General features: G+C 41.6%; 3 protein-coding genes across 3 annotated transcripts; 1 reads left to right on the top strand and 2 right to left on the bottom strand.

Annotated features, from left to right (window-relative positions):
- Positions 1-39493: 39493 nt before the first annotated feature.
- TGFB2 (transforming growth factor beta 2) lies at positions 39494-96696 on the bottom strand. The gene is made up of 7 exons (XM_066316213.1): positions 95813-96696; positions 59604-59767; positions 44648-44780; positions 44419-44529; positions 42525-42699; positions 41827-41980; positions 39494-39968 (listed from the first exon to the last, which is right to left on the bottom strand). The coding sequence occupies exons 1-7, from the start codon at positions 96153-96155 to the stop codon at positions 39810-39812; spliced, it is 1239 nt and encodes a 412-aa protein (XP_066172310.1). The 5' UTR covers positions 96156-96696; the 3' UTR covers positions 39494-39809.
- LOC136358558 (proline-rich protein 2-like) lies at positions 96670-97650 on the top strand. The gene has a single exon (XM_066314435.1). The coding sequence runs from the start codon at positions 96670-96672 to the stop codon at positions 97648-97650; it is 981 nt and encodes a 326-aa protein (XP_066170532.1).
- A 10090-nt stretch (positions 97651-107740) lies between these two features.
- On the bottom strand, positions 107741-131694 carry RRP15 (ribosomal RNA processing 15 homolog). The gene is made up of 5 exons (XM_066316211.1): positions 131613-131694; positions 128055-128329; positions 126150-126247; positions 125105-125306; positions 107741-110002 (listed from the first exon to the last, which is right to left on the bottom strand). Exons 1-5 carry the CDS (start codon positions 131677-131679, stop codon positions 109850-109852), a joined length of 795 nt encoding a protein of 264 aa, XP_066172308.1. The 5' UTR covers positions 131680-131694; the 3' UTR covers positions 107741-109849.
- Positions 131695-144179: the final 12485 nt, after the last annotated feature.

Raw genomic sequence — 144179 nt, 5'->3', positions numbered from 1 at the left:
AAATGAGTCACTGGTGTTAGTCCCACATTTGGAGAGTATCCCCACTGTCTGCTCCAGGGGACCTGCTCTGCACATCTGGGAAGCGGAGTGTGCCTCCCATTAGCATGGTTTTAATTGCCAGTTGAAAGCACACAGCTCCTCGCAGAACCAGACCTGAACAAGTGTCCATAATATAAAACATGGGAAAGCAATTTACCTCCAAAACATTAGTATGAGCTGCTAAGTAATCTATTACAGCAAAAAACACAGAACATTAGCACATGTTGGGAGGAGCAAGCCAAGCACACCGTACCTTTTAAATCACAGCGATAGGTTCCCGAGGAATGGTGTGCACATGCAACAAGGCTCATCACTTAGACCTGTCATCTCCCCAGACATATGGCTATCCATGGATTGTAAGGTTCAGGCTGTAACTCATTAAAGAGTTTTTTGGTAGGTTTGGTTTTGGTTTTTTTTGTTGTTGTTTTTTTAGATTACTGGACAGACAAAGCCACTGGGGTGAAGGGTGAAGCTGTAATACAATCAGGGGTAAAAAGTTTGAGGCAAAGTATGATGTTCATAAACTGCTGACAGACACTACAGATAGACCAGTCCATTTTTTGTGGTTGTTTTTACTGCTGCGTGTAGCCAACTAGAAATCAAAGTAGTGTTGGTGTAACCCTGGAAATATGTCCAAGACTTGTTTGATGGGCCCGTGTAATTTCTCCATGCCCAGTCCAGTCATGACCCTGAGAAAGAAATGCTCATATGTAAGGCCAGTCATGGTCAAACTATTAATGAGGGGTTCATACTTTCACTAGCTCCTCTTTCTCTCTTTTCTGGTCCGTATTGAAAGCTTAATATTCTATTGAGTGCATTGGATTTGTTCTTGTACAAGCACCCAGGGGAGAAAAAGTCAGGGTACGTAATGAAAGAATATATACTGTCAGCTTTAAAAAAACTGAAAATTATGACCTAAGCTCAAAAAATCATTAGATCAGTGTGGAAATTATGAGGACATTTGTCAGTATGTTAATAATATGTTTGTGTTCATTGCATGTGACACCTTATTTTTGACATTTTAAAATTACTCTTTCAGACAACTCCTTTCCCCCTGCCTCCACAAATACTCAGCTCTACGTGTTTTTCTGTGTTGTTACATGCATGAAGCGGAGCTCCAAACAACAAGTAGTAGGTTGGTGAGGGAAAAGGGCTATTTTTACAGCAAACCCTTACCTAAGCAGGCTGCTGCAGTGTGCATTCCACCACAGCAGCCTCAGCTTCCCATCCAAGGTTCCTGCAGCACCATTGCTGGAGATCAGACACCCACTACACACAATTCCCCCTGTCAGGAACAGAGTTTGCTAGAATCCTGGGAAAAGGGATTTCAAAGCATGGATGACAAAAGAGATTCCTGTCTTCTTCAGTGGCTGGACAGGTGTTTATCAGAGCTCCAAAAGGAGATGAGAGAAGCTGAGAAACTTACTCCATGAATATTTATGTCACGAGAGATGATTCTAAAATCCAGCCCTTGAGATACTTCATTTTTGTGATCTACACCCTCATTCAATGGCACAACCTATGGGTTATGCAAATTAATATAGTAGAGTGCTTGAAATGAAAGCCAAAGTCCTCAGGCCATACCATGATTCCAGCATCTGTAATGAAAGTCAGTATTATGAGATTCCAAATAAAACTGAGAGTAGGAAACAAAGCAATACAGGTGGGGATTGATCTTCATCAATATTCAGCCAGGGACAGAAAAAATCCTTTAGGACTACACTGTGACAGCTAAAACTGCAGCAGTAGTGTTCTGCACTACCTAGGGATTCATGCAAAGGGGATATTTCTCTGAGGTGCCATAGGCATGTGCTGCTCTTTTCCTTCTCTGTAAGGGTGGCCCTTTAAAATCAACTTATACTAGTAGTTCTTGAGGTTTCTAGCATTGGCCATGATGGCCAGAGGTTGGGAGGGGTCCAAGCCTACACCCATCCCCTGACCTTGCACATCTGCTGTAAGGAGAAATCCTCTCCCAGCAATCAGGATCCAAGGACTGTTTAACACATACACTGTAATAAGGAGATTTCCTAATTTTTCTTACTCCTGCAGTCTTTCAATCCAAATCACAACCAAGTCCCAAGAGTTTTGTTATTAGAAAGCTGAACTCATTATTTTCATTCCTTTTGCTTTCAAAGTTTAATTCATATAGTCCTCTACAATGAGTAAGTTTTCTTCCTTCAGCGTAAAAATGGTACAATGTGCTGCAGAACAAATTTCACAAAATGAAACATAAGCAAAGACTCAACCATGTGACTTCTGCATAATCCTGTACATCAGCATGTTCTGATAAGCTAAGCTGTGATCTCAGGTTTTAAACTCATTCATTTTAAAGACTAAGCACTTGATTCCTTCTCGCTGAGCTCTGTGAAGAGATAACTGACATCAGTTTCCTTTGCATCTCTGCAGTTGTTGCAACCTCATTATTCTTTGAATTATCTTGGCAGTCAGTCATTTTTTAGGTTTAGTTGGTGCCATCTCGTCTGTGGAGAACTACTGTGGCAAGTACAACACAAAGAAAGGTCACAGCATAAAAGAAAGTCAGTCTCCATCTTCTAGCATTTTTAGGACTCCTTTTATTTCATAATTGTTCATTTTCCACTACTTGCTTTTGTTCCTTGGCAATTGCATGATTTCATCCTGCCCATGAAGCCCATGTGAATGTCCCGTGAATGCTAGGAAAGTCCCCTTTCTTCTTTCATGCTGCCTGTTTTTACTCTCTGCTGAAGTTCTGTAATTGGGGTGAGGTAACACACCCTCATGACTCAAACCAGCTAATCTCCAAAAGCACAATAACCGAGAAGCCCAGCATACATTGCCTTGTCTCTAGAAGCTGATATTCAGCAATGAACTATGAGAGGGTTTAAGTAAAAGATTTTGCCCTCCTCCCCCCACCCTGTCTTCCTTTAGAAAATAAATGTCTGATTCATGCAAAAATAATGTATGAACCATTTGCACTGCATTAAAAAAAAAAAAAAATCTGCTTGTTATTCTAAGACAATTCTGCCTTCTTCTGCCTGGAATCACACTGCTCTGCTTCAGATAACTCAGGGGTGAGCCAAAAATACACGGCGGTATTTGCCAAAATGTGGAAGCTAAAATTACACGAATGTCAGGATAAAAATGGGGAAACGCCAGTTTCTAATAGGCTTTAGAGCAACTGCGAGGGCAGGAGCAACATTCCTGCAGCAACTGCGTGCCGGTGGCCGGTGTCACTTGTGTGCCTGCAGTCACTGTCACCGAGGGCTGGCCAGCGCCTGCCAGCAGCGTCCGCGGGGCGCTACCAGCGTGACCGCAGCATTCCACCGCGCTTAAAATGGAAATCGGCAGCCGTAGGTTCATCCCCACGGCCTCGGGGTGGGTAACAATTGCTGGCCATTGCGAGGTCGTTGGGTGGGATTCGGCGGCTGTGCTCCGTGTCCCCGGAGCAGGGAGGACTTGGGCTCTCTCGGAGATGCGCGCCCCTAATTCTCTGTCCAGCTCCGAGTCCTGACAGCTCAGCGCTGGCCGGCCACCAGCATCTGTGAAATCCTGCTTCTCGTGAGATGTAAGGATCTCCAGAAATATAAAGCCTTAGTAATGCAAACTACTGCGTAGACATGCTCGACCTCCTCTTGTTTTCTGTGTTTAATTTCCAGCCGAATTCAGTGGGTTTTCAACATATGCTTAAGGTTAAACAGGCTTAAAGGCCATTTCTGAATTGTGATGCTTTCTAAATTAGGAGCCCCATTAATTGCTCATCTTGCAGAATGGAATTTAATTTTTTTGGCATATTCTAAATCACTTTCCAGGAATAAGTTAAATTCTGATTACATGCATTCCCAACTTCTATAAAATTCCTTTAGCACAGACTGCTTTCTTCTTTGTAAATCCCTACTGGATTCATGAGCTCTTATTTCATTTAACTTCTCTTCATATATTTTTAAGCCTCTGAGGTCTAAGTTCACTTCTGAAGTCAAATGGGTGAAATGCTGTTGACTTTCTGGCAATTCTGAAAGTGACAATTTTCTCTATCACATAAATTACCATATTTCCTGTTATTTATTTTATGATACTGGTATTTCACTCACACAATTTTTTCTGTACCCATAAAATTTTCCAGCTGGGATATAATTTTCTAATCCTTCTGTAAGCCCATGTATTTTGTTTCACCTCTTAAAGAAATTTAATGTTGTCAATCTGCAGTATTCTCTCTTGGAGACAGATGATCTAAAGTTTTCTTCTTGGTAAAGAAATCATTGGCATACAACCCATTTGCACACATAACACCTGAGAATGAGGAAGGTGCTATGGTTAAAGTTATTTTCATATGAAATCATCATGTGTGAATTTCTTGTGGTTGAAAATAGAGTCTTCTATTCCATGCAAGACAAGAAAGTGTGAGTATTCCTGGAGTTCTTCTGCAGGGCTAGGGACAGAAGCCAGTCATGGTCTCACCGAATGGAAAAAAAAAAAAAAAAAAAAAAAAAAAAGGCGTTTTATTTTCTAATAGCTGAGAAAGTACAAAGCACTTTTTTCCCCCCATTTTTCCCCAGTGGAGCCATGAAGTATATACAGTCAGAGGCCATGCATGAACAAAACCAGAGGCATCATGTGGATAAAGTTACATGCTGATAACTCATGTGATGCTATTTTACTATTGACAGATCAAAATAAGAATAATTTCTCTTTGCTAGGTCAGTATTTCTTGTAGCTTTATGACACAGTCCTCATTTGCCTGTGAAATGACTTTGCACTTCAATTTGTTCCACATGGGGTAGGAGTTTACCTGAAATCTTAACTTTTTTTTCCACTAACAAGAACTTTCTGGCTAAAATTCTCTTTTTGCTTCATTAGAAAATAAACGTATTTTGTCACTCATCCTCCAGACTTTTATATCATCCTGAGAAAAGCTGATTTGGAAAATCTCTTAGTGGTGGTAAATTTATTAGCCTGATACTACAAAACTGTTCAAGAGGACTCAGCTAACAATGATCCAAACTTGTTCTTTGTCAAGGCTACAACTCACTCAAATAGCTGAGAAAATGAAGAGGGAAGGCAGAGAGAATCAGGATTAGGGATGAAATGTTTTCTTGAAAGGGCTGCCTACCTCCACTGCCTCCTGGCACATTTTAATAGGGAGCTGTGACCAAAGTGCTGAGTGCTGCAGCAGTGATATATTTGCATTTCACCAAATAATATTAGATACATATGGTGCCCTTCACTTTGAGACTTTACCCAAATATTTCAGAAACCTTGGGCCAGGTTTTGTTTTCCTCAGAGAAGATACTTCGCACTAGTTTTACTGTATTAATTCCATGGAAGAATCTTCAATTGTTCCAGGAATAAGAGGATTAGGTCTCAGCCTGTTCCTCAAATAGTTTTTCTTGATGGATTATGGAGATACTCAAGGCTGCTTTAAATGAATTATCTCAGGTACCAGAAGCAATCTAGCCAGAACAGCATGCAGTACAATACAGGCTAATATATATTTGCAAGAAGGAAAAGTTATTCACTTTTATTTAGTATTTTGTATCTAATGCTGTGAAACATTTTGGAATTCCAATTAAATGTAGCAGTTTAAGATTACAATAAACATTTTGCTCACTTAAAACCTTGAAAATGTGTTCCAGCTTTCAGCAGCTTATCTCACGGCAGCAGTGTGCAAAACGTAAATGTAATAAAATACTCAGTTTTAGGGGATTGAAAATTCCTTCTAGTTCATGCCCCTGTTGGTAAACAGTTTTAGCAAAACAAATAAAAGTGGAATTTTGAAGAGCCAGAAATATTTGATTCTGGATTGATTTTACTGAGTTTGTTACAACTGATTTATCTATTTGAAATTTATGCATCTGATCACTCACCGGAACACTGAATTTCAAGCTACATAAACTATTTCCAGTGGACCGAAAAATGCACTTTCTTTGTCTTATTTTTATGTGTGATTCACACATCATCAAAGTACGTCATCAGGAGCACTGAGTTGCTATCACAGGGCTGCCCAGCTCAACCCAAAGCCTCTCTCACCTCCAGCAGCTCTTTGAAGCCAAAAAAAAAGACACAGAGGGGTTTTTTGGGACCGTAGGAGGGAAAGGTGTGAGACAGCAGAGGGTAGAGGTTTTGGAAGAGGAAGGTGGGGAAGAGCAGGACAGGGAAGGTGTTTTACCAGGGGGGAATGAGGAGCATCCTGCTGCTCTCACTAATTCCTTAAGGGAAGTGCTGCCTACTGAACATAAAAAATCAATAATAGACACTGCTCTCTTCAATGCCTCGTTGGAGTCTCTGGGTCAGTACAGTTGAGAAATGAAAAAAACCTTCTGAACCTGCAGCAAAGAAGCCAAACTCAGGAAATCTTCCCAAAATCTGTCCTTTATGGCACAACTGTAGAAATATACATTTTCTCCCTTGAGGCATTAAATTGTCCTCTGAAGAATATTGTTCACAGAAGGAAATCATCTGTAAAATGCCTTGTAACAAAGCAGTATTTGGCTTGTGCAGTATTCTTAATGACATGTAGACTTTTTATTGTAGTCAGAATATTAATATATGAAATTGTAATAATGATTTATTAATTAACTCAGACTGTCATCACAATTTTATATAGCTAACTTAAATGGCAACCACGCTGGAGTCTGTTTTGTGTCATGCTCTCCCTTTCAGTAAAATGAAGCAGAGACACTTTGTTGGCCATCTGAGATACTTTTATCTTTGCCTTCAAGGGCCCTGGGGGAATGGAAGCAGGGAAAGAATATGGAAAGAGGATTTGTACCTCATGACTTTGAGACTTTCCTTCAAGCCCTGCATTTTTTCCTGCTCCCTTTTCCTGTTCAATAAGACATCAAGATAGAAAGCATGCAAAAGTGGTAGAAGAGGAGACAGAGGAGGGAGAATTGATTTAAACATTTTCTAGTATCTAAAGACACAAAATGAAATAATTATCTTTTAAGATTTTTTGAGCCAGGATTAGAGATGGAGTTTTCAAACTATAAAATGAAGAAAATGACTCAGGTTTTCATTCATTTCATCTCCAATCAGTAATTAAAATAAAACCAGGTAAGAAAAAAGGTTTAGTACACAGGGAAGCAGTGTCCCTAAAAACATCCAACTGTATAGAAAAAGTATTTGCAGAAACAGATGCTAAGTCAATTAATTCAATATCCTTCAAAATACCTATCATTCTTGCCAAGGCAGAAAACAAGGAGAGAGTTTATCATGTCTCAGTTTATACCTAAAATACATTCTTAAAATTTTCAAAGTGTCCCTTGGAGACCCAATAGTGACTCTTGCTCTTTAAAAGTTACTGAAGATATATAGAGGCAATGAATGCTGAATTATCAAATAGGATCTACTGGCCTATTGTGAAAGAACTTTATAGTCTTCACTTAAGTCCAAGTTCTCCTTTAATTTAACTTTGACAAGGTTTAGCAGAGAAGTGAAGGATGAAGCAGGCAGATGAGAGTAGACAAGTGGGATGAGCAGGGAAAACACACACTCACCAGCTGCATCCCTAGGTCCCTGCCTGCAAGGAAAGCAATAGCTGGAACTTGTTTTCAGTGCTTCATCTAACCATGGAGCAGAAAAAACAAATATTCATTTTGGAAGGAGGTACCCAGTGTATTTTCCCCCACAACATTCAAAACTATGCTTACTTAGGATTAAAATGAGAAATGCCACAAGGCAAGTGAGCAAACTGAAGGCATTCTTAAATACATGTGTAGTTGCTTTGCATTAATGAAACGTTCTGAAGTGTCAGGGACTGAATGGCGCTGTACCATTCCATCTTTCCCCTTTAGGGGCTATGATGCTCAAGATTGTCTCTTTTCTATTACATGGTCTAACAAACCAAAATCATGGATGGTTAAAGCATCCCACAGATTTGTGCTTTGTCCATAACCTTTTCCCACATTGTAACAATTTGTTACTCAAGTGTAAATCTGATACTTTTGGCTCAAAAACAAAGTGTTAGGCAATCTGCAAACATGAGCTCATTATTTTGGGCAAGGTGAAAAGGGTCTCTGATGTGGTATACTCATTGTTGGCCGCGCGATATTAGTCAAAACTCTGAGAGGAAAGCGGTGTTTAACATTGTTTCTATTTCCCTTTTTGTTAGCCTTTTCTCTACCTCTGACTCTTTCACACTTGGTATGTGCCATTCTTTTTTAGTGTTGGGGGTTTTTTTAATGTTTTTTTGTTGTGTGTGTTATGATTCAGATCTCTAACATGTATTATCAAGCAGCCATGTCTTGTAGGGAGTGTGTGGCAAATTTGAGTGAGGAAGGGTTTTGTCTCACCATTTTCCATATTCTACCATTGCCTTCCTCTAGCTTGAGTTGTCTTCTCTAGGAGCAAACATTTACAGATACAATTAAAACACCCAAAAAGCAACAAGCAGATAGAAGTAGGAAGAAGATGGGCAGTACTGAACATCCTATATTTGTATGGAGGCAGGCTGAGAGTGCAGGGCACTCTAAGTCCTTGTGGCTTTCAAGTGCAGCCCTGGGTGTGATGGGAAGACAACCCACAGGCCTTTTCTTTTTCAGGCTTTCCCTTTGGCAGGCACAAAGTCTTAGCTCTTCATCATCTTTGCAGTCTGTGCAGCTCCTGCTCTCTGTATGGCTCTTATCAGCCAGCACAGAGCCCGCTGCCCCTGGCAGGGGAGAGGGAGCTGCTGTTTCTGTGCTTTGCTTCTGCACTCTACCTTTTAATTTAGAAATGGTGATGTTACTCACCAAAAAATTTTTCTCCTAAAATAGGATGAAAAACTCACCAAAGCTAAAATTCATACCAGGTGTAAGAAAAATAACATTTCCTGAAAACAAAAATATTGGTGAAACCTGTTCAAATTCTCCTCAGGTCATCTACTAGCACCCAGAGGGGGTTCAAGTATTAGGCAATGCAAAGCATAATATATTTTGAGGCAGTGGAACAGGTTGCTCAAAGAACTTGTGGATTCTCCTGGCACTATTCAAGGCCAGTCTGGACTGGGCATTGAGAAATCTGGTCTAGTGGAAGGTGTCCCTGCCCATGGCATGGGGTTAGAATCAGATCATCCTGAAGGTCTCTTTCAATCCAAAGAATTCTATGATTCATTCTCTGATTCTACATTCCACCTCCAACAATGAACAGCACAAGCTTTCTTAAATCTTCTTAAAGATACAGAAAGAGATGCAAAATTCATGTATCTGGATAAATCTTGTGGATTCTGATCAAAATCCTAGAGAAAAGAAGCCTTTATGCATGCTTTCACTTGGATCCCATTTCTGGATTTTTGTTGTTCTTATTTTTGGTTTTGTTTTGTTTTTTTGTTGTTGTTTTGTGTTTTGTGGGGATTTTTTTTGTTTGTTTGTTTTTTGGTGGTTTTTTTTGGGGGGGGGGGGTTGGTTTTGTTTTGTTTTGTTTTGTTTTGTTTTTACAAAGCAAGCAAGCAAACAAATGAAACCTTGACATGAACTTTGAGTTTGAACTTATTTCTTTTTTCTTTTAATTTTAACTCATCTGTTTCATTATTCCCTCTGTTGCACCTTTTTGCAACCAGGTCTACAAACTAAGACATCTGAGAAATTTTTTTTTTCCTCATAATATAACTGTGAAAATAAAGTTTAAACTTTATTCTGGTTTCTGGAGTCCTGTTAAACAGGACTGCTGCCACTGAAGGCTTGTTGCACACAGGTTCTTTCTCACTGGGTCTCAGGCTTATCAGATAGCCAGCACATGCACAGCTGGCCAGCTTTAGGTAAGCCAGTTAGCAAGACATCTCTTTGACTGACCTCCAGGTTCTTCAAGCCCAGAATGAAGTCATCATTCTGGCAAACTCGGAGAGACAGGACCCAGTGTCAAAATTGCTCAGCTCCTGCTGCGATTGGAAAAGGCTGAGACGAACTGAAAGTCAGCAAAGCCTCAGATGTCTCCCTTGGAGACCTCTCAGCGAGGAGGATTGCTGAGACAGAACTACTGCACGAGACGTGGCTTCTCCTAACCCCTTGACTGAGAGTCAGTGAACTTGGATCAGATGTTGGCAGTAGACACCCTCACACATTAATCATTTTCCAGCACCTTGAAGCACAAAGCATGTCACTAATAGCACACATGCCCGATATTTAGGATATTAAAAATAGGAAACACCTGTGGTAACTCTGTGGGCTTTGGCTCCTGGATGTGGGCTGCTGCAATAAAGAGCACTGCAAGAGAATGGGGGTTCCCTTTAAAGCCTGTGGGTTCCAGAGGGCTGCCATCTCTCCTCTGACTATTTCCTGCTTAAAAGTGTGGAGTCCTGGGGAGGATGGAAGGGTGAGACAAAGGAGGTAGGAGGACAGGAGCTTGAACTCTACAGCTCCCTCTAAAATCACTGTTTTTAAAAATGCACTTAGCTCCGGTAAACGAGTGTCTGAGATACGGTGCAGACTATGATGAACTGGAGTATTTCAAATCCAAGAAGAGTGTGGAGACTCTGTGGCTTTGCAAGTAGGAAATGACCCAAGAGTTCAGGCCAGAAAGAGATCTGGAGAGAGGTCATTCCTGTCAGTCTCAGGCTCCTGACTGGGAATAATTTGGACTCCTTCTAAAAACTGGGGAAACAAAGGGAGAAACGGAGTTTAAATGAAGACCTAGACACAAGAAAAATACTGCAAATTATAGAAAGGAATCATCAAAGGAAGGGTAGTTTGGGGTTTTTTCGGTGAGACCTTTATTAAAGCACACTTTTTCAGCTGCTGTATCTGCCGAGGAGCTGAGGGATGGTCGCAGTGCAGCACCACACCACAAGATGGCAAGAATCAGAAGCTGACCTCAAACCAGAATTCGGAGAGAACAATGCAATTACATTAAAATCTGAGAATCCAAAGTATCAAAAATGTACTGCTAATGAAACCTGGGGCAGTTACAGATTTTGTCTCAGGTTTTTCTTTGCTCTTTGGCCTGTGGTTCTTCACACCAAATCTCACCCTTATGACACCTCATACACGGAAGTGACAAATACCCTCTGCAGTAAAATATGTCCTCTTAAGCATCTCTTTTTTGCTTGAGGTAACATGAGGAAATTTGGTTTTTCTTTTTTTTTTTTTTTTTTCCTTTCTTGTCATACTTTTTCTAGCACTCACCTGAACTATAAATTTAATAAATTCTCATATTTGTAACAGCCTTCTCAAGTCTCCGAGCTTATTTACTCGCTCTATCCCAACATTTTCCTTGTTCTCTCCAGCACCAAGTGCAAGACTGCTCCTTTGGTCTTTAGGGGGATGCTGAGTCCAAGCTAAGAGCAATCACTAGTCAGATTGATATCCGTGCCACAAAAGTTCCAGAGGACATTATCAACAGCCAGAGCACCATCCATGCCTTCAGTTTAGGTCTATGGGACAAAGGTGTACACTGCAAACACAGCAAGCCCACACAGCTTCGAGATCCTTGGTCCTGCCTCAACAGAGCAGTTGCATCAGAGCATCTCTTGCAATCTTCTTCCAGTGGTACAGGCGGTCCTCTGGTGACCAGCAACCGTGCTGACAGAGTCCACACAGAGCCCAGACACCACGGGTTGGATTGGGGCTGGAGTGAATTGACAGGCCAGTGTTCGACAGTTTGCACGGTTTTATGTGTTCTGCAATAAACAAGGACAGGAGATACTCTGCAGCCAGCAGGGTTTACCAGCTCCACAGTATTTTGCATGCAAAATACTGTTCTTAAAGAGGTTGGACTGTATGAGCACCCGAGGTGTTCTCCAGCCTCATTTACTCTACAAGTCTATGAAAATTACATTAAAATTGTATTAATAAAACCAAGGAATCCCTAGAAATCTTTCGTTTCATTCAAACTACCTGATTTCTTCTTCATAACCTCACTGGGAAATTTCTGAAAAGGCCAGGAGTGCAACTTCCCCCACCTCTGGCTCCCGCAGGTGACAAACGCTGGGGAAACCACCTGGGAGCAGGGAGAGGCTCCAGCCCTGCCTGAGGCTGACTTTGCAGAGTCCCTGAGCTCCGGCTGAGCAGCGCCGGGCTCCTGGAGGCGTCCCGTGGGATGCTCCAAGGAGCGCTGCGGGTAAGGGCTGAGGAATGCGACGCTCCGGCCGGTCCCCAGCCCAAAGCAAATACAATTGGTGCACTTCAAACACCTCGCCCCCTTTGTCAGCATCGAGCGACTGCAGCCTTTATTGGTGTGCCAGCCTTCTCACATCGCCTGAAAGTCTCAAACAACTTCATAGCCATGGGAGTGCTAATTAAAACATTCAGCAGTTTTACTGTCTGAGCAGTGTAAATACGATGTAAAAAGAAAATTAAAGAGCATTTACACAGATGCATACTTGTTCATTGTAGCTATAAAATCTAGCTGCAGGGACCTGGCAAGAGCAGGAGTCTCTTATTCTTCAAAACAAGTTATTCAGCAAAAAATTATACACCAGGCTTTAGCTTGGAAGAGTTATTCTTTGTTAGCTTCATTTTTTATTCATCCTTCCAAAGCCACACTTCCCCACTTTTTTCTTGGTTTTTAATATTGGTGACTCAATTTACTGCTGAAATGGGTTAAGGGATGATTTGAAACAAAATATTTGTTTCACACTCTTGAGGTTACAATCCACACACAAAACTTTTTTCCCTTCTACTCATGCAGCAGCCACTTTTAGACAGTGAATCCCAGTCACAGGGAATAAAATCCCCTGAAACATCAGCCACAGGTTATGCCCAGGATAGGGAAGGCATTCTGGGGAATCTTATTTTCCAGTGTTGGTTGATGTTTCAGTCTGGGATTTCAAGAACACCGACTACAGTTGTTTACACTGCAAAGAAAGGAGCTTTTTGATCAGGGGAAGCTGAGTCACTACTCCCTGTTAGTTTTATCATTTTGCAGAGAGCGAGAGCTGATGCCTGATCTTTCTCTGACCTTTTATTCAAACTTTCTTTTCTACATTCCCAGGCTGTTTTATTCTGTTTAATCATGTCTCTTTGATTTTCAGAAGAGTCAGATACTTTTTTGTTTGGTGTTAGATGATGTCATAGACAAAAGCAGCATTAATCCCATGAGGTTACCCTCCGGTCAGAATGGTTCACTGAGAGGATGAGACTCAGTCCTAGAGATTTTTTCTGGGTCCTGGGCTATTTTCAGGACTGGGGAGAGGGAAGGAGGGGGGGAACTGGTTTTTGTTTTGTTTTGTTTTGTTTTCCCACAGACATCGTAAGACAAACGGACCATGGGTCAGGTAATGTAAACAACAGAGTGCAAAATCATTGCCAAAAATTGTAACCACCCCAATCATCTCTGAAGGAAAAAAATCCATCTAAGTGACACATGTTAATAGTATTGAATTCGAAACACTTGCTTTGACATCCAGATGTTGTAAAGTGCCATATCCTGATTAACAAAAAATATTTTCTGGTCTTTCAGATCTTCCTTCCTTATTTTGATTGCAAATCAAGTTTTGGAAAAAAATTTTTCCCACTACTGTCCACTGATCACATCACTGAAGTATTTCAAAATTTTAGCTTGCTTCCTATAAGGAAAAAATGGGAAGCATAACCACAAATATTTATGTTAATGTCAGTGCTTATTATTGGAAGCTTAGTCCAGCCTGCTGCAGTGCCAGTGCAAGAGCATACCATCAGATATGGCAGCCCGCTCCGCCAGGCAGCTCAGAACAACATCAACACACACGATCTCTGGAACATGGAAAAGACAGGGTATCCCGAATGGGAAGGTGTGGGTGACATGCAGAAATGTCCCCACTTCCAATTGCTTCTAGTGTGAAAGCTTTGGAAAGGCAGGGATAGTGTTAGCAACAGGCATGACCTGGCTTTGGATCACCTTGCTCGTAGAAAAAACAAGAGCCCCAGATTTCATTGTCAATTTGTTTAGAGCAGGTACTGCCACTAGTGATGCTCTGCAGCATCCAGGTGTTTGCTTAGCAGTCTACTGCCTGATATTGTTCCAGGGCCCAGAACTTTCCTGTAAGATGGTGGGAAAGGAGAGAGGAATTTTGAGGAGACGGGATTTAGGCCACCATACCTGCTTGGCTTCCACTGCTTTCTAAGGATAGAAGGGATAGGTGGTGAAATTGCCAAGTTTATAAAATTTTAATGACTGATAAGATGGAAGGTCTCATTTTGAGAGGAAGGAGTCCATGGTGATCATCATACCAGTGAAAAGTTCTCTTTCCATAGCAGGCAACCTGTGTTTCCCTAACTGAGTTCTGCGTGCTCTTCTTGGGGTTTTCCTTCCTTGTGGGGCTTGCATTACCCATAATAGCAATAAGAAATAAAAGGCTGTTGCATTACTAAGTTCTACTAATAGATAATAATAATAATTAATAATGGGGAATGCAAGTATCTAAAAGAAATATGTTAGGGATAGAAGGCTCAGTAATGTTTCCACTAGCCTTTCCATTTTTCTATTTTCCTTTAAATTTGTCAGCTGAGATCCCAATGTCATTTCTGGGACAAAAGATCCTCATTAGAGTTTTACTGCTGTCGTTGTAGTCCTACTGCTAACTATATTTAACAAATAAACCCTTACAACAATAATGAGGGCCTATTTACTGTCTCTGGCTGCTTTATGACAAAGGCACTCAGCACACAAGAGAGCCTCTTATTTCTTCTTCCCAGGTGGATGATCTCTTTTCAGCTGGGAAAATAAAGGCCCTTATACCATGAAAATTTTTTGAATCTAACAGGAAAGGGAGCTAGATACCTCAAAATTATTGAAATATAAGGGCAATAACAACAACAAAGGCAGAGAGCATCTCAGCCTAATCAAAAATCCAAGTAAGTCTGAGGTGTAGTCAAGAAGAGAATTCAAGTTCTCCCCATTCCCAGAGGAGAGCTGTAACCACAGCTATATTCAAATTCCTTATTTATTATGCTTTGGTACATTTTCACCTATCAATGAAGCAGCTTCATTTTCTGGAATTTGAAGGTTTATGACGCATTTCAGTTTCTTCCTTTATGGGAAAGACACATTGCAAACATTGGGCAACGTCTTGCAAAGTCTTGTCCTAACCTAACACGACTGAGCAGTGTGGGAGGAGGAAGTAATGACTTCCCCCTGACCTGAGTAGCTGACATGAAGTCTGCCAAGAATCACAGCCTCTTTGCTCCAGGGAACACAGGAGCAACTCTTCAGAGAGGAGGCGGGGAAGGGGGGGCTCAGAAGTATGCCTCTGCCCCTTCCTCTGCTCCATGTGGCAGAAGAGAGTGGCTGCAACACTTAAATAGAAGTAATAAATTCCTCCCCACCTTTTTCCCCCGCCGGTAGTTTGCTTGCAAAGGGTTGGGCAGTGCAGCCTTCTGGGGTTGGTACCATTTTGCAGTGCCCACAACGTGGGGTAGCATATAAAATGCAAAGTCCAGCCCATTTGGAAAAGAAAATGAGTTTCCTGTGTGGACAGAAAGACAGAGCTGTAAGGATGGAATTTCACAACAGAACAAAAATAAAGCACAGCACTGATTCAGAATTTCTCGATTTTTATTCTAAACAGCAATAAACCCACCTCCCAAACCCCAGCCCGAACAAAATATTAGCATTCCCTCCACTCTGGTTACAGCTCACATCCCTCTTAATACCTCTTCCTCTGCCACGAACTATTTGTATAAGAAAAGCTTATGTTTGAGCTAGAATTGGCACAAATAATTACCCATTGGATATTCCTTTTCTGCAGAAATCTGATCTCTTTCAGTGCTTCACAAATCACAGAATCCACTGAGGACAGAAGCCTGTGTTTTCTTCTCCTCCAAAGAGAATAAAAAATCGGCAGTAACCCTGACAGCTTCCTGTAGTGTGGCTCTCACAGCTTATTCCAGATGAGCCAAACATTAAACTTGCCATAAAAATGTTATGATGGGAGGATGTATCTCCCACAATACTCAGAAATTATGTCGTGAGTTTTACCATCATCACCCCCAGGTTGTAACCATTCCCCAGCTCTCCTGAAAAAAAAAAAAAAAAAAAAAAAAAAAAAAAAAAGTGAAAACAGTAAGGAACAAACTTTTTTTTTAAAAAAACAGACCATAACAACGACGAACAATAGAAACAATTATTGCGGGCAGCACAAAGGAACCCAGGAAGGGGCAGAGCCTGTGTGTGCTCGGTGAAGGGGCTGAGCTGCAGCCCTGGGCAGGGCGGCTGGCGGGGATTCACCAGGAGAGGCGGGCGGCAGGAGGATGCTCTGTCCCTGCCTGCCGCACACGCTGGCTGGGCGATCCCGGGAGTCAGCTCCCGTCCGCTCCAAGGGGAGGAGCGCTGCCTCCTTCCCGCCGTGCCCGCGCCCGGCCCGCGGCGAAAATCACCTCGCTGATGGCTGGGAGGGAACCCTCAGCTGCTGACATCTCTCAGGATACCTCTCATCTCACCACCGTCGCCAGCAGAGGATCTGCCCCCTACGGCTTTCTTCTCACTGAGCAGCTGCTGCTCCTTTATCGTCTATTCGGTTTATTCGGTTATGTCATCATTAGCTTTTTTTTTTTTTTTTTTTTTTTTTTTTTAGCGGGGTAAGGAACCTTTAAAAAATGCTTTATGCTCTCAAGGGATCTGGAATTTCTCAAAAAAAAAAAAAATTCGGATGTTTCTCAAGCCTCCCTCCCTTTCCCCTTCTAAAAAGGCTGGACAATGTGGAATGTTGTGGGAAATTACTCAGAATGTAATAAAAAAATGTACATGTTAAAAAAAAAAATAAAAATCTAACTCACAGCTTCCTTGGCTGCAGTGATGTCCCAGGGCTGGATCCAGCTCAGCAATGCTCTTTGGCCTTTCCCTAGTTTTCTCTTTCCAGGACCACATCCCTCATTTAGTTTCTGCTTCCAGGACCCTCTCTCTCACCCACACACACCACATAAATATACAGACACATATGGCTCTGACACGCATTTCTTTCTATGGCACAGGATACCCCCAAAGCTTCTTTTCCCTCTTACAAAGTTCAAGCAGTCCCTGAGCAGAGCACCTCCCTTCTCTGCTGTGTAGTCTCCAGCTAGATACAAACAGTCCAAAACAGGGTTTATTTACTGGGTCTGCTTTTTTAGCCATTTGGACACTGCAGCACTCATTTTTCCTCCAAGCCTATCTTACAAAAAGTAACAAAAACACTTCTGGAAAGTACCTGCTGTTCAGGTTATTTTGCATTTTACAATGTTATTTTATTACTGCTCATTTTACATACACATGCTTATAGCTCACCACAATCTTTCTGACAAAAAACAATTGAAAATAACTTTACAAAAGGTCTTGCTGAGGATTTAAAAACCTTCAAATATATAAAAGCTACTTACTTCAAAGGTTCTCAAAATAAAACCAGACCTGAATTTTATTGTTTTGGTAACAATTTTAACTTTCCTATCCAGAAGTCACTTTCAAAAATTACGGTGTTCAGAGCTATACATACATGAGTCATTCCCTCCATCTTTTTTATACTCCTAAATATTTCTGCTGTTGCCATTTACCAAACTGCACACTGTTTACACCTTTCCATAAAAAAACAGAATATTTTTATAATTACAAGAACCATCAAAGATGATAATTACTATTCCTATGAATATTACAGACCTAAGCTTGCTGAGTTGAGGCTTGGGCTGTATCAAAAGGCTCTCATGTGATTCAGTGGTGTAGAGATGGGCTTTTCAAAGCCAGTTAAAAATATGAATTGAGGAATGCATTTCACGATGACACTCAATGCTGACCATGTAATAGGAAGTTGATTAGAGTTCTTGCATGCTTAAATACAGGCTTTGGTACCTTGCTTGATCATGCCATAAATTAATATAACTTAGATACGTAAATAGTTTAGAAAACACTGCGTGCTTAAAATAACGTTTTACCCTTTAAATGTTCTTGTCCATTTTCAAATTTTCCATCTCAGATGGTATTGCCATTGAAGGACACAGAGTTGAGAACGTTCTGTCCCTGGGGCTGCCCAGCTGGGTCACTTCAGCTCCTGCAGTAACTCACCTCAAACCAGCCAATGTGCCCCTTCCCACCCCGGCACGTGGCCTGGGCTCGCTCTTGATGAGTGAGATTTTCACTCTGCTGAACTTCCACTCATCTGTGCTCTGGGAGATTTCAGGGCTGGCAAAGAGTGATCTCTGCAGAGATAGTTTGACCCACCAAGTGCTTCACTTTTGCCACAGCTGCTGCAAAGGCCATCTTGCCATCCCACGTGGCCTGAAGCCTGGGAAAGGGAGCTCTACAGCTGACCACAGCAGGAAAGGCAAAAGGTCTCCCAGCCTTGTAAGTCCTATTTTTGCATAATTTATCCAAATTTTGAAGGTACTTCTTTAGGTAATGCACATTTCTGGATGCTCCCATAGGCCCTCACAAGTCTCCCCTGCTGACAGGAATCCTGAAAAAGGATTGCAGTTTCTCTGTACATAATTGTTTTCTCCAAGTCAATATCCTGGCACTATCCTGTTGTCCAGGATTGATGTTCAGATAAACATCTCTCCAGTAATGTTACAGAAACAATGGGAAAGAAAAAAAGCTGCAATATGTCTCTGCTGTCCGATCTCTATTTGACATTAATACATTTGCAAAAGTATGGCGTTAGACACAAGCCCAAAGTGCTGGAGGTGTGTTACCAGGCTGGAGTGAATGATCTGCAGGCAAAAGGGAGCCAGCACCTGCATGGCACTGTTTTGGCAGAAACCCTCCCCTTGGCACAAGAGAGCTGTGTAGTCCGGAGCCAGGGAAGCTTGGGGATGAGGTGGCCCAGGATGTCACATTATCAGCTCTGACTCAAGAATTTCAAAGAAAGTGATGTAAATGGCTCTTTACAGGTCTCAGTTTTCAAACCATCCCTCATAAAAGTTAAACAGAGTAACTGCTGCAGCAGTGAGAGGACACCAAAGTGATTAGAAACCCTCTATTTTTGTATCTGCTGTCCAAAAATTCCTCCAGGAAAGAAGATCTTCCCAGGACCAGAGCAATATAGGCTGTAGTAGAGATAGAAAAAGCAAGAGAAAAATACAAGATCAGGTATCCCAATATCAGAGGAGTCATTTTGGATCTACCCATACATCTGAGAACAACCTTTCACCCACTAAATTCCTGATTAAAAATACTTCCATCATCTCTTAGAAAGCTGCAGTTCCCTCACAAGTTCCAGCCACAAAAGCCCTCTGTTCATTCTTGCTCCCAGAGCATTTGTGAAGTGGGTTTTAGGCGCCCAGTTCCTACGGGCTTCCAGGGACCCTTAGAAGCCAAACTCCTTGAGATATTTCTTCTCTAAGACACAGAATATTCTCTGTATTGAGTAGGAATGGGTCAAACTCTGACATCTCTGCTCCATGTTGCAACAGCCCCTTCCTGAGTGCTGATGAGCACCCTGACAGCTGGAGTACCAAACCACCAGTGCCATCTCTAGGAAGGTGTCTCTTCTGATGAATCTTTCTGAAGCTCCTTGCAGACTGAGAATGTGCACTAGGGCCTCATCTACACCAAAAGCAGCTGGCTGGCCATGCATATTAAAAATATAGGCTATTTCTGCCCCAAAACCATCATGGTCTGAGTCGCTTACAAAACCTTTCTGATAAGCTTTTGTGTTTGTGGAGCAAAATAATTCCCCAGGAAATTGTGGCAGGTTTGACTGCAGCTGATGATTTTAATTTCATTTAAATAATATTTGCAGATCAGAAAACACGAAAGTATGCAAAGAGGTACCAACAGTCTGCTACAGAGAGTTCACAGAGCAGTGGCCCAAAACTATTTTGTTTTTTTGGCAACACCAAGCACGGTTTGGTAGTGCAAGTCTAAATATGATATTGATGGGCATTATTCATCTGCCACAGCTTGTCACTACCATGATACACAGAAATCAAAACAACAACTCTGTATTAACATCCAAAAATTTATGTGCTTTCTACAAATACCAGCTACATCTCAGCTATATAAAATCCTCAGAGACTCCCGGAGAAGAGCCAGGAATGAAGGACATTGTGCTTGCCTTTTTCTACATTCCAAGTTTGGGTTTTGGAGTTCATCTGAAGGAATGACAGTAAGCAATCAAAGAAAAAGATAGGTAATTCTATAGCTGATTGTACTGGAATGTCTTGGAAAAAGAAACTTGTGGATTCACTGAAATGTCGTTTTAGCGCCAGTGCGAAAATTACATCCAGATTACTTCGCTTCAACATTAATGACACTGGAGAGACAGGCAACATTAATTGCAGTTTGTGCTGTAACCTAAGTAATTAGTGATTGCACCTGCCTTTCATAAATAGCAGCACTCTGCCTGCTATGAAATTGCCTCTAAAACAAACACAGAAAAAATTTACTGTGGCTGCTTGCATGTCAGAGAGAGCTGTTGCACATGGAGCAGGGAATTGAGCAGCACAGGGTGGCTAATACTGCAGCATTTGAACTTTATAGTGGATGGCAGACAATCTATTGGGTAATTAAGCAAAGGGCTGTTCTACTACTCAGCTTTAACAAGAACCGTACTTCCAACGTATGGAAAAGTCTTTAGATACGATTTGCTGAAAGAATTACAAGGAATCTCAGTGCACACATAAGGACTCTGCTGAGATGGAAGAATAGCTGACCATTCCGTCTGAGTAAACTATTACATAACAGCTAAGCTATAATAAAACCCCCATTCCAAATCAAATAAGTCTCCCAGACTGCTTCAAATGAGTCACCAACAGCTTTATAAACATACAAAATACTTGACAAGGAAGTCTCTGATAATTTTTTAGTAATTATGTCTGCGAATTGTTCTCTGTTGACATCACTATTAGAAATGGTTTCCCATAAGCTTGCACTGCCTGTTAACATCTGCTCATTAATCACTGAGGCTTTGAATATTTCTTTCATTACAAATTTATTAGAGAGTTTACACCGTTTGTTCAAAGAGATGTTTAATTAGCATGCAAACAATAGCTAAAGACAATACAGGTTTGTTTTGTACAGATTTTTATGGCTTCAAAACACTGAACAAGACATGATTTCACAAGATGATCACAGATGAAGAAATAGCTGTGCATCTCAGAAATTTGCAGGGAATAGAAAATTATTTTTCAAGGGCCAAAAGGACACTTTCAAACCTTGTCTTTCATCTGAAGAAAACACTGAAATGTGATTTGGAAGAAAATGCAGAGCAAAACAATATTTCTTAAGACGGTACTGCAGGGCTGATACAGTGAACAGATAAAATTGGCCTAAAAATGACCATGAAAAAGGAAGGATGTAATCAGGGCCCAAGGAAAGCAGATCATCCTCAGGAATATGATTTTTGATGAGAGAGTCTTGACAGTTGCAACACAGTGTTTTGGAGGCAGGAAGGTCCTAAGTTCAGTGGCAGCTAAAGTATCACCACAGGCAGTTCTCTTGACCTCTGTGGTACCTCAGTCAGCTAAGCTGTAAGACTGGCTTCCACGGAAATCCAGATGTTGCCTCTGAATTAAACTGTCCTGAGTAAATAAGTTACCAGAAGAACTGCATATCTGAAAAATGCCTTAGCCAGAGGTTACTAAAGGATATTACTAATGGTAGACAAATGAGGAACATCAGAGAATGCCATATTTGTAGATACTTCAGCCACGGGTGTTTTCTATGTAACACTTTGAGGAAAATAAATTATGAGTTTTTTACACTTTTAAGAATATATTTTTAAAAAGCCACATTGCAAATACAGATGCTACTATTTAATGAAAGTTAAAATGATTTAATGACGAGCAAACCTATATTGGCAGCTCTCAGTCATTTTAATAGGATATTAAAGTACAGATGAAATCCCATGCAGTCTATCCTGCAAAACACAATCCTAGGGATGCTGATGGGCAATGCATATGGAAAAAAAATATTTCAGACGGCCAGCAAACTCTGCCCTAGGTAAAGTGTGAATAGATACCAAGCTGAAAATAGATTCCTAAATAAATAAAATAAACACAAGCTGCAGGACAGCTATGAAAGCTTCCAACAGGAGATGTTCCCAGTGGTAAGCTCTTTGTCCTGATGACAACACACTGGTTTGTGCCTCTGGTAATGGAATGGGGACAGGCGCTGCCTGCTGGTTTGCTTCCTCTGAAGAGCAGTTTGGGGGGAAAGAGTGGCAGTAGGAGGGAAGAGGTGATGATGGCTGGATGCAAGGAATAACTGCTATGGCAGTCACATTTATCCACAGCTGAGCACTGTATGTCATGTCACAGCATGGCCATATATAGGACCCACATCCTGGACCAATCCACAGAAGGAAGAAATGCAGTCGATGGTGATCATAAGACCAAAGATAGTAGGCAAGTCACTGGGTCTTATGATTATGTTTTTCAAGTCCTCCTTCTTGCGCAATCTTTATTCTCTCTTTTTTTTTTTTTTTTTTTTTTTTTTTTTTTTTTTTTTTTTTTTTTCTTTTTGTATCTCCTTCCTTCAAAAAGCAGAGTAACAAGAGCTTCACCTAGGATGGGTTGCTATACTGGAGTGGGATGGAGTTTGGTCTTTACACTTTTCTTTGACACAAGCAGCTTTGGTTTGAAAATAGTGTCTAGAAATGAACAGGGATTTTGCCATTTTTTTATTATGCGCAAAATGCTAGGAATGTTTAAAAGTAACAGTAACCAAAGTAACAGGGAATAGGAAATAGGAGAGACATTTATCCCCTTAGAAACAGCTTTATTCCCCTTGCATTTCTACAGGAGCATAGACGTTTTCTGTCTGCTTTGGCACCAGGAGCAACTTTTTCAAACATCAGGAATTTTTCTGTCTTTTACAAGGTCTGCATATACTGGATATGAGAGCAAGAAAATGGACTTCAACTTTAAAGCACTTTATCAATGCTACCAGCAGGACAGTGTAACAAATATGACATTCTCCTGAACAAGACAGAAGAAATACATGATTTCACAGCACTCCAAAGTAATTTTTTAAATTTTTTTCTTCAGCTAGTTCCTGCTTGGTCAATCCACTCCTAAAAACAGCTGAAAAATGTGGAGTAGGTTAAGATTAATGTATATGTCACTTGTGCTCCCCTGGTTGGGAGATTAAGTACAGTTCAGCATGAGAAAAGAGGCATTTTTATTGCAACGGTGATCCAGCAAAATCAGTCGCAGAGGACCAGATCTAAAGTCCATTAACATCCAGTTTTTCCACTGATTTAATAGGCTTTTAGTCAGACCTACTGCCTCTTCTACAATATCCATCTCCTCTGATCTTAGAGAAGATTAGTACAAAGCAAAAGATACGCACGCTGCCATGAGGGTCATGTGCACTGATCAGCCACAGCACAAGCCATAGGCAGGATTTCATGTACCTGGAGCTGACATCAGGAGCAATTTAGAGTTAGAGGAGAGTATTGAATAACAGCCTTTTAAATACAGTAATTATAAGGTCTTTGAAACAAATACTGGCGTTGTGATTTGGGGAGCCTGAGGAATTTAATCAGCCATTCTTGATCTAATTGCCAGTGTGATTTTCACTCTATCAGATGTGAGTTGTAATTGGTTTTGAAAAGTTTGACATACGATAGGCTTCTGGGCTCTCCTTACTTAAATGCTTTATTTATTTTATCAAACAACTTTCTAAGCAGAATGTGTACCCTGGTCTGAAACTCTCACCCTCTATCCTAGGACACAGTGAGGTAGATGCTGAAATGCCTGGAAGAATAGCTCTGGAAAGCTATCACAGCTAATAAGGTCTGAGGTTTTGATATTTACAAAGAGCCAGAAACCACTTTTTTGCTAGCATCCAGTATTTTAATTTTAATGGAAAGAAAATGGATCTTTGTCTTAAACCCCACAGTAGAAGGACAACTTCAGGAAAATGAAAGGAAATGCTTCTTCCCAGAGTGGAATTCATTGCTGCAGGAAACATTGGAGTCAAATACTATGTCTGGATTTCTACAGGACGGCAGCGGCACTACTAATAACAACTGTAATTTCAATTTATGAGCTCAATCCTGCACCAATAGAGTCCTTGCAGGATCTGAGCTTATATCTGCAGATTTGCTGAAGCAAGAACCTGTATCCAGAATTATCTGTGCAGACAACAAAAAGGGATGAGAAAGGCCGAGCTGCCTCCCTAAGGCGTTGTGGGAGGCTCCAGCAAAACCATTGAAATATCAGTGGGGTTTGTTACCTGTCTCAGGTAAAAATACTCCTACTTAAGGTCAGGAAATTGCAAGCATAATTTCGATTCGGGGGTAATGCATCTCACAGTCTTCTCTTTCTGCTAAATTCAGCGTGCTGCAGGGACTTTGCAAAGAGCAGCAAGCTGGCCCCGTTATTTAGGTCTGGTTATGGGGCTGAGCCTCTTCCTATATGGCAGAAAAAGGGCAAGAGCTTTCTGTCAACAGAGAAGTGCAGAGAGGGGAACGTAAGGAGGCTGTAAAGAAATGTGATGCAACACGACCTGGGCCTGATCCAGAGCTCAGCAGAGCCAATGGAAAGACTCGTAACGAGTCCTGGATCCTGCTCCAGAGGGATTGTAACTGTGCTCTGCCGGGAGCCCGGGACCCACCTTCACCGGCTGCACAGCAGGCCCGTGTCCCCAAAGCAGGCAGAGCCCAACCCTGCTGAAAGGTTGTTTGTTATTGTTATTGTCATTGTTGTTGTTATTATTGAAAGAAGTATTTTCACAGCAGTGAAGGTCAGCTACGAATGATGACTCACTTGCACCGCAGATCTACACAAATAGCATGTGCTAAGATTACCATCTGGTATAACAATCTACATCACAAGACACCACATTTCCTGTTACCCAGGGTAAGTAAATTTCAAGCATGAGGGAAAATTTTAGCAAGTTTCCCCAAGTACCTTTGCAGAAAGAATAATGTGGCTTACACAGAGGGGGGAAGAGAAAGGGAAATTATGAGGTAAATGCTATTCCCCTCCCTCCTGCCCCCTCATCTCCCAAGAAGAAAAACATATTAAGTTTGCAGTTCTCATTTCTATCGTATTTAAAAAGTCAAATCTATGTAATGAATACCTGTCTGGAGGGAGTCCAGCGGGATGCTGACAGCCAGCCTTTCTGGACACTGTGTGAAATGGAGGGTGTACGTTTCACTCTCTCTCTCCATCTCTCCTTTTTTACTATTTATTTAATGTCAGGACAGTGCTGTGTGTGCAGCCGCAGAGAAGGGCGTTGGATCTCGGCGGTGCTGACGATGCTCTCCCCCGCACCCCGTGGGTCCGAGCCTGTGGTGGGAGCACAGCCGGGCCCGTGCCACCCTGAGACACCCCAAAAACTGAGGAAGGCTCCACTCCTTCCCCCTGGTGCAGTCTGACTGCCAGGGGTGTGCCACCCATGGGCCCCTCTCCTTGGAGACGCCAGCTGGGCAGCTCCCCAAGCGAGGCACGGATGGAAATACAAGGATGAATCAAACCGGTGTGTTTCCATGGATGACAGTGGCCTGGCTGTGGCAGCAGCTGAGAGGCTTGTCCCAGCCAGAAGGGCACCCGCTGGCAAGGGTGAAAGAGGCTTTCTGTGGCTAAGCCTACACATGCCAGGTGCTGAGGGCCGTATTCACAGCCTGACAAAGTTTCCCGGTGCCACCGAGCATCGCTTTTCCTCCTCTCTCCATCCCATTTGCCTTTCCCATCACCCCTGTGTGAGAGGGGGCTGTGTCCCTACTGGAAGCTCAGCCCAGGTCGAAAGCCACGTCCCAGGGTGATACTTCAGCCCCACAGCCTTTTCAGGGAGCCAAACACCACATCTCCTACCTGCTGTCTCTCCCTCCAGCTGTGGCACTGCATTCCTTTCCTTGTGGGTCCTGGTCACCTCCCAGGAGCTGAAACCTGCTGGCCAACCTGACAAGGGACGAGGGATGGCTCCTCCTCCAAAGAGGCTGGCAAAACCAGTGGCCCTTGGATTTGGCAGGAGCTGAAAGAAAGGCCTGAGCCTGGGGAAAGAAACAGATAAGTCTTTTCCAGACAAAACAGAGGTGAATAAAACAAATAAATAAATAAATCTGGGCAAGCCACTGGATGCCAGAGGCACTGCACATGAATGAGGTGGCTGGGAATCCCCTTTGGGATGCTGGCAAGGGTTTCTTTGGCTCCAGGGAGTTCCTGATGTCTTTTGCCGTGACTCAGTGCTGTTCAAAATCAGCTGCAGAGACAGGCCTCAGCAAGGATGAGGGAGATTTCATCTCCTGCGTCCCCTGCTCACATTTCAGACAAAATCCAGGCACTTGGGAGGAGGCATTTCTTTCTGGCTGTTTGTTTGCATGCTATGGGCTGCAGCCTGTGCTGTGGTGGAAGCACCAGGAGACAGGCAGACAACACAGCAAAAACACAGATAAAGTGACCATAAGTGCCCTTTTATCCCAGCTGTGGGCACCCTTCCTGCCCTTGCCTGCCTTTCCCTGCTCTACCCCAGCACATCCTTTCCAAATTTGCCATCCAAAACGCTCCTCTCTGTGACTCACATGTTTTAAGCCATCTCTGGGGTAGTGCTGATGCCTAGCCATGAACACATCCCCAGCCAGGAGAAGTTGGTGCTGTTCTGTCAAAGCCTGAGACTATAGCCATTTGGGTAGAAAATCCTTTTAAGTGGTAGGACTTTTCCTGGTTTTCTCCACTTAGATTTAGCTGTCTGTGCCTCAGTGAAAGGGCAAAGATCAGTTCTTCCTCTTGTTCTAGGTAGGTCTAGGCCTGCTGTCAATGCTGGCAGTACAACTGCTGCTGTCTGAAATAAAAAAAAAAATTAAAAAAAAAATAAATAAATAAATAAATAAAAAAAAAAAAAGGCAGTAAGTAACACAAAGATCATAAATTGAGACCTGCACAGCCTGCTTGCTCACCATTTTAATCACCAGGATAACTGTGACAAACCTGGTATCTATATATGATGTAAACTGGCAGATCTTTGCATATCACCTTCTGAATCTCCATGAAAATTGCTGCCCCGTGGTGCCAAAAGGAGAGATCTTCCATTCTGCATTGGCCATGTGGCCCAAACAGCCTGAAAATGCAGGGACTGCACCTCAAACCATGTAAGACATCAGCCAGCAAACCTGAGAAAATACTCGATTGTCATAGCTGGAATGGAGCAGGCCATGTTTTATCCACCCTGTGATCTAAGGAGCTTTAGGAGAAACTTCAGAGGGTGAAATACTCTCATGAGCTGGTAATACACATACCAGCTCCCTGTGACATGCAGCATCCATTGAACACATGATGAAATACTCTGGTGCCCCAGACCCACAACCACTCAAAGTCAGGCCAATGACACTTTGTTTCTCTTTGTGTTTTATCAAGGCATGTGCTGACATAAATCAGACCTCCCCTGAAATCACTGGACTGAACTAAGGCAGCAAATGGGGACCCAGCTAAGTGTGCTTCAGGACAGCCTGAGATGTGACACAGTTGTGTGTAACTTCACATCTTAGTGAAGAAAAAGCTCTACAACCTCAATTAGTTTTATAACCTCTCTTTGAAGGATGATGCCACTGGACACCACAAATGGGAAAAATTTTAAATCAGGACGATTGTAGGGATGTTACATTTGCTGTGAGGCTGAAAACTGGGAGGGGGGGCTGCCTTTTTAAAGGTATTTTCTTGGGTTTTAAAAACTTTCCTTAAAGCCATCTCTAAAACTTCAGTACCAAGAGTATAGATTTCATTAGTAACCCTGCAAGAATAAAAATGTGACTTCAGCACTTCTGAGTTATTCTTAACATATGAGCTATTTTCTGGAGAATCCAAACCTTTGATCAACTTTATGAGAAATACCTGTGGCAGAAAAAAAAACATTTAATGAGCTAGAGATGTCAATTACAAGCTTTCAAGCAATTTTATACCCTATATAATGCATATAAACCAATACAGTTTAAAGTGTATTTTATCATTCTATAAATGTCCTAAACTATCCCTTTTAATATTTCAACTTTTTTTGTTTTTCATTTATTTGTTTCAAAGCATGAAAGATAAACCCTTTTCAAAAGTTCGTGGTCTTTCATGGTATAAGGCAACACAAATTGGGAACAAACCAGCAGAACAGCACAAAGATTGTAAATTTCAAACAAATGAAACACTTCTGCATTTTTTATTTTAACAAAAATTTGTTCAGATGGATAAGTGGCTGATGTTGATTTTGTGTTTTTTTCATGATTTGCTTTTTTTTTTTTAATAGTCTCCTTTACTGGCAATTATGTTTCAGGACCTGACTCTGAACTTATTTCTGACTTTGGAAAAAACATGCTCCTTTTCCATCATCTTTGAGAGAAGATTTTAGACATCTTTACTGATTGTTTGCGTCTGTTTTTAGGTGTCTTATGGTGCCTTGGTTTTTAAAGAATGCTGAATTCCAGTCTCTTGAACTATACAACCATTATGTGACTTGAAGACTGTTTACTTTGGTAAATTTTGATCCTTAGACCTTGAGTTTTGCAAAACTGTTCCATCAGAATGCTAAGAATCTCTGATTATCAGTATAATAAGAGGTGGTAAAATAATGTTATTTTAGCCATTTAAAGCTCATGTAGACCAAATTCTACTTTTTCTCATTATCAGTACACTTTGACTGAGAAAGAACAGGATGTTTCCCTTATGCAACTAGACAAATGTACTGGACAGACAAAATGTTACAACTTCTAATTTAACTTAGGTACTCAAGCACCAGACAGGCTAAATCCAGCTGCTTTAAGTGGGTTTTCATTCCTTTGCAGACTCTGAGCCTATCTGTAATACCTTATGCTTCCATTTTGTGAAGTTTCTTGCAAAACATATTAGCCTCAGTAAGAAATCTTCAATTCCCACGGAGAATTACATTTCAAAATGATGCTCCGTGCTAGTAAGCAATATTTTTCTTGGGCTTCCACATATGGCAATATTTATCTTCAAAGTTTTCCTCTTTGGCTTGTAGGCTGGTTTGCAAACCAGATGGTCTTGTGTGGCCTAATTGTAAGATGATTTGTTGTGTGATTCAGTAGCATTGTTTATTTGTACAGTGGTTTGATGGAATTTGTAAACTGCATAATATTGTTTTACTGTGCTTTCTTTTATGACAGAGCCACATCTTGCTCTGGCATTTGTGGCGGTGATTATAATTAAATGTAGTTCTCAAGATACTTTGATCTCTGTTTTCTTGCTGTGTTAAACCAGTAACACAAAAACACTGTATTTCTCATTTAAGCAGTTAAACAATGCTGATTTGAAGGCTGAGTGAATGCACAGAATTTTATCTTAAACTCCCCAAAAATACACCAATCAAACAATAAAATGTTTATTCAAATGCTGAAAATCTAGCAGTCGATATTCAGCAGTGTCAACTTCATGATTTACTTGGAGCTAACCATAAAATCACAAAATGGTTTGGCTTGGCAGGAACCTTAAAGATTTTGAAGTTCCAACCTCCCCACCATGGTCAGGGATGCCACCACTAGATCAGGCTGCCCTGGGTCCATCCAGCCTGGCCTTGAACACCTCTAAGGACATTCCCATTTTAACCACCATTTCCACTATGGGTTCTGCAGAGAAGTCTCCTTTGCTTTTTTGAGACAAGAAGAATTTGGCTGTACTTGATCATTGCATATGGTGAGTTGTTTTCATGTAAGTAGTCCTTAGCTAGGAATATATTTAGGTTTCAAAGCCTAGAAACAGATCTTAAGAGCCTTCTGGCCTTCCTGTTCAGTTTCCATCATGAAAGGCACCTTCTGTTTAGTTCCTGGAAGCAGACTTGAAAATGGATGACTGTGACTGGGAACCCAGAAAGCATTTTGGAGCATGGGCTCCAAGATTAGGAATTTGGGAGGTTTCTTTTACTTTTAGGAACTCATCTTCAAGCCAACCCGCTTTACTCAAAGTAACTTGTGTCTCCTAGCTATCAATGGTCTGTGTGGCAAGCTGATGGATAAACTTCAATGCCAAACACTTTTTCAAGAGATGTCAACATAAGATACAAGAAAATCAACACCATGAATTCATGGCACTGATACAGCGAAACTTCAGGAGACAGGCTGCAGAATGAAGAGATAAAAGAAACGGACTTGTCCTTTAGCCTCTGGAACCAGTTCCCTTAAAGCAAATTGAAAATTTTTGGTATGGGTTAAGAATTATTTTAGTACAAAGATGCTCAGCATGTAATCTCTGGCCAGTAATTTACAACAGATTTGGAATAAATCAAAAGAAGCACAGTGTTCTAAACAAATCTCCTAATTATTTCAGCAGGAAGTATGGGTGTAATGATGATTCACATAAAAAGTGTCTGATTGACCTTTATTTTTCATGTGGACATTTGCTACTTTCATCCCTTTATACAAACACATTCTGTGGCAGATTACCCTTGAAAAGATTTCAAAGGAATAAATCAAGATTCAGAGACAGACACATACCACCAAACAACCCAAGTGCATGAGGAAGCTGAAACTAGACTGTGATGAAGCTACTCCCACGCGGAGCCTGGCCAGCCTAGGGATGTGTCATCATTTTTTAGTGCCTTGAGAGAGAGAGTCACTGCTCTTGCACTTTCTTAAGCAGGTCTTTGGTAAAAAACCCTTCTCCTTCTGTCTGCTTGTCTCTGGAGATGCAGGGCACAATTCTTGTTCTTTGTGGTCATTTTTTGCTAAATGAGATTCCTTCATGCTTACTTTTCTCTTAGGTCAGACAGTGGTTGAACATCAAGACGTGTCTGAACACAGCTTGTCTTCTGCATCTACCTTATTTCAAAGGGCCTCTAGAGCTTTATTCTCTTGTCAAGTTGCCACTGCTCAGCAGTGAATAAAGGCCCAACTCCAAGAGAGAAGTGCAGCTAAAAGCAGTTCTAAGAGGCATCTATCATCCCTTGCAATTAGCTAGTGGAGAGTATTGGCGCTGAGGTGTTTGCCCTCTTAACAGAGATAGGAAGGGGCAGGGCTCTTTCTGGAGAGGCTTCTCACTAGGACACTTACACAGGTGGACCAGTTCATGCTGCAATTTTCTTTTCTGAGAGGAATATTGTCGAGGCTGAAAACAGTTTAGATTATTAGCTATTTCTTTTTCCTAGTGTGTGTTTTTTTTTTTTTTTTCCCTGCTCAACAAGAACCTGAAATTTTAACATTTTCATTCTTAAATTCCAAAGAAAAAAGATGAGATTTTTTTCACATGTGAGACATTGTTGCTGTATGCAAGAAGCACAGGGGAAAGGCCTTTCCTCTGAAAAGTATATATTCTCCATTGAAAAGCTACAAAGAACAAAACTTCACTCCATGGTCTGCTTTGGTAATTCTGCAGACTCGGGTAGATGTTGCTGTGTTAATTCAACACAGTTCATGGTTTGATGTATTTCTTTACAGTCAGGAACACTGGAAGTCTGCTTTCATGTTTGAAATGAAGGCTGATATACTCATCTGGCTGTGACCCCAACAAACTAGAGTGCAAATGACCGAATTCTGCTCTCAAGCTGAGATGTGTGTGATTGAAAAGTATAAGGCAAACATACTTACCTGCTACTCTCAGAAGTCAAAGATATCTCAGCAAAGCCTGATAAAACTGTGTAGACAAATTTATCTCTGGGCTGGATTCCAATACCAAAAGGTCAGACTGAAAACTATTTGAGAGCACTATAAGCAACTGAAAAGGATAGTTTTCCCCAGGCTATAGTTATATATTACACCCATGCAATAAATACAGCACAAGAATTCATTCCAGCATTAGAGAATATTATTTTCAATGCTGCTGGAAGAGATAAAAATGGCAGCAACACCTTGCAAAATATACCAATTTAAATGATAATAAGATCAATTTCCTTCTCCAGAAGACTGCCACATTCATCATCTTTCTAGATTTCAAATATAAGCTCAAACATACAATAGAAATGCCTTTTTGCAGGCTACTGAGGCAATCAGGGTTCAAACACTTCACACACACATAGGCTTTGTGTGAAGGCTCTAGTAAAAGAGCAAACAGAGCCTGACTATTCTTAGACAAACGACTTTAAAGCCTGGTTTGTCCCCTGTTGAACTAGTTGTGCTGTAGTAAAGCTGAAGTAAGAGAGCTGGGAACAAGACCAGTCAGTTCAACTCTGTTGCCTCCAAAAGTAATTTCCTGCATCCAGCAAAACAAGTTACAAACACAAACTGCTATCGTGGAGTAACCCAGAAAAGAATCAGTCTCTGAAATTTCCTTTTTTCCTCCCTGGGGCCATACAGCAAGACTGCTAAGAGTACATGTAGTGAAATTGCCCACAAAGTGCAAAGTTACTTAGCAAATAGAGAGGGAGTGGCTTATGAATAGAGAAAAAAAATACAAACATTGCAGTCTCCAATGTAGGTTTTAGAAAGGTCTTTATATACATAATTTTAATCTGTGTATCCACAGAAATGGATCAAGCATGACTTGATTCTTTCCTTTTTCACTATGTACATACTTACTTGCAAGTGTGTCTTGAGTTTAAACCCAGCTGGAGATGAGGCACCACACAACTGCTCACTCATCTCCCCTCACCTCGGTGGAATGGGGAGGATAATCCAAGTGACACTTGTATGTTAAGAACAGTTTAATGATTGAAAATTAAGTAAATACAATAATAATAGCAAATAATAATACCGGAATTAAAAGTGAAAAAAGAAGAAGTCATGCACAAACCAGTTGCTCACCACCTGCTGACCAATGCCAGACCCACTTCCTGAACCCAGATTGGCTGCCCTTCCAAGTAACTCCCCAGTTTATATACTGGGAAGGATGTTCTCGGGTGTGGAATATCCCTTTGGTCAGTCCAGATCACCTGTCCCAGATGTGCTCCCTCCTAGTTTCTTTTGCTCACCTCCTCACTGGCAGAGCATGAGACAAGGGGAAAAAATAGTCCTTACCCTAGGATAAACATGACTTAACAAAAAGCTCAAAGCATCAGTGAGTTATCAACACCATTCTCATTCTGAATCCAAAACACAGCCCTTTAACAGCTACTGAGAAAAATTTTTCTCAAGCTAAATATAGTTAAATTTACTCGAGGACAATAGGGGTTTTCCTCTCTGCAACACATGACACATATTTTTGCATATGCATATTTATCGGCTTCGGAGGATAAATTTCCCCTGGCATGGGTGAGAGTCACGGATTCCTCCTACACAGCTCACAGTACTTACAGGGGGGGAGGAGGTCTGCTCACTGAGAGAGTTCTTTGAATGAGTCCATGAGCATCTTGTGGAGATCAAATCAGAGTATCTTTGCATTTACATGGATAGCTCACTGTTGAGAGTGCATTTGAGGTCCTGTTTTGTGCACAGCCTGGAGATCATCTGGTGTGTTACAGCACTGCTTTAAGGGACCAGGAACTGTAGAAACCCAAGGGTTTAATGTTTGAGATCTCCTCCTCAGTCCTTGGGATACTTGCTGAGATTTTGACTATTTGATAGACACCATCTGTTACCGCAAAGCAGTGGAGGAACTTTTAACACTAAAATAAGAGATAGAGGCCAGGAGAACAGCAAGGGGTGCTTAGCTACAGGAAAAGTTAATTAAGGTTTTGTTAACAGCTCATTTAAATTACGTCTCCTGACTGCTAATGATCTTAAAATGTACCAGTGACTTTCAGTTATTCCTAGGTAAATTCCTACCTCCCTAAAGATATCCCTTTTCTTAAAGCATGAGAAATGGGAATGGCTTGTTGTGCTATGGAAGCAGTCCAAAGCAGAAAGTACAACAAAAGCTAGTCCAGTGTTCCTGTGGTGTTATGTAGGGCCTATACTTATGCTGACAAAAACCTTCTGTTGTGTTCATCTTTCCTGCTCCTCTTTCTGTGACCCGAGCTTGTGTACATCAGTTGGCTGTATCTGACACTAAGGATCTGTAGTGATTCACCTTCTGGGTTATACATCATAGCTGGGCATCAAGGTGGAAAATGTCAGTTCAGCTGCTTATTTACAGTCTTTTCAGTCTTCTGTCTTATTTTCTTTCTTTCTTTCTTTCCTTTTTTTTTTCTTTTTTTTTTTTTTTTTTTTTTTTATTTTTTTGAATGGTAACTGAGGGTTTCACAGAAGCAAAGGAAACAATATATTTCAGAGTATCTCCAAATGCAGCTTTCCCTCCCAACTGTTCACAAATTGATCCAGACCACCTCTTTGAGAACAGGTTACACACTGCAGAGGAATGCATAACTTGCCCATGAACTGCTGCATATTTTGTCTTGTATTTACATTTTTCCAAAGGGAAAAAAAAAAGATTTTTTTTTTTTCCGGATAAAGATATTTTCTGCTTTTGATGGATGAAATTAGTCTGCATATCCTTGGAGACTGCCAACAAGTTTACACTAGGAACTGGAATGAAGCCATCAATTCATTTCATGTGGGTTCCATCAGATGGCAAAAAACCACCACATAGTCCCACAATGCTGATCTTTAAATCACTGAAGAATGAGGTGACCTGTAACACTCTGGGAAACACCTTGATGCACAGGGGCATTTTGACGGTTTCCAATGTCATTCCTATGAGTGTCAATTATATTTATGTGTCTTTGTTCTCGGAAGATAAAATAGAAGACTGGGCTGTGAGACTTGCATCTGGCACACTCAGAGCAGTTCAAGTGCAAGAACTTCTGACACACTGAGCTCAAAGCCTTGCACACCCCAGCAACAGCTTTGGTGATTAAGGTTTGGTTACAAACCAGTTGCAGAGATTGGACCTAACTGAATTTCATAAAAGTGATTCAGGTTTGAACACTACCTCAGAGCCCCAGCCACTCGATATTTGATCAAATGCAACATTTTGGTTGCATCCATCTCTAATTGGCTGGATCAAACAGTCTGTGAGAGCTCATAGTGTACTTTACTGAACAAGACACTCTGGCCTCCTTTGCCATTTTTATCTTCCTTGTTCTCTTTCTTGTAGCAAATATTTTTGGAATGAGTTTGTGAATCGTTAAATCAGGACCTGCCTACAGTATGTACAAACAGTGCTGAGACCCAAAGATCAATGATCACTGACCCTTCTTCCTGCAATCATCTTGGTTTGGCACTAAAACACCCCATTTATAGGAAATATTTGTTTCTTGGACCACCATATGGTTGAAGAAAGGTTTATACCCCAGGGGTTCTGTATTAGATTCCAGCAGGTTACTTCATTAAATGAGCATATCAAATTTGATTGGAAGTTCTCATCAGCTTTCTGTTCCATTTAATTTTATTTTTATACAGATGAAGAAATTACTGTTACACCCATACCCACTGACAAGCCAACTACATTACTTCACATCTACTTTATAACCACATATAATTACATAACCTCTTGGTTTATTTTCCTCCAGAACTCATGGCTCCTCATAGAATCTGTTCTGTCTGAACTAAAAGGCAGATTTTGGCCTAAAAAACAGTTTTCAAGACATTTACATGGTTTGGGTTTTTTCCTTTATTGAATATTCCACATTTATTAACCACAATTTGATTCAAGCACAGTAAGGGCTTCACTGATACAGTCTGGAGAGGCTGTGTTAACAAAAGGAAGACATGCCCAACATCAAAATACTCTGCATAAAACTCATTATCATGGGAAATCTTCTATCTTTTCAGCCCCATGCTATCAAATCTCTTTTACGACACAGTGTTCCCTCCATTTTGTTCCTCTTTAGTTACAGGCACCATGACCACTTTCTCACCTACAATTTCCAGTCATCATTCCTCCTCAAACCCTCCTGCTCTTCACTGACTTCATGAATAGAGCAGACAGGGCTGCAAAGTATTCTCACCTCAAGGCAGAGTGAGGGCTTCTCTGGATAAGAACGAGGCTGGCGGGTTATATTCATGTCAAAGCACATAGCTGGGTAGCCAAAAATAGACAGAATAAAAACTGGCATCTGGAAAATTTTGAATGACTATATAGTTTTATGTCTGTGTAAACTCACTGAAATCAATTAAGGCTGGAGCGTAACCACGGTGGATTCGCCCCTAAGACTGTTTCTAATGCTCATCCCAAGTTACATTCTTAAACATATTGACAGACCAGAGTCCATTTGTTATAATTTATCACAATAACCCTAAACAATCTGGCATAAACATGCTCTTTCATTCAAGCCAAGAAATGCTATGCACTCCTTAGATGCCAGAGAAGGCACCAGGAAGAACAGTCCCTGGTCTGCGAGAATTTTCATATATAATTTTATCAACTTTAAAAGCAATGATTCAATCCTGGAGTCCTTCCTCCCATCAGTTTTATTTATTTAAGTGACTAGAACTTGATAAAGAAAAGCTGCAATTTCTGGCTCTTTAATTCTTATTTGCTTAGATAATGCAATCGCATATTGCAGAGTGCATGGAAATAGACAATAAATTAGGGAATCCTATTTTCTGTCAAAAAACACTTCCATGTGCCCCACGGCTGCTCCTGGCAAACTGATATAACTGTGGCAGTTGTCTACAGACCAAGACATCCACTGCAGTGGCTGAGGGGAGAGCAATCCCCATAGCAGGTATGATCCACCCTCACCCTGGATGGGTGTTCTTCACCTCAGCCTGCGATGGACCACATCAAGGTCACACATGCCAAAATCCCACACCAAATCAGGCTTTGCAGGGATTTAACACTCCAGAGCTGAGGAATTGCCTGTGCCAGAAGAACACTGCCATACGAAAGCAACACCAGCATATAATTGAAATAATTTATTTACCACTAGAGCACCACAAAAACAGACATACAATGTGTTAAAATACAGAGTAATCAATCACCAAAGTACAACACAGCTGTCCTTTAAGTTCCTTTTTTTTTTTACTCCTTTAAACCACGCCAACCATACAGTTGTATTGACGCTAAACACATAAGAAGTGCTGTCCTACCCCACCCAGCTAAGTGCTATGATTCCCCCTCAGCCCCAGACAACCCCTTGGGTCTGATCTTCCAAGATGCTGAACATTTCCCATCAGTTCTCAAGAACTTTGCTCAGTGGTAATCACCTCGCCAAAATAAGGCCCCATAGCACAAAGACCTTGAGCTGTTGCAGACCCATCTAAAGATCATTTGTGGGGTATTTACATCACACCTGAGAGGTGCTAAGGGCTCACATTACCCCAGTCAGCAGAGGGGAATTCCAGCCATGAGTTCTGCATATTGTAGGATCAGGCCTAACACCCTTAGTAATTAAAGGGAAACATATGCCTAATGACCAAGGAAAAAAAAGTTGTAGGAGCTTTAAAATAAAGAATTTCAAATATTATCAGTGCACTTTTTAGGAACACTAGAAATTAAAAATAAATTGATCTTGGGGCAATGACTTACAGAAACAGTGTTTTATGCTTAGAGGAAAACTCCAAATCCAAGTCCAAATTTTCAGCTGCATCCAGCACACAGTGAGTATAGTTGGACAACTATGCTATCTCCCATTCCACTTTTTCAAAACTGCTTTTGAGCTGCATTCCTGTATCAGAGAACAGCAACATTTTTTTAAGTTTTGCAAAATGTGCTCACCCTTGTCTCCTCTCCTGTCCAACAAAAATACAGTTCTCATACTGAACCTGATAAAACTAACTTTGCTGTTGCTACACAGCAAAATCCAGAGTATGTATTACCCTGAGGAGTTTCACTGAGTTCAGTGCATCTTCTCACTGGAGTTAGTCTGGCTCAAGCATTAGCAGGACAGATCATCATTCACCTGTTCACCTCAGCTCACTAAATAAATCAGAGGTCTAACATACCTTCTCCTCCTGAGCCAGTGGGTGGGATTAGATCATCTCTGCAGCTATGCTCCCATCTATGCAGTAAGCACAGGCTCCACAGAAGTCCTGAGGAGCTGCCTGTGCAAACCACCATGGCATCTCAGTTTTACACCAGGATTCTGCTGAAGCCAAAGAAACTGCACTTCTTAAAACTGGAGCTGACAACACCAAGCTCAGGAGCGTCCTCCCAACACTGCTCAGGACAATGGCAGAAAATGTCCTTCTCATCCAAGCAGAGTGCTTGCCTTGCAGGTTTCCAGCTTTGCTCTGCAGAAGCATTCATCATATGAAATGAAATGACTGCGCCTTCTTCAGAATTATTTTTATTCTTATTTAGATTGGGGCTTTTTTACAATGAAGCGCGTGATGTGATTTTTTTCTTTTTACTCCTCCACAATACGAAAATGCCTAACAACAACAAAACCCTAGGAACCCCAATGTTCCTTTTTTGTTGTTGTTGTTTTTTTTTTTTTTTTAAAGAAGTTTTAATGTGAACTCAATTGAGAAAAAAAAAAAAAGGTAGACTTGCAAAAAAATCAAGCGTCTGATCCTGCCAATCCTTATACATACCCCAATAGCCTACAGGGCCCTGCTGTGCCTCTGCAGAAGTCAAAGGCAAACCTCTGTTAGCTGCAGCAGGAGCAGCCCCACAAAGCCCCACAGAGGACGGAGTTCCCGCGTGCGGGGCATCGCTCCCCACAGCCTCTGCACAGTGGTGAATGTCATTCTCTGTCACTCCCTGTCATTGCCTGCCCTCAGCCAGGCTGGGACATCTCTGCTCCCGGGGACACCTCACTCCCTGCCCATCTGTTTGAATGCCAAAAGGGAACGGGAAGGCCCAGGAATATGAACCACGCCGCGATCCAAGCGTTATGAACGGGGATAACTGGAGGAGCAGAGGAGGAGCAGGAGAGGGGGATTGCTTTAATCCATCCTTTTTTATAAACAGAAAAACAAATGGAGGCAGGTAGCTTATGTCATAATGATGAACAATATACAAAGCACATGTATAGCAATTATTATAAAACATGTATTTGTAGTGCAAGTCAAAATATAGGGACTCTACTCATACTGGCCAGCTAGAGGGAAACACATGATTCTGAGTGATCAAAAAGAGCCCCAAATTCAAATTCAAAGTCATGAGAGCTGACAGTATTACAGAGTACAAAAATATGGTGAAAATTTACACATTACACATAAAGTACGTAATTTTTTAATAGTTTACAAATAGAGATCTACAGATATGTTTCCAATTAAGCTGGCTTTTACTACCCACCTATTGTAATACTCTAGGTATGGTTACATATATCAAAAGAACAAAAAAAAATTCCCATAGCATAGCTATACAGCAACATATTAAGGTCTGAAGATTAGACCAGTACATGTTAAATATTTCACTGGTTTACTAAACTGACATTTTAAATCATTTACAGTAAAAAAAAAAAAAAATCTTATAGACTTGTCTTTGAGACTGAAACAGAGTGTCCTTTATTAGTAAATTATTCAGTATTTAAAACAAGAGTTTGAGACCTTACAAGAAGTCTCTCTAGGCAGCTGGCATGAAAAATAAGGTATTTTAAAGGCAGAGTTTGTCAGTAATGTAATAACTGATTTCTATTTTAATCGAACTAAACTAACCATGACTTTTCTGATTCTTTTGAGCTTGTGTTCCTTTAGGCTTTATATGTATTTCTGGCAGTTTATTTGGTCTCCACTTTGTCCACACTGGCTGGTTTTTGTTTTTCCAATGGTGATACAGAAATGTTCATCTGATAGTTTTTACACACAAATAAATAATGCACTGTTAACTCTACAGCTAAGAGGAATGGGTAGGATGCCTATTGCATAACAATACAGAGAGATCAAGTAAGGCACGGGACAGATACAGCAACTCCACTTCATGGGATTTTCCTGTTTTTTTCCTTTCACATAGTAACACTAACAAATTTCTTCCAGTGTTTATTATTTAAAAGGTTTCTTTTTTTCTTTAACTTTGCTTCTTGTCTATCTCACACTATGTGTAGGTGAAATGTAGGAAAAAGCCTTCAATGTTTTGCTTCAGATGCCAGTTTAAAAAAAAAACAAAACATAACAAACTTTCAAACAGTTCAGACTAGTACCGCTTTTTTTTCTTCGTTTTTTTCTTTTAACACTGATGAACCCGGGTTTTATTTTTTCGTTCTTTCCTTCTCATTCTCTCTTTCTTTTTTTTCCTTGGTTATCTTTTTTTCTTTTTTTTTTTTTTTTATAAACACACATCATGCTGTTTCAGGGATATCCTTTAGCTGCACTTGCAAGACTTTACAATCATGTTGGACAGCTGTTCAATTTTGGGTGTTTTTCCAATGTAGTAGAGGATGGTGAGGGGTTCCAAATCTTGGGACACACAGCATGGAGAGGCTGAAGCTTCTGGATTTATAGTGTTATATAAGCTGAGCACCTAGAAGGAGAAACCAAAAAAGAAAGATTAAGGCAGCTACCTCTAATGAGCGAACTGTTTTCTGCATCACTTTTTTCCACAGCACCTGAGAGAATGCCCACTGAAAGCAGTATGAAGATTCCTGGATTTTAGGGGGTTTTTTTTAATGCTTTTGCACTTCAATTTGGTGTCCACAATATGCCTGAATTTCCTAAGGTTTTGTCCATACAGTCTTAAGCCTCAAAGCAGGTACATACCTGGAGTCTGCCTCTAATGTTTTGTCCCTTGAATCAACAGGCTATACTATATTTACTAGTACAGAGGAAATGGAAAGGTTTTTTTATCTGTTTCTTCAAGTGGCCATTTGCTGTTTACAGGATTTTGAATTTACAAGTGACCAAATAGAAAAGACTCTTCTTCAGAACATAGGCACTCCTCTTCTTTCACCCTCTGCATATGTTAATTAAGTACATAAATGCGACCCTGCAAGCATCAGGACTCAAGGTGCAGTTACTCCTGCAGAGACCCAGATGCATGGAGTTGCCACCTATGTCACCCTGGATTCCTGTGCATGGTTCTCTGCAAGGGAAGTATGTAGGGTTAGCCACTGATGATGCATAGGTGCTCCTGAGGATGCCATTAATGCCTTAGCCAAACACCAAGTAACCTCTTCCTAGAACTTCCACACAACATTTGCAGCCTAGAGAGACAGAAGATCTGTTCAGGATAGCAACACTAACTACGTTATTAGGCAACTTCTGGCTCCTTGGGCAATTATCCAAACCACATATTTGTGACCATGACAGTTACTCTTCCTCTTTCCTTTAAAAACAAGTGCAGTTCCAAAATGTGTACACCATTACTCCACACCAGCAGGGAAACATACTCACCTTATTTATACCTCTGCCTGCTGAGATTGCTTACAGTACAATGTCAGAAACAGTGACAGCTACAAAAGGGTCTGTAAACTCAGGAAGAACATGGTACCATGGTTTTCCCAACCAAAAGGAACTCAAGCCATCCCTTGGGTACAGAGAGTTCTTTGCTGGCTGACATTGATCTGTCATTTTAAGGGAGGCTTGAAAAAGGGGAGACATCATTCTTAGTATAGACCCAAGGGTGAAATTCTTACTTTATGACAACTATGATGCAAATGTCTGTCTCTTACATTTACTGTCTAGACATCCTTAGTGATAGTTGAGAGGAAATTAGCACTTCACAGCAGAACACTACTCATCCTAAGGCAGTTAGCTAAAATACCACATCTAATCCCTAAAATAAAAAGTCCCATCCCAGACAGCTATGATTTGGTTCTTCAACATCCCATCCACAAAGTCCCTCTTCCCCCATATAAATCTTCAAAGTGTAAGAAAGATTATGTCTTTTGAAGTAAAAGACAGACAGCTTATCAGTATATCTTCATGAAATTCAGCATGGCAGGTGATAACCTTGAAATAGCAGGTCATAAAAGTAGATGATGACCAGGTGTACAACTCAGCCCTTCAGTTACTCAAAGTGCCTCCCTCACTGTCTTTGCTGACCAAACTCATTGTGCCATCTTCCACTCACATGTATAATAAAAGGCTTTTTCCAAGCCGCCTCCAAAGGAGACATACTCACAAAAAGTATCCAATCCAACCACGTGTTCGTACCAGTGAACACATATATTTTAAAAAAAGATAAATTTCTGGGTTAATATGTTTCTCCTATTTCAACACTAGCTTGAGGCCATGTGCGAGTTCCCCTCTACAGGGCCACATTTCATCATCCTTAGTTACCGAGACTAACTCTGGACACTGGTGCTGATGCCAGTCCCAGAATCATAGCTCAACTTGCAGTTATGAAACAGAAGCTGAAAATTAGCAAACCCATTACTTACTCTGCTGTGCTGAGTATCTGAGCTCCATAAATACGGGCAGGCTCCTGCACAGAAATTAGCATGGTATCCTTTAGGTTCATGAATCCATTTCCAGCCAAGATCCCTCTTGAAGTCAATATAAAGTGGGCGCAGACAGCAATTATCCTGCACATTCCTGGGAAATAAAATACAAACACATTGGTCAAAACAAAGACAACACCGGGAATGAAAATAATCCTGTTGCTTACTCCCTGAATGATCCTTTACAGGCAGGCAAGTCTGAGTCACAAAAATCCTCAGCTAAATCAAATCAATAGTAGCTAATGGTCTAACTGAAATGACAGCTACTACAGGATGCTTAGACATGGCAGGACTTGCTCATACAGACAAAGCTAATGGCTTCCCTGGAGGACTATTCAAGTGTTTTCCTGCAGGTCCTACAGAGGAGACTTTGAGTAGGTGAACAAAGTGAAGGTGCTAATTTGGCTCTAACTACAGAGCTAATGCATCTGGGAATCATCCCAGATGGAACTGAGCTTCACAAGAATCTGCTCGGCCTCTGTGGGATTGGAGACCTGCTGCACACAGACCCTGGATCTGAGAATGAGAGTGTGCATTCTGTATAAATGCCAACTGTAAAGAAACATGATAAACAACTGCATGACACCTCCCAAGCTGGTAGGACTGAGTAAGAATATTGGATGTGCAGGCATAGTTACCTAAAACAATAGGCAGCATCTAGAGCACGCTTCTTCCGCCGACTGGGCTGTTGCGACTCAAGTCTGTAGGAGGGTAACAACATTAGCAGAAGATGTGGGGTCTTCCCACTGTATTTTTTCCTATTGGACTTTAAAGCTTTCACATCACCACTGGAATATGTGTAGTCATCAATACCTTCAAAAAATACATTTTGGTGATAAACATTGTGTTGCTTTTTCTTCACAAATTAAATAAACCATCTCTTAAAAAAATTCTCTCAGAAACTGGGCCATGATGGTGTCAGCTGGGCATGTTTACTGGGGAAGTGGGGGGAAATTTCAACCCAAGAGGCCTAAGATATTCCCAGTTCTCATGTTAGCTGTTTTATCAACCCTCCCACATTCACATCTGTTTAATGGCATTTCAGTACATTTACCAGAAACATTTAAATGAGTAACAGAGAAGGTACTTTCAGTCATTGCATCTGTGTGTCTTAGCTTCAAACACCCCATGCAGTGATTCTTCTGTTGCTTCAGTTAGAGCAATACTCCCAACTTTTAACAGGCCTGTACCTCTTAAAACCTTTTAACACACTTAAAGCTGCTCTGGATACTTCACCTTCATTTCCCACTCTCATTTCTATCCCATTAGTTTCCTCCATCACATTCACTCCTTTCTGATACTTGTAATTTCCCTGTCTTTCATTGCCAATTTATTTAAATCTGCTAATTTTCCCCAGAAAGTCAGTTAGTCTAGTCTCTTCTTTTATATAGGCATGGCACAGACATTGATCAAAGTACTTCTTCTTGAAATGGCAATCCATGGCCACACATTCTGTATTCTCTTTTAACACTAACTGTCTCACTAGCTTCTTATCATGGCAATAGCACAGGCAAGAGACTCAAGGTATTGACCTTTCAGAGGAGTCACGTTATGCCTTTTGTTAAGATCAAATAGAAAATTAACCTCCCCAATCAGATACTACCGCCTAAACAGAAAAAGATAGACTATTCCTTTCTTAACATATGCGATTATAGCGACCAAACATCATACTAACAATTTTTTAAATGCACACAGTGGCCTTAATCATATGTACAGTACATGTATTTACTTACAGGAAAAAATTCCAAAGCAGTGAAACAATGGTTAGAAAAACTCAAGACTTGACAAGGAATATAGCCAAATACTTGGACCACAAGTGAACCAAATCATGACACATTTCAATAAATGAGAACTTCATGAACAGAATTAAGGTTTTTGTTCTAATATAGCTATAGATTCATATGTGCTGGTGGATGGTAACCGTAGTACAGTCAAACATAATTTCTCTTTGCGAAACGGAAAGTTCAATGGCTTGAAAACACAAGAGAACTTCTAAGACCTTGGTATATTTACTCCATATCACCTTGCCTGCTGTCCATAAAGAGCACATATACTCATAACCCACACAGTTTTTTTATTTTTTAATGCCCACTCATTCCAATCTTTTCAACTATGTCTGACTCATTACAGTACTAGGATGGAGAGCAAAAGGGCTTTTTTGAAAATATTGAGCTATTTTTTCATTACTATCCAACAATGGATGGCAAACTGTGCAAGAGTCTTCACTAAATCCAGAACTGTATGTATATCCTGTGAGCATGCTGCAATGCAGACTCTTAAAGACATCAAAACCGCATGCATGGAATGGGACAGCTTTTTCATGCCTTCTGATTTTACAATTGTTCAGGTGATATAGTTTTACCCTTGTGACTTTACTACTGTTTCCTACCAGCTGAGAATCATGATTCTCAAATGAGCAAGTTTTCAATCAGCTGAATGCCATTTAGGAGGCAGAAACAGCTTTTTGTTTCCTTCCTCAATTAGTGCATACCACAACATCTTAAAAAGCTGGATTTTTTTTTCTTTGATTACCTGCAAATCTTGTTTCAAGCTCCTCACTTTTATTTGGGATGATGTAATTATTGGAAGGCACGAAGGTACAGCATGGACAATGTAAGCTTATCTTAAATCCAAGATTCCTGTCTGCAAAACATAAAAGTGAGTGGAGTTGGTTTTTACACATGGAATGACTTTGAAATACTCCTGAGTTAACGGAGGAGCAGCTGGGGCAGGAGTGCAGGCAAAGAGCACTTTTTGTCACCTCTGTGATGGAGCCACTCATGTACAGTCTCAGTGACATCAAAAGACAACCATTCTCCTTCAGCTCTTGTTTTAACTACTTTGCTGTCGATATAGCGCTGTCCTGGTGATGATAATTCTTTAGATTTTAAAACCTGCAAGAAACAACAAATAAGATTGCCTACAGGTTAACATTTACCTGGTTGCTTTTAAAATGGACCAGTAACATTAGAAAATAGCAAAAGAAACTATTACAGCTGAAACTTCTATGCAGTAGATGAACATTCATGCACATTTTCAGAAAGAATCTTCTTAGGGTGTGCAAGGAGAAGAACAATACAAAAACACCCGAATGAAATCAGCTTAGGCTCCCAAGCAAAACACACCATCACATATCCCTTTGTGAGAGTAATCCCACAGAGAGAATTGACCTGAAAACTCATCCCGTAATACAAGTGCTGAAGAGATCACAGTAATCATCAAAAGAAGTTATTTTACCTTCTTCAGCAATATTTACACTGGCTAGAACATAAGATGCCAAAGTCCAGGCTGTACAATGTAGTCTGTACACTGAAGATACTACACTGTTCTCCTATAACTAACCTATGGCATGGCCTTATTCATGCTTTTAGCCTTCCCTCTGATTTCAGGTGCTAACCATACATTAAACAGATGACCATGCACAGATTTGTGCAAGGGGTGAGGCTGCTTCCATCCAAACTTTGATGCAGGCTGTATTTCATTTGTGTCAAATGTTTCAGCAAACTTTCTACTGAGCAAGCAATAAAAAAAAAATACCTGAACAAAAGAAAACCAGGCCCTGCATGACCAGAATTTCAAGTGCCCACAGTCCTCCTCATCCCAGGCAAACAGCTCAGTGGGTGCCTTCCCATATACAAGCATAGTCTGCTATTGTTTACCTAACTCTAGGACAGAAACAATTGGTCTTATGACTGTTAACAGGTTTCTGGATTTCTGGTTATTACTCTGTTGATAGTTTTGTGATGCAGGGAGCTGGAATGCCATGCAACATTAAGCCAACTCCAATCAAGATACCACACGATAACATCACTTTGTAACTTTTGGCATGCCAGCTGTGAGACTTCATATATTGTTTTGGGTTTTTTCTTTAAGCACCCAAGTCCATCTCCAAATGAGTAACTGACAACATCTCATTGTTTCCTCCTATTTTCTCAGCCCAGAATGACCTGACATCTAGCAAGCACTGCTGTAATAAAATCATGTAAAGAAAAATATTTCAAAAGAGGTGTGAAACTATGTCATCGTGATAAAATCAGGCTTTGCGTAATTAGACAGGCTTGAAAAGCTCAGATTGTGTCCAGCATGTGAAGTCAGAATGCAGAGTCTCTCTGTTTACTGCAAGGCAGTGCTTCATCTCTCATAGGCCAACAGCATGGCTCCTACAATAACATTTGTCTTATGAAAAGAACAGCAACATGACAAGTTCTTTGTCTTCTTCCTGATCAACACATTTAGCAAAAAGCCACGAGAAGATGTTGGTTCAAGTCCAGAAGATTACTAAGGGCCCCTGGTAGGCGATGCTGAGTTCCCCAGTAGAAACTAAGGGCACTCAAACAGTGAACATTGGGACTCCTTTTTATGAGGTAACCTTCAAACAAAGTGTCTGAACAACTGTTTACAGAGAGTCTGGCAGCAGCAGGGGGACTACCACTGCTCAGAAGTGCCAGAGGGATGAGAGAATCAGTAATCAATGCTGGGAAAGTCCCAGAGAAGTACAAATATAACTTTGCCTTCCCTTTGGTCTTTATCAGGTCAAGTGTTTCTGAGGATGCAATGCAGCTGTCATTCTGCAAGGATGTGTTGGGACTGGGGGGGGACAGATGTGGGGTGTGAGGCAAATGGGACACAAGAACTTGGCTCATTTCTCTTCCTTTCTGCACAGTCATATCTTTCCAAAGACTCCAGAAACTGCATACCTCAGTTTTGGCAGTGATGTAAGGACTAAAAGTAAGTAATGTGCCAAAAGCAATCTCCTGATGTTAACTATAATTGGTCTTAGACATATTCTGAAGACACAGCTGTGCCTTGGTATCAAAAATAAATGTATTTATCCCAGTCTTTATCCCAATTGCTACCAAAAGACAGAGTCAAGGGCTGTCAGTGTGTACCTCGAATAAAAGGCATTTGTAAAAGTACAAGAAATCATCACTGCATGTATCCAATGGTACAAAGAAAATCCATCCCCACTGTTGAGCTGAATGACAAGAAAAGTGTTGGCAGGTTTCTCAACTGTATGGCACTGGGGGACAGGGTGGACACTGTGGGTTAAAAGAGCTGGATATTATCCATCCTATCGTACCCACAATATCTGAAAGTAAAGTTTCTCTCCATGTTGTTTACACAGCATGTTCAGGAAAAAAATTATAAAGAATGAGGTAAAAAGTCACAAACTAAGTATGAGATAGTTTCCACAATTTACACCATGGGTTGAACAGGCACTGGCAGTTCTTAAGCAAAACGCTGTTAAATGAGAAAAGTGTCACACTTAGTGAAATTAACTTCACTCTCCTTCTCCTGGGTTAAGCATCTTTGTTGTATTAGAGTGATGTATGACCTTAAAAACCTGAGTACTTGTAAGCAAGAATAATCTTCTAGCCTCACCATTTCCATTTTCCCTTCTTTTTCTCTTACACTGTTGTGAGTGTGGAAATCTAATGGAAGATAAAATTCTAGGCTGGATCCTCAGAGTCCATTTTCTCCCACAAAGTAATCTGATTTTCTTTTCCTACGCTGCTTTCTATTTCCATCCACACTGAAGCAATTGCACTCTATATGGTGGCAAACAAAGGGGCCTTTTTGTAGGAATCTCTCAGAAATTTTTACAGCTACAACATATTCTTCAAATGAGTCTTCCAGAAATTACTACATGAAATAAGCATTTGGGGTTCTGCCTGCCATTTCCCCGCTTTGGTTTGCTTCTTTTTACTTTGTCCTAGACTTCTGGTTTTAACCACCCCCATCAGCAACATACCTTTTTCTTCCAATACACCCTCAAGCCTACATCCCCAACGAAAAGCTTCTCTTTCATTGTTTCCAATCCTTTCTTCCTACTAGATCAACTAATTTAGTTTCAAAAAAGAGTAAAAGCCTTTTCTGTGCCTTGCAGCTTTTGTGCTTGAAAGCTTGTCTACTTCTTAAAACCACACTGATTGGTCTTAGAAGAGGTATTACCTTCCCCTGTAAACATTGCCTTGCCTTACCTATAAACACCGCCTCACCTTCATGCTTAGCCCATCACAACCACATCAAACACCATTATCAGAACTGCTGCTGCACAGCTTGTACCTGCAGGAGCTAAATGAAAGCCTTTATGAAAAAGTCTTCAGTGTACTAAAAATATTAACAGAAGGCAAGGGGAAAAAAAGAAAATCCACAGAACAGAAAGTCAACTGAGTTAAACTTCCCCTTTAATCTTTTCTTACTTCCTTCTGGCACCTTACCCAAACACTCCCTCTTGAAGAAGCAGAAAGAGTTTGGTCTGACTACAGGCCATGACGTGGAAGGCTAATGTTTTCCAGTGGGGGAATCCTGTGCATCACCCACTGCATGCAGAGACACAGATCCCATCATTTGCATGAGCAGGAGACAGAGTTTCCACACAGGCAGTCCCACTTCCCTGGCTGAGGAGGGACATCCCAACACCCACAGGTACAAACAGCCGGTGATGCACCCTGGGTGTGAGCACACACACCTCCACACATGCCTCAGAGAAGGCTCAGAGCCAACAAACTCGGGTTCTGGACATGGGCATGGCTGTCCAGGGATATCTGCTTACTCGGTCTTGCTTCCAACAGAATGGTAATGTAGCACTGCCTGTTATAATAAATGATTACACAGCGAACATACGCACACGATCACATGCTGTGAGGATGAGCTGCGTGGGAAAAAGTGTTACCCAAAGGTGATCCACCAGACTTCTAGACCAGTATACAGAGTAATTTTCATTCAGCAGCAATGCTCTAAATTCTAGGAACAATTTCAGGTTTTTTCTACCCCGTTTTTTTGTGACTCCTCCCTTTCACAGGAAAACCACCAACTAAAAAACTTCTTAATCTTCTCTTGACCAGTGTCTTGTACACTGCCTTCTTCTATACACCCACTGCTAACCTACCTCTCATACACTTTTTTCCAATTCTGAGGCTTCTTGAAAACACCTGGTGAAAAAATTATCTTAAAAACACCTATGAAGAGTCTCTAGATGTCACATGCATGCAGCTACTGCCAGCAGATCAAGGTGAAACAATCACATGAATAAATGAATAATGCAGTTAATTTCAGGAAATGGCTTATGAAGAAGCCAGATGCAAACAAAGCACTGCTCTTGTTTGTACAGCTCCATATGTTTAGGAAGCCCAGCCGGGGATCTTGGCGATGACAGCACTCACATGCCACCCTCATCAGGCCTGCCAGATTTCTCGTATTTTACAAATCCTGTTGAAATCTACTCTTCTTCCTGCTCAGTCTTCTGGGGGAGAACCTCTGCTCAGTTGGCAGGGACTTGTCTGTGCTCCTCTTCATCCATTAAAGGAGGCTGACTCATGATGTTATCTTGAAACCATATCCCAAACCACCATGACCAGTGCATTCAGCAGTGAAAAATTTTAGTTTTGTCACAAACTGGTTTCAGAAGAATGAGGAGTTTCCAGAAAATACTGATTTGTAAATTCTGTCACTAGCTATGCCTATTTTTCAGACTAACTGGAAAACACTAACAGATACATTTTTAAAAAAAAAAATTAGCATTGAGTAGTCGAATTCTTCATTAAAATACTGGAGGATGAAACTGTTTATTTATAGGCACGCATGTTTATACCCTTGAGAAACTATCACACAGTTCTGAGTATAAAAGTAAGGGTAAGGATTATCTTAGTCTGTATTTTATAAACTGTAAAGTACACTGAGAACACTACATAATTCATGATAACAAACAAAGCAGAATGCTTGCAAAATTAGCAGAAGCATGACTTCTTTGAAGCATGGGGCATATCAGAAGTTGACATAAGCAGAGTAGCAGCACTCGGTGTCAGTGTAATTAAACTGGTTCAAAAACAAACTTGAAAAAACTCCTAAGCCCAAGACTCTGTTAAAAGAAACATAATTATTTTGCTCAAAGTTTCCTTCGCCTACTCCCCCGCTCATATATTTAGGCAGCTGAAGCAGGGGACAACTGAATCAACACATTAGTGTATGTATTCTAGACAATAACTGCTGACAGCAGACGCCAGAACAGCCTGTCTTCGTGACTCATTACATAGCCAAAAGGAAAAAATTTGACATGAAGATACACTGGTTCTTTCAAATAACTAGAGCTCCAGAACAGCAACTTGTTTAGCTCATTTCAGATTTGGTATTCTGGCCAATAACTGCTTCTAGTTTTCTATTGTCACCACAATCAGACGCCAAAGAATAGGAAAATTACAATTAAGTATGATTTACATTTTTATTATGATTTTTGGCTAATAAATTCACCACCTCCTCAGCAAGCAAACAAACAAAAAGCTGAATGTGGTTCACCAGTGATGATACACAGGCTGATGCATCAATGACATATATCTGCTGCAGCCAAGAAAACCAAGAGCATTTATAGCTGGGTTTGAGAATTATGGTCACCAACAGTTTGGAAACATTTTTGGTGACTTACAGTTTCTTAAAACCAGCTGATGAACTTTCCAAACATAGTAGTAAGATCATATGGCCACTTAAAAATATCTATCCTATTTCCTGCATTGCCTTGGAACTTGAAATGGCCACTGCTATCAGCCAGTGTGGGTTCTGCAGTCACTGAACAGCAGTAAATATGGCATTATCTTGTGAAAACCTGCTATTAAACTGTCTTTCCTCTCCATTCATTCTGGACTGTCTGATCTCCTCCCTCCAGATGCTGTTGGCCTCCTGATAACTTCCTTCCTTTCCTTCCCTTCTCTGTCATTTCAGACTCCTGTGATGTTCTTGTGTATTACAACATCTTGGCAGGCTCACTACTCTTTCTGTTACTTATCAGTCATTAGCCACGATTTCCATTGGAACTTCATGGTCCTTTTAAAAATAATGGAAATAACCTGACATGTAAGCTTAAAGTAAATAAGCCCAAACAATGAGATCCAGTGGTAAATGATGTGCTTATGTTAGTTAACATGAAAGCAGAGATAAGTTCAGCTATACACAGAATGGCTCTAAACTGCCATTTAGGATGACCTTTTCCGAACCAGAAGGAACTGCAGGGGACTCCAGCCTAACTCTCTACACTGGAATGACCAGATTCCCAAGGTCTGCATAAGAGGCTGCTTGGCATTTCCAAATTCTGACATACTATTCACCTTACTGAAAGACTCACTCACTCACTGCCTGGTTCCAGGTTTCAAAAGTCTCCTCGGACAGCTCTCAGGGACTTCAGCCAGCTCTTTCTGAAACTCACAGTTAAAAAATGGCCATGCTAATTATCAATCCTTTCTCATTCCCTGGTGAAATCTGAGGCCTTTGATCCTATTTTGGACACAAGGAAAGGCAAATCATTGATTCTGCTACAAACCTCTCCAGTTTCTTACTCATTATATGTGAAAACATATGGTGTAAAGTGCAAAACTTCCATACAGTACCTTTTGCCAGATAATCAGGAATCTACTGGCTATCAAAATCTCAGCTGCTTCTAAGCACAAGAGATCGGTTGTGTATTTTTTTTTTAAAAATGTCACCGTGAGTTTTCAAGCTCTTCTTGTAGCCACTCCCACAAAGGAGTAATGCAGACTCTGCCTTCAGTGCTGTAGAGTGAAAAGGGCTTTACAGGCCCCTTGCTTATCAATGAAGTCTTTCCATTACTTGCAATGGTCTCTGAATCAGGCTCAAACTGAGGGCAGAATCTTTAGAGACTAGTATATGAGATGCAGAATTCCTGCCAAAATACAAAGAAAGGTATGGAGTACTTGCCAAAGTTTGTAAAAAACCCATAGCTCTCTGATCCATCTGCTCAGAACTTGCCAGACACGTTCTTCATGCAAACTTGCAAATAAAAAGAACATATTGCACACATAACCCAACCTCTTTTATATCTGGATGGGCCACAGCTGCAGAAGGATTCTCTTACACTGTTGGCTGATGCTCACTTAAAGGTAAAAGAAGGTGAAGTGTGAGGAGGGTAAAGAGATGAGCCCTTAAGCAGGTCAGAAAGGGAGGGGAAGTCAAGTGTGTCATGCAATCACTGTGACTGACTCATTGCATCACCCTGCAGTGACAGAATGAGCTCTGGGAAGAGAATAGATCCTGGGAAGGGATTTCCTCTCCATTTGTTCCCCAAGCAGGGCCTTCCTGCTGATACTGAACATACATGTGCAGTGTAAGTTGGGGACAGAGCCCCGAGGCCCTCCAGCCTGATTTGTTTAAGCAGGCAGGAAGACTCTGCATTGTATAAGCAATAAACAAGAACGGAGGGTCTGGGGTCCTTCTCTTGGAAGATTCTGAAATATTGAGGGCAATTTCCTGCCATTTGGGAGATTTTAAGATAGGTCCAAAGAAAGATTTTATATAAAATGAAGCAAAACAAAAAAATCCCATAAACTTATCTAGCCTTTAGCTTTAACTTGCCAAAGGCACATTATGTTTTATTAAAATATCAACAAAGAGGAGCCAAAGTCAACAGAAACAGAGTGGGTTCTCTTGTCTTCTAGCCAAATCTCCCAGATCCTGCAGGGTACTCCTGTGTTCATCTCCCCTTTCTGCACAGGTTTAAGCCCTTTTCTCTTCCTTGGTCCTGTCTCTGACAGTCATATGTCATCTTCATGTGCATTTTACTACAACATTTTGGCATGCAGCTTTCTTGGCTAAATGAGTATTTGGACATAGTATTTCCTCCAAGATGTTGTCTTCTTCCACAAGCCCCTCCTCTTTCTTCTCTTCCTCTTGCCTGCCTTGTTCCCTGTAACTCACAGTTCTCCTTGTGGTTTTCTCTTCCCACCACCTACAGATTTGCACCTAAACCACTCCTATCCTCCTCCATTTTCTCCCACCATCTATTCTGCTTCACCCCAACAAAGCTTCACATTGTTTCCTACACCTCCCCAGAACAGGAACACCACCTTTCCCCCTCCAACAGGCTCTCTAGCACATGGCCATCAAGCCAACCTGATGCTCCTTAGCCCCGTGACTGCCACTCTGAGCTGCTTGGTTCAAACTTGCTCGTGCCCCAGCATAATGTAGGCTTGGCTACCCCAATAAATCCCAGCCCAAAGAGCAGGAACCCAAACCTAGCTGCTGTTTTCAGACCCATGGCCTGCACTCCCACGCCTCCATTAATGTACAGGCACCACAAATGGCAATCCAGCCATCCATGGCTCACATTTCTACACATGGCAGTGTCCAGATGGGAAGCACATGCTGGCCCTTGCCAGAAGCTGATGGAAATATTATACATTTCTTCAAGTTGCCTTCAGTAACTGCTGTATTCCTGGCAAGAGGCGGGTGCATCCAAGATATGCTCTCCAATTACAGTGAAGATGATGCAGCCATAAATCTCATGCTCACAGAGCATTGGCCAAAGGTACTCTAGACATGGTCTCCCATGCAGTGACATCTTTTTGTAGGACATAGAGTATTTGGGACCAGAAAAAGGGAATTCTGCAACAAGGAGAAAACAGCAATTCAACTGAAATATACTGCAAATTAACTTCCTCTGGTCCTGAGCTGCTGCTGGGGGAAAGAGAAGGAGTTTGGTAGGGTAGAAAGTTATTACACCCACGTTTTATATTGAGTTTGGCACTTCAAAGAACACTGTACATTTGCCATTCAACATAACCTCGTAACCTTTCAGAATGCAAGAGTCTGGTTTCAGGATAGCAATACATAAATTGTGAGATCCAAATGCACTACTTTATATTTGGATCACAGTGATGGCAGTCAATTAAAACCAAGTGCCCCAGATGATACCTGTAACAACAAATATCGTGCACTAGCTCACAGCCACAAATTCTGCTTCATGGTATTTTCTTCCATGGCATTAGAGACAGCACTTTTTGGCAAGGAAAGAGAACAAGGTCCCTCTGCTCCTGATTATATGGAGATCAGTCTGAAGGATCTCTGTTGCAGTAGTGTAAATTGCCTCAGATTTGCACCGTGGAGATTTGACCCAAATCTATGGTAGCTCACTCTAAACGTATTCCCCAACCGAATAAAAAGACAAAACACCATCTGAATTGAAAGTATTTGAAAATTTGACTGTGGCTTAAATTTAAACCTGACTCATAATGCGGTAATATGTTCCACCATTATGGAGGAGCATCTTCCTCCTCATACCTCCAAGGAGAGAGAGAGGCCCTGGAAGAAGTGGGGGTACCACCACCTGGAAGACAGACAGTTCTTCCTAGACCCCAAGCAAGATCCACGGGAGCTCTTGACATGGACTGGGCCCTCCACAACATAGAAAGATGGAAGGTCTGCTCCTGCTTGCTTCACATTTTTCCCTGCAACCTGATGTGTCCCCCCCAGCTTTAACCTGGCACTGTTCACTCACCCCAACCCCTGCTCTGATACCTCCTCTGGGACATCCCTCCCATCCACAGCCTCTCAGGTAATCCCAGCCACAGCAGCCTCAGATAAGGATGACAATAAAACACAGCACTTCAGCTGCACTTTTTGAGACACTTGATGATGTGTTAACAAAACATGGCACTGCTTCCACAGGAAGTAATTATTACTTGTTATTGTTTGACTGCCTGTACATAATAAAAATACCTTAAACCCAATACCACAGCACTCTCTGAAGGATGTCTTTTCACCCTGTAAGCATTTCCACTAGTTCTGATTTGCAGTGGTGCCTACTTGTTTTCTGGAATGCTTATTCATAAAAGACAAGGCTTTTTCTGAAGGGTGCAGAGACTTTATTCATAAATACAGAAGCACCTTAATAAAAGAAAGATGTGATGAAGTCTTCAAAGCAGGCAAGAAAACTGATGAACAAAGACATTCCCATAACAACTGAGCTTTATCTGATCAAATTCCAATAAAGCCTGCATTTGGCATAAATCTTTAAAAACATAGCAAGGGCCACTGGAGGATGCTAAAACTTGCTTATTTAATATTATTCCTCCTCCCTTCCCCAAAAGCACTTTATCCTCTTAATATTCTCTGAAGTCTTGGTGTGCGTTGGGAAGCGCACTGAGCGAGCACGGCGCGGTGGAAGGACGGGAGAAGGGCGCCCTGTCCGAGGTCACGCCGCTTCCTTCCTTCCCTTGGCTTTTCACTCTCCAACGTGCTGATGATCAGCAGTGTAACCATCAGATTAAGCCTCCCCTTTGTGCAGAAGAAACAACAGAAAAGGCAGTGCCTTTAAAAAAATTTAATTCTCTGCAGCTTCACTTAACCAGAGCCAAGAAGAGACAGAAGCTTTCATACCAGCCTTATAAAAGTAACTTAATTCCTACTTCTGTGAGTTTTATTATTTTCCATCCTAAGACTACTTAGTATGTGCACTGCACTTCCCATCTGCGCAGGAACACACAGATGTGACTGACTAATCCTTAAATACCGAGAGAAGTATTCTGGGTGAAAACAGACATTTTTTGCACACAAGGATTACTACTTGCCCATTGGCTTTGTGGATGCATCCAAGGGCACATCCATGAGAATTAATCTCTAGGATTCACTGCCTGGAGAAATCCAGATGGTAGAAAACCTGGCAAGCACATTCATAACTGCTCACTCCCAGCACAAATATGATGGGGTGCTCTCTGCTCCAGCTCAGCCTCTGAGGTGGGAACAGGGTCCTGCTGCTGGGCCAGGGGCCGGGAACAAGGGGCCACAGCCCTGGCTCACCATGCCAAGCAGCCCCAGACTGCCTTCCCGGAGTCAGTGCAAACAAGGGCTGCAGGAAAACACAAAGTCCCTTTCTGATGTGGTTTGGAAAAGGAAGCCAAGTACAGCCTGAGGAAAGCTTAGCTGAAAAGGTGCAGTTTTGCATTTCTTCTTTCATTTTAAGGGGTAGATCTGTAAGGTCAGAGGACCACACAAAGAAAGAATCAGGCAGAGAAACAAAATATTTATATTCAGCTTTCTTATTTTTTCAATTTACCCTGCACATCTGTCTCTAGCTGTTCCTAAAATAGTCCTTTAGAATAATGTTGCCCCTTCTGCATCAGTGGTATATATGGTACTACTAAACTGCCACTGGACTAAATCAGAAAGCCCCTGGAGGGCAATTAGAAGATGTGCACATTTTCAGGGTCTATCTCAGTTAACCACAAGAGAGCTCTGATTCCCCCTAGAAATCTTCTGCCCCTCTCCTCCTGCCTGACTGAGAAAGACAAGGGGACAAAGGAATAACCCTTCCTTGAAACTGCAGGTATGAGAAGAATTTCAAAAACCCTCATCAAGAAGAACACAACAAAGCAAAGCACTAGGCAACCTGAAACTTGGTTGGAGGAGAAAAAAAAACCCCTAATAATTAAATGCTGCTTATGCAAGATGAAAAACCACACTGTTCCTTCTGGGCACAACAGCCCTGGCAAGCCCAGCATGTATGTCACAAGACAGGAAGCAAAGCTCATGCACAGAAGAGGAGCGGCAGCTGCTCATGCCAACTCCACTGGCAATCTCCTCTTGCAAGGCTCACTCCCCATGCATGGCTTTTCATGCTGGAATCAGATATCTGACTAAGTCTTCAACCCTTACAGAAGATAGTTGCCACTTCCACTGAAATGAGGATCTTGCTCACTCTCCCCTTTTACCTCCCATGTTTGCACCAAGTTCACCACTAGACAACTCTACCTGCATTCTCAATACATTAATACACAGCTCTGAAGCTCCTCCTGCACCACCAAGGCACCAATTCCTCCTACCCATCCTCCTTCACCTTCATCTGCATAGATTTTCTTCTTTCTAATCTCTAGAATCCATACAGTAATTTTTGGAATGTTTTCTATAGCACTGTTATACAATACACCATAGAATATCTCAAGGCCCCCAAAAGCCTCTTGGGTCCCTTGTCTCCAATTTCTCCCTGCTTTTGCTTTTCTTGTTAAACACTGCATCCTAACCTCATGTGCTGTGATGGAGATCAGTTGCAGCAACATTTAGGGACTCACGTGCTCCTGGCAGATGAGCTCCTGGCAAGGAACCCAAGCAGTTCAGACTGCCCACCACAGAGCTCTAATACCCCCGTAACAGGGTATTGGGAAGAGCTGCACACAAGATTGCAAGAAATAAAAATGACCAAAGGGAAATTATCCAGAGACAGCTTGCTTCTCTACAAGCAAAGGAGCAAAGTGACATGCTTAAAATATGCCTGGCACAAACACACAGGGCATGCTGCCTTTGGCTTGCCTGTTACTTGGTGGAGAAAAGATCTAATCCCACAATAACCTGCACTCATTACTCACCTAACACTTCACTTAGTTTGCTCCACCCAGCCTAAAAAAGAAACCGCCTTACTCACCAACCATATATTTATCCAGGGACCCAAGTACCTGCCCTGGATGCAGGTGTCAGTCATTTCCATGGGCACAGGCTTGCTGGAGTCAGGCTCTTTCAAGTAAGCCCCAGCTGTTTCTCATCACAAGGCAAAATCCCAGCCAAGCAAAGGCCCTTTCTTCCGTACCTCTGCTGAACTCTTTGTGTCCCATGTTCCTCAAACACAGAAAGGCAATGAACTGAGCTCAGGTAACCACAGCTGTATTCTTTTCAGGTGGCTGACTAACAGCTCTCAAAAGTAGAACAACAGAAACCCCAGAGATGCCATCAACTCCTTTTAGGATGTCTGAACGGTGAGGTCAAGCCAGAATATACAATTGTTTCAGCAGGCTGCTGTGGCAGCATCACTGGGACTTCACAGTGTATTTCTTTGGGATGGCTGTTCTATACAGGCAACACCAATGGCTCTCAATAGATGTTCTTAGCTTTCCCTTTCAACAAATAACACATTATTTGCTCAACTTTTCTGCCATCCTGTTCTTGAAAAGGATGGCAGTCAGGTCGCAGTCCCCAGTGACCACCTGTGGACCTGAACCACATCCAAATGGGAATTAAGCTTTTCCTACATTTAAACAACATAAACAACATCTAAACATACCAATGTACTTTTCCTGCTGTCATCCTCCACGACTGGCCTTTACTATCACTTCAACAAGCCTGTGAACCCAAACTGCCCCCTCTCTCTGCTTCAAGTTTGGCTTCCACTTGACCAGACAAAGAAGGAAAAGGTGAACATTCAAAGTGACAGAGAAGACTCAAATTTGCATCCACTGGATCCGAGCTGGACTTTACAGTGCTGCAAGCCCAGGACAGTGCCTAGGCACTGCTAATGCAGGCAGCAAGAACAAAGCTAAAAAGGGTCTCCATACACTTCTACAAGGTGATATCCTACGGGGTTCCCCAGGGAAAGAGCATCCTATCCATCAGGGTTTTCAGCAGCACATGTCACAGGTTCACTTGTGGAACAACCCTGAGTTTTACTCAGCATAAAACTTCTGTGAGATGGGCCCTTTTAGTTGCTGTGTTTCTCAGTGAGAAGAACTATGCCTTAGATGAAATATGCCCTAGACAGTATTTGCACAAATGCACAGACTCTATGTTAAATGAGGTTAAAGGCTCTAAAGTCCTTAAAGATTAAATGACATAAATCTTGTCAACACTCAAGAGTGAAAGAGTCATAGGTGTTTTCTTACTCCACAAACCCTGAATTGTCTACTCCCTGGCCTCAACCCCTAGACTACTATACAGAAGCCAGGTTTGAAACTCCTAAGTTTTGCAACTTAGTTTTAATTCCATTTCTACAAGAAAGGTTTAAAAAGCTTCTCCAGAACACAGGCCAGAGAGAGGAATTTGACCTCTATATAAACTACAGCTCAGGTCAGTTGTTGGGAGACAGAGATCCTGGGAATAATGTTTTTGATGTCTTGTTCTCTCACTTTTTTTAATACGCTGTGAAACACAAAATCACACCATCACTAGGGTTGGAAAAGACCTCCAAGATGATCACAGAGTCCAGCCTTTGACCAAACATCACCATGTCAACTGGACCATGGCATTAAGTGTGCCATGTCCAGTCATTTCTTGAACTCTTCCAGGGATGGTGACTCCACCACCTCCCTGTGCAGCCTGTTCCAATACTTGACAACCCTTCCAGTGAAGGGATTTTTCCTGATGTCCAGCCCCAACCTCCTGTGCTGAAGCTCGAGACCGTTTCCTCTTGTCCTGTTGCTGGCTGCACAGGAGAAGCCAAGTCCCACCTGGCTGCACCCTCCTTTCAGGGAGTTGTACAGTGATAAGGTCACCCCTGAGCCTCCTTTTCTCCAGGCTAAACTCCCCTAGATCCCTCAGCCATTCCTCATAGGACTCCCTCTCTAAAGCCTTGCCCAACTTTGTTACCCTTCTCTGCGTATGTTCCAGCACCACAATGTCCTTCTTGCAGTGAGGGGCCCAAAACTGGACATAGGATTTGAGTTGTGACCTCATCAGGGCTGAGTAGAGAGGGAAATAAAGAGGGAATAGAGAGAGTCCCGGTGCTGCTGGCCACCCTATTGCTGATACAAGCCAGGATGTCACTGGCCCTCTGGGCCACCTACGCACACTGCTGGCTCAAAACTCTGGAGTCCTGAGGCTCAACTGCTAGAAAAAATTTGCACATTTCAGCTTCATAGGATTTCGAGTGAAGTGCTGTTTAGGGAAGACACTAAGAGGCTGCTTGGAGAGAGGGGAAATAATGAGATGTCATTGGCCCTCTGGGCCACCTGGGCATACTGCTGGCTCAACACTCTGGAGTTCTGCTAGAAAAAATTTTCCCATTTCAGCTTTGTAGTATTTTGAGTGAAGTCCTTTCTGGGACACTGACTAAGAGGCTGCTTTGGAGAGAGAACAAACCGTGAGGAGCTGCTCCTGCTCACGGTTTGTTCTGCCTGCTGGGTGGGTTTGCAGCAGCCAGGTGGGGAGCTGAGGCGTGTGAGGAGCCTCCATACCTGGTAGAGCTCTATCCGCTGCTCAGAGACGCGGGCCTTGGTGTTCTGCAGGCGGAAGACCCTGAACTCAGCCTTTACCAGGTTGGAGGCGTTCTTCTCCATGGCCGAGACGTCGAAGCGGACAATCCGGAAGTAAAGGCTGTAATAGTTCGGCGGGATGGCGTCTGCAACAAAGCAGTGGGATTTCATTACCCTTCTCGAAGATAAAAACATGCTGCTCCTTCAAGCATCTTAATACAAGACAGCCTTAGTCAGGGAAACACTGAAGCACGGCTCAGCTTCCAATGCTCAATTACGTACTATTAACAATTTAATAGAAATTAAGAAAATCTACCCCACGTGTTTTTTATAAGACTGCCATATTAGCAGAGATTAACAACTACTTTCAACTCTATCTCAGGTCATGCATTTAAACCTCCCCTCTTTCAACCTACTGGTGGAAAATCCTGAATACTTATGAACTGAGGAAAAAAACACAGCAGTTGGTACATGGTAAATGCCTTCAGGCTTACAGAGAGTTCACAGGGATCTGCTAAGACAACAAATAACAGCAGCTCATCTGATCTATACATTCTCTGAAACCCACTTCCCCCTAGAATATGGGGCACGAATTAGCCAGCCCCAGATTTTATTCCACACCTAGTTATTAAAGGATATTTTTGGAACAAAATAGTCATTCTGATTATAGTAATGAGGGCTGAAAGAGAAGAGGAAGGAAAAACAAAGAGGAAAGGCAAGCAAACAGTAGACACTATAAACAGGATTACATGAATTTTGACCACTTGGAAGCAGTAAAAGCTATAAACATAACCACTCCTTACTATATATTGGGGAAAAGCAGAAAAAAAAAAAAACCACCTCAGAAAAACGGCCTCCAATCTTCAACAGCAGCATTAGACATCTCAATTCATGTTTCAAAACAATGTTTCTCCTTCCCAGTGGTAAAGCCTGACTAAGGGTAAGCAGTAAGGCAGTTTTGCACAAATCAGGTAACCCTAAGCAGGTTCAGTCATCATCTGAGGCACTTCCACACTGTCCAGAGCAGCAGCATCAAGAGAAATTTGCCTGCAGCAGTCCTGCCTGACACCCAAACTCCTCAGAGAGGAGACAGGGGAAGAGAGTAGAAGGAGATAAGCTCACACTCCTCAGAGAGGAGATGAAATTACTTCAAGAGTTGAAAATCTCTGTTCAAATGGAGAGAACAGTTTCCTTCTTCTCTTACAGTGTGAAAACTGAAATGAATAAATTGAAAAAAAGAAAAATTGTACTTGGGGGCTGGGGAGGCATTTTCAGCTGAGGAAGCACAGGTGTTCTCTCAGTTACACATTTAATAGCTCACTTGTTGTAGCTCTTTGAGTAAGTTCAAGCTGACTACTTCATAAATGTAGCTATGAGAAAATCTTTGATGATGAAGAAATAATCTCAGCCTTAACTGTAGATGCATTGTAAGTGAGAGATGATGAGTTCTCAAAACACTTCAAACAATCCTCCGACAGAGTATTTCCCAAAGCAGATGCTCGGTATGATCAAACAGGTACAACTATGAACAGGAAGCCCCAGACTTCCTTATGATTCCATTTAATTAAAAAAACCGACAAAAAAAAAAAAAAAAAAAAAAAAAAAAAAAAGAAAAAAAAGTTCTCAGATTTTCACATCTGCAATGCTTGAAAATAACCCCCCAGGCATCATAATCACTGTTCTTGGCTACCATGCTTATTGACAGGAAACTGCTACAATCTCACAGTGAGAACTCAAAGGCAAACAGATGCAAATTACTCCTACACCAAAGCTGCTCCTCTCTCCCATCAGCAACACATCAGAGCTAGAGTCTCTCAAAATACCAAGGGAAGGGCTTCTGAGAAACACTGAACTGCATGCAACTCTGATCTTGATACATTTTGCAAATTCTTGTAAAAGCTGCTGGGTTCAGAGATTACATCCGCCTTTAAGAGAGAAATAGTATCTTCAGTTTATTTTTCCTGCTGTAGGAAACTCCGAGACTGCTACTTGTTCTTCAGCCAAACCTAATCCTACTAGGAATATAATTTGGCATAATAATATGTATATATAAGATTGATGCTTCCAGGATGAGTTGTAAGTTGTCCTTCCCTGTCATTTGTTTGAGGCATCAACCTACCATTTTGTTCACTGTGGACAAGCCAAACTAGCAGCCATTCACTTGCCTTGGCACAGACAAACCCTGTCCATCTTGACTTTATTTTAGATTGAAAAGCCGTATTTAACTGTCAGTTTGGTTTATATTTAGCTTCTTATTCCTAGAACTTTCTTGTGCTATCTTTGTAGGCCTTCTTTCCAGTTTCTTTGTTTTAGATACTGTATATTACAAATCTCTGAATATGTATCTTGAGTGGATATTCCTGAGCCATTCCTGCCTTTACATTTTTTCTCTCTTTCATATGCAAGGAAGACAGAGAATAAGCACTCTTTCAGTGTGCCTGTTTTTGTGTTTGCATATGTGCATTTGTACACTGCAAGCAAGTATTTACGTTCCACTGGAAGGCAGGCATGGGACACACTCTATGAATGAGCAGGAGTCTTACAGAAGTTTCTTCTCTCTTGTAAGACAGTTTTACATCTTTATATGCAAAACCTCACGTAAGAAATTTGATTTCTTTATCCTTCATCTACAGGAAGCCAATTGAGGAAAAGGTATTATTCATGGACAGATGAAAAAAAGAAGGAATAGCTGACTGCACAACTGGGGTTTATGTGAAAATTAATCAATGTGAAGAGTGAGAAATGAGACTTGCAACTCTCTTTAAAGGAACAGTAAGAACCCTATGGAGTCTACAAGGTTTTGGATTAGTCTTTAAGTGATATCAGATGCTGCAATTTATCTCTCTTTGTGACTCCACCTTAACCTGGCAGTTGTATCAACTCGGATTCATTTGGATACCTCTGCACTCCCCTTTGGTTTTCACCCCATGACTCCAGTAGACACCAGGATGACTATAACCAAGCTAGTCTGCAAACACAGTTCCCCTGCTGCAGACTGAACTCCTGAAGTATTCTTTGAACTATTATCATTAATGAGTGGAATTATATCAGTATGTTTCCCGTAGCTAGGAAAACACAGGTTTCTTTTGTTTTGGTGGGAGACAGAATAGTCAACGCAATGAAAGGTTCCATTTTTATAATTTTTAAATTACTCAATAAATCAACCCTCAAAAAAACCCTAAAGACTTCCAGCTGTAATAATCACTATCACAATCATCACAGTTGAGATGAACTGTGCAACATACTTGGGGAAGGTGAAGGCACCATCCATCCCTTTAGGCTGTTAGACATCAAGCATCACAATTTTACTCTTTTTCTGTTTTGCCCTTCTTTTTTTTTCCATGTCTTGAACAAGCTGAAACCTCATCAGCTGCTTTATATGGGACAGCCCAAACTTCCAGGTGAAAATGTTCTCTGGTGTGTGAGCGATTAAGTGCATAAGGACACTGCCTTCTGTGCCTCCTACTGACTTTGTTCAGTGTCCAGCATCCTCCAGGTTTCTGCGCCAGCCACCTGGCCACAAAGCTGCCCTGCTCTGACAAAGCAGAAAAGCACCATTGGGAGGGCTGCAGGAGACCCATCCCAACTTAGTCCTCACTATTGCTCCAGGCTGGAACGCTGTCAATGGGGGAGACTGAACACACTTTGATCAACCATCTAAAACAGCACACAGCCGCCCAGGAGTGCCTGAGAGCACAGCAAGGTTTAGTCAAGCACTCTGAAACTGACTGCAGGGCTAGGAAGTTTGTTTCATGCTGGAGATATTCCCCAAATCAGGAATAACCCACAGAAAAGGATGACACTTCTGCCTTGCGCAGTTGAGCTTGATGAACTAAGCCCTGCATTTCCACAGCTTTCCTCACAAGTACTGCATGTACTGACATTTCAGCAGAAACAAAACACTCTGTTTGACACAGCTCTTCTGAGAGTTGAGTTTTCGTTCTGGCGAGGAAAAAGACCTAAATTCAATTGTATCCAAATGAGCCCTTTTTTTCCCCCTCTGAATTTTCATTTTTTGGTATTGAAACAAAAAGAAATCAATTACATGCACAGCCCAAGTTAGGAAATGTAAACAACTTTTCTTTTCTCATTGGAAGAGGCCAGACAGGCCGCCTTCACACATACACCCACACTGGAAAGGCTGAGAGCTTCAATCTAATCCTTCCATCAAGGGCTTGTAATAAATGCTTCAAAGATTTATTTTTATTCCCTTTTGTGTTTATTAAACTTTGGAGGGTTTCTTTTCCTTTTTCTTTTCCTTTTTCTTTTCTTTCTGGTGCTTTGCCCATTCTTTATTATGGCAGCTACAAAACACGGAGTGCCCTTTCCTTCTCGCTCTCTTTTTTTTCCCCTCCTCATCTTTCTAACTGCACTACATGAATGACCGTGTAGTAGGCTTTGAAGCAGCACATGCAAATATTTATAAGAGTAGCTTGATTGTTATTAAATGCAGTTGTTATGCTTTCCACGCTCTGGCAAGCTTCCCTAACCTCTTTAACTATTAGGACCATTTATGCTGTTTAGATTTCAGCTCACTGATAGCAAATTCTATGGGTTTTTTTCCTAACAAGCAGCATAACATGACATCGTTTCTCCCTCTGTGTGAATTTCTCTCCCTGCTCAGCTTTGGGGTCCCTGCCAGGAGCTGGGTCAGGCTGCCTCCAAAGACATGCAGACACGGTAAGTGAAGCAGCATGCGCTGGAAGGATGAACATCTTGTCAGCTGTGACAGCACATCTTTCCAGCAGGATCCCATCCTTCCTGTCAGGCACACTTGGGTCACAAATCCTCTTCTCTTTTCCAGGGAAAAGTCTCTCCAAGAAATTAGAAGCTTGTTTAATGCATCTGGGCTCCCAAAGCCCATAATAATCACTCTCCTCACCCCTCCTGACCCTGATGTGACTGCAAAACCCTGCTGGAAACTGCCTCTCTGCAATCAAAGGGGATCAAATAATGGAAATCACAGGTCACATCCAGGAATTGGGACTGGCCCTCAAGGGTAAATCAGTCATACATCACCTTCCCATGAGCTCTGAAACTCTGTCCCACTATGACATTAAGCTGTGAGCACATCCACTGTGCCATTTCTCCTCAGGCATCGCTTCCAGGCTCTTGCAGCATGGCTTCAAAGTCAAACAGTACTAAAGCAATGTAAGAGACTTACTCTAATATCCCAGTTTTTATCGACAAAGTTGCCTCTGAGGTATTACCTTTATCTGTCATCAACCAATTGCTACTGAGGAGGGACTGTGTGTTGAAATTCTGAAAAAACCCACTGGGAACACAGCAGGATGAAAAAGAATAACTACCTAATTATCAGATTTTGTGACCTATTTTTCACTGTTGAAACACTTGCCATTCCTCTTCTGAAACACATTTAAGATCTATGACAATATATGAAAAGTAAACAACACCAGGACACTCCAGATTGAAAAACAGGCACAGTGAGGTAAAGAGGAAATTTTCAGAGGACACATTTATGAAATTATGTGTTCCTTGCTTAAAATCTGACAAGGGCCTTCTGGTTCTGCTGCTACTTCCTCATTGCTTCACCAAGACTGAATCAAAGATGACTAGCCAAAGCAATGACTTCAACAGCAAACAGATCTGGTAGTCAGGTTTCCAGTTACCCAAATAATTCGTTCCCTCAAGGTACTCCTATTGCTCTGGAGTTTGATGGACTCTGGCAACACTTTTACACAATTGTCTTTTGTACTTTCAAATTCTGTAATGGTGAAAAACATCCTGCAGTCATCTTTGGGTCAAAATGCAAGTGGCACAGTAAGGATTCTGCGACATTGTAATTATCTCCTGGAGAATCACAGCTTTGGATTAACTTTAGGTTTGAAGTTCTCACAAAGACAAGCAGCAAAATAAACTCATGTAATTGCTAGTGGTGTAGCAAAGCTGCTGCATAGGATTCTCGTACAAAACAGGTTCAAGTCCTGGCTTTTTGGGTGACCATGAAGATGCAAAGAGAAGGGCATCTTATTACATGCTCCCTTAATTTCTTCACTTCATCCCTATTAGCACATTTGAGCTGGATGTGAGTCTCATAGTGGACAACAAACCTTGCCTAGAAAAGCTACCATTGCTGTTTTAGGGCTGTAACAATTCAACACATCTTAATCCTTTGTTGTTGTTGTTGTTGTTTGTTTGTTTTTGTAGTTGTTCTCCCTGGGCTGGGTCACATCACGTTGCAAGTAACTTCAACTGTGTTTAAATGCTGCAGCTGAAACTGGATGCTGCTGGATGTTCACTTGGTATGCAGACCATTGTAAGAAGCGCTGTAATTTTGCTGTATCACTGAATTGCCTGATTTAAGTGAATCTTATCAGCCAGAAAGCCCTCATTTAGATCCTTTGTTCCACTGGACCATCTCTCTCTGCCACACTTCCACAATTATTTTCAAGCTACTAGACTTCGTACACTCAGTCCAGAAGAGCATCTAGCATTAAAAAAATGCAAACTACTCACATCAGCCAGAAAGAAGCAAAATATCTATCCTGAGCAATCAGTGATGGATTCTTCTCTGCTCTCTCTCTCTTACGGGTTACATAAAGAAATTAAAAAAACAGGCCAAAATCACATACATTTGTTTACCTCCTATGAGGTAAAACACTGAGAGTCTGGGCTACAGCAGATGCCCTGAATGGACCCCTTCTGAAAAAGGTTCCCTGCTATTCCATCACTCAAAAGGCAAAGGAGAGTCAAATTTAATACCAAAGAGAAAACCTGCCAGGAGCATTCTGCTTTATCTGAGAGGACCAAAAGCATCAAAGTCTCCAGGATCCTGTGAATGACAGGGAGGCACTGCTGCCTTTCACACTCCTGCTGCAAGGGGATGGAGAGTTCAGGTGGGTGCAGGCTACCACAGGAAAAAAAATCCTGTCCCCCACCACTGCTCACTGCAAGGAAGATTAGAAAATCTGAATGTGTTTCAGCAGTGGGAGAAAAATACTTAAGGAATACATATACAGTCCTTCCAGACAAGCTACACAATTTACTTCGGAGGAAATCAGTAGTTTGTGTGGGATGTCTGGAGCAAAAAAGGTGACACCTGTGGAACACACAGAAAGACACCTGGAATGAAGGACTCCAGACTGCATGTAGGAGTTTACATATTCAGATGTATGGTAAGGGAAACCAGCACAGAGATTGCAAAAACTTGTAACCACTTTACCACCACAGAGCAGTCCTGAGGCAAGTAGGAGACACAATCCTGGTCCTTTACAAAGTCTCCTGTTCTGAGAGTGTGTTCTGTTGAGTGAATTCCTTTAGGAAAGTGCACTTTTCTTATGCACCTCTGAAGAAAGCAAAGGCTGTCCAGAAGACCACCTCTGCTATAGAACAAAACTCTCTGAGTATTAACTTCTAGAAGAATCTGAATAAACACTGAGCCTCTCAGATCAACCGCCTGGATCCAAACTTCTGAAGCTGGAGGAGAATCAAAAGGTTGCTGAAATCACTGAAACCTCTGGTTAAGATGAAAGGGGAAACTCTCCAGTCCCTTTCAGGAACACAAAACCAGAACTCCAACTCAGGCATACTTGGTGTGACCACTCCCAGATACTCCTATTTCTTAAAAGGGAGCATGGAATCCCTCCTAAGGGACAGACCCTCTGGAGACAAAGTAGCACACAGTACTGCTCCATGCCTGATATTTCTTTTCCCTATTTGCAAAAGCTGGAGCAGATGGAAACAGATAAACCAGCACCTCACACGACAACACCTGCAGGATGCTCAACTGGTCCTTTCTGCCCCTGCCTTTATGACTGCTTGAATGTGAAATTTCCTCAAGAGAAATTCCACCCTGTGAACTCACCAGACCCTCCTCTCTCTGCCTGCCTTCAAAGCTTTCCAGGCTGTTGGCTTGTTTTCCCTTGTCCATGCTGAAACACAGCGGGGCTGGGTAATGTGAACGACAATGACACATCACATTAGAGCTGCTCCCAGGTCTCAATTTTGAGCCATTTGAGCAATGCTTAATCATGGTAACTTAATTACTTGGGATTATTCTGGAGAGCAGCAAATGCTGAGTTTTCCATTCCAGACCATCTTTCATATATATATATATATAAATCTCCAGGCATTTTAGGAAGTCTGAAAGGTCTGACCTCAATTCTCTTCTTAAAGTCCTCTTTACACATCACCTGTCATGTAAAGTAGCCAGAGAGGGAATGTAAACACAAACTCCACTGCTATCTTTGTTTCTCAACAAAGAAGTCTTAATCTTGTGGCAGGTGAAAAGATATGGGGTAAAGGTACAGCACAACCACTGACTCCGTCACACATAAACCTCCTCTAATCTCACTGCTGTGTATGCAACACTGCAATTTTAAGAGTGAGAGAGAAAAACATATTTTCAGATGTGTCTCTCACTCCTGCACTGGATGCCAGCACAGCAAGCCCATCACCATGCACTCCCAAGAGAAGCTGATGGTTTTCTGCAGGCAAGGTGCATGACAAGCTAACAGGAAAGCTGCTGTGTCTGTCAACTACTTATAAGGATGCCAAAGTCTCTCCAAAACCTGAGAAATGTTTTGGTCCCACTGAAGTCACTGACCAAACATTCCCAACACTTCCAAAAGGGCCAGGAATTTACCCCACAACTGCAAGCACAGAGACGATTTTCAGCACAAGGAAACTGTCTCCAGCCTCTCTGAATCTATCTGCCAGCAAAAGGCCTTTCAGCTTTCAGCAGTTATTTTGTGAACATTCAGAGAAGAAGAACTCCTTTCAAATCCCCATCAGGATCCTTTGAATGAAATCCCAGGTTATCATGTATCACCACTGAAATCAAATATGTAAATAGATGTGTGTTGTGTTTGGAAACGTCTCAGGTATGTACTTCGCTATTCTACTTACACAGGAATGTAAGAAAAATACTCCTAGTGTCTTTCATCTCTCTCCATGAAAGGCTGCTCCTCTTTCAGCTAAGAATCATAAGGAAGAATTGCAAGTACAGTTGCCTATCTCATCTTAAGAAAAGGTGGGGCAAAAAGAAAAAGCTCACCAGGGAACACAAACCTTTCTCACAGGCAGAGTAAGACTTGACTTGCTGGCACAGTTCAGCTGAGGTTTTTATGGCTGCAATGACCTCAGTGAGTGAAAACAGAGCAAACCAACCTTCTGCTGTTCACAAGACTGACCAACAGTCCTCCCTGTAACAAAGACCTTTTTTCTCTTCCATTCCAAATCTCCTTCTGCTTGCATGCTACTGAAGTGATACCTTCTGTAACAGGAGACCTCTCCACTGCCAGTCTGGAGAGGCAGACATGATCACAAGCCCAGGTGCACTGCTGTGTATCCCACTGCTTTACACAGACATTGGGATGCTGACTGCAGTGCCTGGAACCCCCTAAGCAGCCATCAATGCTCCAACCTCCCCTCCCCCAAACCCAAATTACCTTGAATAATTTTTATCTAAGAAAAACGTTTTACCTTCTCAACAGCAGATAAGGTGTAAGGTTCGATTTATGTGTGTGTGTTTGAGAAAGTCTATATATGTTTATTTTCCTTTAAAATCCTTCTTCCTCCTGGCACCCTTCTGATGAATTTCACTTGCACTCACAGCCCCGTCAGCAAGATTCAAACTGGCTTCACCATGTTACCACAGTGCCATTTTACTGATCAACTGTATTTAAAAAATATGCTTTGTTTGGACATACTTATACTGAATCTCTCAGATTCACACCAAAAATTACTTCTGTTATAAATCTATCTTCCCTGTCAGTCTACGAGAGGAGCTTGGCATGCCTGCACGCGGCTCTGCATACTCTGCATCTCTCTCTCCTCTCAGCTCCAGGGTTTCCACAGGCAGGAGGCCAAGGCAGCAGCGCCCTGCTGCCCTGGGGGCGAAGGTAAGGTAAGGTAAGGTAAGAGAGCTGCACTCCCTCAGCAGTGCCCAAGGCAGGGAAGTCAACCAGCCCCCAGGGCCAGGATGCTCACAAGAGCCACAGGACACTGGTCCTACAGGGCCAGCCCGGTCAGCTGCCCCCAGACCTGGGGACCAGGGTGCTCTTTTGGAGAGCCCTGAAAGCAGCTCCAGTGAGGAGGATTGTGTTTAAGCCTGATCCTTGAACAGAAGCACAGGCTTATCCTCTCAGTGCTAGAAACCAGGGTTTGCAAGACCAACCTTTGCAAGGAGATGGACTCAGCACTTCCTTTAAGGCGAGCTGTGGTTACCCATCATCTGTCTGTCTGTCTGTCTGTCTGTACGATGAGGCTGCTTCACTCTGACAGCAAACACGCTCCTCACAGGCTCCAACCTGTGCCTTTAGTGCTGGATGACTTGAGCTGCCTTTCAAGCCCATGAATGCCATCTCCATTTTAATCTTCTGCATAGAAGGGCTTCTAATCACAAGCTTTGTTACGAAATCCACGAGGATGGCTGGAAATCTCCTGGCTATGTCCTAAGGATTATATTATGCCAGGGCAATGCAACTATACAAAAATCTACTTTACAAATATGTACTGCTGCAGAACGAAGCTGGACTGGGCAGAAAAAAAAAAACAAACTGGAAAACATTCTGAATTATTTAAAGAACTAAGAAAACTTTCCCCAAATCCAATTTTCTCCAACAGTGTCACAACAACCACAAAGCCGTCATACATGACAAACTCAGTGGTGTTGAAATCAAGGAAATGGCAGCAAAAAGACATTCTCAGGCTATTTCACAATTCAGTTTAAGCTGCTGTGTTTATGTGCCTCTCTACCTTAGCGCAGAATAATTCAAATATCACTTCTCTTGTTCTGAAGTACAACATTCTATTTCTCCTCTTATACATCTGCAGGACGATTAAATCAGCTGGAATCCAATGTATGTGATATAAATGGTAAAACCAGTCTGAATATTTAGCACAGTAACAAGGCAACAAGCCTAACATTCTACTTCAAAGAAGGAGCATAGGCACTGGCTTCCCTTTGAACACAGTCCTCTCAAAGTCATCGTGTTTTTTATGCAGCCCCATGCTTAAAGGATTTCCTGCCTCAGAGCCCGTGGCAGTGAGGGAGCACAGGCTGTAGCCAGTCCTTGCGATGCTCCTCAGACTGAGGAGAGCCCACAGGACCAAATCCACCATGCAGCTCATACTTGGAATGTGATTTTTGTTACTGCTTTCCCAACCTATCCAACCTGTGTTTTGGAAAGGCCTCCCCTGAGCAGGAGCAGGAGTAGGTAATAGCTCTCCTGCCTATGCTGTTGGCGGCCTTGCAGTTCACACTCCTGGAGAGAGAGATGAAAATGACCTTCAACCTTTTGCATAGATTGCTCATTCCACTCTTCCCAAACTGGCCTGTAGACAGTCACCTCCTATTAACACTCTCCAGGTCCCTCCAGCCTGGATTACATTCCAGGCTAGACAGAGTCATCAAGTTTCCCCAGATTTTTTTTTGTTTTAGCATGGGAAGAGAGTACAGTTTCAACTGTCAGAAGGTGGTCAAGGCAGGCCCCTTGCATAGAGATTAAATTAAACAGTGCATCCCATAGAACCCAGCAGGGCAGGAGACTTTGCCTAGTCATGGATGGCTACTGAGTAAGAGTATACCATAAACCAAGTTGTCCTAAGTTACTCTTCCCTTTAGGATGGACCTAGAAAGAGTGGTGTCCTACTGCCAAAGGTCTGGAGCACCAAGTCCTGCCTGTTACCTATGGCTGCAGGTTACTGCACGTAAGGCAATGTGCCTTTGAAACAGTGAACCCTCCTTTTCCTCCTCCTATCTGTGTATTTATGCAGCCCCATGACCACGGCTTTTAGGTGCATGTATGTCATTCATCACAGTTGGTGGTAGCTCTTTTACTTTTGCTGCCTCATCTCACTTGGAGCTCTCCCACCATTTCATTCCTTTAAACCACTCAGGCATTTTCTCTCTTCAATTAGTCCCTTAAAACTTTCCTTCCTCTTTAAGCTTATGATTACTCTTTCATTAGTGCATTTTGTGGTGCTCTCTAAGAAGAACAAAACAGAATAAACCTCTTTCCCCCCAAAATTACACTGTCATGTTCCAAACAACTTGTAAGAAACCAAGCCAAGGAACAGACTGATAATGAAGGTAACACCATCAGGTTTCACCCCCTTCTGGAAGAGAAAGAGAGTAAAATTGAATATACAGCCACAAACCATAGGAAATTAAATAGGTCTCTGCAAATTAAAGTTGCCTGTGAAAATAGTTTCCAGGTTTTTGGTTTTAATTACTACATAAATGAATGGAAAACAGGATTAAGGAATTTGCACAATTGTTACACATCGTATTTAGAATCACAGCCTTTTTTTCAGCTACAGTACCATGAAGGCATAATCCAATAAAGTCCAACTGAACTAGCTCCAATTTCTCCTTGATAGTTTGGTAGACAAAACACTGAAGTAATTCTCCAGCAGCACTCCTGTGGGACTGAAACATGTAATATCAGGGTGATTTTGCAAAGCTTCCTCACTTGTTCTCAGGCTTTGGATTTTATAATTTCCACCCATTAAAAACATCTGACTTCCAGTTTTTCAGCTTTGTTATTTACTAATTCTGTTTCTAAACAAGATTTCAAGCACCAATTGAACCATGGACCATGAGCCCCTTTACAAGAAGTCCTCTGAGTTGATAAAACCATCTGGGAATCAATCAAAGGTGCAGAGGAGCAGAAGTGCTGGAATCACTCTTGTGCCATTTCAAGAATCCATTCATGCTTGCAAACACAGAATCTTGGTGCTTTGTCCTACAGGATCCTTTCCTGTCACATTACAAAGTGCACAACAGCGAGGCCCAACATGGGCAAACTTCTGTCATTTCACAACTGAGTAGCATTTACAGAATAGCATTGAGAGCCACATGATACTGAAGAGCAAGAACAGTCATAAGGCAACAACTAAGTTCAAATTCTCTTTATAATCAAGCCTTATTGATTGTCACCATGTAGCATAGCTTGGCAAGGATAAACTCCAAGCATTTCTCACCATCTAACCTCGGGCTGTGTCCATACAGGCTCAGTCTTGACTAATGCTAACTTCCAAGTGCTCTGTTCTGAACTGCAGGACTCCCTAAAGCTGGAAGAGCTCTTCTGAATTTAACACTTGCTTCTACTAATTAACTGTATGGATTAGATGCTTTGTGTCAGCACCAGTTAGAAAGAGACAGCATTCCCAGCTCCTCTCCCTTGGGAATGCAATGGCTGGTCAACCCAACAGTATAAAAAATCTGAAGTGTAATTTGACTAATTTACATTAGGAGGCTATAGGTCTGCTTGACCCTGAGGCACAAAGTTATGCCTTGCTAATCTAATCCTCAGAAGCCTTGGACCAAAGTGCCCCTCAAAATTTGAAGCAGAAACAAACAAAATGCCTTTGAATCTGAAAACACACCAATATTCATCACAGATGTTTATACAAGAACCTCCGACTAGTAGCAAGGTGTGGGAGGAAGACCATAGCTTCTCAGACCCTCTTGTTCTAACTTGAACATTTTTTTTAATACAATGCTGGAAATGTTCTAGATACTTACAACTAAAAATGTTTTATTCCAACAGTCTACTTTTTACACAAACCCACCTCTTTCCAGTCTGACCTAAACTGTGTCCTCCAGTCTCTACTGGCCCAAGAGCGAGTCAACAATGGCCTGTCTGAGGAAGTGAGAGCCCCTCATCACTCCTGAATAGTGATACAATTAAAAAAACCTTAAAAGTTTAAAAAAATTGCCAGAAAAGCAAGAAAAAAAAACGAAACATAAAAGAAGGAAAAATAAGGGGGAAGAAAAGAAGAAAAAAAGAGGTTGTTTTTCTGAATAATTTCAAGTTAACATAGTAAGATGTCCTAGACATTTTTCTGAGTCTTAAAACCATCCCATTTCAAATGTTGGTTTATTTAAATCTGGAAAGTTGCCTTGTCTGGAGTAAAATCATATACAGATTGAAAAAGGATTAAGCTTTTTTTTTGTTACAATATATGCAGTTTTTATATTTTAACCATCTAGTGTCTGAGATGGAAGAGAATTAGGAGAGTTTGGAATAAGGAGAATGGGGAAGGCTACGGTTCACTCACACGGTTCACGGGATGCTGCAGGTATGGACTCTCTTTTTGCATTGCACAAGGTAACACAGGGCATTACAGACATGAAAACATCATTTTATAGCGTGGCCCCTCCTTGTGACAGGTTAACACACGAGGAAATGGCAGAAGTTTGTATCATAGTGGGCACTCAGTTCTTGTCTGTGCTATTCCTAGCTGAGTGTTCAGGTTTACAAGGCTAGACTGGCTTTCCTGTGTCCAAATAAAACAGCTAGATTGATCCAGTTGGATTTTCCAAAGGGCGAGATAAACGTCTTTCCCCGAAACACTGCAAATATCAATCACTCCAAGTGCCGCCACCTGCCTGAGATCCATCTGCTTTTGGACAGGCATCACCACAAATGAGTTCCTGGTTCCTTTTTCCTTGGTGAGCTCTCTCACACCCTGCAGGAGACACCATGATAGCAGAACTGTCGTGCAGGACAGCTGTGCACCAGGGGTACCTGACAGACAGAGGTGGGGACACACACCTCCAGCAGGTCCATGGTGTCACCAAGACAATGGAACTACACCCCAACTCAACAGCAGATTGCTTTTTGCCTTCTGTTTTAATGACAGGTTTTGATCAATTAATTTCAACTCTTTGCCTCCACCTGAAGTTTCACCTATTTTCTTTTAAATTTTTACAGTAATACTACCCCCCCCCTAAATTTGCCTTACATTGGCAAGCAACTGACTTTCTGCTTTTTTTGGGCATGCATAAATGTTTGAGACAAAATTCTCTGGAGAAAGAGGCGTGCATACAAACAGACACACTTATATGCACATGAAGAAACAAAAAATATAAAAGAATATGTCTCAGACTAACCAAATGACATCCAACTAAATATTAGAAAAAGATGTTCTGACCATTTATGATTCAGAAGAATCCAAAACTAACGCAGACTCCAGACAGAGATCACATTCAGCGAAAGAGCTCCACAAATTGCATCATACAACACCATGACAGCGATAATGAATACGGATAGCAACTACAGGGTCAATGTCTGCATTTCTTAAGGATCAAAACAGACTAGGAATGCCTCAGCAGCTTCTTGGAATAAGCTAAAGAATGATTTGAAAACACATTAGTTCAAAGCAGCATGAAAACCACGGTGGCTCTTCACAGCAAGTTTTAAATTTTCTGCTCTACATGCATTATTAGTCATACTCCCTACTGGTGGGGCTCTGCAGGTACTCAGCTGACCTGCGCCTGCAGAAGCAGGGCTCCAGAAATGTCTTACTGCTCCACTCATACGACATTGGCACAAATTACACATGATACTTAAGCTTAAGGGTCATATTCAGAAGGAACAAGCACTGGACAGTGGCTTTGACACTGGGAATTGTCCCAAGAGCTTGTTGTTGCGTTGGGTGTTTTGTCTGAAGTACTGGCTGCACACCCTGGAGGCAGAGTTCTCCTCAACACTGATACAAAAGAAAAGGTGACAGTGAAGTATCACACCTATTTATACAAAATATAGAATGCTTCAGGACTATTCTAGCTCTCCTCAACCCAAGGCTAACCCTTCATCAAAAGGAAAAGCTCCACATTTCAGAGGTGAAACTTCAGAAGGAATATCTGAAGTTTCAATAAAGAGGTGACACCTTTGTACTGGCTCTGTATTCTTGAGACACAGGTACTACCAGCACCTCAGGGTCACAGATACAAATGAGAAGTATGTGACAACAGCTAACCACCCAACAGTCATACCAACCAACCAAGAACAACTTTTTACCATTTTCAAATTTACACAACAATTGGTTATTTTACATACACAGAAGTCTTACTAAAATGCACAAAATAATCATAAATATTAAAATCACTGCAAAAAAAAAGTTTAAAAAATGGTTCAATGGCAAGGACATAGCAAGGCAAGGGTTGATGGTGTACTGCAGACAAACAAGTTCTCAGTGCACCACTGCAGCAAAAGTAATGTGCTCTCAGACTGCAAGGAAAAGTGAGATCTTTTACTACAGAAATTAACTGAGATCACACCTCCATACAAAATATTTCCTTTCAGTACTGCACACGCATCTCTTTTCAATAGGATAGTGTCAAAACAGAGAGAAGTCAGAGCTAAGCAAGGAGATCCAATGGCTCCAGTGTGTCATGAAAGAAAACAAAGACTGAACAGTTCATTTTGGAAATAAGTTATGAAAGTGCTAATCTAAGGATTAGGTGAATAGCACCAATGTATAATAAAACACATCTCCAGTTAATCTGTGGCACCATGTGCCTAAAGCACTGCAAATACATAATGCCTCCTTCTTCCTTGCCAGCTACCCCAAGGGTGGAGGAAAGGGCACCTGGATACAGCAAGGGAGCCACTGAGACTTGAAGCAAAAAAGAAAAAACGAAACATAATAAAGGATAAGCTTTATTATAAAGGATGTGCAGAGTAACATAATTCCATGGCATCAAATACAGGCCACTGGAAAAAAAAATAATGCTTGAAAATCTCTGTTAATCAGAAGAGATGAAATACCACTGTCCTGGAGACCAGGGCAGGGCACTGTGCTAGCATGAAACTTGAGTACTCCCTATCCAAAGAACAAAAGCCCAAGGAATGTAGAAAATTATGTTTCTCGTAAATATCAATTGTATGCTCTTGGATAGCAAACCTAGCCAACATTGTACACTGAGTCAGAAAGATGATACAGCCTTATTTTGATTTCTTGAAAAGAGTATGGAAAAGTTACTTCTTAATTCATTCAGTTATTTCAAAAGAGAGGCCTGAGAGAAAATGCTTGGAAGTTGTTTTCTCCATTCTTTTCATAGCTTCCATTCTTTTGAAAGGGCATCAAATCCTAATTCCATCTAAAAAAAGGAATCAAAATAATAATAATGTGAGATGGCGAGAGTCAGAGCTGAGCTCTGTTCTTCTCAGTAGATAGCGTCCTGTAGGCACTTGAATAAAAGATACTACAGAATACTACCGTACATAGTACAGATACTACTCATCATTCCTCAGTGGCTAACATACAACCAGCAAACTCAGTTGCCTATTTACAATATATTTCAACAGGATTCCCAAACTTTGTTTTACATCTCCAAGTACATAGCGAGCTACAAACCAATTAAAAGACCAGTTGATGAACCAAGGCCACAAGGTAAAAAACACCAGAAACAGACCATGACCAGAGGCAGAGATCCAGGCACAGCCACTCTGACACAGATTCAACCCCTCCTTTTTCTACCTTTCTTATACAAGCAATCAGCCTTGCGTGCAAGGGACTATGGACACCTGCACATTTTTCTACAATTACCTAACCTTCTGAAAATACCTGCCACAAATTAATACACTACTCTTAGAATTAAGAAAAGATAACTTAAAACACATTGTTAATCACCAGAAGATTGGAATGGAGCAATCTATTAAAATCTATCTATTAAAAATAAAATAAAAGGAGAGGTGAGAGAAATAAGGGGTAGTAAGAAATTAAAGACAGAATGAGAGTGAAAAAATATTCAAACAAACAATTTGTTAGCACCTGGAAGAAAACAAGGAGTTGAGTAACTGCTCACATGGCCTTGTCAGAAGCAATTAGTGTCCAAACAACCTGAAGTGCCTTCAGGACTGGGTAAGAAACTTTACAAACAGAACAGAAACCACAGATGACATTTATCTTGACTTCAGTGAGTTTGGACACTGACAAGCCTTTTAGCAAATGGGAGAAATGGGGTCTAGACAAAAACAGAGAGTAGGTAGGCTGCAAGACTGGAAAACTGCCCTGAGCCAGCAGTTATCAGTGGCTCCTAGTTAAAATAGAAGCTCTACCCACCAAGGTGCTGCAGAGGAATGAGATTACTACTGAGCTATCAAACATGGATTGATGAGTTGGGTTGCTCAGCCAAAAAAGAGACCACTTGAGGGTGTTATGTAAAAACAGCCCCCAGTTACCTAAACAGCTGCCACAGAAAGCAGGGGGATGATCCTTTTCCATGCTCATGAGGGATAAACCCTGAATAGCTCTGAGCTGCAGCACACAAGGTTTGTTTTAGCCATCATTGAAAGCCTCTGGACAACAAGAGCCATCTCAGAAAGCTCCCACTGCATCCAGAGTGGCAGGCTTCTACAACCCTTCCTGTGGGAATGGTTTTTACAGGATACTAATTACACACAGGAAGACCAGCTAACTTAAAAATTTAACAATGTTTCTTGGAAGCATTCTGTTTCCTGGGTAGTGCACTTGGAAGCCAGCTGCAACTATCCTGGAACTAACTAATAAATCATAACAGCTCCTTAAGTTAAAGAGATAAGCCCTGCATTAAAGGAATTTATACCAGGATACTCGACATGTATAATAGTGCAAGTATAATGAGCAAATTCTCCATGGTATTAAAACCAAGTTTGTGCTTAAAACACTACAGTAAATAATTATAACTGATAACTCTATTTCCTGATTGTGAATTCCCCAAACTAGGATGCTACATTGTATGACACTTTGCTCCAGTGGTGATTCATTATCTGGGGATTGCTTTTATATTGCTTGAAAAGTTACGTTCAGTGTGAAGAGTGATGGCAAATTTTTGTAAAATTATTAAGATATGCTTTTTTTTCCCCTTAGTCTTTGGCATTATTTCATGCTAAACTTTGAACTTGCTCCTTTCATTGATGTGCATTTCAAGTTTAAAGTGAAATAGTCCAATAGCTGAAGCCAAAAGTTTGACCTCCATTATAACTGCTGTAATCTTCTGGGAAAATATCCTCTTGACTCTAATTTCTCTTTTCAGACTCACCATGCTGCTGACGAGAAATAATAGTTATTGGAGCTGTAAGGCCAAGATTAATGTCTGGCCCTGAAAAAAAAAACCAACTCCAAACCAAAACAAAAAAATGACCAGTAGCAGTGAAAGAACACATGAAGTTTCTCCATTTCTCATGTGTGATCATTTCCTAGATAAGCAATCTGGATGAGATGATGAACACTCTCACATGAAGAAATATTTAAGATCACATGAAAATCTCTGGTTTCAAGCACGCGTGCCTTTTGCAGTGTAACTGATAATACCGCAGAGCATCGTTATCTGACTTGTCAGCTTAAATGGGAAGGTCTGTAGGGCTGGGAAAAGTACTGTGAGATCAACAGTGCCTCACGCACCAGGGCCCTGATCTCTCACTGGGACTTCAGCAACTACTGTAATACAAGTATTACAGCATTCTCCACTTTGCCTCAATTGGACAGTGTTGTTAGATGGACGCAGCATGTTTCTATCAAGAAATACTTGGCTGCACATCTAGAAGAGTGAAATGATCCCTGTAAATACATGGACAAATTGTGGTTGGCCCTTGGCTCCACACATCAGAAAACCTCTCTCTCAGCAGCTGCAATATGGGGTGAAAGTTGGCTGATGCACTAGAAGGACCAGAATGGGAGCAAAGAAAAGGACCTCTGTTACAGGAGCTGTGGAGAGCCCTGACTCACTAAACATGGGCAGCTACAGCCTCCTCAGCTGGACTGTTCCTACCCATCAATGCTTTACTTAGCACCTCTCAGTAACACCAAGGGGGGAAAAAAAAGGTAACGTCCATAGCAAACCTCTTTCTCTATTTTTCACTTTTTCCGGCACAGAAGAACAAGACTGCTTTCACGTAGATTTTTTTTCCTTTGGTGGCATCAATAAAAGTTTAAAGCTCTTTGTCAAAAGCAATGAAAAGGTTACAAACAACACACAATAGCTGCCAGTGCCCTTGAACTAAGGGTGCTCATGCCCATCTGATTAGCTGTCAGTACCCAAAAATACTACCACCACTTCATAATGCTTAAAGTAAGATGGAAATTTTTTTATTTACTTGGGGTTACCAAAATCTCTAAGGCAGAAGGATCTCAAGCTCCCATGGGGTTTCCAAATTCCAGTCGGGGAGACAAATTTTTACCAGTAAGATTTTGGTGGAGCAGACACCATTTGCACAGCACAAGAGATGTATTTGCTCTTGATGGCATTGGCTGCTCTTTGTCAAGTCAGCCATCAGCAGTTTCTGCATCCAACTGCATGAATTGCAACAATCCAAACTAGAAGTTTGTAAAGCTCATCTCGCCATAACCAGACTTTCACAAAAGTGGGTAAAACAAAGCCTCAAACAAATTGTTTCTCCCCACCTTTGAAAACACATGGGAGCATGAGCAAAGTTTGCTCCATGACGCTGAGGTTTTGTACAGCTTAAAGACTTCACAACACTGTTGGTGCAAGTGCAGAAATCAGCTCCTCAGGTGAGAAGCTTTGTCACCAGTGGTAGGTCAGTTGTGACTTCAAGCCAAGCTACGAACCTCTCACCATTTGCTGACTTCATTTAAGGTTCATGGTAAAAGCTGAACCAGTTCAGATATAGAGGAACGTATCACTTAAAAAGGTGGCATGAAAATCCGTGGCATCTCCAGGTATCACTGAAGTGCCTTAGGAAGAAGGCAAGCAAACAGTTACAGATTTAGACGAGTCAGACTTGGAGGCAAATAAAAGAAAGGCTTCTCCATGGGAGTCATTTTCACACTGGGACCTCTTCTGAAACATGTCTGTGATGAAACCATAAAAGGGGATAGATGCTTCCAAACTTTTTCCCAGAGGCTTAAAAGAGAAGCCTTCTTGCTTGTGTATTTCTGATAAAGGCCCCAGCAATGAAAACCGAGGAATTAAGTTTAATTAGATTTTACCAGGAAACCTGCAACATTTCACTTCAGAAAATACTCCAAGAAGTAAAGCATTTGCAGTGTTGCTGACAGCAACTTGTCTGCAGGAGTCCAAAGCCAGAAGGCAATGCACTCCTCCTGCCCAAGACTTCACCTCAGCAACAGGGCTCATGTACTCTGCAACACTCAGGGCCCCCATAAGCAAACCCACAAATCCAAACATATCGGGAAATTTGGAAGGGAAAAAAAAAAAGGGGGGGGGGGGGATCAGAACATTCTAGCACATCCAAACATAAAATATGCTAAATGAAATGGTATAGGATAAACCACAGACTTATTTTTAACAGAAGAAATGTATGTGGATGATTATACCAAAAGGGCATTCACACCAGGTGAACAGTGATGGTGACCAGACATGTGGGAGCACCCACCTTAGCATTTTTAATCTTTTGCTGTTTATAAGAGCAAGCTGCATTCTCTTCCTCTGTAGCTCTCTTCCTATACAAGTGGGCCTCACTAGTTAGCTGCTCTAACTGGAAGATCTAAGAGTGGTCAGGAAATTTCAGGAGTGCCTTGCAGAGAGTGGAGGAGATGAAAGCAAGTCCCACGGCACAAAGATGAAAGCAAGTCCCATTCCTCTCGCCCCACCTCTGCCAGGAAGCGCTCCTGTTCCCCTGGCAAGCAGCACAGCTGGCTGCCTCCTCCTGCTCCGCCAAGGGTCCAGAGAGCTGCCTTTCCAAACTATTCCCTGGCTGCAGGAGGAAATGAAAGCAAGTTATTTTCAAGAAAAGCAGATTGGATTGTTCAACCCTTTCACACCGGGGAGAACAAAAAAGTAATTACACAAGAAGTAAAATTATAATGAAGAAGGAAAAAGCAAAAGAAAACTACATTGGGTTTTTTTTTTTCATTGCAGAGAAGTCAAGATTCACAGACTCAAAGCACAGGCAACACATCTTTAAATGATTAAGATAAAGGCAGCAGACAACAGATGAATGCTAGAGACAGAGGGAAGTGAAAGTTTTAAACCACATTAAAATTGTTCAATCTTTCCTGCTTTGTAATAGTAATTACAATTAAAATGATTTACACTCTAGAGCAGTGCAAATCAGGAACAGAAAAGCACAGATATTTTAAGTGTCTCTCAGGAAATCTCTGCAGCTACCAGAAGTGCCATGAGCTGCCTGTATGCAGGGAACACACACCTGACTGCCCACGCAAAGGTGCTCAGCTTTCAACTCCTTCCTCTGCTTCTTCACTGCAGCTGGCCCAGGAAGCTGCCTGGCCACTTCTGAAGATCCCTAAAATGCTCCACGTAGTGCATGGGAAATGTGTCTGCTCACTGAGCCCAGAAATGGCTACAGAGATGGTCATGGAAGGATTAGAAATTGCAGCACAGACAGGACAGAACCGTACAACAAAACCTGGAGAAACTCATCTGCAGAGCTTCGAGTTCAGCCAGCCACAAATCCTGCTACCATGGAATCATGGCTAACACAGAGAGGATTAATGCAGAGTAACTGATCACTCTCTTTGACATAGTAACTTGTAAAAAAACCCCCAACAGATTACTCCACGAAGATACTTGCTAGAGTTAGCTCCGATTTAGGGCTAATGAGCATATCAACTCCTATTATTTAAGTACAGATAAGCCTAATGCCAAGGTCCTTTTACTAAGGTGCAGTTACCAGGATGACTTATGATGCATTATGCCCTCTACACTATTTTAAGCACAAGTGAAATTTCTTTATAGATTAAGGGCTCAGACCTCAGGGTGGGGTAGGAAGAACACATCCACGAACTACTTTGCACATGGAGTCACCAACTGAGTCAGTGACTTGGAGGTCTCCCATGTCTTGTGCTATTGAACATGGAAAAGAAACCCAAAAATATTATTTGCCTTCCAAAATTACGGCTTCTGGCAAGAGAACTAACCTCACAGCTGGAGTGTCTGGCCCCTTGCTTCTCTGAGAGAAGAGCTGCCAGTGGTACAAGCCCCAGATAACCCATCACCACCCACTCTGCAGCCTGGAGCAGTGGGAGGCATCACTTTTGCCAGCACAAGGGCCACCAAACTGTGCCAGGCCACGCCTCTACACCTGGTGACTCTCTGATGAGCTGGTCTCCACAGAACCCTGATTTTAGGTTGCTGGCACTTCACCAGCTAAGCAACTTCAAAGAGCCAAATGTAAGTACTGATTTATTTTTAAGCTGGAAGCAAGGTGCCTGACAGTCAAGATTGAAAGCTCACGTAGGAGATACTACCTCGTGTTCTGCACAAAATCAGAAAGTCCCAAAGAACTGAACACATGGGCTTAGTATTATGAAGGAAACAGTCATACAAAGATGATATAACGATGAACTGAATCAACTGGAAAGAACTGTTTACAGAGAACACTGGACAGGATAATGGACTGACACTGAGCTTGCTGGACAAGCAGAAATGATACACAATCAACAAATAGGACCACTCAATTTAGAAAACTCTCTGTGAACCATAATGAAACCATAAGAATACCACCTTAAGAAGTTAAAAAATGCAACTATATATTATCAAAAAACCCTAAAACTAATAGCTGCTGAGAACTACTGTAACATCAGAACATAAGAACTGCAGATAACAGACAAGAAAAAACAAATGGGCAGACCAGCCCCATGGCCAAAAAACTTAAGAGATGAGATTTACTTAAGTACTAAAGAAGCTTAACAGTGATATTCCTCCACTGCATAAAAACTGTTGAAGTACTAGTACAGAAATATGAAATATACTTCTGTTGATAAAAAAGCCAGGCAAGCATAGGATGAACAGATTTTTTTTTTTTTTTTAATTCTAACAGCAACTTAGAAGGTCTTAAAACAACACCATAAAACAAGACCGGATAACTCGCATAACAACTTTTTAAAGAGCTGTCCAGGGAAGAATGGAAATTACTAAAACTAGATTTCAATAAATCCCAAACACTGAAAAACACCTTAAAGATACGAGGCAGAACATAATTGTTCATGCACAATCCTAAACAGACTCTGAGATTTCGCACCTACACAGTCACCTTATGTTGATCCCAGAAAAAACAGGTGAAGTGAGGGAATGAGAATGGGCTCAGAGGGACTAAGGGAGTATAATCCACAGCAGCTCCAGGGAAAGAGATCCCACTGGTCCGTACCTTCGTGAGTGACACGGGTACATAGGTAAGACAACTGTTTTAATATAATGCACTTGGGTAGCTGCAACACATTTAATACATAATGCTACATAATGGCTTCATCAGGAAACAGGAACAACAGGACACAAATAGGGCCAGGCAGTGAATGAATCAAAGCCTTGAGTTTCTATGAGACTTAAAACACAATGGTAGACAGGACCATTACTGAGAAGAAAGCATCTACAAAGGTCCCATTTTACTGTATTCTACTACCTAATATATTTTATCCATCATCTGGAAGGAAATCAAACCATTACCAATCAACTGCAGATTCAATAATGATATGGATGTGTTAAATAATGAAGAAGATGCACTAAAAATAGACTGACTTGAATCCTGAATTATCAAGATGTACATATCTTTCAGTATGGAAATACAGCTGTAGGACAGAGAAACTGGACCACACTTACAAAGTAGGAGACTCCATGTGATAGTCAGCACCTCTGAAAAGAACTTGGGAGAGACCCTGGTGGATAATTACCCAAGCATGAATTTTAACTTCTTATAGAGCTCCTGGCAAAGCTACTGCTGAAGTTAGCTGCATGAACTGTGTAGTATTAAATTATAGGAGTTTGCAACATGCATGTGAGTCAATAACGGCACAGTCACTCTTGAATAGTGTCCAATACTGTTGTCCACAGCTCAGCAGAACATGAACACAGCAGAGGAGTTTCAGAGGGGAACCATGAGAATAAATGAAAAAAGCTAGGAAGTATCTCACGGGTTACAGCACACTAAAGAGATGTGGCTTGATCACAGTCCACAGATCTGAAAGACAACTGGATAAAGCAGCCCATAGCAAGCTCCTGGCTGCTTATTGCAGAGTCTTCCAGCAGCCACACCAGCTTACTCCTAGCCAGATCCTCTCTCCAAAACTTTCATTTCCTGCAAGTACCTACAGAAAGCCCAGAGATCTGACAATGGGTCTTCAAAATAGCACAAGAAGGTTTAAACCAGATTCAAATGCTAGAAGCTAAACAACTTAAACCACAAAGATACCCATTTTGAGTTCCTGTAATTAATCACTGGAATAATTTACCAAGTGTGCTGTAAACACCCTTTCAAAATGGAATTAATTCAAAACTCGATGGTCTGGAATAAGCAGGTAGAGAGATCAGAAGACCATAATGAGGGCATCCAGTGTTTTTTTAACCTGTCCATTTTATCATAACTCAAAGTTTCTTAGAGCTCACCCTTTCTAAAGTATGATACCAACTGTTGACTAGCTCTGAGTGTGAACAGATCTGGAAACGTTACACCCTGAGAAGAACATCTCCCCCTTGCTGAGATGAGCATCTCCTTCAGCTGCCAGGCAACATACAGGCTCAATCAGAAAGCTGCCTGCAGGTCTGGCTGCCCTTACATTTAAGGCACTTTATACCCTGTGACATTAAAATGGTGCCTTATATTAAATAAGAACCAAACCATTTGGTTTCATATCCTGAATCAAATGAAATCTCATCCCACCAGGACACAGGAAGTACCACACAGATAGAATAAAACAAGCCTTTTGCTTTGCTTTTTTATAAAAAAAGGAAGCACACAAAACCTGTGGTGGACGTTGAGTCCTTTCAGGCTTTGAGAAGTATACAGTAATAGTACAAACATGATACAAAACAGCATTCAGGACATTTCTTGTCAGCAAACCAGATTTAACTCAGTCCTCATCTTAACAAAAGGCTAGGGTCCTCAAAAGCTACAAAGAAACCACTCCTTTAGGTGCTGTTTAAAGCCCTGGCCACAATGACTGTTCTGCTTTCCTTAACAATCACTGCACAGAATCCACTTTCAACATCACAGGAAAAAATCTGGAGTGACTTTACTGACTGAAATTAAATTGCTCCAGTTCTTCATCCATGCAAAGCAATGTATCTCAACTCATTATTTTGTGAGCTTAGAGACACATCAAGTCAGAGAGGTTTTATGTAAAACAACATGCACCTTCATGCTACAAGCACAGCTCCTGTTCCCAAACTTCTTGGCTTTCCAGCTTGTAAACTCAGCATATATCATGTAGCAAACTGACTTTCAGAAATGGTCCTCCTGGCTCGAGCTCTATGCAGAACTGACTTCAAGATTCTATTGATAACATAAAAACACCTTGTTGGCTTAGCCCTGACCCTTCTTTACAGTCCACTGCACAGAGATTTGCCACATTCTTAGTCAAAGCTTTTAGTTTCTTCCCTGCTGTGGGTGCTGAGGTCTGATTTTGAATGTTTCTAAGACGCCACTGGATGTGGAGTGATGAACTTCTAGACAAAAACTCACTGCAGGGAGGATGATAAAGATATACTATGGCATGTTTATTTGCCAAGACCTTTGCAGTCAGATGGTCATTTATTTTAGACGGGAGAAGACGTAGAATACCTAAAAAGTACAGTGCGTTAACTCATTTCTCCTTCTCTGCATTCTGCAGTTCTTGCCATATTGCCACCATATGCTGATCCCAGATGACATCTGCCAACAAATGAATCCATCAATAAGGCTAACTAAGGTGTTTATTTTCAAACACAGTCTTTGTTTTTCAGGGCCTCATGCAGAAGAATGTCTCCAGTGGAAACTCAATAAAGTGGAAAGCACCACCACCTTATACACCTCAATATATAATGGAGATGTGGCCACTCCCTGAAACAAAGGAATGACACTTAACACCTGACCAGAGACTTCTGCAGTCAGTGGAAAGACTTCCAGCATTTTCAGCAGGCTTTGGACCAGGATCTCCTCTTCATCTGGGGAACATACTCTCAAAAGGCAGAGAAATGGAAAGGTTTGACTGTATCACATGTGTAGCTGGCTCAGTGGTGGCAAGTGTGCATGAGGCAGATTCCTTTCCAGACTCTACTTCAACAAATACACTTCCAGCCAGAGAAAATTAGGTTTCCCAGTGAAGTGTGGTAAATAATGGGGCTGCAGCTTAGAAGAAGGCATTGCTGTAATTCAGACTATGGTCACCTTCATAAAGATCTCTTTTCCTGGATTCTTTTGGGGCTCTTTTCTTCCCTGATTAGCAAGGGGAATGTTAAACTTCCAACACATGGCTCCTAGCATCAGGGAGAAATGCAAGCTGGAAGGGAGGAATCCAGATTCAAAAAGGGACAGAAAGGTCAGGCCCCCAACAATCTGTTCCAAGTCCATCCAAACTGGGCCAAAGCTGCTCACTTAGCTCCCTTGCTCTGCAAACTGTGTATCCTGGCAGGGAGCCTCTCTAGCTCCTATCACACCACCAGATCAGAACAGCAGATTGATTTTCAAGAAAGCTGGAACTTGTTCCCCACTCAGACCTGGAGATGTGTGTCTGCTGCAATAGCCTGCCATCGCAGGCTGGATAAACACATGATGAGCACAACAGGAAAAACATCTTTCAGCAAACCTCAATGTTGAAATGTGGCTACTTCACTTCCAAAGTGTGCATCAAGAAAAATCTGAGCATAAAGCAGTGATTGGCACAAGACATACAAGCCCTTGCTCTGCCAGGGAGGCCCAGAGCCAACTGCAACAGCCAAGAAAACTGGGTTGGATCTCTTGGAGACTGGGCGAGAAGGAGAACATCAGCGATCTGCATAGATCCAACACATCTCCTGACGCTTTACAATGTCCTATCATGTTGGAGAATACAATGTATCATTTATCCTTCCCTGCAGGCAAATATCCCTTATTTCCTCTGCAGGCATTTGAAGGCAGAAATGAACTGCCGATGGACCTGAACCTTGGCATCCATACACATCTTGCTTACTAGGCATTCATTAAGTGCACTATTTAACTATTCTCCAGTCAGCTGGATCAATCCCTGCACCAAAGCCTCAAAGCACAAAGGCCAGGAACTGTGATGCAAAGGGCACAGTTGCCCCTCCATAGCCAGAGAGAGCAGAGATGTCTCACAGCTTTGCTAGTGTGGGCCACCCATGAGACCAAGCAGAGATGGGACAAGGAGCAGCAGCCTGTCCCAGGCTCTGGGATCGCCACCTGTGCCATTGTTTCAACCCACTGCTGCATCAGAAGAGGCCAAATTTGCAGCATTGTTTTTTACGTGCTGTTTGGAAGATGTAAAGTTTTGCAGGTGTTCTTCCAAGTGTACATCTTGGCAGCCCTAGAGATCTTTATGACTGTTTTCCCAAAGCTCAAAAGAAGTAATTTTATACATACTGGACAATGCCCACTCCAATAAGCAAGGACCACTCTCTCAATTTGGGGTACTGGAGATCAGCTATAAACACAACTGCGGGCTCAGGGTTAATCATTATTATTGTGCAGAAGCCTTCATCAAAAATGTGACTGTGAGGTGCTCTCTGACCACTTCAAAAGAGTCAGTGCTGCTAACACCTATTAATTTTTCAGCCTTGTGAGTACAAAGTTCACCCACAGGGTTGGGGGATTTTGTGGATTGCTTTTTTTTTCCACCCCAAGGAATGAAAACCAACATGTTCTGATTCCTATCTTTCACTCATCACTATGGTAAAGATATATTACCATCACTATTTCAGCTGAGCTAGCTGCTGAATTGCAAATGCCATAAGTAAACAAAAACAAGTAAGAGAAAGAACTTCAACGGGCTTAGCTTGCCTTTTAAAATTCAAAGCAGGGGTTTAAAAGAGATGAAGCCAGGGAAAACATTGGATACTAACACCAGCCAAACAGGGAAAAATAACGAAGTTGTAAGCCTGAAAAACTGAAATGGAAAGAATGACAGATTTACTGCTGCATTTGATGCACATAACCACCGATAGACTCTCCCCAGGAAGTGTCGAAATTACCATCACTGAAATGAATCCAGAAGCTAAAAATTAAATTATCTTTCCCAGAACATTCCAATTTGGGCTTTGGCAACAACAGATGTTTCAGAACTCTGCAGTGTATGCACGCGCGTGTGCGCACGCATGCACACACGCAGCACACCCTCAAGTACAGTATCCCCTTTCACGCGAGACCTCCCTCTTCGCCTTCACAAAGTCACACTGAACTCACGGGCATTCTACAAAGTCTCCGCTTCAAAGCCTCTGCTCAAATGCACAACTGTCAGATTAAGCAATCCATAAGGAGTCTTACAGCAGCTCCAAGTTATGAATGAATGGTTATTTGTGAACTTGCCTGTCAAGACAGATGCGGTATTTGTCAGCGCAGTGTGGGTTAGATACGATGGGAAGGAGCCAAACAAGTGGAGTGAAAGGTCAGTATCACAACATTTTCCTTCCCCGCCCCTCCTCAGTTTGCCTACAACTATGCCACGGCTCCTGCTCAAGTCCAATACAGTAGTCTATTTTCACGCAACTTACCATGCTTATTTGAAAAGCAACATTCAAGCAAGAAAAGCAAAATAAAACCGTGTGCAGAGGGAGAGAAGAACAGGAACATTTTGGTGCAAGAAAGCTACAGCAGAGGGACAAATCCAAGACTGGCAAAAAACAGCACATCTTTAGAAACGTGGTGATACTCGAATCAAGACCACCCTGTGGAAGGTGAAATACAATGCATTGTTTTCCTTGTATTAAAATGCAGTATTACAAGGATTACAGGTTAATTCATGTTGGAAGTCCAACCTCCAGCTCAAAGCAGGTTCAGCTATGAGCTATATGTTTTATAATTTATACAGTTGTTTTTAATGACCTGAAGTCAGCACTGTACTAAGTATTATAAAACAAAAAGAGGCTCCCTCCCTAAGGGGAATTCAGAGGGGAAAAGCTCGGCTCTACAACAAAGTGCCTGAATATGTCAGTGAGCATCACACCTGAAACAAGAAGCATTCCTCATTCACTGTCCAAATTAAAACCTGAACAAAAGGAGAGACGTTCTGAAGATCCTCTCCACACTCTCCCAAAAATCTGCTGCAGGGATGCCTGTGAGGTCCAGCATCTCCTGGAAACCAAACACGGATGCCGCAGAGCCCAAACAACAACACAAGATGTATTTCAGCAGATCCTGTCTGTGAGCAAGAAGTCTTTCTGCACAGCTGCCTTAACTCATCCAACAAAACCTCCAACACAAGGAGCCAGAAGTTTACCCAGTGGCATGAACTGCCATGTTCCTTTGGAAAACCTGGTTGTTTTAAAGAATGCTATTTTACCCAAAGAAGCAACTTTCCTACTTTGGACCAACCTGCAGAGCACCAAAGACATGTAAAAAATTATAAAGACCAGACAGGTCTAACAAAGCCAGGTCTAGCATTTCCTTTCTGCAAAGCCAGTCCTGTGCCATTCGAGCTAAAAGAACCACAGCAGTGAACAGCCTCATGAGTAATGCAAAAATCCAAACACAACTGGTCACACTGGAAGGAGATAAAACACAACATTTGACACTAGGGATTTTTTCCCAACATTTTATTGTCTTGTTACAGACAAATCTTTGAGTTTCTCCTCTGTACCTTGCAGCTGTATGTTTTGTACAGTCGGGTGCCCAGCTGCAATCACTTAACACAGCACAGACAGCAAGGACAAGCACGGGGGAGATGTTTTAAGAAGAAACATTGCTGCTTCAGACTGACTACTACAGGAAGCCGACTGACAGTGATGCTGAAGCTAGGCACCAACTATCCACAGCATAGACTGAAGGGGAGCAAGCAACAGCCTGTGGTGGAAGGCAGGGTGCAAGCTTTCCCTAAACAATCCAAACCAATCCTTTTAATCTAAACAAACCAGCAGAAACATCCGTAACACATTATTACATTAAACAATACCTGGGGAGCGTATCATCCCCAAGCGAAAAGCTGCCTGCTTGAAAACGTGCTGCATGTGGTTTCACAACAGGAACGAAAACATTTGTGTGTCTTCACTCATGACTCGTTTTGTCACCATACCCTGGGGTTCCTCTCTTTATCTGTAATACAGGAGCAGTCTAGCCCATCAGTGAAAAGGCAAAGGAAGGCAGCTGCCCAACAGGGTCAGCCTTCTTCAGGATCACTGAAGAGTTTCTTCTTTCCTCTCCAAAACATGCTGTAAAGCATTTCCTTCTCACTGGGCTCCCATGCCCAAATGACAGATTTCAACACAGTGAGAGGGATTTGAACTGTCTGGCTTTGTTCATCCCTGCAAATGCACCATAAAATGGGGCCCAACTCAGGAAGCTAATTAGGCATACACAGAGCGTTAATGCTAATGAGTCTGTTCATGTGTGTGAAGCTCCGTGCATGTTTCAGGGCTGTGCTGAAGAAGCTCACTGAGGATGACAGCCGGTTCTCTCATTCATCCTTTTGATCAGCTCTGGTGCAGACAGGAATCTCAAGCTGACAGCAGAATGCTGTAAGCAGTAACCTCAAAGTAACACAGTCATCCCAATGGCCACTACAGCTCTCATGCAGAGCACCAAAGAGGAGCAAGGCTGAAATCAGCATCTAATGAAGCTGATGCTCTGCTCTCCTCACTCAGTCAACCTAGGCACACTAGTCCTGCAAGAGCAGCAAAAGCTCTGGGCACTCCCTGCACACCTCCAGCCAGGAGCCGAAGACAAGAGTACATTACCAGGAAGGTCTCTGGGCCTACAAAACATTCACAGTGTCAATGGCTGGAAGCTGGGGAGCAGCAGGGGCACTGCTGCATGTTCACCAAAAGGGCTTTTAAGCACAAGAACAGGCTGCCCAGGGAAGTGGTTGAGTCACCATCCCTGGAGGTATCTGAAAGCATAGATAGATGTGGCACATAGGGACAAGGCCTAGTGATGAACTTCACAGTGATAGGTTAACAGCTGTACTCAGATGTTGTTAAAAGTCTTTTCCAACCTAAATTATTCCATGATTCTGTCAAACCTTCTCAATCACCAAACTACAGCGAAAAGTGCCTCTTTAAAACAGATAAAACAGACACAAGAGAGAAATTCCAGGAGGGTTATGGAAAGGATTTGGGAATATAGCCCTGTCTTGTAGCTCATCTGACTATGCAGTGTTAAAGAAGGGGGTATTTAGCTTTTCTGTAGTCTTCATCCTCTGGAAGAAACTCAAGGACCATGTGTCATTCCGGACTGGCTCTTGGACCTTCCCTGCTGCTTCCCAGCTTGGCACCCTGCTTACAGTAAAAGTGGCTGGTGATTCAGAAGCCAGGCAGGAAGCACATGTGGTGCTGCCCTTCATTAGTGCACCAGAGCATGTTATTTTATTATCCCTCTCAGTATGTAGAGGACTACCGTCTAGAAAATTACCCAGTGCCTTTCTAAAGCCATTTGCAATTTCCTAGGGTTTTCCACCCACAAAGATTGAATTAAATGTCATTCCTTAAGGAATAAGGAACTGTTCTCCCCATGACTCTCCTTGGGAAAGCCTTAACATTGCTTCAGCTGCTCTCTGTAATGCAGGGAGTATGCCTGGCAAACACCTCCTCCTACAAGAGGTGCTCCAGAGCACAACCATAGGTCCAGCATAGCTAGAAAGTTTTAAAATAAGTTGTTCCTCCTGAGCCTGTTTCCATACCATTAATAACACAGGAAAACCAAGTGAGCAGTTAACATTGTGGTAATGATGCAGTCAGTGCTGGGAGCTGTCTGCAGGAGCAGTTCTACTACTCTGAAGACAAGGAACGCACATATGTGTAACTGCTGGTAAATTGAGTCCTTGTTGATAAAGTAGAACCATGTCACTGTGCCCTGCCAGGTTATAATGTTGCCTTTCATGGGGTAAATATTCAGCAGAACGATGGCCTATGTAAAGCAATATTCATGGGACAGAGCTCCTGAGAAGACTAATCCTAGCCACCAGTGCAGAATGGAACCCATGGAGGCTCCTTCACACTCAGGTAGCTTAAAAATCATGAAAAAACAAGCCCAAACCAAGAACTGTGCTTTCTTAGGTAATAAGTACTTATAAACCTATCTTCAAGAATGCAGAAAACTTAAAAATTTACCTGTATTGGCCTTAAGCTATCACTACAAGCCAGTTCATTGGTGTGGGAAAAATTGCTTTGAATGAAGAAGACAGAACAGGCCTTTGCCTCCCGAAACACGTGTTGCCTGTTTGTCTAAAGTACACTCGCTATTCATTAGCACTGCAATTCACAATCCTTAATTGTGTTGGCATTGAATTTCTGTTTACTCTCAGTGCAATGGCAATTATCACACAGCTTAATTATCAGACCCTAGGTATTTAATGAAGAAGGGGTAAGTAATAAGCTTCTAATGTGTCCCAGCATTCACAGTAACCAGTTTTAAGCATTTACTCAGGTAACTTTGCTGAGGCACAAAATTCCCAAGAACTCTCTGATGTTGTGCTCAGGCAACACCACATCCAACCTTCTTCTTTAAGCTGCTCTGAAAAACCTCAAATTCTGACTGCCACCTGGACTTAGGAGAGATTCAGAGCCATACAGATGCATACTGTCCTGAGCACAAGGCATGCTTGACAGAAAAAAAGCTTCCTGTTTTTTCCAAAACGCCTTTATAGTATTTTTTTCTGACACTTCTTTTGCATCTGTTGCTTTCGGGTCAGGCAGTCCCTGACTCACTGTGTTTCCACCTATATCCCAATGTGTCCTTAACCTCAAGTGGACCCTCAAGCCAGATGCCCCCTTGCTTCCTCAGTGCAAACTACCAGTAAACCTTAGCACAACTTTAGTTTGAGCCTTAAATTAACAGCATGTGAAAAGATTAATACGAATAATTTCAAAACTAATCAGATCCCTTCTTTAAATGTTGACACAGTATTATTTATATCCCATAAATACCTTCTTGACTAAAATTCATCCCAGGAGATTGGCATCTTGCCAGTTCTATTCATATTTACTGTATTTATACAGTACAGTTGGCCAAGGATAATATTTAAGACAAAATATGCCTTAGGGTATATACAATATCTCTTATAGTTTTCCTTTTAAATCTCCTCATTGCTAAAAATATTTAGTCTGAACTTTACAAAATGCCCCACCAAGACCTATCAGCGATCTGTAGTGATATATTGCTGACTATGAGTATAATTAGAGCATATTTGTAATACTTGGGTTGTAGTCAGTTACTGAACACTAACAACTTGTGGTAAAAACTGAACCACTGATCTTTCCCATGCCTGCCTTCCAGCAGCTTTTGACCTCCAGTGCATTCACACTGATCCCCTTCTCCCTCCTGCCTCTCTCCAACACAGCAGACACTGTAGAGTTAAAAAAAAAATCGACTCTGAAACTCTGAGCAGAAAGTGCCTGTGGCTGCCAGAGCTGCGCTTTCAATTTCTTCCTTTAAAATATGGTGGAGTGATTTCTTCCTTACTGTCTTTTTTGGAAAGGTTCGCTCCATCCAGCATAACTAGAGAGCAGTGGAAAAACAGTTAACCTACTTACTCTGATGTTAGGACAGCCCTCGCACAGTAGTGCTGGATGTGCTGCTAGCTGGCCCTCGGATCCCAAACGTCTGATGCACTCTGTTGGTAGATACCTGCAATCTCTTCTGCCCCTCCAAAACCTCTATCGATTCTTCAGACCAAATCTGGCCCCTGACAGCGTTTTAAAAATAGATCCTCTCTTGCCAATACCATCCAAGTCACACACCACAGATATTTTAATTTTCTGGGAAGTATGCAGCTGCATTTTGGACTGTTGGTTCTTTGAAACTTGCTGAAGCAAGGAGAGAGGACAGATGTGCTCAGGGCGGATGCACTTTGCAATTCTGAGAGACTCTCTGCTACAGGGTCAGCTCCCCAAGCCAAGGCTCTGCTATAGGTCTTCCCAACCTTTGCACATAGGTGCTCCTCTGCCCTGGGTGTCACCTAATAGGTGTCAAAAAGGAAGTGCTGACTTCTACCAAAACCACCAGCAAAATAATAGAGTGCATCAACGTGGAAAACAAGCATGACTTCTGTGTTCTTGCTACGGCTATGAATTACACTGAACCACTCTGCTCATACCCACTTGGCTCCATATATGCGGGGATTTTTTTTAAAAAAAGAAAATATTTCTTCCCCAAGGGTAATAAGGGTGGAGTGTATTTATCATGGCTATTAAGGATGGTGCCATAATTACAATAATAAAATGGCTCTGACTGCCAGGATGTCCTGTACCTGATGTTGTCATTTAAGACTAAAGGAAGAAAAGGAGGCAGCTGCACGGAGCGTGGGGCTCAGATACCTTGGCTGGCATCCTAGGACTATCCCATGCAAGACAGAGCAAGCCCCAAAGCTACAACTTGCTAAACTAAAAATAAATAAGGGGAAAATGCAATTAGAAACTCTAGGATAAAGTTACCAAGATGGCTGAATTATCTATTTAAGCAAGAGCTATGTGCTTTTGAGAAACAGACAGCAAGTATATAGGGCATCAAGTGGTGGGGGAGGGAAGCGAGCTAAATGAAATGACTAGGGACTAGGGTTTGGTTATGTGAACGGTGAAGTTATTTTCTGCTTCTGGTATTTCACTTTCCTCAGTATGATGATGATCTAGATTCTTTTAAGGCAGTGCGGTGCCTTTTCTTTCTTTCCTTTTTTTTTTTTTTTTTTTTTTTTTTACATGCACTTAAGCTTCACTACCAAAACAAAAAGGCACATCGTTATGATTATTAATCACTTTAAGTGGATTTAGTCAGCACAGAGCATTTATACCCTCTTTTTTCTTTTGGGGTTTGGGGTTTTTTTGGTATTTTTGGAGGGGTTTTTTGTGCAAAACGTGGCATGGATCACCAGAAGGTCGTTAAAAACAGCAAAATGCAGACGGGCTGAGACAGGTTCCAAGAACCGAGGCTACCCAGAAGGGAAAAGTTTTTCTGTACCTGAAATGAAAAGTGCCCACGAACCGAAAGGGGAGGCTAGTTAAAGTGGGAAGAGGAGGGAGGACGCCTCAGTCCTCTTTGAGCAGCAATTCGAACAGCAGTCTGCGGGACAGCGTTCTAGAGGGACACAGACAAGACGAGCTGGGGACTTTTTTTTTTTTTTTTTTTTTTTTTTTCTGTCCTTTAAAGACCTCCTTTTCAGTTATGGAGAGATGGAAACCTGCCCATTCCAGCCACTCCAAGGGAAACAAGAGCAGTGGAAAGATATTGGCTCTTTCTGGAGGCTGTACACGGGGCTGCCGGGGAGCTAAAGCCGGTGCTGGGGAGGGAGCGGGATCCCGGGAGGGGGCAGCTCTGCTCAGGTACGTGGTGGCGGCAGCAGAGGCACCCCGAGGCACTCCTGAGTGACTTTAAAGGGGTCTGGACACCTCGCAAGCCTGGGGCAACAGGTGACCCCCCCAAAAAAACACCCACTCAGTCATATGTACGCCCTGTCACCTAAATTAAACCCTAGAAGCCTCCACCTAAGCGCTGCTGAGGATGACAAGCGAGCCGAGCAAAGGAGGCAGATTACGAGGCTTGGGGGTGTTATTTAAAGGTGCCGAGCACCGCTAAGCCTCGGGGGCGAAATTACGCACACATGCACAAACACAGAGGACTTACTTTCGGGGTAAAAAGGCTGCATGTCTATTTTGTAAACTTCTTTGGCGTAATACTCCTCGTCGCTCCTCTCCCTCTCGCAAGTGGCGGCTCTGTGGTTGGCTTTTTCCTGCAGCAGGTCCCTGGTGCTGTTGTAGATGGAGATGACCTCCGGGGGCACCTCCTCGGGCTCGGGGTACTCGTCCGGGGGGCTGGTGAGCTTCAGTTTGCTCAAGATCTGCCCTCGGATTGCCTCGATCCTCTTGCGCATGAACTGATCCATGTCGAGGGTGCTGCAGGTAGACAGGCTGAGAGCCACGGTGGCCAGATCCACGGTGAGGAGCACGCTCAGGAGATAGCAGTGCATTTTAAGTGTTTAAATACAGCGCCCCCCCAACACACCAAAAAAAAAAAAAAAAAAAAAAAAAGACTTTGGGAACGAACGACAACAAGAAAAAAATATCAAAAAATAAAAAAGGGGATCTGTGCAAACAAAGGGGAGCTCTGCAGATAAAATGCTCTTAAAAACCGGGCTGAGAGGGTGGCTCGCAATCGGAAAACGCACGGGAGGCACCAGTGAAAAAAACCAGCAGGAATAATAATAAGGGGGGAAAAAAAGGGAAAAAAAAAAAAAAAAAAGAAAAAAAAAGAAAAAGCAAGTTGCTACAACTAGATAAAATTCCGGGGTGGAGTGAGCCGGACAGCAAAAAAATGAGGAGGAAAAAAGCCCCCAAACAGATAAAACAAACCTACAAATCAAGTAAACGGCAGAGACGCTGCTCTCAGCGCGCTGTAAAACAAAAATCTAAAGGGGGGAGGGAGGAAAGGGGGAAGGAAAAACCCAAAAAAAAAAAAAAGAAGGAGGGCGAGAAGGCGCAGTGATGGGTATCACAGGGCGCTGCCGCAGCCGGCAGAGAGAGGGTGCCGGCGCGGCGCTGAGCCCCGCCGTGCGCCCGCGGCGCCCGACGGCTCCCGGCGGGCAGCGGCACCGCCCCGCGCCCGGCGGCGCTCAGCCCCCGCGGCGGCACCGAGAGCCGCGCACGTGTGCGCCCGGCGGCGCCGAGCCCCGGCCCCCGCGCCCGGCCCGCAGCGGCAGCGGCAGGCGGCGGCCCCGGTCCCGCGGCGGCGCCCGGCGCCCGCGGCGAGCGGCGATCCCGCGTCCGGCCGCGTCCCGCAGGCTGCTGCGTGCGCCCCGCGCCGCATGCACCGACCCACCCCCGCCCGGGCCGCTGCGCGCCGCACCGCTCTTCCCAGCTCCCTCCTCTTCCTCCTCCTTCCGAAACGCCAACCCCGCGCCGCAGTCGGCGAGGCAGCGCCGCCGCGCCCCGGCAGCCTCCCGCGGGTCGCAGGCGCGGAGCCGGCCGCCCGGGGCTGGCCGCAGCGCAGCGCCGCTCTCCCCCCGCGCCGGCCTCCCCCGCGGGGCTGGGGCTGGCCCCGTCCCCGGCGGCTCTAGCGCTCCGCCCGGCGCCCCCCGCCTGCCGCCCCCGGCCCCTCGGCTCTCCCTGCGCGGAGGGGACGGGTGCCAGCAGATAACATCACGGCCGCGCAGGGAGAGGGAGATTTATACGATCTCCCCGCCCCACGTGCTCGGCTCGCTGCGAAGTGACGTGGAGGGGCTGCGGGAGCGGAGGGCTCCGCGCCGCCGCCCGGCTATTTATTCCCCTCCGCGCCACCGGCGAGGGACTCGCCGCAGCCCGGCCGCTGCCGAGGTGCCTCACCCCGGGGCGAGGAGAGGGGAGGCAGAGAAACCGCCGGAGCCGAGAAGAAAAAGCGAGTCCTGCCAGGCTTTTATTTTACTTCTTTTTAAAATAAAGGCTTTAGTGCTTCTCGCACCTATTATTAAAAGTAATTGGGCCAAATAGCACTCCGGCGTTAGAGGAAGAACAACACGCCTCTTGGACACCGCTCAGACGCGTTCCTGTTCGAGGTTGCGGGGCAGCTCTGGCCGCTGCTCTGTCACAGAACGCTCCTCGGCACTGCCCTTCACTTTCACTTCCAAGTGTGTTTTGGGCAATTGTCGCTGTTCCGCGGATACCTTGGTAATCGGTACTACCGGCCAAGGAGAGAGAGACAACAAATGAGAAGGATTTGCTCCTTCGCCGAGGTCTCCTCTCCTGTCAGAAGCGTGCAAATACATCCTCATCTGCACTTGACAGAAACTCTCAAGCCCCAAATGCTTTGGCTATGCCTGTAATTCAATTTTTCCGCAGCCTCTTTTGGCCACAACAAACATCACAGGCTCCATCCATACCCAATCTGCCCCAGGGAAATCACTCCACAGTCTACTAGGCATCCCTCAACTTAATGCCATAAAGCTTTTCCTTTACAGTTCATTTATCATCACTGTACATTAACTTAAAAAAGTGATCAAGTAGCCTTTTTCTTTACTCTCACCCGTTTTAGCTCTACATTCCCTTCTGAATTAAGTTATCACAGGTTTTACTTCCCAGAACTTTCCAATAACATCATGCGAAGTGGGGCAAGGCTTTTTTTGAAAAACCTCTATTTTCAGAGATGAAGAAAGATGTAAAAGATGTACTTGACAGGCCATAGGTGTTCCCAAGAACAGCTCAGCCATTGCCAGAGATATTAGGGGTAAACACACACAAGAGAAAGGAGGTAGCATGACTGGGACCTGGGAGCACACTGAGAGTCATGTAAGACACAAACCAGCCAAACACCACTGAAGGCTTCCTCCAGCTGACCACACCTCAGAAACCATCTTCTTTCTGCAAAATTTTCAGATGTTTTCCAAAGCTGGAGAACGCCAGTCCCCAAATTAAAGGCGAGTTTTCCCTTCCCAGCGAGGAAAAGGGCTTCCTCTGAGCTGCTGTGGCTGTGTGCTGGGGTGCTGGAGGCACCCAGCAGCACAGAGCTGCCACACGCTGTTTGCCTTGGCAGGGCTCTGCTGCAGGGGAATCCTGTGCCAGCACGACCAGCTAACCTCGGACTGCTGTGGGTACCAGCAACCATGACGTTCCCTGAGAGATGGACGAGCTATGAAAATGTATTTTTGACAGGTATGTGTACACACAGACTCTAAAAGTAAACTTCATTCTTTACCAGCGTGTGGGTATGTACAGCCCTCCACACAACCGTGACTGCATCCTCATGGTGCAAGAGTTAAATCCACTTAAATCCATGAATTCTCCTGCAAGGCGAGATTAAACCTCTCTGCCACAACATCACTCTTTTACTGCTCTGTATGTCAATGTCCTGCTCCTACTGACCTCAAAAACACAGCTGCAGTGTCAGGAATGGCAGCGTTTCCAAAATTACTCAAATAAACAAGCAAGCTCAACATGTAGACTCAGCTGGTTTCACTTCTGCAGCACACCTGTACAAAACCAAGGGGACAGTTCCTCGAGCTGTTACATCTCACAGCTCCACTGCTAGCCATCTGAGGAATCAGCTCTGTTACACGAGGTACCTCAATCGCAAATACTTCTAAAGAAAAGGGTTATTAAATTATTTCCTCCAAAAGCTACAGCTGAAACCATGAAGGAATTCCTAATGCAGCAGCTGTGGCCCTGTAACGCTTGGCTCTGTGCGCCACTCACCTCGAGGGCTTAGGAGCAGTGACTGGGACAGTGCTGGACACCCTCCTCCGGCAGCGAACTTATCCCCATCTCTCAGGATCCCTCTGCAGACACAACCTGCCAGATTACAAAACGTTTTGATCCTTGAAAGTTTATTATTGATGGGGGAAAAAACAAAAACCCGACCAACCCAAACTTTGCAGTGTCTTTCACAAACCCTGAAGCCTTAAGTTTGCCCTGCTGGAGGCCATCAACCCCCATGTGTTCACTGCCCAGCGGGTCACACTGCCCACAGAGCTGCAGGAGGTCCAAGCTCCAGAGAAGCCCTCCGTGTAAGCTGCCAGAGATCCAGCCAGGCTGACAGCAAACCAGTCCAACTAGATTTTGAAAGTTGCTGAGATTCCTTCTGATTTGGCAATGATTCCTCAGTGCCTTTTTAGACCATCTAGGAAAAAAAAAAAATAAGATAAATCTTCGGTTTGTTCTCATCTGAGAAAAACCCCTTTGTTTCTCTTCTGACCCTTTTAGTGTGACATAGGGCATTGTCAGGCTTATCCAGGTGCATGTCTCCATTTTGCCTTATGACTGCAACAAAGCTGGATTCCCTAAAACTTCCTGATGTCCCCGTGGTGATGTTTTTGCCATGCGGAACTTCCCAAGCATGCACACTCCATTCCAAAAACCCTGGCCACTTGGGCTAAATCCTCAGCAGCTGCAGAAGCCCACCACACATGCCTGAGCTGCTCCAGTTTGCTCCACGAAGGGACATCTACCTGCTAGCGAAATCATTCAAACACACATCCACATTCATAAACATTGACTTTCCATTATGTAATCTAAATGGAAAATACCTGGAACATATACATCATGATAGATCTGGTCTTAGTTCTAAAATCTCCTCCTTGCACTTTTAGGGAGGCTTTTTTTGCCACCAAAGTCCTGCAAACTAGACTCAAACAGGTGTCATTTTTACCTTGCTAAAGTGAGGAAGACACAGAAGAGGCAATCAAAAATTGTCAAAAATGGCAGGACCAAACTGCAGGCACTCAACAAAGCTGGATAAAGTTTTATATCACAGAATTCAACTGTAATGTGACCTTTTACACAGGTAATTCTGCTTCTACATTCTACTGTTATTTTCATAACTATTATCCCAATTACGGTTTTGTATTTTATCTTGCAAAGCTTTTTAGTTTTTATTCATTCCACAATAGCTTTTATCAATGACTGACTGTTAGTTTCAAAAGCTGCTGGGACTATCAGGCACTGAAGGTTAACTCAGCTTACATTTATCTCTTCCCTGTGCCTCTGTGAAATAGCCTTGTCCTGTGGGGCTGCTGTCAGTAGAAGCTTTGTAAGTCAAAAAGTTGGAATGGGCCCTTAGCATGCATGTGGGAAAAGAACAGAACTTATCTGTTTTGGGGCTTTTAATTCAATACAATACTGTCTTTTTTACATATTAATTTTTTTTTTAATAAACACTAACTGTTTATTAGAAAAACAGAGACACCTGGAAAGTTACTTCACTAAATGTAAAGGTTTCATGTTTCCTATTAAGTTAAAAATTACGTGGTCAGGATTTTACAATTTGTGGTTTCTTTTTAGATTGTTTTGGTTATACGCAAATGCACTGTGCAAAATACAAAGGCAATAATCTTTCTAAAACTGCTGACGACCAGGTCATTAAGTAAGGTGGCTGGTCACATTTCATAAACTAAAGAACATTGTTGGAAGAGGAATAACTTTTAAAAGTTAAGAGGTGACTTTTGTAAATTCTCACACTGATGACGAGCGTAGGATGATTGCACAATTAATTCTTTGTGGCACGCACAGAAATCTGCAGCCGTAACTGTGGTCGTGTAGAATCTCAGTCATTCTGATGCAGGGCGCTAGGGGAAAAAAAACCTTTTGAATTCTCCTTTTTATAAAAATAGACGTATAAAGGTTCAACTCGGAGAGCCAAGGTGGCACCTAATAAAGGTGAGGCAAAGAGGAGATGACAAATAATGGAAAATTGTAATATATACTATAATAAAACCTTAGATTTTACTGTTTATTATCCTTAGTGAAGTAGAAGTCCAAACCACTGTGCTGCACATTTCATTAGTGTGCGCTGTAACGCCTGGATGAATTTGAGAGCAAACCCTGCTGACCTTACTAACACAAGCAGCCCCATTGCCCCAGGATTGCATTTCACACAACCACAGCCCATTCCTGCAGCACTCATGTTCCAGCAGATAAAGGCTATTTTATAGAACATGCTGTTTGACACGCAAGACTGCTACCCATATATACATATGTAACTACTTGTCAACCTGCAAATCAAAGGTATGTTTCCAATATATATATATAAAGAGATAATTTATTTGTGTGAACTAGAACTTCTTTTAAATATATATAGAACAAATATAAAAAATATAACAGGAATAAGAACTTTTATTTTTATATATATTTATAGACACACATACATTTTTGTGTACTTATAAATATAGGTATTCATACATACCTATATACATAAAGAAAGTTCTCATTCCTACAAATAGGTTTAATCATTTCAGTGGAAACAGTCACAAAAGTAGTCAACAGGATCTGATCCAAAAAGCCATTTAGGTGTCATCTCTGAGAACTTATGGAATGGCATCATCTCCCATCATCAAGTAAGAACACAAAGCTGTAATGTCCACACAGCAGTGTATAGTCTGTGTTTAAAACTGCACCTTAAAAGAAGACATCTAGAATGCAGTTAACCCCAAAAAAATCTGTTACCAAAGACCACCAAAAAACCCCAAAACAACAACAACACTGGAACTGTAGACAGGACACCTCAAGCCAGAATGACTGAAATCTGAAGCAAAGGGGAAAAAAATTTCTTATGGATAAAAGGAAAACCGAAGAGAAAGGAACATCACCATTAGTCTGTATTTCAGTGCTATGTTATTCCTCACATGGCTGGGATTTTACAACTCTTAAAATAGCTTCTCTCCAGTTAAGTTGCACCCTGTCTCCACAGAGTACAGCCAGACATTAGGGGTCTAGGGAAGCATCAATAGCATAAACCCCATAACCTAAAAGCATACACATTTCCCATAAAGGCTGCACACATCAGTGCTGCATTCAAAGAGGTTTCTGCTTCCAACAGCTGATTTCCAGCTTTGAATCAGTTAAGATTCAAGTCTTCATAAAAACTTTGCCAGAGAAGTTTCCCCATGGTTACACCTCCTGGAGTCTGATCCCCTCATGTGCTTTCCCCAAATCTGCTTGTCAGCCTTGAGGATGCCACACTAATCTTCTATGTATCATTCCAGTTTTAGTCTATATGCCACTGAAAAAGAGGCCTTCCTTAATCCTAGCACCTGTGGTTTTAATCACCACAGGAAATCCTGTTTCCACTTAAGTCAGTAAGACTTATATATCAGCAGAGGAAAATGATCAGATTCACTAACTAAAAATAAAAATAATTAAAATAAGACAGAGAAATATAAGCTCGGTGGTTTATAAACCAGGGGGCCTTGACATCTACTTATAGCAAGCATGACAAAGTAAAGACAGTAGGGTAAAAGTCATCCCTTTAATCTCAAGGTTTGAACTCGTGACCTGCATCTCCTTCTCAGTATTACAGCTGTTGCCTTCTATTTCTGAACTGCATGGTGATGATTTGGGTTATACATCATTAAGTAACACACAAATGATATCTGTAAATATTGGATTCCTAACAGAGCATCCACTGGAGTTTATTCAACAAATTAAAACCATGTAACTCAAGTCAGAATGTGCACCCAGATTGCGCTGTTAAGTTTTAAGAAAATTACGTGTATAGCAAGATTAATTGGCAGCAACTTCAAAAATGGGCCAGCCAGTAATGCCGTATTTAAATCATATTTTGCAGCTACAAAAAACAAATAGCTCTGGGTCTGGCATCCTGACTCCTTCATAAGCTGCCTTATGCAGTTCCACAGATGAAAAGCTCCAATAAGCTAACACAGCTTCAGAAATGTTTTTTTCCTAATGGTTTTTAAGCAAGACGTGATCAAGAACATCCTAGAAAGCTTACAGAATGCAATGCATTGTTTCATATTACCTCATGAAACAAAACCAAACCTACAACCAAAACAGACCTCCTGCAGTACCAAGCTTTTGTGCTGCACTCACCAGGTAAGTGCAGACGTCTTTGTCTCTCAGCCTTACACATTTTTAAACCAATTTTTTATGCCTGGCTGCTGAAATCAATGAATGCAGTATTCCTGAATGGCTGATTAAACTCCTAGACAAATGATGGTTTGAGCTTGGTGACTCCATCTAGAATTAGACAGATCCATTTCTTTATTAGAAATTTTGATCCATATCCAGATTATTTTAGAGCTGGATTTTGAACAGGCCACCTCTGCAGAGTGGCAAAGATGTTCAATATTTGCTTCTCCTAAATCAATGATCTTTTAGATGGGATTGCAATTAAAGTACTCCCCTGGTTTTAGCTGGGCTCTGTGGACCAGTCTCTAAACTCATCATGGGTAATGTATCAGCATGGATAGAGACTGATAGCTGAAATGCCTCCTCTCACAAATTCCAGTGTCATGTGTACATCCACCTTATTAACAATTAAATCAGAGTATAAAAATGCCTACAAATTGGCTGCAAATGTGCATCAGATCACTAGTGTCCCACATAAAGGACCCGAGTCCATAAGCTCAGTGGACTGCAGTCCTATGAAATTAAAAGTAATTAATTCATCATGGGATAGATAAGCCAGCAATAATTCACTTCAGTCAGCAGCAACTGAAGTGAATAAGAATTGAAGACAACAGCCCATGTCTGGGAGGCACAATATTGACAAAGAAAGTCACATATTTCCTTTCTTACCTGAACCATTTTCTTCACATAAAATGTGTTCCACTTCTTTCATTCTAGGCAATGACACCAAAATTTAAAATAAAAGAACATTCCAGCAGATACAAAAAACAAAACAAAACAAAACAAAAAAAACCAAAAAAAACAACTTATCAGATGGAAGGAACAGCAGTGGCATTGGCAATCCTGGTCTGACCTGCTGGTTCCAGTGCTACAACATCAGAAAGATGTCCAGCATCTCGCAAGGCCTGACCAGTCCCTTTCTAATTGAATCTACAAGAAAGAATATCAATATACCATCTTCCCAATTTGAGCAATGTTCACCCTGAAAGTATATTTGTACTTGGGTCTAATACATTGTTTTGGCTGAGTAATGCATCCTTAAATTGACAATCTTGTCTGAAGGTTCTGAAAAACCTTCCATCTTTTCCTGTTAATTATGAAGAGACACTTAGGAAGCCTTTTCTTAATTAATGTGAATTTCTTAATTAATGTGCATTTCTTTCATAAGGATGTACCACATTTCAGCAGGTACTGTCAAATATTTCACTCCTCTAAAAAAACACCATATACTAAACCACACTGTTGATACCTTTTGTACAAAGGTATCTCCACTAGTGCAGCAATATTGCACTACTGTGCAAAGTGAACCTTTTCTGAAGCTCGTTGGGGTTATAAGTGAGGATGCAGAGTCCCCCGTGGTGGAAAGACTGACAACGTGTGTTTGATTGCCCTTCTCCTCCAAGCAGCCCCGTGAGGTGTGAGTAGGAAAGTGCTATGGGCAGGTATGTCAAAGGCTCAGTTACCAACAGCTCAGGGACTCAGCTCTCCAGTGACAGTTTTCATTCAGTGCCTGACCTCAGGCACCCTTCCTGAAATGGACACAGGCCAGTTCTTGTCCCTGGACAAGAACTTCCCTAAGAAAAAGGCTGCTTCACTGCCCACAAAACTTGCAATTTATGGATCACTTAAAAACCAAAGCAAATCCTCTTGAGATAAACTGTACTCAACATGAAAGTCAGTGCAAAATCCACATAATCAGGAAAGCTTTTCACTATCTTGTTGCTTGAATGTAGCAACACTTTTAATCTTTTCTGTTCTGAACAACTGAGAATGTCCTCCTTTATCAGGATAGAAAAGCAAAATTCAAAGCAAGAGTGACTGAACAGCCATGGGCCTTAAGTCACAATCACCACAATTATATTCATAATGCACTTTATAAAGGCCTCATAAATGGCTAGTGGAGTCTTTAAGTACACTAGATTTTAGAACTATGGCAAAAAACCCTGTTACCTTCTACTTATGACCACACATGCCTACACTATATGACTTAAAGAAATATTAACATAACATCAGCAGATTTTATATTTAACCATTTCGTAATCATAGCAAGAAGTTTCTGATAAGAAGTGTAACCAGTTTATCTTGTAAGTGAACGCTTTCTATTAATTCTTCAGCTAATTCTGAGAATACTATGTAAGAAATCCTAGTGGTATGAAAACCTCAATGCAAGTCTGATCCTGGTTACCAGTTCACAATTAACACCATCACATTTACTGAAAACAGAGTGACGAAAACACTAAAAAAATGTTGTAAAATGATGCTCCAAAAGTTCATGCACTGGTATGAAAGAATGGGCTATTGAATCAGCTGTGCCACTGTGAAGAAATAATGCTTTTTATGAGTATTTCTAAAATAACCTTCCAAAGTGCCTCTTGGAAACTGCTTGTGCTCATGGGTTCACATCCAAAAGCTTGATCAAAGTGCCCTAATTCATTTAACAATTTTGTATCCAACAGGCTAAGCACATGGATTTAAAGAAAAATAGGTCTTTTCAAGGGATAGAGCATTACACAAACACAAGGATCTTTCATGTTGAAGGTATTCAGTTTGACTGGGGTTCCATTTTTAACATGGCCCTTAAAAAAGGCAATTTGAAAATATGCATATCAAAACCATGTTTTATCCAGGAAATATCATTGCTAAAAGTCTGAAGAAGAATGATAAAGAAAAAGCCCTCATCTGCTAGAACACTTACAGAGGTGAAACATTGGTTTACATGCTGCAAGAGGTTAGAAGCCACTGCTTTAGAACAGCAGTAAATGAAATGTACAGTCTTCCACCATCTGTTAATCAAGAACTTGTTCAGTCTCCAGTGTCTGAGGTCTTAGACTCCCGAGTTTAACATCTTATTTAGCACAAGGACCCAATCTGTGTAACATGATCCTGAGTCTCCACTACCTCAAGCCTTCTCCTGGCCCTCTCACTCCTTACCTCAGCAAGTCTTGAAGAAATCATTGAGCAATTTGCAGGGATTGGAAGTGAACAACACTGATGACTGCTCTGTGTGTATATTAACTGTGCCAGGACTCATTTCATAAGAATGAGAAGTTTGTCATTTTCAGTTGTGCAGAGTGTTTTGTGCCAGATGACTTCTGCCTTCCTCCCTGGAGACCGCTACTGAGCCAGCTCTGAACAGATGCAGCTCTACAGACCACCTTCTTCTGGAAGCATCAGATAGGCAAAAAACTTCTATGGCCTCCAAGCAATTAATTTCTCTCTTTAAAACAAATCAGACAAAAATGCCCTATTCTTCACCAAGAAGCAGCTTCCAGCTCTTTTGTTCTGCTCATCTTGTGAACCCAGGAGAAACTGCCTCACAGCTGCACAAGTGGGAGCTCTTCCCTCCAGGTCTTAGCAGAGAAGATGCTATGGTACGGTGGCACCAGGCACAACAAGGATATTCCATCACCCCTCCTAAAGTGTTTCCCTAACAGAAGGCTGAAGAAAAGCAGGGACAATACAGTTATTTTTTTCCATAGGCCAACTCATGCTTTCCTTACTGAAAAAAAAGGTTAGCACAATTAATGTGAAGAGAAATTAGACCAGGGGACAAGAGACATAGGGAAGAGCTGACCCTGTGCCTTCTCTTATTAAACAAAACCCTTGCTTTGCGTGCAATCCATACAATATTAAACTTTACATACTCTGGAATTGGCTTGAAGCCTAACAAAACTGGAACCACCCCATCCTTATTGGCTTTATATAGATAGGTACAGAAATATACAAAGTTGAGATGATTCATGCTCTCTGGAATGAAGGGCAGCAGCAGAGCTTTGCTTGAGCAGAGATATTCATGGGAGCAGGAAAAACAGAGCAAGCACTCTGATTGCTGGGAAAAGCTGCTGGAGGTTGTTCTTGGTAGCTGCTGAAGAGGAAGAACATTACTGGAAAAGGGGGTAGGGCAGCCCAGAGAAGAGACTGGAAGATGCCTGGATCTTTTAACTGCTAGTCAACAAAACCAAAACTTGTGAAATAAAGCAGCCTAGAATCAAAATATGTACTTAGCAATTTTAGCAATGCATATGGCACAAAAAAGGACAAGGCAAAGACAAGGTACAGTATAAAATTTAAATAACTACTCAATATACATAAAAATGTAAGTATTATGCTTCTTAAAAGGCAAGAAATGCTCTCCACATATAGGCTACGCACTCTAAATGAAGTGAAAACTCAAAATACCTTTAGCAATATTGACAGATTCTACATTTTTCTTAAATGCACAAGAGACACTTCAGTGTTTTAATCAAAACGTTACTCAGAAAATGCACAAATAAACACCCAAGTATTCCAAAAGTATATGGAAAGCATTCTGAAATTTTTAATAATCGCCTCAGGATGTTGCAGTTCCTAAGGAAAACTTAGATTATTTTCCAGAAGTTTGATTATGGAAAGAAACTGCTGATATGAAACTAGAGAACAACTGTAGATTTAAGAGTGCTGATGTAATTTTTCCACTGAAAGCAGCTGAACTCTGTAGAGAGAAAGCAGTGTCAGGTTAGAATATTGTGCTCCTTTGTGGACTTGAACCCCACTGCAGCACATTTTTACACTGCACTAGTGACATGGTGACTCTCAGTGCACAGCTGTACAGATGTTGAGCCTTCAGAAGCCGGGACGACCATATGTCAAACTTCTGCGTTTTTGCCACTTGGTATTTTGGGTGTATGCCTTCATTTGTGATAATAAATATCAGGCCACAAAATAATGTCTCCTCAGATTTCTAATATGTTTAACACTCAAACCAGCTTGAAAATCTAAACATTTCTCCTGTTAGCTTTGAGTTCCCCTGGAAGAACTGCGCTACAATATATACCAGATGAATAGGCTAGGGATAAGACAATGATTGCCAGTTGTTGGGATGAGTTTCTCTGCCATTTTGTACCCATATTTTTTATCCTGCAGCACACACAAAGTTCAAGCAATGCCTTTGTTAGGAAACTCTAAATTCTACTGCACATTTCAATGCTGAAGACTGAAAATTTCAAAGTTGCTCCTAATCATATCTTGCCTATAAGCAGGTACAAAGAAAGGTTTGTCTGTAAGGCATCTGTAGAAAAGGACAGAACAGTACCATGTATTTTAACTACCAACTAATAGGCCCCACAGCTTTTTCTTCACATAGCAAATGGAGAAATGTGATAGCAAAGTTAAACAAATGACACAGTATCAGACAGTCAGTGTGGAACAGCAAAGGCAGCAGAATTCAACCCCAGCCTCTCATTCCGAACACCCTTACCATCACACAATTCCTTCTGTATGCATATGCTTACATAAAATATATTCTTATTATGCGTGTTAGCTTCTGCACCTCTGCAACCAACAACTACTGAGGAGAAATTGCTGTAGCTTAAGCAAAGGCAATCATGTTATCCTGACAGATGGCTTCCAAATTTGTTACTGTTATGGCCCACACCTAAGAGGAAGGGCTCTGGTTTGACCCTTCACAGACCTGAGGAGATAGATCTGACTTAGCATTAGAGCTGACTAAACCCACAGGATGGATCTCAGAGCTCCGGCTCCTCACTGAAACAGGCCAGAACACCACAACTGCAAATGAAGCAACTGGGAACACAATTTTCTGTGGTATTGCTAGGAAAGCTCTCCCTCCACAGTGAAACCAATGATTGTCCTTTCCTCTCCTACCAGACTCTTAGCTTATACAATCTCAGACTTGCAATGAAAAAATATACACACATATATAAATACTAAAACCTATCAGTAGGGTCAAGTCTCTCTCTTTACAGTTCTGTTTTCAGAGTTGTCTCCAGTCAAATTAATTCTCTAAGACCAGAACTATCACATTAATGGTTACTTTCCTTTATTATCTACAGAACCTTTTCTGGCCAAAGTAGTATAAAGACTCTATAGGAGTCTGATAACTTTACAAGGTGATGGCATTTCTGTGTTTATTGTAAGCCATTTCTATTGCAAATTGCAACAACTTTCAAAGTGCAGCAGTGATTTGGAAATGCAGGCACACTAATACATCAATTGCCATGACTAATGTATAAACTTTTAATGACCTTGGCAAAATCCATCTTTCATTGGGCAAGTGCCACTATTTTGACTGTACAAAATGTTTTGGAAATATGTTGAAAATTATACTTGTTTTGGAAAATATTTCAGGATTTCAGTATAGCAAATGGAGCTATATTAAATAAAAGTTTGACATGGAGGAGAAAACACTCCAAGGTTGTGTAAGTCCTTTTTTTTTTTTTTTTTTTTTCTTTTAAAAGAGGTATCCTCCAAGTGTTGTACATTCATAGAATGCTGACTTTTTATCCAAACAAACTTAAGAAGATAAAATATGATCTTGAATGGTTTTCAGTTTCATTCAGTCACTGTCATCCTCTTGTTTCAGACCACCTCCTTCTTCAGTGTTGCCCTCTCCATCGCTTTCCTTGTCCCAGTCCTTCATGGATGCTCCCATCATGAAGTCATCACGCAGTATATTCCATTCTGGCCCCTCTTCAGACTTCACTTCACCCTGCATGTTTGAGGGGAAGAGAAGAACAGAGGAACATGAGATAAATGTGAAAGGCCATAAAAGATGCAAGGTCTCTACGCAATCAAAATAACACCTCTTGCAATCAGCAGCCCAAGGGCCAGCTATTTGTGCAAATAGTACAGAAACCAGCAGAACAACCAAAAACGACTTGATGCTAAAATGCAAAGTTCTTTTAACCAACAAGTAAAAGAAATATGGAAACAAAACAAATTATTCCTCATGGATGAAACAGTCAACCCTGGGCATGGCTTCCTTTATTAAAATCTTTCTTGGCAATCAGAATGGATTCATGATATCATTTATTAACCCCCAGATGCTGCTTCATTAGAACACTTCTTGGCACATTTCTAAATCACAAATATGGATTTAATAAAGGCTTAACCCCCCCTCAAATTTAATATTTAACATATTCAGTGACACGTGAACCAAATCCCCTTTATGTGAATTATTACCTCACTACCTGGGCTTGTCATATGGTATAAAGCTGCCTCTAAAAGAAACAAAGTTGATCTACTCTTAGCAAGCCAACAACACCTTACTCCAAATTTCCTACCTCTTGGAAGTGGATAAACTCGAGGCCCACTACATGGACTGGCGAATACTAAAGACAAGGGAGTGCAGTTTCAGGTTAGCACGGAAAGCAGCGCTTGGCCGCGGCTCCCGGAGGTGACAGATCACGTTTGGGCAGTGCAACAGCCCCATCCTGTGGCAACGCCTTCCAACAACAGCTGGAAGCGATGCTAACATCCCAGTGAGAGCTGCTCACCCTGCTGAGGAAGGATTTATTTCAGTGTTTATGTCTTAGCAGCAGAACCTTTCTGAGGAGCGACACGGCTCAGGGTCCAGCAGGCAAGCAAAGCTTGTCCTACCAAAGTGGAATTGTGGACACTAAAAACACTTCATTTAGTTCTGCAGGGTCTTTGAAAATAAAGTTCACACTGACACCCCAGGCAGGCTTTCCCCACTCCCCTGCTTCAAAGAAAAGACTTCAGTGTCCCCTGTGGATGAGATTTGCCTGCTGGATGCAAAACCTGCAGTAAATGTATGATCACTGTAGACATCTGTCCATGCCTCTTCTCCGTCATGCATCTAGGAATGTGATACCACTGCACAGTAAAGCTGAAGCCTGTGGGAATCAATCTTTGGGACAGAACAGCATATAGAATATGATAGCAGGAGAAAAGAGAAATGAAGAATGCGGGTCCATTACTGTAAATAAAACACATCCTATCACACCATCAGAAGTTATGTGAGTGCAAAAAATCTGCCAAACAAGGTATGTGTTTTTAATAGGTAATCAAAGCTGAAATGCTACGTGACTTCTGCAGTTCTTTGTGAAACACTGCTTTCACAAGACTAGGATAACAAGTCTTAACACTTTCCATCCCAAAAGGAATTTCCCAGGGCCCAGCTCAAAAAAACCAAAAAAACTCTACAGCTGTTCCGCAAGATGATTGCACTGGGTTTGGGTTTAGGCTTCACTTTTGTGCCTTCACAGATGGTCTCATTAATGGCTACTCCCATCCAACAATTCCCCTTTTCCCAAGGGTAGTGCCTCCTAGCCACTTTCCATTCTCACAGCAATTTGCTTCAAGTGCTACACCCGGTAAACCTAAAATCATCTCAGAAAGGGCAATCTATTATCTGGAATTAAAGAGCTACAGATAAGGTAGGCAGACCTAGGCAGACCTTGAAATTTGCACATGGGAATCATCTGTATTATTACAATAGTGCAAACACGGGTAGTCTGTCCTGGGACACAAGGAGAGGGTAACTATTGTTTTCCTCCTTTTTAACTATATTATAGTTGCACTTGTTTGCCTTTGCAGAGTAAAGAATAGTTAAAAAAAAATCACAAAAATCACCAAGTTCTTGCTTTTTTAATCCCAGATCTTTGATAAGTCACTATTTGAACAGGGAAATTTAAGAGAGTTAAATCTGAAATACTTATATGGAAACATGCCATATTTTTTACAAAAACAATCTACATTTTTTTGTTTTCAATAATAAACCAAACAGAATTCCATTTTTCCCCAGATGTGCAGAACAAGGATTTATTTTTTTTTAAATTTTGATTTGGTTTTGAAACAGCACAGAAGGGGTAGATTATTATCAGCAATGACAGTTGCAGGCTCAGGGTTTGAAAAGCTCAATCCTCAAATTCATCACAAGCTACTATTCAGCAACCATTAGCCCTTCTTTCTGGCTATGTCAAGTGGACAACAGGACAAAAGCAGGACTTCAACAAAAGAGGGATGCTGATCCTCCACAGCATTACCCATTATGAAAGGCACCACAAAGGCCTGAATAGAGTTTTACAACAAGCCCGAAGGAGAAAGACAGAGGTAGCATGTTCATGCCTCAAAGATGGAGATTTAATGCTTGAAAGCAAATATTTAATCAATTTTAAGCATGCTTCCAAGTGAAGAAAACTCCTTGTTTAGTATCTTCATTCCTAACTCATTTCCTATTCTGTTTTCCCCTCAAGATAAAACTCTCCAAATCTACTGCATCACAAAACATTCCCAAAGTCTTAAGAAAATATGCAGCAAGAGTATTTGTATAATTAACAATTAGTTGAACTGTAACATCTCTTCCCAACTTGCTTTATGTAAGAATGTTAATACCATTGGGTTTTCAATGCCATAATCTAGTTTCATCTAAATAAAACAAAACTGATTCTTGGCACGTGGAAAATAAACCAGCTTTCAATCTACACAAATGCTTTTGAACTCCCAGTCAGCTGTTCATGCACATCTCACTACAACACTGAAGTCCCCTTTGAACATCCCCAAATGAAAACAAAGCAGGCTATATAAATAACAGAGTGTAATGCTACAAAATGTGAATCCCTCAGTAAGGCAAGGAGTGAAAAATTCTCGTGTTGATTTTTTTCCTCTTCTCTTTTATACACTGGAATTGGGTTTCTTTGCCAGAAGGGTGTGGCAACCTATTTCAAAAGGTCTGAGAGGCAGCAATTAGTAAAATAACTCCTCAAGAGTCACTAGTGTTTTACTAATTGCTGGTGATGAACTTGCTATCATAAGCTGAAATAAGGCAGACCAAAGCATGCACTGTGGTTACTCTAGTGCTGATACTTGCTCTGATGGACTCACAGTCCAGTCGAAAAGAGTTCATATAAATTAAAAACAAACAAACAAAAACTTTGCCTACTTACTAGGCTATCTCATCATTAGCTAAAGTCTCACTCAAGTAGAGCTCTGTAGTGGGGACATACTTCCTGCAATTCTGTTTTGAAGACATACTCTCGAAAATCTGCACCAGGACAAGTTGAACTGAAATTCTTGTCCAGGTCCTAATAGAACCACCAAACAAAGCTCCAACAAAGCTCAATTCTGTCACTTAGAACAAGCAGCTGACTCTTGTGGATCCAGGCTGGAACTGCCTCCTGGATGCTTTTAAAGGAATTGGTCTATGAAAGCCTCATGGTAGCAGCCGCAGCAGCTATATGATCAAGTTAGAAATTTCCCTGGTTTTGTTCATTTCTTTACCACCACAAAAAAATTGGAGCTACAAAATTTGCTCTTGGTAAATGGCAAGACAGTATCTTCAGCTGAGACCTGCCAAACTCAACACTGGAGCTGTGGCAGACAGCACCGACATCGAGGTGTGGGATCAATCCTCTCTGCCCCTCCTGAAGCAGGATACCTGCCAGAGCTTTTCAGAACCTTACACTCAAGCAGACCAAAGTCCATAGTGCTTACTGGTAAGTAATGGCATTAAAAGATATGCCTTGAAATCAGACAAAAGACAGCATTTCACTCCACTGTCCACCAGCTTGTGTCATTTGAGCACACTCCAGCTTCTGCAAAGCAGCAAACAGCACCGTGGAGATTCCCAAAGAGCTGTGTCCAGAAGACAGAAACTCCAGCTTTTAACAAAAGAACATTTTTCAGACCTAGGGATTATAATCAGCACACTGGACCCCCATGCCTTTGCTCTGTGTATAAGATGAAATGCCAGAGCTTGCAGGGGCATCTCTCTTTACCATCACCTACAATAAATGTTTATTTGTACCTGTCAGGGAAGGAATTTCTAACATAAATATCTCTCAAGCAACAACTCTAAGCACTGAGAAAACAATTCTAACGTGTCTAATTAATCTGAACTGCCTCCCCAGGTTCCTCTGTTTTGCTCAATACAAACATTTAAGACCTTGAGACACAGTGAAGCTTTTTGTCATGGGGAAGAAGTTAAAAAGTGTAACTGCCAGAACACACTCTCACATACATCTGACAATTACCTTCCCTGTCAGCCTGCATCATGCTCTGAATGACTGCTGCTATTCTGGTCCCCATTCCCCAGCAAGTCAGTGTAAAACTGAGCTCAAAAAACCCCTAACAAACAGCACAGGCATACAATGAGGTGTGCTAAACCTCAATTTAAAATAATAATAATACCCCAACTTGGCAGAAAAGGGGGAAAGAAAGAAAAACAAAAAACACCAGCATAATCATTTCTCCTTAGTTCATTTTCAGCAATATGCAAGCTCACAGGCTAAGAAAACAAATTCCCTTCAGGCTGAGCAGAAATGAAAAAACAAAACAAAACAAAAAACAAAACAAAACAAACAAACAAAAAAACAAAAATACAAACAAACAAACAAAAAAGTGCAGCCAAAGTATCTAAAGTAGAAATATAGGCAGGAAACAAATTGTAATGATTTTTAACAGGAAAATGATACTTGGTTTGATCATCAGTGCTGCCTGCAACTTTATCTGATTTGAATTGCAGCAAGATCTCAACTCTAAGAAAGGTTCCCTACGTAAGCCTGATCCCAAACAGCAAACCCCCACAAATCTGCAAACTGAGAATACAACCTGCACTGCTATTATTTTGAACTTCTGAACTGAATTCTCACAGCAACTCACTCTGGGAAGCATTTTCAAGCTTGCAGAACACATGAGCTGCACAACAGAAATCTATTCTGCTGCAGTATAATTCTGCACAATCATTTATTCCTTAGGGTGAGAGTTATTCAATACCCATTTGCATTCTCTCTCTGAATGAGAAATTAGAGCAGCTGAACTAAACTTCCCTGGTTTACCTGAAGTGACACCACACTGTGAGTACCAACGGTGGCACAGGGGATTTACTTAGATCACAAACTCTCTCATACACACCAGAATCTGCTCTGGCAATTCTAGTAAATAAATCTAAGAATGATTTTTTTTTTTTTACAGTGTGTTTTGAGACCTGCTGTTCCTGCTCAAACTTCTCTGAAAGTAACACGTTGGAATTATTACTACAAGCACAACAAATAGTGATTTTCCTTTTGAGCACAGCCAGAAGACCACCCAGAGCTTAACGACCTGCACGCGGAATCTCCCCATCCTCACATCCTCCTCTAGGGTTTACTACAACTGGGGATGTGTGAATGAGAAGGAATGCTTTGGGTTGGCACACAGAGGCTTAAACATGGCCCAACTTTAGAAGGGTCAGAACTCAATTACGGAACTTCTAAAAACAAGCATTAATCTGGGCCTAAGCAAAGAAGAAAATTCATAAGCATCGTTATTAAATGCTCAGTTGCAAAGAAGAATCTTAGAAAAAGCTTATGAGAGAATAGATTTCCTCAGGCTTGGTTCACTAGAAACGCCATAAATTATTATTTCTGTCAGGAAAAGCAAAAACATTTTAAGAATTCACGCTTAACACAGGACCCTTCTGCACGCAGGACGCTCTGGAACTCCTCAGCGTGCACTGTACTGCAGCCATCAACAGCAGCCATCTCAGAAACCCTGTGCTGCACAAGGAATTCCACCACATGTTGCTGCAAGACATGTTTGGCCATACTGGCATCAAGACTCCCTTCCCAGGTTTTAATGAGCATGATGTATAGCATGGGCATGCTACACCAGGAGCTGCTCACAGACAATGAAAACTCACCTGAAAACAAGAACTCATCCAACAAAACAATCCTATAGTTAAGTTACAACACAGGCACGAATGTTACCTTTACCCATACTGGTAGCTCCCCTTGTGGAATACACACACTAATTTGTAACTCACATTCTTTAAAACACAAGGCAAAATGACAGTGTTGTAAATATGAAGTAATGACAGTTTTTCCAACTGCCAGGCCAAAACACTTCACTGGCATAAAGAAGAATAAGCGTTTTTAAGTAGGTACCAAGTAAAGATTAGTTCAGAGTAGACTGCAATTACAGTAGATTGTTATTACATAAAAGGTATCTGGAAAGATACCAATAGATTCATACATTCCCTGTGTGAGATTGTCATGAAACACATCAGAGCAGAAAGTTTATAGACTATTTCTATGTCTATATTTTTATTGCTACTCATTTTCAGTCTTGCTGGGTTTTGTCTTCTGTAAGAACTAAACTCTTCATCACCCTCATCTATATGTGTATATTGCCACATCTGAATGCCTGTTTCTCAGCAGTCATACTACTGACAGTGAAGTTTCAGCCTCCCAGTCTGGCCATTCCTATGCCTGTCTCACTCACCTGTTACTCCTACCCTTTATTCACCTGTAAATCTCCACACAGCTTTCATGCTTCATGTACTTGGCGCTGCACAGCATCAGCATCAATTAATACTTGATACAAAGACTCCCTGATTACTGTGGTTGAAAACAATACATGATCAAGACCTTTGTACTTAAAGCAATGTGTTACACTTTCACTGCTTATCAGACAAGAATCTGTATGGCCAGTTATGGTAACCAAATTAGCTGAATCATAGCCCCGACTCGGAAAAGACGGTGCTGTCCATGAGAAAAAACATCTTTTGCTAGCTAGTCATGAGCTTCAGGTCTGAGGCAAAATATTGTTGCTTTTGTTTTAAAATCATACTGGTTAATTACTAAACAATCTTATGCAGACAACTCCATACCCACTTCCATCATAATTACTAAAAGGACGATAATGAACTGAGAATTCTTATGTTTGGGTGGGATTCAAAATGAAGGAATAAAGAACTTTTCTAGATGTGCAGCATTTCAACCCTGATATAAATGCCACATGACTTTCTCAAAAGTAATAAAAATACTCTCCACCAGCTGGTCCTTCATTTCCTAATGCGTATTTCCCACAGTAATAAGGACATGACAGAGTTCAAAGATGAACCTAAACATCACTTCAGATCCAAAACACGATTGTTACAAGGTTCACAGTTCCTAAACCACCAAGCTGTACACAGATATAGCAAGAGTGCCTAGTAAAAACCCACGCAGTCAAGATTAAGGCCTCCACTGTGCTACCCCTAAGAAGTCACATCCTCATGTCTTTCAACAGTCTACTTTAGACAAACATTTTCCAGTCACAACAGATTTTTCTCAGATGTCACCCATTTATGAAAGTCACTTATGCACTATCTCAGCTGGGTACCTAAAATTTTCTGCAAGTTGTTATAAAAGCTTGCCTGTTGGCCCAGTAAGGAAACATTCAGACCTGCAACTGTATGGAGTATTTCTGATTTTTTTTTTTAAGAATAAATTAGCAGCTTGCAAATTTTTGAGTAAAATGAATATCACTCAAATTATTTCCAACAAATGATGCTAAAATCATCCCATTTTTCATTATGATTCAGCAAGAGGCATAATGGAGTGAGTCCCAAAAGGTTGTCTCAAATGACAAAGGCTACAGTGATGACCATGCCCATCTCTTCCAACACTTAAGAAATCATCTCACAGAACAGCTGATGAGAATGAAGTGAGACAAGTAAAAAGTCTCCTCTTCCTGATTCAGGATTTCTGCTTTTGAGTCCCAGAAGCAGCATAAGGATCCAAAAAGCTTCGAGGTAGGAGGGTGAGGGGAAAAAAAAAACCTCAAAACGGAGCCTATCCGGAACTAACCTTTGTGCAATTTTATTACTAAATATGAAATGACATTTTCATGTCTACTAAGCAGCTTGTCAGATTTCACCTAACTACAGTCATCGCCCTGATTTACCTAAATGGTTTTTGTGACATATTTTAGAGGTATCCAAATCCAAATTTCTCTGATTGTATATTCCTGCAATTTCCCCTCATGGTGCCACGTGTAAGTGGCAAGCTCATTAAGGAACAGACCACACTCCTCAGTACTCCCAGGCTGCTTTCTAAAAGTAGTTTAAACCTGATGAATGAAGAGGTAAACTGCCCAGGATCCCAATCCCTTATCTTTAACATCTGGCTACCCTTTCTCTGCATTTCTGACCTTTCCATCTCCTTCTGTGTTTCTGTATGTGCTTTCCCAACAGCTGCAGGTGGAGAAGAAATGACACAGACCACCTGCAGAACACTGTCCAAAGTTCAGCAGCAAACCAAAAAGAGGTCAGACCTTTCCAAGAGGCAGTTTTAGTATAATTTGTAATACTACTGGGTTTTAAAAAGTACATTTTCTAATCTTTCAGTAAATTTCAGAAACACTCATTAAAAACTGGCTGGGATTTCCCAGAGAACTGAAAAAAATTTACTGAACTCAGCAATCCTCTAACCATTGCAAGCTGGAAGCAGTTTGACCCACCACTCCTGAAGTCTATCTACCAAGATAAACAGATGAGTAGGTACCCACAGAGGTCATTTATAACACACACACTCTGGAAATCACAACATTTTATACCTTAATAAAACTTCAAAGTAAAGGAATTACTTTTCACGATAATTTCCAATAGCAATTGCTCAAATGGGGGAAACAAACTTAGTCAGCTAGACAAGCTCCACCCAAACCTTCTTACTCCCCAGAGAATTTTTTTCTATAAAACTTTATGAAATGTTTAGATGTGTTTTTCTCTAAGTACACTGCCCTGCCTATAAGAGTTATGAACAAAGCCAAAAGTGGAGAGCTGCTTTTATAATGTTTCCAACTTGATTTACCAGATAAGAGTCTAATAGGATTTGACTCTTTTGTGCTTTGTATACTCACAGGAAGATCAAAAGAAGACGTATGCCACAAGTTTTTCAAATGTGGTTGTTTTAGACAGCTTTACTGAAAAAAAGCCTTGCAACATCTTCTGGGAAAACAGAACACCATCATAGCATCCTGTGCACTAATAAACAAATAGCAAGGCAAGTTACTTTCAAACATGGCAGATGGAGCTGTCTCAGCATTGCCTGACATTTCAATCACAAGTCCCTGTTTATATTCACTTAAAAATTTGCCAAACTTCAACTGCTGCATGGTGAAAGATTTTGCAATGTTTCAGATAAAACCACTTCATTCCTTTTCACAGAAAGACAAACTTAAAATATTTTGTCTTCAGCTCTACGGAAGAAAGAGACATTTTCTACAGGAACCTATTAATTGCATCATTCATTCTTTTTAAACTTAAAAATCAGTTAAGGACGTGTTTTGGAGCTGGCAACATATCTTTTGCTATCTCCATGAACATTTGCCTGGATCTGGACAAGCTCTAAACATCTGGAAGATCGCCCTCCCCAAACCTCAGGTCATCACCTCAGTAGATGCAATCGGCATTTAGCATCCAAATTCTCTGAAGTTATCTGTCCTCACTGATCACACACTATCTGCATCTTAGCAGGCAGCATTCAGCTGAACTGTCAGTGACTCATGATGACACACAGGGAACTGGCCTTTCTGTGGGAACAGCTGTCAGGGCTGCTCCTGCATTAGGCACAGGATACTTGCTTGGCCCTCAGGTGCAGGGGGAAAGAACCTGTCAGGAACATAGAACACGAAGAGGATTAAAAAAAGACATAGATGGGAACAAAGCGAAAAATCACAGCCTTTTCCCTTCCTGATTTCTGATCAAATATCTGAAAAAGAGGACAGAAAGGGATATCTGAGTATAAAACCACAGGAAAAAGGGTAAATCTAGTAAAATACTGCCCTCCACATGACCCTTAATTGTCTTATGTGGGATTGAATTTACAGTCTTAAGTTCTCAACATCTAATCAATCAAATTTAAATAGTGAAACACTGACAAATTTAAATCAACAATTAAATATCGACAAAGTCCTACATTCCCATGTTAACACAGATGTGCATTACCTGCTATGACAACAATCAATTGAACTTGCACATCTTAAAAGCTCAGTCTGCTTGATGGCCCAAACTCTGTAAGTTAATATAACTTCTAAACAGATTTAAAGTAAAAACGTCACCATCAAACAGCCTCTAATACTGCACAGCAACCCTTTACCTTAAAGGACATAAGGAATAGAGGATATGGCAAAGTGGTGGCAGGGTGCACTGCATTTATCCCTAAGGATATTCCTAAGAATACAGCATACAATTAGTTGTCAGCAACTTTCTGGTACAAAACAAAAAAACTTCATTAAAAGCATTAGCTCCAAACGTACATGGGGCTACCTTCATGAGAATGTACACAAAGTTGGGAAAAACAGATACAAATGCAGGATCCAAAGGAATCCAAATTAAAAGTTTTTGTGCATGTGATGGGAAGACATTTATTAAAACTGGGAGAATAAATCTACTCTGGCTGCAGCTGAACTAAATTAATACTTGGCTGCCCCCTCAAATTTGCTGGAATACATGCATGCCTGGTTACTCCTTCAATGAGGTCTGTAAAACCAGCACACAACAGCTGTAGTAATAAACTTCTGCTACCCTGCAATGCTGTTATCACCTAAAGAAGTTTCCTGATAAGATTAAAAGAGGTGTTGATACACCTTACCAAATTTCCAGAAATCATCTCTGCCTTTATCCACACTTCAAAAACCATTTCCTAACACAGGTTGAAGCAACTGTTCAGATTACTGTCACTCCAAAGAGGTATATGAATGAAAACAAATTTTTTTCACTCTCCCCATTTCTACACTGTGGAAGCAGCAGAAAGAAACAGACCATGCTGATGGCCAGTACTCAAGAAGCTGCAAGAAAAAGATGACAGTCACCCTCAGTTTTTAAACTGATGTGACTTTTAAGCTGGAAAGCACAAATAATACCCCCATTTAGCTTAAAAAATGAAAAGTCCCCACACCACTCCTTGTACCTCAGCAAGAACAGCGGTCAAAGTCGGAAGTGTAGTATTCCTCCTGCCCTTGAACAAGCTTCAAACTACTACTTAAAATAGAGTCTTATGAACAGAAGAAAAATCTGTAGTAAGCCTGACTCTAATCACTGTCCTTACAAATTACCTACCAGACATTGGAGCATTTATAATATATGCTTGAGGTAGAAGGAACTTTTCTGGAAAAGCACTCTAAGTCCTCATATGAGCAATAGCTACTACGAAATAGCACTTGTAATCTTCTCCACTCATCTTCCTTCCCACTAATAAATTATTTTAGAATAGGTACTATTTTGAGATCCACACACCAATTTTTTTCCAGATGCCATCACAACACAGGAAGCAAATTGTACCTCTGGGTCATGTAGTCAGCCTAGCTTACAGAAAGATTTCCTTGCAGAATTTGGGTCACGGTTACTGAAGTAGATCAGGAAATCCTGAAATACTCTGCAACAGATCTGGTGTAAGAAAGCTTGTAAGTTAAAGCAAAACAATGCTACAGGGTCCTAATTAAAAATGAAAGGTTCATGAGTGCAGGTTATGCTTGTCATAAAGAGTATCTGTAACTTTCATGCTAGTTGTTTACGTGTCACTAAAAAATGTTTAACCACACAGTAAAATGCTTTACACAGAGCAGCACAAATGACAAGAGAAAAGTTAAGACGAAATTGCCACTGACACACAGCAAGCGAGGAGAATAACTCTGAATTTCCTCTGAATTTATTTCTTCTCTTACAATTAAAATTTTGAGACCTCATGTAGTTCACTATGTTAGTCAACATATCTAAGAGAACAGAAACTTCATCCAACCCTGGAAGCAAAAGTACTGCCTAAGAGCATCCTGAAATTTATTAAGGACCTAAAGAAAACAAAAGGTTCCTGCAAGGAATCTTTTACTGCCACTATCTACTTTTGTATTCATTCTATAGACATAAAAATTACTTCAGCCTCCAGGCCTGAAAAAACAGCATTTCTGGTAAGTAGCCTTTCTAAACCTATAGTTTAATCATGTTTCTTGTAGTGTCTTACAGGAAGATATGACCAACAGATCCTGAAATGAAAAGCTGGTGTGTAAGGATTGTGTTGAACAAAATTGAAAGCTCTCAGATCTGACAGTAAAAGATCCCTAGATAAACCCACCCCAAAACTTTTAAAAAAAAGCTCATCTGAACACAAATGAGTGGGATTTAAACTTTTTTTTTTAATCACTACATTTTTCTCCCACATTGCAAAGCTTCAGACAAAGTGGTGAGGGGAGAGAAATTAGATGATCTTACCCAGAGGCAAGCATCATGCACAGTAACTTGGGAAAAAAACAGGAAAAAATATTACACAAGTCAGCTGGCTCAGCAAGGATTAAGAAATACCTTGATAAACAGCAAAAGATATGAAAGGCAAAGCTTTTGGCTCCAGCTCAGGAAAGTAATTACTCCCAGCTGGGCACACAGAACTCCAAGAAGGGCTACAATTTCACAAGAAGGGCACAGGAAAATGTACACAGCCTTACAGTCTTTCCTTCATAGTTATACTGGTAGGTATATGCCAAGTAACATTTAGGCCAATGGCTAAAAGTAAACAAGACTATAAACAATATTCTAGCGGGGCACAGGTTACCTGTCCTTCCCAGGAATGCATGAAGCTGATGGAAATGGAGAACAAAATTTAAAAAGTGGTCATGCTATTTTGTAATCATACTGCTGCAGATGGGCCGTTACAGAGCATTCAATTTCTTTTTTTCACACATAAATATACTTGACTAAATAGTCAATCAACAGAGCTTTATAAGGGGTTTCTTCAACAAGCCCTGACGCTTGAAAGAAATTGCCACACCTTCAAAAATACAAAGCAAATTTTGCATTTAAAAACTCCTGCAGAGCAAAAAAATGCTTTTTGCCCATTCTCAAAATACAGTCAAGTCTCATGTCACAGCACAAGGCTTGAGTCAAAAAAGGTTTGCTTTCACTGGTAAAACTTTTTTCTGCTATTTTTCCTGCTGACTGCTTGGTTTATGTGGGTGGGGTAGTGTTTTTATTGTTCTGGACTGCCTTTTAATTGATGGCAGAGTGCCTGGATTTGGGGATTGGCATCTCTTCCATTGTTTTTGCTGAGATACATTTATTTATCTCCCCCCTCCTCCCTTTTGTAAAAATGAATACACTCTATACTCTCGACTGCTAAAAACAAACCCACAAAACAAACAAACAAAAGCTTTCAGATGGCACAATCTGCTGAAATCCTGTTGCAAGGAATTTACTACCAAAAACCCTCATCCAGGCTTCCTACCCTCTGAAACACCCTCAGAGACCAAGAAGCAGAGATACGACAGTGGAGGCCAGCAGAACTGTTCAGTGGCTAAATATTTGTGTAATTCTGAGAAGGAGAATGAACAGCAGATTTTGGCTTCAACCTCAAGCCTCAACAACTACCAGGAGGGGAGCTTGCTAAATGAGTAAGATATGTTCTCAAGAGAAAATAAGGCAGATTAGGAACAGCTTGAAAAGGATTTATTGAAGAGTTTGGTTCAGTATTAAATTGAATGGAGAGTCACTGAAGCAAAGGCAACAAGGAAGAGAGGAAGGGGGTTGGTCAGTCTAGGCAGACATGCTATTAAAAAACCCAACCAAAAACCCTGATCCCCACCCCAGCTTTTGTGCACAAGCAATTTGTGAAAGCAGCACCTACATTAACAGTCAAACCCAACAGTAACCGGCCAGCATCTAAAGCATCTCCAGAGGTTTTGAATGGAAATATACTGTTACTGATGCTGCCAAAATAAAACTTTTTTTTTTAGGCATAGAAACATTTGCAATCAGTGTTTTCTGACCTAGTAATGCAAAAGCTGCCCTGTTATAATGTGTCACAAAAAAAAAAAGGTCCTAGTTCTTGCTCAGCTATTGATTCAATGCTGACTACAACAGTAGTTGGCACTGCCATTGTTCCAATACTCTGCTATTCCAGGGGAGGAAAAACAAACAAACCAAAAAAAAGAGAACCACACACATGCACATGCCCCCCCACCCAAACAAGCAAGCTGGAATTATTTAAGGAGAAATAAAGTGTCAGCACCAAGCTAAATTGTTCTCATTATCGAAAGAATTTAAAAAATACTTTAATATTGCACTTGCATGAAACTTGTATGAGCACTCCATGCCAGGCAGTGTTTCAGCATGTTCCCCAAGTGCACAAAAACAAAAAACATATGACAAACTGTTGTCTCCCAACTGATTAAAGTATTTCTTCCTGGCACGGGAAAAGCACTTGGTTAACTGCAGTGTGTCTGCGCCAACTGCAGTATTCCACCCACCACCAAGCACAGAGTTCAAACCTGAACACAAACACGCTTCAAAAACGTGCAGCTTCTGAAATACGAGAAAGAGTGAGTCTGAGCAACTTGTTTTCAACCCTGAGCTACTTGGTGAGCTGCGAGAACCGATGAAGAGTTGGACGAGCCAAACTACACATTCGTGTCTCAAACACAACTGCAAAAAGTGGAATGTACTTCTTTCCAAAACATCCCAAGAGCATGGAAGACACACCAGCCCAATGCACACAGAGAATCAGGGAAAGAAAAGGCTACATATAAGGTTTGATACGTCTCTGTTTCTCTCTGTTGTGACATTCATTCTGAATGGCAAATCCTTCGGTTTCAGACACCATAATTACCCAAAGGAAGTGAGTTTGACATAACCAAACTGTGGGGACACACAGGTAGTACAGTCTAATACACCATGTAAGAAGAACAGCCTCTAGGTCTTCAACAACTTTAAGGAGCTAACTATTTATAGCCTAATTCCAAATGTCACAATAATCTAGCAGTTTGTTCCATGCCTAGTGCAAAATCCAAGATAAAATCTGGTGTTTCATAATCTTTTTTTTTAACACATAGCTAAACCAAGTTATTTGCATAAAAGGCTCAATGTCTTATCAGAAGATCTTCCAGTGTTTTGTACTTTGACAGTCAAAAGACAGGGAAAACAGGCTAAGAGCTACTTGTTCCTTCCAGAAGTGTCAAAACATCCCAGCGACTTGGCTCACAAGTTTATGAAGCACAGGCACATTAACAGAGTCATTACCTTGAGAAGGTACCTTGTAAGCATTTTTTTCTCACAGGTGAGGCTTACCTGTTTACTTTTTGTGGCCTTTCCAGCAGGATTCTTGCCTCCTTTGGCCCCCTCCATGTTCCTTAAAACATCGATGAAATCTCTCTTTGAAACAGAAGACATTAGTTTCACACGCTTCCTCTCAGAGCCCCCGGCTTTCTTCACCTCCTCCTCCATCTTCTTCTGGTGTGTCCTGACAGCATTGAATAATTGTACAACACCTCTGGGACAGGAAAAAAGACAACAAAGCAAATCTTTTAGCTCAAGTTCCTTTTACAGAAATTAACTCCCTATTAAAGCTAATTAGTGCAGATGCCGGATGGCTTCCAGCTCCCCAAAAGGGTTACCTGGAACCTCACTTTAGTCAAGAAGTAACATGTACTGCAACATACAAGACTTTTCAATTTCCACTCCTCCCTCATACTTACTGCTAGGAACCAGCAACAAAGGAATGTACAAATAACTATTCAGACTCTGAAGTAAGCCTGGTAACACAGCACTAAGATCAGTTTCATCCTTGAGCTTGTTTCATCCTTGAGAGCATGTTATTTATCCTAAAATCAGTTATTAAATTTCTCAGGCAAATTTCTTAACAGCAGCTGAAGCTGGGGGATAAGGCAGAGGAATCAGTAAGGACACATATACAAGCCACACATCAAAATGTTCAACTAGTTCTGTGACACCAAACTACCACAATGTGAACAGGCAGCTGAACTTCACAGCCCTGGATCTAGTGAATCCTCTGCGGAGAAGCAAAAAACCAAAACAGTAGAAACAACTGTTCTGCATTTTTGGGGCATTAAATTAACAAAATAAGGGGATCCAACAAAGCACTTCTGTTAAGCAAACATTAGATTCCCATCTAAATTTTTACTCTTTCATAAAGCTTCTGAAATCTTCTGTTGAACTTGATACTGTACAATGCAGACCTGTCTATAAATCTCTCGGCTCCTGCTAGTCACTTCTTAAGAGTTCAATCTGATTGGAAACAGATTACCTGCACAGGCCTTTTCCTCCTCTTTTTGATATACATATATTTAAGGAAAGCATTAAAAAAACCTTTTACCTTGTGGCAATTCTCTGAAGATTTCTTTCCTTCTCTCGGTCTTTGACAACATCTGGCTTCACTCGGCACATCATTTCCCATTCCCGCTTTTTATCGAGCTGCATTATAAATATTGTTACGTGAAACAACATGGACATTGGAGAATGCAGCATGATCTGATAGAGTATGGAGCAGGAGGAAAAAAAAGTTCAGTTTGGTTGAAAGTAAAAGGAGCTCCAAATAGGGCTGGACAACAGGTCTGAGCAAGTCTCTTGCATTGACACAACAGGGGCCACACTCAAATCTGAGAGAACCATCTCCTTCCAGTAACAAAAGCCTAGGAGCAAGATGCTTTCATACTGACTGCCATGAGCAAGGAAATTATTCAAAGACAGCCTTCAAATCCCAGACTTCACAAGCTGATCATAGAAAACTTTATACATAATAAAATCCTGGGTCCATCAAAACAGGCATGTCACACTTTGAGCCTTGGGAATCTGACTTCCCCCTTCAGAACAGATCCCAGCAGGGCTTTGTGACCAAAGTGACACTCAGCAAAGACTGCAATAGGCAGAACTCTAACACAGGAAGAGCACCAAGTGTCCACCAGACAATAAGTCATGTGTACAATATTGGTCTTTGTCTATTGTTTTGGGAGGGTCTCTGTTTTATAACCAAACTGATCCACTTTTCCATTACCAGCAGAAACAATACCACCAGCTTTGTTTCTGCTGCAATAGGAGACCACTCTATTTCATGACCTCTGCTTTAAGAGTAAGGTAGTGACATTTTTTCTTCCCCTCTGAACAATTTAACAGTGTTTTAGGCCTGCTGATGTTCCATTAAATCTGTTTTATGCAAGAAGACACTAATGGAATTTCAGAGTCCTTATCTTTATAATTCCAGGCAGACTACTATGAATTTCTGAGTTTATGACCATGTTATGGCCTTTGATCAAAAGAACTGCCCTATCCTACCTTTTATCAGCAAGAAATCAATGAAAGGCAAATTGCTTTCAAGTTTTTCTAAAATAAACAAGTCACTTTGGGGATCGGTGGCCCATCTCTGCTTTGCAGTATTCTCACATATTTACTGGATGAGAGCAGGTATTTAGGACAACCATGACTGTGCAGATGCTGTACTGAAGCTCTCTGTATTTAAAAGGCAAGCCATGGCTCAACTGCAGCATGTCCCAAACTGTCAGGTGAATAACCTGGTTATCCCACTGAAACAGAACTGGTAGGATGAGACATTAGAACTATTAATGCATTTCTAGCCTGAGGGTAAATCAATCAGAGCCTGGAATTAAAAGCTCCACTGAAGGCACAAACAAATTACTTACTTGGCAATACAGTTTTGTTTTCTTCATACCAGTTTCAGAACCAGAAGCAATTTAGGGCACTGACATGGTAACAGAAAACTCCAGTCAGGAAAATGGTTGAGGAGAACAAACAGTGATGCACAACCACATCAATGATTACTGCAATCTCAACCCAGAGGCCTTGATTTTGGAAGTCACAGCACAATTTCAATGAAAGAAGTTTTCTTCTCTTTCACTCTCTCACTTTCTGTGGTAGAGAACTGTTTCAATTTGTAATGCCAACAAAGTGAATTCCACCCCAAATTAACAACGCCAATTAGAAAATCACCCTCTCAAAAAAGAAAACACCTTAAGCTGACAGACTGGAACACTCCTGCTGTCAAAGTTCAGCCTGCCTGATGACCCAGAAGAAGCACTAAGGCAAAAAAAACCTTACACAGCATGACTGGAAAGTAAAAAAAGATTAAGCTACTCAAGATCACTGTGAAGGAGAGACTCCAAAACTGACACAACCTCAGCAGTGATTTGGAACAGTGCTCTGAGACTATCTTGCATGTAGCCCATCTGACAGTCACTGCACACGGAATACTGCATCTTTTTCTCACCCTCATCTTCTTTTCTTGCCTCTCTTGTTTTTTTCTCTCTCTCTCCTTCTCCAGGCTTTTATTCTTAGCCAAGATGGTGGACTTATTCTGTGGAATCTTTTTGTTGAGCACTTTCGCCATGGCATCTGCCCATCCTGAACTTGGGCCATCTTTGGAGCTTGTTGCCTCTTCAGCCACATTTCCAGAGGCTGCTGCTTCATCTTCATCATCACCATCCAGGGCTTCGCCTCCAGAAGAGTAGCTGTCTTCTGGAAGTTCTGAGCTTAACTCAGATTCTAGGGAAAGAAAAAAAAAAGAAAGAAAAGAAGCAAAAAAAAACCCAGTGTCAGGAATTGTTTCTAGTAAGAATCATTCTCTAGTGCCATTTGCTTCACACGTAAATGTTATCCAAGTTCAGAGCGAGGTATTAATGTGCACATGCTGTTACAATTAATGCCTCAAGCAGGCATACATCATTATATTGAATTTATTAGAAATTATGCAGTCTAAGTGCTTGCTCACCTCAGCGATGATTTGAACTGACTGAAAGAGGCCAGGCAAAAGGGCAGCCGTGGATATTTATTAGTAGATTATTGAATATTTTTATGTTTAGGGCTGGTAATTGTGGGGGGAAAACCTGTCTATTTTCCAGTTTAAAAAGTGTAACCTATGGATGCCTTTTCACACAAATACATGTGTATATGTGTACACGCTCGGAGAGAAGCTGCAACAGTGACATCTGGTGTTTGAGTGCCAACAGCCATAAGACCGAAACTGAAGCTGAGGGCATTTCTTACAAGAGAGCAAAACCTGCTCAGAGAGAACGCGACCAGCAAAAATACAATTACCGAAGCATAATGAACCCAGGGGAGGCTGCTTTGTGAAATGCAGCATCCAGACAGTCAGGCAGCTCAAAAGAAACGAGAGGCACTGAGCTTTTCTGGGATAAATAACTGCTCAAGTTACACCAATAAAACACCCCCAAAGTCTAGTTTCCTTACCCTCTTCAAAATAAAAGAAGGAATTGAAGTTACAATACCAAAGTTTGGAATTAAGCAACATTAAGACGGCTGGAAACAGCCAAATTGATGGCACAACAAATACACAAAGAATTAGTCCTCATTACTCTGTTCAGTGGGTCAAACTGCAAAAATAACAGCCTTTAACAGTGCAGATGATTAACTAGAATGAAACGGGCTGCAGGTTTAGGGTGTGCTAAAATATGCTTGGTTATTTCACTTCACCACGTAATCAAGAGCAGAGCATACAAAAGGTCCTGCCACCATTAACTACTATTCCACTAATATCTGTGCCACATTAAATTTTAAATTAATTATCTTACTACAACTTTAAAGGCTGCAAAGTCAAGTGCTGAACAGAAAGAGGCTGGTTTCTGATCCCACCCAGTCCCACCAGCAAGGGACCAATTCCCCACCCGACTCCCTTTGATCCATCTACCACTCTCAAACTGCTGAAAAAAGAAAATTTAAATTTTAAATCACAGTACTGCTGAGCCAAGTGCTTTACTCTGTAAGCATGAAGCATACTCCTATATCCCATGAAGTACCTTTATCAACCAAACCATTAAGAGAATGAAGCCAGGAGTGCTTTACAAGATCTGCTCTCCATAAAACCATGCAGGCAGCTATTAATGATATTCCCCATTAATCAACTGTCTATTTCATTACTAACCAAACATAAACACACACTGTTGTCACCCTAATTCATTATTCTGCCTTCTCCATGTGCCTATTTAAACCAGATTAAAACCTAACAAACAAGATAGCAGCAAAACAGTGCAATGACCAACTTAAAACAAAACCTCTACTGCCTGGGCATGTTTAGAGCCTTGGGCAGCATTTAGTTATTCTGATGGAAAAAAGTAAGAGTCTGTGGTTACAAAACAAATGTTGAAGAGAAATAATTACTGAAAACTTGGTCATTATCTCTACTAGTATGACTTTTACTACCACCAAGGCAAACACAGTGGTATGTCATGCTCTACTCAAAATAAATTATGGGGATGTTTTCCAACAGTCCTTACTATAAATTAGAAGTTTAGATATGGCAAAAAATTTTCTCAACATATTCAGTAATGACTTAAAGGCATCCTTTTTATTCTTTTCTATATCAATATTTCTCCACATTCTGAGTTACAAATTAAAAAAAAAAAAATCAAACTATTGCCTGTGAAGAATTCAGTGCATCATCACATCCTGGTTCCTATATGTAAAACAACATCAGATTTTCACCCTGGGCCTTGTCCATGCCAGGATGTTGCTATTTAGCTTTTAAACAAGGAATCAACCCCTGTTTGTGACTTTTTTTTACACACACAAAAGCTAACAACTACCAAAAGTCCAAACCTGAATCCCCCACACTGCTTAGGACCAACTTTTGCTGTTAATCATAAGAAAAAAAAATCAGACTTAGAAAAAGGAAATTTGCAAAAGCATGTATCATCTCCTTTACATACCATCTTCGGTCAGTAAAACAGGAGAATAATACCAACAACATTTTGCCTTCAACAATTACAGAAAAATCAACAAGTTTTCCACTACCAGCCGTAATTTATTTTTTAACACATCAGAGTATCAGTCAACAGCATGAAATAAAGAAGAGGTATTTCAAAATTTAAACCAGATTAACTCAATCAGAAGTAGGACATGGGGCCCTATTCTAAATTGAAAAGACTGGTATCTGGCGTAGATTTAATATAAAAAGTTCTAACTGTTTCCCTGTGTCTTGTGAAATACACACACATTTCTCTATTAAACTCTTATAAACTCGCTCAGTGATCAAGGCGTAGGCACACAGTTAAAATATTCAGCACAGCAAACACTCAGCAATGAGCTCTGAAACAAGTTCCCACACAACGCTGCCCTTTGGGCTGTGGCTGTTTGGAGCTGCGGCTCGCGTTGGTTCTGCTTGGTTCTAGCGTCAAAACTGAACGCAGACTCCTCCCAGAATAAAGAAAAAAAGAAATCCAATTACAGGACAGAATTAAGAAGCGATAACACCTAGTTAGGAACACCCTCACAGCGCGGAAGGAGGCCAGAACGAGCGGAGAGCGGTGCGTGAAGGGCACATCACTGGAAGGAGAGCAGTTTCTTTCGGAGGGAAGCAGATCCCGGTCCCGCACAGACACGGAACTCACGCAGCTCTGCACAGCCGTTCCCCCCTCTCCCAAGCAAGAGGGCAGCGAAAGCTATTTTGGTGGGCTTGGGGGACTGAGGAGCTGCTGGCGGTACCCCTGGGGCTGAGTGGGAGAAGCCCAAAGGGTCAGCGCAGGGCGGGCAGGGGCAGCCACAGCACCAGGCACCGCAGGAGTGCCGCCCTCGGGACACACCGCGAGAAGCGGCCTCCGCAGGTGGCCGGGCCGGGGCCTAAGCTCCCGTTCCCCACGCCGTGTGGCGCCGGCCCTCAGCCCGGAGCCGGGGGGGATGAAGGGCCACGGACCCACAGGCGGGCTCGGGCGGGGCACAGTAGAAAGGCCTCCAAGCTCAGAGGAGGCCCAGAGCGGCGGCCGGCGATGCTTCAGAAGAGGAGAGAGGCCCACCCCGTTCCCGCTCCCGTTACCGCTGTCCGTGTCCGTGTCTGTGTCCGCGGCCCCGCGCCCACGTGGGCCCGCCACGGCCGCCGCCATCTTCCCCACGGTCCGCTCAGTGCCGCGCTCCGGGCCGGCCCCCGCGCCGCCAACCTGCGTTCCGGCTCCAGAGGTTCCGGGCAGGCGAGCGGCGCTTCCGGGCCGGGGCGCTCCGGGCGGGCAGAAATGGGCTCATGAATAAAGCAAACAGAGCTAGCCGGGCCCCTCTGCCCCCCCAGGCCCTGGCTGCTGCTCCCTCCTGCCCTGGGCAGAGCCTTCGCCGTCGTGGGGTCACCCCCACGCAGCCCCCGATCGTGGCTTCCCTGCGCCGGGAAAGCTGCGCCCACCTGGAGCATGGAAAGTGCCCTGGGAAATGCTCCAGCAGCGCAAAGCTCAGGCGGATTGTTCGCTTCCACCCTGGGGAGCCGCTGTGGATCGACACGGCAACGATAAAAAATAAATTAATGCTGTATGTGTGTAGGGTGCCTGGTGCGAAGAGGAATTCGAAGGCTCCACCACAGTGCTGGTGCCCCCAGAAAACACAGCCAGGCTTTCAAACATTGCTTTAAGGCCCAAAAGGATGGGCTGGAAAAACTCCAGTTGATGTGCAGAAATTTCTTTCTCTTAGTGCTCGTATTTGTTGTTAGCACTGGTCCGAAGAGCAGACCATCCACCATGTGTAGAAAAACAGCATTTCTTCTATATTAGGTAAGAGAAATCTTAGTAACACTAATTTTGTGTCACTTCACAACCACTAAACAGGCACTCAGATTTTAAGGCTATATTATAGCACTGCTCGTCATCCAATTACTCAGTTTGATCTATCTGTAACAGCACCACCTAGAACACCAGAACTGTAAAAGAAGCAGATTTTAGGCAACTTCTTACATAAAAGCTCTCTAAACTACACAAATGAAAATTAATTATCGAGAACTGCTGTTCTTGTAGCAATAAAATGTGCTGGGGGGCAGAAGCTCCAGGATTCCGTGTAGCCTCAAAATAGTGCAGTAGAAATAACAGTGCCAAGTACATATACGAATATAGGTAGAACAGGGGGAAGTTTTTACATGTGGTATAGTCGTCAGTATTTTTCAGGTTTTAAAATCTTAAAAGAGTTGTTTAATTTCTACACTCTTTATTTTTGTAAGTATTTATCTTGTTGTTGCAACCCTGTGCAATAAATAACCTATCTCTTTGCACTTCTGTCATTCCACATTTTTTCTTCAATGATGTGGATTGCAGCCAAGATAGCAAATTTCTTTTCCTGCCTCAGTATCAAGTGGGAAAATTAGAAGCTGGAGAAAGGTCAGAAAATGGTGACAGATATTCTGATATGACTGAGGGAACTGTTTCACAAGGAAAGATTAAAAAGACTAAGGATGTCTTGGTTAAGTGCTAAGGACAAACAGGATTGGACTCGTTTCTATCGTGATCTGTGCTGCTGAGTGGAGCTATCTGGTACAAATTTCAGCCTAACTCACTGTTACAAGCAAAGAGAAAACTTATGCTGAAAAACTTGGGCTGCTACTGTGATTTGCAGAGTAACGAGGAAACTATAAACACCCCCAGGATGTTTGATGAGTAGGCCCAAGCATTACAGGGGATTTAATTCCTAATGTTTTACTCTGTGGGGCTCAAATCCTAGGGAGCCCGACAACAATAAGCAGTAACCATTTGGTCAAGTCTGCTGTGTGGTGATAAAGACTCTTTCCATGTGCTTGGCATGATTCATCTCTGAATCACATTGTGTCAGAAGGGACACTGCGAGGAGAAGGTCATTAAATTGCATAGACAACAAGCTCTCTCAGCATGGCAATTACAGCCCTCATTTCCTACAGTACACACCTTATTGAACATGTCTCACTCGTGGTAGCCTATTTGTCTTGGAAGTATGTCAAAATCTTCAGATTAAGTCCTGTAATAAGTTCCAATAAATGACGGCTCTGGATCTTCTTCCCTCAGACTGAATTAACAAGTCGCATCTCCGAGAGCACAATTCTCTCCGCGAGCATTATCCCAGAGCATTTCTCAGAAAATTTGTTGCCAAACCTCATTTCAAATGACTGTCATTGTCTCCCATCATTCTGGCCTGAATGTTTTCTATGTTGAAATTGTGGTCTGAGGAATGCTGGGGATATAACCAGACTACAGAATCTTTCCAAACCAGACAAAGCAGCAGTTACATCCCAGTTTATCATGATGAACTGTGGCTGAAGAGCAGCAGAGGCACAAGCTGGCATTCTGTGTGTACAGGTCTGTAGCTAAACCTTGACTAATGAAACAGTGCACAAAACTTTGATCTGTGGGTGCACCAGGGCCAACATCAGGAAAAAAATCCAACCCAAAACTGTAGAAAGGATGGTGCAGGAGTATGCAATCCTAACTTTTTTTTTTCTAAGATTTTAAATATGTTAATTTAACTTTTTGGCTGAAAGTTTGAACATCAACAATACTGGGATAAAGCTCAGTTGAAGCAGTTACTGTGTATTCCTCATTACAAAAATAGCAGCAGTAAATTAATCGAATCATAGAATGGTTTGGTTCAAAAGGGACGCTAAAAGTCATCCAGTTCCAGATACCTGCCATGGGCAGGGACACCTTCCACTTGAACAGGTTGCTGAGAGCTCCATCCTACCTGGCCTTGAACACTTCCAGGGCTGGGGCAGCCACAGCTTCTCTGGGCATCCTGTGCCAGGGCCTCACCACTCTCAAAGTAGAGAATGTCTTCCTAATATCTCATCTAAACCTGCCCTGTGTCAGTTTGAAGCCACTATCCCTTGTCCTATCATGACGCACCCATGTGAACAGTCCTTCTCCAGCTTTCTTCTTAGGTACTGAGAGGTCCTGTAAGGTCTCCCCAGAGCCTTCTCTCTTCAAGGCTGAATAACTCCAGCTCTTTTAGTCTGTCTTTTAAAGAGAGAACAAATAAAGACAAAACTTCCCTTTGGCTTCTCTTTGGAGTTGTACAATTCCTGTGTCCTGGTGTGTTCTAGAGTTACAATGAATTTGTAGATCCCAGCAACAGTGACCAACATCTCCACAAGTCTGTTGTCAGTTTGTCTCTAGGGAAGAAGTTTGCAGGATGTTCTTCCCCACAAAGGCACAGACTCAGAGGGAAATGTGCAGTGGGTTTATATAAAGCAGAACAAGTCAGAGTAATGTGCCTTGGTGCTTAAGCAAGGCACTAAAAATTTTGCACTACGCTTAGTTCTTGTGAGAAAGTCTCCACACTTGTCTCATTCTGTGCAGAGGAAATCTTGCCTAAGCAACAGGATTATCCTTCCTAAAAGAGTTCAGCCATGCTGTAGTTCTCAGCTATGATCTTCATCCCAGAGTGGAACCTCTCGATACCCTGGGTGCAGGCCACCAAAAGCCTTTAATATAGGACTCCAGTTTTGGCTTAACAGGGCAGGTGTGGAAGTAAATGTAGATACCTGCTGCCTCCAGTAGCCTTTGGATCAAATTATTCATGCTTAAATCTCAATAGAATAGAAATGAAAAAATAATATGATAATACAAATATAGCTCTTTGTTCTGTGCTAGAAATTCTTACTATGAAAATGGAGAATTGTATCAACCCTTACATGTTCACGTGCCATTATCCTCAGCTTCCCAAGATCTGAGCCCATATTATCCCAGCTGAATACTGTTTTGGATCTTTCCAGCTGTTTTTTCTTTTCCAGCTTTCTCCTATGGCTCCTACCACTCTCTTCCTTTTCCCTTTCTGAACAAATTGCCTTGACTCGCACATATGCCCTGAATAATTGCCCTTTCTGTTCCAATGAAGACTGAATTTCAAGCCAGTGTAATAAAGTTTAAAATCTTTGCCACTTTTGTAGGTCATATTCATAGCCTGATTCCTGCACTTAAGAGAGATCAATAACACCAGAAAGGAGATGAGCATGATAAAGCTCTCCTGTGCCCCAAGATTTAAACATGTTTATTCTCATTTCCCTTTCTTTCGTTTAGCTGAGGCCATGTTTTCCCCTCAGCTCTGCAGGGTATTTGAAGATGAAGAAAAAAAAGAACAGTTCATGAGTAAATCACAGAATACTGTGCTGTCATATAATAACTACTGCTCTAATCTCATATTCAATAAAACTCATATAAACTGACATTTAATAAATCATAATAAAGTACTACCTGGTCTTCTGCAAATGTTTTACCTCATGGAAGTTCTAGTCCAGTTCCCAGCAAGGTCAGGTGGAAACTTTCTATTTCTTTCCATGTGAATTCATTTGATCCTTGAGCTTCACACACATCAGTGCAATAAATCTTAATTTTTTAGGAGGGAGACACAGAGTGATAAATACATTTGCAAACCTTTATGCCTGTAATTTTAAACATAAACATGTTCCTGGACTTAGGAGAATGCTTGTGCCACTGTTAGCTACCTCAGGAATGACAAACATAGGAAAGACAAGACCTCTTGTGTGCATAAAAAATTCCCCAAGCTCAGAATCATGGACTGAAAAATGGTTCTAAAAATAAATTGTGAAATCTTGCCCGGGGAATGCAACAGGTTTGCAACTTGTGTGTGCATGAACTGATGCTGGATAATCTTAAACCTGTGATTCCTGAACTTAAAGTGCTTAAATTTGATACTATCCCTACTATTTGACCCAATTTATTCTGCATGCAGTTGTTGATTATTATGTATCAGCTTTCAACCAATATCGGGTGCCATTTGAAAAACAGCTTCCTACTTTAAGAGGTATGTAAGTTTATGTGCCTTGTTGAGGAGTAATTATTATTCTCTCCCTCACCAATATGAGAAAATGAAAAAAATATAAAAGAAAGTAATATACATAATACGTACTTAAATTTTCTGTGTTTCTTCTTCCCTAACTCCATTCATTCATTTATTCACACTCAATAATCATTCTTATTCCTATAATTCACAGGAATAAATTATAGTAATGATGTATTACCTGACATAATCAAGTTCGGAACATGAACCAACTGGAATTTTAGGAATTCATGTCAGAATTTTTCCATTTTCCCAATACCTGCATCACAGGAACTACAGTGAGCAACTGAGAAAAAGATCTTGTCCCCAGAAATGTGGGTTTATGTCCTGAGTAGATTTTAAATGTTTAAGGACTTGTCAAGGAGGGCAGATGGGAGAACAAGATGATAAATGAATATTGTATTCAATATTTAAGGCTTTAGGGATGGAGATTTTAACATTTAAATTATTGTCAGCTATGTTCAACATGGCTGATAATTTTTCAGATTTCCCAGTAATCATTTGTAAAGAGAAGAACCAACCTGCATGTCTGAAAAATCAGAAAAGCTTAGGTAAGCTCAGAAAGTCTCCTGCTTCCTGGGAATCACAGAAGAGATTCTGGCTTGAGCCTGTCTGTAGTAGAAGGAAATCCAAATGCCTGTTGTAATTAAGTTGTAATTAAACAACTGTAGTTGTAGTTGTTCAAGTTGTAATTAAACCTCCAAGTGGGACGAGGGTGCCAGAATAGTGACTTAGCTTGTATGCACTGAGGGTTGTGCAGGGACACAAGTTATAAAGCAACAAAATGCAGAGAAAGATGGTTCTGTAAAGTGACTAATTAGAAATCATTTCTTACTACAGAATAATCTCAGGGAAGTTTATATATCTCTTTAGTTGAAAGGTTTATATATTTGTCACCTACATATTTTTATATTATGCTTAATTATTACCTCAAATAGTAAAATTTTCCAGATCTACTTTGTTCATTATTATAACAGTCTTCACAAAATTACCTGAAGCCTCACTGCAGGGATTTCACATTGGCCATGAAAGTCATTATAAAATAGAGATGCAGAAGGGTTAGCCAAAAACAGTATTGTAACTACAAAACAAAATCTGTAATGGGATACTTGAGGAGGATGAGATAATACCCTTGTGCAGTGGTGTAAGAGCCAAAAAAAAATCATGTTAAACTAGCTTAAAAATTTAATTATATATATTTTTTAAACCTTAAGTTGGGAAAATTCCGGATTTTAGCTGGACTTGACCTTTACTTCAGACTTGTTTGCAAAAGATCAGCAAGTGCATGAATTCTTGCACTTTGTTTAATTCTAAATTTTGATACACCTCCCTTCAATGTCACCTGACACATAAGTTATCCTACACCAAACAGTGAAAGAAAACCTGAATAACCAAATAAAATCCAGCTTCAAAAACTTTTAAACCTCTCTTCAGCAAGACTTCTGTACCTGTGACCTCACAGCATACAAAATCTCTCCATGAGTTCTTAAAACAGGCTTACTAAGCCTATGTGTAATCACCTTGATGAAGCCTGAATACACAGGGTTGCAGGAACAAGAGCTGCTACTGGGGTGTGCTACTTGTACCCAATTGCTGATGAAAAGGCATAATTCTCATATCAGCAAATATTCTGTAAAATTATTAAGGTTTTTTTTTCCTCCTGACAACTGAAGCACGATGGGAATTGGTTTACAACTGGTCTCCTGTCATACTCTCAGATTTTCAAGTAATGGTATGCTTCTAGGAACCTGAACTTTCCTAGAAGTAAGGTCACAAGAAAACTTTAAACATATGAAACTAAACTTTGCATTCAGATGTGTTGCTGAAAAGTAATTTACTCCTAAATATCAATTCCTCTCCCTCCTCCACCCCCTTCTCCTCACAGTGAAAATCATATACAAATCAGTGAATTCAGGTAATACTCCTTCAGCTGAATGAGAACTTGGCCAATAGTAGTAGTTAAGAGTCATTTAAATGAGGTGAGATCTATCAAGAGTCTTACCAGGCCTGGGACTTATTTTGGGGCACCTAATCCCTTCAGTCAATGTGTATTTAGACATGTTGAATTGAAGTTAAAGGAAGAGGTGGCGCTATCAAGCCAGAAGGCCATTCTGTTAAGAAACTTGCTGGGGAGAATCACCATCCAATGCGTCTTCATCAAGTTTTCCCGTGTTCTAACAGCAGGCACTCTCCCAATTAACACTGGGATTATTTTTCAAAGTGTTTTAGGAGTCTTTCATCTTCAGTAAAAGACAAGTGAATAAATTCCTGGTTCCCCAAAATTCCGTACCAGATCCCTCACTGTGTTCAGGCAAAATAGAATTACTGTATTTTTGTTGCCTGTGCAAAACCATAATTACTGCTGATGGTTTGTTAACTTCATTTTCTTGTCTATACACTTCTAGTGATGTGCCTTAATGGTGGAATTGCTAATGAACAAACATGCTGTAGAAGTACTCTTTCAGCTTTCATCTGAATGCTGACATCAACTAAAATCACTTTTTTTTTTACTGCAGCCCCAACAGAAATAATTATTGCAAGTGAAATCCCTGAATTTCTTTTGATGCAATGAGTTTGGATGTTTGGAATAGATCTATGGAAAGTATTGAAGGATCTTGGAGTCAGAGAAATAAGCTTTACTTTTAATTCAAAAGCATTTAGGTCTGTAAATGTCCTTAGGTTTGTTGTGAGAGTAAGACCTGTGGAGTAAATCAGGCTCATGGGGCTGTTCAGCCTCCTTCCCTGAGTGAACCTCCCCATGCTGGCAGGATCTTCATTTGTTCTGCAGGAATGGGGCTGCCTGGGGTCCCATGGTGGCAGCAGGAAAAACTACTTGCCTTTCTAAATAGGGACGAAAATATTTACCTAAATCTTGGATTTGTGAAGAGCCAGAGCAGAGGATTTGTGGTGATGTCAACTAATAATCGGAGTGGCTGCAGCATTTTTCATAATAGTAACTCTTCAAGTTTCCTGTCTTCATTTCTGGATTTCATTTCTGTCTCATAATTGCCCTTTGAAAGAAAAAAGGTGATGGTAGTGTGATGTGGGAGAAAGACTAGAAGTCTGGCAGAAAGGATATACATTTATTTGGGGTTATTTTTGTGGTATTTTTTGGGGATTGGTCTGGTGGGTTCTTGTTGAGTTTGGTGGGGTTTTTTGCATTGTTTGGAGATAGTCTGGGTTCTCTCAACCTGATTTTTCAGGTATGGAGATTCACAACTCTAGGAAGAGCCAAAATAGGATGTGTGTGTCCATTGCTACTCAAAACCAGACCCAAGGTTTTAGTACTGTTGGTAGCAATAAAAGAAACATAGGAGATAAATGTGAATCCTACATACATGTGTAAGTTTCTATTTAAGCTCTTTCTGCCTTTAGAAGAAAATGTTTCTGTTTATCTTTAATAGAAATCCATTGTGTGTAGCTATGTAATGGAATCTCTCATTTTTTATTTGCATCTGTTAGCTTTTTATTGCAAATAGGGCTCTAAATCTTACTTTAGGAATGAGTATTGCACTATATGTCAGTGCATGTGCAAAGGAAGCTATTAATAATGTTCATTATGAAAACCTGATCATAAGTGTTTTTAGTCCATTAGCCATTCAGTTTTATTTATGTCCTCTTTCAGGAAGAATTTGAAGCCAGAATTCAAAAGATGAAGTTTGGAAAAGGAGCCACACATGAGGTCATAAAAAGCTGTCGCTTTCAGGATGCTAGAAAATTCTTTTCTTTCTGCAAGGTTTTCAATAACCTTTAGAAAGACGAATGAGTATTCATCATGTACTGCTTTGCCATCATCAAATTACAGTGCTTTTAGGAAACAAAACTCTGGCAAAGCAAGCCAAAGTAATCTGCTAATTTCACAAAATTAGAATATATCACACTTCCTTGGGCTGTTTAAATGTACTGCAGGTAGCAGCTGTCTCAGAGTCTTAGTCCCTTCCCCTCAAGGCTTAAATGATGTAACTTTATTCCTGACTATTTGTCCTGACTGCTAAAGTGTGTAGCTTTCTGATCTCTTTTAGGATAGAAAACTTTTAAAATAGAATACTGGAAAAATGGGTAGCCAACATCTGATCTTCATTGGCTTACTCCAACTGACCTGCATTTTTTTATATGTATCACTGAAAAAAATTGGGCCCTAGCTCTATAATGTCCTGTGGTCCTATTTTCAGCAGACACCCTCAGGAACAAAGTTTTGTTCTAAAACAATCCTCATGAGCTGGGCAAAACATAATCATATTGAAAAAGGAGCAGGCTTTCTCTGTCTCAAATAACCATTCAATTTCTCTTGCATTTCTTTTTGTCTAAAAATACTGTGGCAATTTCATGATTTATAAATATAAAACTGTAGTTGCTATTTTATCTGAAAGTGAAATCACCTTATACCTTTGAGCTTGGAAAAAATAAAAAGGGTTTCTTTTGACTTCTTTGGAATATAGTTACTGTCAACTCCAGAGATTTCTCGTGTATGTTTACTGTTTTAATGTATCCCTGAAGCCATGACTTGATCTTTTTGCATTTACAAGTTGTGTTTGGGATTTGAAATGCCAGCAGAGGAGCTGCTCTCAATGCATCACCACAGCCATAGGTAGCAGTGGTTGTGGCAGCCACTTCCAGGGGCTGCTGCTGTTCATATTTCACCAAAGCCTCCGGAAAAGAGGCTGTGTGAGAAATAGGGCAGCGTAAAAAAGGAATGATCTCAGCTAATCTGTCTTCATCTTTGGTTAACTCAGTACGAGGCAAGTTGATTGTGTATGATACAAATTATTTCATGATGTATAGGGAGAGTTTTCTTCCTATGATTTGCATTAAAATGCGGTTGTTAACCTGATGTAATAATTTGGCATTCAGTGGTTTTCGATCGCCTAACGCTGAAAGGCTGAAGTGGTTTTTGCATGAAGAATAGGTCGCTAACTTCTGAATTAATTTCTGTAGGAGACAATATGGATGCAATGTTTTGAAAGCTTAATTTACGTTCAAATTAATGTGAAGACAAGCTCCTTGAGTCACCTAGTCTTTCTCTGTGGAATAATTTCTAATTGAATGTTAAGATCAAAGTTTAAGTTTATAAGAAAGAAAAACAAGTGCAGATAAATAGTTATTATCTGACATCCTTATGAAAATTCATGACCTGCCGCTTTATCAGAGACCTTTTAAGAATTCTAATTGTGAAGTATGCATGACTATTAAATGGCGAGAGCGCTTCAGTCTCTTGATAAGAAGCGAGTTAAATAATTGTCCTGTTTAACTTGTGCTTGTTAACCTTTAAGGTCAACTAGTTTGAACATACGTTTAATGAAATCCTGGAGCCAGAATTTATGATACTGCTGCTGAATGTTAAATTGGACAATTTACATAAGCAGGACATTAACCTTCTGAGCACTAAATAGCATTTTAGCACTTAGCCGCTGGGGACAATAAGGGACATGTTCTATATATTTGTGATTAGCTTGCCTGGAAACTCTCATGATGACCAATTGGCCTACCAAGTTTAGCAGCATAATTAAATGAATGGACTCAGCCTAAGTAAATTATCAGTGCTGTGTACAGTATATCATTATAGTCCTAAGGAAAAAAAAGATATGAATAATTTAATATTACATTACTAATTTATCAATGCTAAGTGACTGTGAGGAGGCTCTTTGTAATTCGTTGTTTTAAATTTGATATTTGATTTACTGCTGGTGTGATTAAACTTGAACCTACTTTATTTCTTTATCAGAAATTTATGGTAAGGGTAGACTTTTTTCTCAGGGTAATGGATGTTTTTTTCATTTTCTCCAGCTTTAACGATAGCAGCAAATACAAAGTATTACATATTGCCAAACTTGTAATTAAGCAATTTGTCATAAGAAGACGTGTGTGTCATCTTTTGGCTGGCAAATCTTGTAGCAGATAAGGGCAGCAGACCTGGAATTGTCAGTGCTCTGAGCTGCAGGAGCAGAGTGATAGCAGCAGTAGGAGCTTTGGGTGTGCTTTTCTCCCTGAGCTGCAAGATGGAGCAGGATATCCATGTTCTGTCCAACCAGCTACTCTCTTGGGGCAATGAAAGCCCATGGATTGCAAACAAGCAAGGTTGATTTTTTGGGACAGGTACTGTACTTGTTAGAACAATTACAATTTTTGGGGACGGTGCCTCTTCTCTTTCTTGTGTTAGGTGGTGCTGCACAAACAGGAGTAAGGACATGTTTTGAAAGGCAAGGTGAGACCTGAGCTGTTTGCTCAGTTGTTTTTTGGCTGTGAGGTGCCTCCAGGTGGGTGTTACCTGTGGTCATTGCTGCACTGCTGTTCAGGCCCACACCTGCAGGCAGCAGCCACCCTGGGCCACTGACTCATGTGCAAGTGCTACATCTCCAGCCCAGCCCATCACCTCTGCCCCAGAGGTTACCCTTGGTCAGCAGAGGTAGGAATGGGACTTGTGTTCAAGAAACTGGAGCCAAGGAGGACAGGATGGAGCTGACTTCCATTTCTGACAGTTGCCTGCACTGCCTGTGGACTGGAAAGTGCAGGATTTGCAGATATTGCTACCCAAAGGCATTGGCACCAGTAAATGTTGTGTTAGAGTCCTGAAAAAAGGACACTGACTTATGGCCCTCTTGACTGAACAAAAGAATCAAGACAGTGATGGACATGTAGTAAATTAATAACTCATGGATGTTTCAACACAGAGAGAAAATAGCCCCAAGATGCAGCTCTGAACTGCACAATAAAACTGTCAGGAAGATGTGATGGCCTTGCTGTCCTTCCCTTATGGAATGGAGCAAGGGAGGCTGCCAAGCTCTGCTCTGTGTGCCCTGTGGAGTTTGCTGAGGGTGCTGGAGAGGCTGAGCAGTGCCAGCAAGCTCAGGCTGTGTGCATGTTGGTGCTGTTGGGGAAGAAGCACTCAAAACCAGATTTTTTCTGGCACCCCAGTGTCCTATTTCAAGTTCTGCACTGACTGGTTTCTTTCCCTGTATCAATTACAAACTTAGACATTCTGCCCATGTACCATGTCCCATGTGTCAATCTGACCCACTGATGAATTCTCTGCTGGATGTCTGTGGTGTGGTTGCTCAGAGCTAATAATATTAAGGTTGTGGGTTTGATCCTAGTATGGACCATTCACTTATGAGCTGGACTTGATAATTCTTGTGCATGCCTTCCAGTTCAGAATACTCTGTGCCTAAATGGATTTAGATCTTTGTGCTCAGTCAGCTACACTCATTTCCCTAGCATCATTTGTTGTGCTTGAGAAAGCTGTGGGGTGTGAGAGAAAACACAACACAGTTCATAATCCATGGATGTCCCTAAATACTGCCTCATCAAGGAGTAGTGGTTTAGGTTCACGTATGCTCTGAAGCTGCCTTCTCTCATTCAAAAGTAAATAAGAGTGCAGTGAGTATTTTAACTTCCCCTCCTTTTTATGTATTTTTGGCAGCGCTTGAGATGGACTTGAAAAAAGTTGCTTTTCATTACAGAGGATCAGACTAGTTTCTTAAGTCCTACTCATTCCAAGTATTTTTGCTAGAAGGGAAAAGGGAGGAAACCTATGACCTCTGGTCTTTGAAAGAGCACCTCACTATATAATTGTAGTTCTCTTTCTGTAAGGGGTCAGGTATTCATGGGCAGGGACAAATTTACAAGATTCCTGCCTGTTTCCCCTGGAAACCAGGTGAAATATTCCTAAGGATACTGGTGACTTGCTAGGAAAGATTTGTGCTTAAAAAAAAAAAAATAATCCCTGTGGTTTCAACAAGCTAGACAATTACTTCTCTTGGTATTTTGGATGCTAGGGCTCTTAGCCTTTCTCTAGCTCACCAATACATACCGG

Source organism: Sylvia atricapilla, chromosome 3, assembly GCF_009819655.1.
Source record: "Sylvia atricapilla isolate bSylAtr1 chromosome 3, bSylAtr1.pri, whole genome shotgun sequence".
Taxonomy (NCBI): domain Eukaryota; kingdom Metazoa; phylum Chordata; class Aves; order Passeriformes; family Sylviidae; genus Sylvia; species Sylvia atricapilla.
This window is presented reverse-complemented; position numbering and strand designations above follow the sequence as displayed.

What these genes read in the sequence shown, in the direction of transcription:
- TGFB2 (XM_066316213.1), bottom strand. Translation starts at nt 96,155, where the DNA reads ATGCACTGCTATCTCCTGAGCGTGCTCCTCACCGTGGATCTGGCCACC. An exon ending in GCTTGAAACAAGATTTGCAG is followed by an intron (nt 42,700 to 44,418) that starts GTAATCAAAGAA and finishes TATTTTTTGAAG; the next exon opens with GTATTGATGACTACACATAT. An exon ending in GATGCTGCCTATTGTTTTAG is followed by an intron (nt 41,981 to 42,524) that starts GTAACTATGCCT and finishes TTTATTTCCCAG; the next exon opens with GAATGTGCAGGATAATTGCT.
- LOC136358558 (XM_066314435.1), top strand. Translation starts at nt 96,670, where the DNA reads ATGGGTATCACAGGGCGCTGCCGCAGCCGGCAGAGAGAGGGTGCCGGC.
- RRP15 (XM_066316211.1), bottom strand. Translation starts at nt 131,679, where the DNA reads ATGGCGGCGGCCGTGGCGGGCCCACGTGGGCGCGGGGCCGCGGACACA. An exon ending in AGACACGGACACGGACAGCG is followed by an intron (nt 128,330 to 131,612) that starts GTAACGGGAGCG and finishes TTCTTTCCCTAG; the next exon opens with AATCTGAGTTAAGCTCAGAA. An exon ending in CTTCAGAGAATTGCCACAAG is followed by an intron (nt 125,307 to 126,149) that starts GTAAAAGGTTTT and finishes TTCCTGTCCCAG; the next exon opens with AGGTGTTGTACAATTATTCA.